At 42.5% G+C, this 139,138-nt stretch overlaps 1 protein-coding gene and 2 long non-coding RNA genes across 11 annotated transcripts in view; 2 read left to right on the top strand and 1 right to left on the bottom strand.

The window, feature by feature from the left end:
• Positions 1–20,208: 20,208 nt before the first annotated feature.
• On the top strand, positions 20,209–87,635 carry ZNF644 (zinc finger protein 644). Of its 8 annotated transcripts, XR_014169117.1 has the most exons (12): positions 20,212–20,732; positions 21,923–21,982; positions 35,178–35,234; positions 58,835–61,841; positions 62,041–62,643; positions 65,114–65,236; positions 75,392–75,494; positions 76,692–77,046; positions 78,447–78,493; positions 80,062–80,230; positions 81,137–81,277; positions 86,564–87,635. XR_014169117.1 is itself a non-coding variant. In XM_081914121.1 (9 exons), the coding sequence occupies exons 4-9, from the start codon at positions 58,871–58,873 to the stop codon at positions 76,882–76,884; spliced, it is 3,567 nt and encodes a 1,188-aa protein (XP_081770247.1). In that variant the 5' UTR covers positions 20,598–20,732; positions 21,923–21,982; positions 35,178–35,234; positions 58,835–58,870; the 3' UTR covers positions 76,885–78,363. The 8 variants fall into 8 exon arrangements, 6 of the variants coding, with proteins under 6 accessions (XP_081770246.1, XP_081770243.1, XP_081770245.1 ...); XR_014169118.1 differs by lacking the exons at positions 80,062–80,230; positions 81,137–81,277; positions 86,564–87,635 and having other exon boundaries at positions 78,447–79,679; XM_081914121.1 differs by lacking the exons at positions 78,447–78,493; positions 80,062–80,230; positions 81,137–81,277; positions 86,564–87,635 and having other exon boundaries at positions 20,598–20,732; positions 58,835–60,868; positions 61,295–61,841; positions 76,692–78,363.
• On the bottom strand, positions 41,723–52,013 carry LOC309371585. Of its 2 annotated transcripts, none has more exons than XR_014169221.1 (3): positions 51,938–52,013; positions 50,319–50,605; positions 41,723–41,960 (listed from the first exon to the last, which is right to left on the bottom strand). It is a non-coding gene; the product is annotated as an uncharacterized lncRNA (long non-coding RNA). The 2 variants fall into 2 exon arrangements; XR_014169222.1 differs by having other exon boundaries at positions 50,339–50,605.
• A 31,030-nt stretch (positions 87,636–118,665) lies between the features above and the next one.
• Positions 118,666–139,138, top strand: part of LOC309371536 — a 22,098-nt gene continuing 1,625 nt past the window's right edge. Inside the window, exons 1-2 of the long non-coding RNA XR_014169137.1 lie at positions 118,666–118,850; positions 126,295–126,390. This is a non-coding gene — a long non-coding RNA (uncharacterized lncRNA). The remainder of the gene's footprint in view (positions 118,851–126,294; positions 126,391–139,138) is intronic.

The raw sequence follows: 139,138 nt of genomic DNA, 5'->3' as shown, positions 1-139,138 counted from the left end.
CAGCTGCTGGGTGACCTTGGGCCAGTCACACTTCTCTGAAGTCTCTCAGCCTCACGCACCTCACAGAGTGTTTGTTGTGGGGGAGGAAGGGAGAATGTTAGCCGCTTTGAGACTCCTTAAAGGGAGTGAAAGGCGGGATATCAAATCCAAATTCTTCTTCTTCTTCTTCAGTACTTTTTTTCTTTAAAAATGTTCAGGGGTACTCTCATTAAACGCTCACTTCTATCTGAGACTCAGGAAACACCATGACAGGAAACGAGGCTGCCATTGGGGGTAGCAATGGAACTGATGGTTCACCGTGCTAGAGAAGAAACTAAATTTTTAAAAAAATTTGTTTCTTCTCCCATTAGATTCACAAAATGTTTAGGAGTATGCATCCCCCCAGAAAAAAAGCACTGTGCATATAAATTATGTATTTCCGTCCCCAAAATTCAAGTACAGGCTGTGTTAAGCCGAACAGAGATAAAGTTAAACAATAAAAGTTTCCACAGGGATGTTTTCATATCTTTCATTTTCTTTTCCCAAGTAAAACATTGCTTTCCACCCTCCTCTAGTACAGCTGTATTGCGAGCCAAGTTTGCATCCCAGTATACACAGAGGTGGTTAGCTTGGGAAAGCAACGAGAATACTAAATGATTACTAATAACACTTAATCAAATGCCAGTAAGCCTTTTCTATATTAATGCTCTCCTTTTGAGGATAGATTGAGTCGCATTTTATTAAAGAATGGAGAAAGTAACTCAGGAGTAACTCTTTAATCTTCAGCTGGAAAATGCAATTTTGAAAACCATTATCTTAGGAATGCAGTAATCAAACCAAGTAATCACAGATGTTAAGCCTACTTTGAATATTATTTAAAATACTTCCTGGATGAAAACAAAAATTGACAGGGCCATGTCAGCATCTGCTGGGCTGCTGCTTTGTTTAAGCAGTTGCACATATTAACAAGAAAGGTTTATTCAAATGTGTTTTTGTGCCGGTGTGATTCTTCCTGAAAGTATCAAAGACTCTAAAGTCATTACGTGATTCATAAATATTTTCATTTTCCATTTGTTCCCACACAGGCTGTTAGGATTACACCGCAATTATTATTATTCTTTTGTTTTAATAAGCACATTCTTCTAAGAAGAACAAAATCATTTTCACCAGCTGCATTCTGGGGCTCAGATGATGCAAAGGGAAAGAACTGAAGGGGAATCTGGCCCATATCTCTTCTAACATTATGCTATCATCTCATTTTCACCCTACATTAGGGCTGCCATACATCTGGATTCCCCCGGACATTACTGGGATTTGAAAAAAACTTAAAAACAACTGGTTTCCGAACGGAAATGTTGTTAAGCTTTTTTTAGTTTTGCCCACAAAGCTGTTAAGGAGCTGCTTTTATGGAAAACGGCACTGTCGACATGGGCTTCCGTACGTCTGGAATTTCCCAGACCTTTATTTTATCCATTTCCACGCAACCATTGCTACTGTATCCTTTCTTTTAGCAAGATAACCAGGTGACAGCAAAAACTGCAAAAAAAATTAGCAGGGGCAAATAGAATAATATCTAATACAGTGGTACCTCGGGTTAAGTACTTAATTTGTTCCGGAGGTCTGTTCTTAACCTGAAGCACCACTTTAGCTAATGGGGCCTCCCGCTGCCACCGCGCCGCCAGAGCACAATTTCTGTTCTCGTCCTGAAGTAAAGTTCTTAAGCTGAGGTACTATTTCTGGGTTAGTGGAGTCTGTAACCTGAAGCATATGTAACCCGAGGTACCACTGTATTTGATTACTGATGTAAAGCTCCAGAATGTATTTTGTCTAGTTAAGTTTTTACCTCTAGCTTCAATACATTTTTTTATTTTATTTTCTTGCTATGGCTCGTGGCTGATGCAAATCAAGGTTCTTCTGGCTCTTGTAGGCTTCACAGCTGAGTGAGGTTTTGATCCCAGGTCTCTACACTGGCCAGCAGTGGCTCTCCAGGGTTTTTCACACAGGGGCATTCCCAGCCGATCACTTTGTGCTGTGGACATCCCTAAGCTTGGGAGCTATGTGCTTTCTACATTGGGATGGTCCCCCTTTAGAAATGTTGCTGAATAAGGAATAATCTGATCTGTGAGAGGACAGGAGAGGTGACCACGAAGAGAGATGGTTCGGCAAAGCTACAGACCAGACAGCAGGCGCCTCAAAGTTCTGGACAAACATCCTGGTTCAGGAGGGGCACAATAGGCTCAGGGTCAAGGTGGGTGGGTTGCCAAGGAAACCATGACCCACCCTCCTTTATGACATCTCTTGTTGATGGCCTATAAAACAACCACCACGGTTGTCCATTGTGGGTTAGGAAGCAGGAGAAAGGGAAGTGTGGAGTATTATTCGTGAGAGAAGCAGCCTCTGTTTTGGTTCGTTTTTGTTTTCTGATTTGCGTTTTCTAATTTTGATTTGGTTATTTTAATATCTTGATTTTTATTTTAGTATTCTTAATTTTTTTAGTGTCTTTCTGCATATTTTGTACATAGAGAAACAACCAGGGTTATGCACAAGGTTCGGTGGGCATTTTAGGTGGATAGTTTAGGTGGGGAACTTCATGAAAGAATTGTCCAGCATGTGTAAAGTGTAAGTAGTTTTTTCTGCTTCTCTTTATTTCCTGGGGTGAGGGTCTGGGGTCCCCTGCATGGTCAAAGCCTTGGCACACCTTGGCTTCCGGTTCTGGCCTGTCTTAATGGAAGCAGCTCCCACGACAGCGGGAGACCATTGGCAGAGGAAAAACAAGGATGATTGAGGCTAATTACCCATGCAAATTTCCCCCAGGGACAGGGGGAACAGGCTTCAGTCACAATTGGTCTCGGTACCTGGCTCTCGCTCCAGCATGAGAGGCAGGGAGATGCTGAATGCAAAAGCACTTCACCTGCCGAAAACCCTCTTCAACAGGCGCAATGGCGCTTTTCCCTCTCACGCTGTTGGATCTGCTCTCACTTAGATAAATTCCCCCCACCTCACTGTACAGCCCCTTTACCTGAAGGTTTCTTTTCCTTTCTAACCCAGATTATCCTGCGGGGGACCTTTGTGAGGGTATGTTTAGTAAGTTGGAGTCTCAGACAGGTTTTCTTTAAATAAACAATAAAGATTTATTTAAGGCTAGATAGGATATAACACAAATGGATTAAACTTAGGTTACTTCAGGAATACAGTGCGATTTCACTTTGATTTGTCCTCAGTTGTTTTTGCGTTATAGGTTTGGTTCTTTTATATGGTGATACTTTCTTTCTGTTATCCACCCCTTTAACAATCCTGCTCCTGAGGTACTTTAAGTAATAGACCAAAGGGCTCTCCACACCCCTCCCTTCCCTGGGTTTGGGAGTATCTTCTTTTCCTTAGAAGAATCTCTCCCCTCTAGACTAGATTTGAGTTCCAAGTAGGCGGTTCCTTTCCAGCTCCTACTTCTCCTGGCTCAACATCTGCCTTCCAGTAAACTTCCAGTCAATTCTTCCTACAGGACACCACACACTGTCCTTCACAATACAGTGTACGCTCAGAGTGGGAATTATTTTTCCAAAACCAACTCTTTTCCCCATTCACTCTTAATACCTCAACCTGTCTTCTAACCTATCTCCCAACCTCTCCAACCTCAATTCCAACCCATCTTAACCAACTCTCACTCTCCAATAACCATCCTGGAACCACGGTCAATCAGAGGCTGCCATTCGTTAACCATTTGCTGGCAGGGAAAGAAAAGAGAAAGACTTGTTGATCCAACCTGTCCAGCAAAACCAACATTTTCGTCACACCCTCCAACACTGCCATTAAGAAGCAGAGGCTCTCCTGTTAATTAGAGTTACATTGGACTAAAGTACAGGCACGTTCTAGAAAAGATGAGATCACAAACTGCGGAACATAAACAACCGCAAGGATTTTAAGGTTTCAATTTGAGATAAAACTTCATTCGGTGCAAAAGATGGTGTGGGGGGAGGAGAGCCTATGGTTTCTTTATTTAAAGTTTTATTCTTTACATTTATGATTTGGCAACCCTTCTCCTAATGTTTAGTTCAAATTATATTTGTACAAGCGAGGACGGAAGAAATTGGATTATAGATATGGAATATAACATTAGACGGAACTGTCTGTGTAAAAAAAAAAGGAAAAAGGGAGAGAAGCTATATTTTGCAAAAGGTTTACAATGGAAACTTAGAGCTGACACTTCCCTATCCTTTATTATTTTACAGTTCTGAACTGAATAACAATAAGAGGCTTGGAATTTAATTTAATTGGAAGTATAATTGCTAATTTTTCTTCACTTGGACAGAAGGTTGAAAGGAGTCTGTGAACTTGCCAAGGAACTGATAAGGTTCATTATTGAGTCATCTGCAGTTCGACAGACTACTTTTCTTCCCAAGCTGAGAGGGAAAATTGTGAAAACAGGTTATTTATTGGGACAGAGTGATTTTTGCAGCTGTTGTTAATACAGTGGTACCTTGGGTTAAGTACTTAATTCATTCCGGAGGTCCGTACTTAACCTGAAACTGTTCTTAACCTGAAGCACCACTTTAGCTAATGGGGCCTCCTGCTGCTGCCGCACCGCCGGAGCACGATTTCTGTTCTCATCCTGAAGCAAAATTCTTAACCCGAGGTAATATTTCTGGGTTAGCGGAGTCTGCAACCTGAAGCGTATGTAACCCAAGGTACCATTGTAATGCTAAGGCAGGGTTTCTCAAACCTGGGTATCCATCTGTTTTTGGACTACAATTCCCATCATCCATGACCGCAGGTCCTGTTAGCTAGGGGAAATGGGAGTTGAAGTCCAACAACAACTGGAGACCCAAGTTTGAGAAACCCTGATCTAAGTGGAACCCAGCTCTCCGTAAGGCCAATTGAAGCAAACGAACACTGCAATCTTTAAAAAGTGGGGAGGAGGATTAGAACATTAAGTCTAGAGGTGCTCCTGCCATAAGAACAGTGAATTCAGAGTCCAAAATTACCAAACCCCACCGCAATCAGGGAGGGGGGTGATGGAAGATCAGGTGGTGTTGCAGGTCAGAGTAGGTAATGCTCTCAAAAGTCTCATCTGGTTTAAGGGAGGTATGCATGGCGAGATCCAGGATTTGTCTTTCTTTATTTTTCTCCTTGTGTGTGAAGCAAGCATGCTTTTTAAAAAATTAATTGCTGTGGATTTGGTCTTTCAGCAGTGTAACAAAGAACCCGGCTTAAAATAATAGTGAGCTGCCATCTGCTGGTGTGAAAGTGTTATGTGGGTGATAAGCCTGGATTTTGTTTATTATCCTGGATGTTTATTTGAGAGGCGTATTACAGTGGTACCTCGGAAATCGAACGGAATCCATTCCGGAAGTCTGTTTGACTTCCAAAACGTTCAGAAACCAAGGCACGGCTTGTGATGGGCAGCTGGAAGCTACTGCAGCCAATGGGAAGCTGTGGAAGCTGCGTCGAATGTTTGGGTTTCAAAGAATGTTCACAAACCAGAACACTCACTTCTGGGTTTGCGGCGTTCAGGAGCCAAAACATTCAACTCACAAGGCGTTTGGGATCCAAGGTACGACTTTATTATGCTTTTGCAACTGGCAGGTTACACTGTGAATTAGAGGCAGCTTGCCAATGTAACTCATAGAATGAGGCAGTTGGAGCAGCAGTTTCCGTGTCGTGAGGGACAGTATGTGTTATGTGAGGAAATCAAAAGCATTATTTTGACTTCATTCTTGTCCAGTTTGGCAGTAGTTCTCATGAGAAATCTCACAAAGCATTGCAGTACAGTGGTACCTCAGTTTACATACGCTTCAGGTTACAGTCTCCGCAAACCCAGAAATAGTGCTTCAGGTTAAGAACTTTGCTTCAGAATGAGAACAGAAATCATGCTCCGGCGGCGCGGCAGCAGCGGGAGGCCCCATTAGCTAAAGTGGTGCTTCAGGTTAAGAACAGTTTCAGGTTAAGTACGGACCTCTGGAACGAATTAAGTACTTAACCCGAGGTACCACTGTACTGACCAAATACTCCTCCCTTATTTGCAATGGTGGCCACCTGAGAAGCGCCAGAACTGATTTCCAGTGGCTTCCAGCTGGAAAAAAAAAAGCCCTGGCGATATGTGCGTTTTAAACCCATTTTTTAATTTAATAATATTTAAACCTGAAACGCAGCATTCACTGCGTGGTTTATACGAGTGGCTACAGAGAGCACTGTTGTGCCTTTATTACCTTCAGTTGCAGTATAGAACCGAGGTGCTGTTGAGGGAAACTGCTTCGTTTCCCACATTTCTTTGCCTTTTGATGCTTAAATTTCTTCCCAGCAAGTGGTATTCAGAGGCATACTGCCTCTGATAGTGGAAGCAGAACATAGCCATCATGGTTAGAAGCCACTGGTAGCCTTATCCTCCGTGAATTTGTCTAAATTCCATTTACAGCCATAAGAGTTGGTGGTTATCACTACATTTGATAGGAGCAAATGCCACAGTTTAACTGTAGGACTCAACTGTCAGGAGAACGTGCAGGAGCCAGGCCCTGTGACCAGTAGGGCTTCGCAGGACTGGGGCCTTCCTAAGTTTGTTCTGAAGAGGCAAGGCGCGGCCGCACAGGTGAGGCCGATTGGCAACTCACAGCACCTGGTGGCAAGAGCCGGGAAGGGATATAAGGTCAGCATTTCACTTCGGCTCTTTGCCACAGCAACACGCTTCCTGCCTTGCTGAGTTTGGGTTCTTGATTCCTGAGGTTTCTTGATGTTCCCTTGTTTTTGTGACTCCCTGCTTCCTGACCCTTGGCTTCTTGACTCCCAGCTCTCTAACCCTCAGGATCTTGGCTTCCTGACTCCTGGCTTCTGACTCTCATTCCTGCTCCCACCCCACCATCTTGCCCCCGGTCCCAACATCCTCAGCCGGGACTTCGATCGCCCGTAGACGGGACCGTGACATCAGCAAAGAAAAGGTGTTTTAGATGCGTTACAACCCCATGGCACCAGGTGGCGCTGTGGAGTCCCGTCTTTCACCAGCGTGATTTCCCATTACAGTGGTACCTTGGTTTTCGAACAGCTTAGTTCTCGAACAACTTGGAACCCGAACGCTGCAGGCCTGGAAGTAAGTGTTCTGGTTTGCGAACTTTTTTTGGAAGCCAAACATGCTACGCTTCCAATTTGAGTGTCACGCTTCCCTTCTGAGTGCTTGCTGAGGTCTGTCGGCTGGCGAGTCCTGAGCACAAATGCAAGACGGAGGTGATATTTGGAACTTCTATTTGACACCTTTGTTTTTGCTTTTTATTTTGTGTTTTTGTTTTGGGGGCTTTTTCAGTTAATTTGTTTTTGTGACTGTGTGGAACCCAGTTCAGTACATTGTTTATTGCTTTCATTTTATGGATCAATGGCCTCGTTAGATAGTAAAATTCATGTCAAATTGCTGTTTTAGGGGTTTTTTAAAATCTGGAATGGATTAATCCATTTTGCATCACTTTCTATGGGAAAGCGCGCCTTGGTTTTAGAACGCTGTTGAGCATCACCCGAAACACCCCAAACGCTGAACAAAGCTAATGGCTTTTCTTTTTAAATGCCTTCTTTAAAATGGCACAGCTACCCTCTCTTATTTGTAGCTTATTGTTATTATTATTATTATTTGTTCCTATTGTAGCGACATCAAAGCAGTTTCAAAGGAAAGGGGCAAGGGGGAAAAAATAGGTCAGCCCTTCATCTGAAATTGGGGATGAGCAGGTATTTGTAATGTTTCTCAGGTTTGTTTCCTCAGAGCGAGGTTGGCAGGTATGAGAGGAAGTTAAAGATTTATTTTTGGTACTACTTACCAGATGTCACACTTGCTCTTCGGAGACAGTTGCTTTCATCTTTCGCAGTACCTGTTCCGGGAGCGACGAAAATGTGATTTTCATCCCATTTTAAGCAGTGTAGCACATACTCTTTGCATGCAATTGAAGGCAGTGGTGGTGGGGGCCGGATTGCTTGAGAAGGCTTCAGGCAGAGACTTTAGGTGTGATTTAAAAACTAAACACATCTATACCAGCTTTGTTGGTTCTGGAATAATCATAAAGGAATCCTATATAGCAGGGGCTCCCAAACGATCCCTCCGATGGACCACTTGAAACTATCTGAGGGTTTTGGCAGACTACTTAATTTTTTTCCCTTTTCCTTTTTTTGCCTGTAGTAGTAGTCGTAATATTTTTTTATTTATAACCACCCATCTGGTTGGGCTTCCCCAGCCACTTTGGGCGGCTTCCAACAGAATATTAAAAACACGATAAAACATCAAACAATAAACACTTCCCTAAACAGGCTGCCTTCAGATGTCTTCTAAAAGTCAGATAGTTGTTTATTTCCTTGATATCTGAAGGGAGGGTGCCACTACCAAGAAGGCCCTCTGCCAGGTTCCCTGTAACCTCAGTTATCGCAGTGAGGGAACTGCCAGAAGGGCCTCAGAGCTGGACCTCAGTGTCTGGCCTGAGCGATGGGGGTGGAGATGCTCCTTCAGGTATACTGGGCCAAGGTAGTTTAGCAGTTATATTATAGCTTCGTCTTTGCCTCCCTGGAGAGAGCGCGGGGCCACCATTGAAAAGACCTGTTCTTGTGTCATCACCCTCTGAATCTCTCATGGGGCGGGAAACACAAAGATGGACCTCGGAGGATGATTGCATGTTCTGGATTGGGTCATGTGGGGAAAGGTGGTCCTTGAGCTCCGAGAGTCCTAAGGTTTTACAGATCAAGATGTACACTTTGAATTGAGCCTGGAAACTAACTGGTAGCCAGAACTGACGTTATATGTGCAATATAATTCTCATGGCAAGGAGAGACAAAGGGAGCCGCTTTTGAGACTGACAGCAGTTTCGGAAACAAAGACATTCCCTTTGATACCCATACTTTGTCAGTATTCACGACAACATTAACTTATGGAGACCTTGGGTAGCGTGGGGAACGTTTAACAGCAAAAGGCCCAAACTCCAGGCATTTGTCAAAGTGAAACTTTGTGAATGACTAATATCCTAATCCATCAGGCAGTGCATGCAAAAGAGACGCTGAGCGCCACTCTGCCTGCTGATAGGAATTTGGCCCATGAAGGTGCAAGATGATTAATCGGTGAGGGATTCTCTCCCCCCCCCCCCAACTATTAATGTTATGTTTGGGAGCGGCTGCCCGCAGCTCATTAAAGCGTAGAAAATTTGAATTCAGGTGTGAAGGACAGTACAAAACATATTCTCTGCGCATCCCCTGCTTGAGCCTTGGAGATTAGAAAAATGAAGTAGTGAAGGAAGCTCGTCTTGTGATAACACTGACCCAGTGTGGTTTCGTGTGGTTTTTTTTTCTTAAGTGTCAGGCGTGTCAGGAGTTGTTTAGATGGATACAGGCAAAAAGGGATTGAATATAACGCTGTCAGGAACAGGGTGAAGGTAAGCAGCTGCTAATATAAAAGTGGGTGATTTAGATTACATTCATGCTAGAGGAAGAAGAGGAGTGTGGATTTGATATCCCGCTTTATCACTACCCCGAGGAGTCTCAAAGCAGCGAACATTCTCCTTTCCCTTCTTCCCCCACAACAAACACTCTGTGAGGTGAGTGGGGCTGAGAGACTTCAGAGAAGTGTGACTGGCCCAAGGTCACCCAGCAGCAGCATGTGGAGGATCGGGGATAAGTATGTGCCTCTTTGAAGGGTACAGCTAAGTGCAATTTTAAATGGGCTTTGTTCCATCTTAACTACAATAGCCTCTCCCAGAGGACCCCATTCTAGCTAGGGTGCCAGCAATGATATTAGAGATTCATGGATCCTGGAAGAAGTCTCAGACTATGGTCTCCCTCATACACATACCCAGGAGTATAGAATGGAGTATATTAGGAATGCTGTCAGACTGCAGCATACCCTCCAACATTTCTCCAATGAAAATAGGGACGTCTCATTCCATAATGATAATTTTACTATTTATACCTCATACATCTTACCAGCTTGCCCCAGTCTCTCTGGACAGCTTCCAACATATATAAAAACATAACAAAACATTTTTTAAAAAAACCCTTCCCTATACAGGATTGCCTTCAGACGGCTCGGGGGTGGGATTACTCCTTAACTTCCCGTCTAACATTTCTCCAATGAAAATAGGATATCAAATTGGAAACCGTGATGGCTTCTCTAAATCGGGGACATCCCTGGAAAATAGGGACACTTGGAGGGTCTTCTGCATCTCTCATAATCCCTGACCATTGGCCATGCTGGTTCAGGATGATGGAAGTTGGAGTCCAACAACATCTGGAGGGCAACAGGTTGCCGAACCCCTGATATATGTGAACAGGGGTGCCATGCGGGGGGGGGAAGTCCCCTCAAATTTTCAGGCAGGGGGCCAGGTCCGCTCATTATTCTGTGACCCGTCAGGGCCACCCTATGGCTGCGACGGGCCCCACCCAGTGTTAGAAACTGAGATATGAAAGCTAGGAGCTAAATGGCACCTTCAACCGAAGTTATGGGCGCAACAACGGAACGTCTAGTCGTGCTTTTTTATAACAAGAATACAAAGCTGAAAATGAATGAACAGCTAAACTTTCATGTTGGTTTTTCAACATGTTCTAGTCCTTCCCCTGCCCACCCCTCTAATATTAAGAGGGTCTTTTCTCCAGTCTTTGGAGAGTGGCCGGAAGTGAGGAGGCAGAAAAAGGTCCTCCTTTCCTTCCACTCTGCAGTTTTAATCTGAAATCTTAGACACAGTGCGGCTCGCGCTAATGAAATTCCCTGTTGCAAAATGTGCCTAGAACGAAGGGAGTTTCGAACATGGACCCCGTCAGGTTTACCTGCAGTCATGATAAGCCTTGTGGGGCCTACCCACAGATGGCCCCATTGGTCCTCCTCCCACCACGTGATGTCATGCTGCCCCCCCCAATTGGGCAGAACCTAGTGTGTGCAAATTAGTTAGTTATATTTACCGTATTTTTCGCCCTATAGGACGCACCGTCCCATAAGGCGCACCTAATTTTTTTGGGGGGGAAATAAAGGAAAAAATTTTATTTCCCCCCCAGGTGCGGGGCTGGGGCGGGGGAAGCCCGAGCTTCCTCCGACCCCAGCCCCCAGAACAGGCAACTCTCTGCAAGCTGTGCTCCAGCGCCTTGAGGAGAGCCGCGCAAAGTCTGGGCGCACTGAGCGCAACGTGCCCAGGCTTCGGCATGCAGGCAACTCTCCGCAAGGCACAGGAGCCTAGTGCAGGTCTCCCGCGCCTTACGGAGAGCCGCGCGAAGCCTGGAGAGCGAGAGGGGTCTCTGCACACCGACCCCTCTCGCTCTCCAGGCTTCAGCGAATGCCTGCATTCGCCCCATAGGACGCACACACATTTCCCCTTCATTTTTGGAGGGGGAAAAGTGTGTCCTATGGGGCGAAAAATACGGTATATTTACACCCTATCTTTCTTTGACGGAAATCAGTGAAGACACTGACCATCCTCAGACCCGCTTAGCTTCAGCAAGGTATTTAGGTATGCCTCAGGTGCGCCAACTCTAGGGGGGCGGAGGTGTTTGTCAGCCCCCTCCATATTCCTTAGTAGTCTCCTCCCAATGATGTGTGTTAAATGTTTGGGAAAAGTCAGAAGCCCAAGGCAGTATAAGTTCCTCCACTTCGTTTATTCAACATTTGTCAGTGACAACAGCTCACTGATATGAAAACAAGAACCGAACTCACAGGACTACACATTGAAAAACTGCAGCATGAACTGGCCGTTGACAGTGGAGAGTTGAAAGTCCGTGCGCTTACTTGCAATTAGAACGTTCATCTACCAACGCTTATACAATTGGTTAGAATGCGCCTTGTAACATAAAAAGTGTTAAACCCAATACATAACAAAATGCCTCCTCTGGACAATGCACGCCTGTCACAAGTGTGACATCACAGGTCTAGGTTGGATGTGTGACGCGCCACTGCCCTCCCCATCTTCCGCCCAAGGCGGCCCCTCCAATATGCCTCGTGACCTATATGGTATAAACTAAGCCACTCAGGACTCAGCTACAATAGTCAAATGACAACGTTATAAATGTGTTATAACACGGTGACACCAGATGGTGGTGTAGAGCTGAAATCGCAACTCAATTCTATTTTCCACTGTGAGCTGTAAAAGGGGTTTGTTTTTTCCTCAGAGTTTTTCAGAGCATTTTTTTTAACTGTAGACCTAGCCCCAGACTATATATGCATTAAGTAAATGCTAGGAATAAGGGGAGACACGTCCAGGTGTCTCCAGCGTGCTGTGTGCATGTGTTAAAGGATGTCTGAATTTACAGAATTCAGAGCATTTGTTCACAGAGGCAAATTCTTTGTCTTAGTGCAGGGGACTCTTTTTTAAAAAATGTATCACATAATTGTTATCAATTGATTATATTAATCGATGTTATTGCTACGGTGTTTAAATTAATTCCCCTGGGTCATTAAATTAACAAATTCCCACCCTCCTTGCAATTCCTAATCCAGACTTTCACACTCTCTAATCTGCATTGAACGTTAACCTAATGCACTTGATATATTCCTATTACCGTTTGTTCAAACCACCCTTAAAAGCCACACACACTCTTCCAACTTTTTATATTTGATTTACTGTTTCAAATTCTACCATGCCAATTAAAGAGAATTTAGGTGCAATATATACTTTTCATCCCAGACTAATAAAACAATAAGACAGAAGCGATTATTTTAAAATCCCTTTGTTTTTTCTTTTATATATGTTTTTATCTTTGATCAGTTGTAGATAAAATAGCTATCTAAATAATGTGGCACAGAGCCTTGTCATTTGGATTGATAAAATTATAAAGACATTCAAATAAGATATTAATTTCTTATCCTGATGCAGTCACAGGTTGCTTTGAGAAACTCAAAATGCACCTCTGAAACAGCAAAGAAAGCCTCCATTTTTGACACTTCTGATTTGAAATTTTCCAGTCACCTAGCAAGATGAAATCCTCAAACTATTTACTTAGATGAATGGATATATCCCTTTCTGAAATAGTGGATATGCAAGATTTAGCCATTAAAGTGTTGGGGTAAAATTAAAATCCTCTCCAGTAGTAACTAAAGACAGAGAAAATCTTTCAAGAAAATTAAACACTTCATCAAAAAGAAGGAAGGGTTATTGTTGAGATTATAAAGATTATATAGGAGGGTTTTCTCTGATGATAGCCACCAGCTATAAATAGAAGACCCTTAGTAAATCTGCTCAGGGAATCTTCTTTTTCTTACAAAGCTATGTCCTTTAACACAAATATACAACTACATTTCATTCAGTCAAAGTATAACATAGCTCTTTCTCTCCATCTATGGGAGGAAGGAATAAACCTTCTGGGAAATGTAAATTATTATATTCTAACAGGAAAGGTAGGTTTGATAGAGGAGCTGAAAAACAAACAATTAGTACAGGTTACCAGTAACTTTATGTATGTGTGTATCTGTGTCCTCTGTTTTGTATGTCCATCTATTCTGAAATCTGAAAGCTCATTTCTATAGGTGGGCTTACATTTTTTTATTTTTGATTACCTATTGACACCATATTTTGTGCTTTTAACTCTGAGTGGCTTTAAAAAGAAAAACAGGAATAAAAATTAAAGTGTATAAACCACATCACAGACCCTCCAAGTGTCCCTGTTTTCCAGGGACACCCCTGATTTAGAGAAGCCATCCCGGGTTTTTTATTTTATTTTAATTTTATTTTATTTGAATGTCCCACTTTTCCTTAGGATGTCCCTATTTTCATTGGAGAAATGTTAGAGGGTATGGAATTATCCACCCCCCCCAGCTGTCTGAAGGCAACCCTGTATAGAGAAGTTTAATTTAAAAAAATGTTTTTAATATATGTTGAAGCTGCCCAGAGTGGCTCGGGCAACCCAGTCAGATGTGTGGGGTGCAAATAGTAAAATTATCATTATGGAATGGGACCGCCCCTATTTTATTCAGAGAAATGTCGGAGGGTATGACATTAACCTGAGCAGGCTTGTAAATGGATTTAAAAGGGCTTGGCAAGTGAGTGGCTTAGTGGTGAAATGAATGATTTCTGATAATAGAATGCAACATTGTAAGTGACCCAAATAAGTGCTGTCTTCACTCCTCCTGGTGACTTCACTAGTAATTCTTCACTAGCAATTCACTACAGTGGTACCTTGGTTCTCAAACTTAATCCGTTCCGGAAGTCCGTTCCAAAACCAAGGCACGCTTTCCCATAGAAAGTAATGGAAAATGAATCAACCTGTTCCAGACTTTTAAAAACAACCCCTAAAACAGCAATTAAACATGAATTTTACTATCTAACGAGACCATTGCTCCATAAAATGAAAGCAATAAACGATGTACTTCAGTCACACACACAATCAATCAATCAATCAATCAATCAGTAGCTGAACTGGGTTCCACACAGTCACAAGAACGAAAAAAGAGCCACAAAAACAACAATGCAAAATAAATAGCAAAAACAGACAGACTTCAGTGTAACAATCAAAACAGAAGTGTAACACTCAAAATGGGGCATGTTCGGCTTCCGAAAATAGTTTGCAAACCGGAGCACTTACTTCCCGGTTTGCTGTGTTTGGGTTCCAAGTTGTTTGAGTACCAAGGCGTTTGAGAACCAAGGTACCACTGTAGTAACATCCTTCACTAACAATTGTGATGGATGCTTTCTACTTCTTTGTCTATACAGTGGTACCTCTGGTTATGTACTTAATTCGTTCTGGAGGTCCGTTCTTAACCTGAAACTGTTCTTAACCTGAAGCACCGCTTTAGCTAATGGGGCCTCCCGCTGCTGCCGCGCCACCGGAGCATGATTTCTGTTCTCATCCTGAAGCAAAGTTGTTAACCCGAGGTACTATTTCTGAGTTAGCGGAGTCTGTAACCTGAAGCGTATGTAACCTGAAGCGCATGTAACCTGAGGTACCACTGTGTGCTTTTTTAAAAAGGTCTATTCAGGGTGCCATTTTCCAGAGCAGATAGAATGATTAATATCTGGCTCTGTGTGGGTATTGTTATAAAACGGGGATGGGCAACCTTTGACTCCAGAGCCACTTGTGGTCATCGGCTTAATTTCATGTTAATGAGGAGAATCTGAAGGTAGAGAAGGGGAGGGGAGGAGGAAAATGAGAGGAGGGGAGAGCCAAAATGGATGGAGAAATTGAAGGAGGTGGTGGGACCAGGGGGAGAAGGAACCTCCCTGTGATCAGTTTAGACCTCTGCAAAAAATAAAAATCTATGCACTGGGCAACGAGGAATGTTGGGTGGTGAGAGAGAAGGTGATAGTCTTGCTCAATCCTGTGCAAACTCACTTGAAAATAATCCCTAGGAGGAAATTGTTTCAAGAAAACATTTTAAAATTTGGAGTATATATAAATCTTTGAAAAATAAATAAGGCAGGAACTTGGTTTGGACAGTGTTATGCTGGTTGGCTCACAGATTTTTTTAAATAAAAGGTCAGCCTAGAGCAAATGTGGAAGTGGTAAAGCGGTTAAACTTTTTAAGAAGTTTGATGCACAAAACTGGAGTTTGGTCTCCATTATGGAGTGTTTAGCTGACCACTTCTGCATTCAGTGCGGGCTGGGAAAAGTCACAATCGAAGAAACGTCACTCTAAAAAGTTATAGGTGCAAAAGCAAGTTTATTGGAGCTGCATGTTTTGTTGGTCGTTATATTCCAAAATTGTTGACGCCTGGCTTGTGCTTAAAGGAGAGGACAGGTTGAAATAATAATAATAATAATAATAATAATAATAATAATAATAATAATAATAATAATAATAAATTTTTATTATTAATTTATTTATACCCCGCCCATCCGGCTTGGTTTTCTCAGCCACTCTGGGCTGCCTCCAACAAAATATTAAAAATACAATGAAGCATCAGACATTAAAGACTTCCCTAAACAGGGCTGCCTTCAGATGTCTTCTAAAAGTCAGATTGCTGTTTATTTCCTTTACCTTTGATAGTTCAGTTGGTTGGAGCCTGGGGCTGAAAACACCAAGGTCACAGGTTTGATCCAGCTGCATATTCCTACATTGCATGGGGTTGGACTAGATCAGGCACCCCCAAACTTGGCCCGCCAGATGTTTTGGGACTCCAACTCCCATCATCCCTAGCTAGCAGGACCAGTGGTCAGGGATGATGGGAGTTGTAGTCCCAAAACATCTGGAGGGCCGAGTTTGGGGATGCCTGGACTAGATCATCCTCAGGGTCACTTCCAGCTCTAAAATTCTAAGATATACATAAAAGGTATTTTAACATTCCTATTTACAATAAACACACGTACATTATATTGTCGGTTTTCCAAGGTTCATCTTGGAACAGGGACGTTATTTCTTCCCAGTTGTTTTACTACAATTGCAAAGATTTTTAAACAAAGACATAAAAAAGAATCTGCTCCTTTTGATATCTTTGTCCTTTGACAGCGAGAGTACTGTCTGATAGACTGACAGTGGTACTATTGCACTATCAGAAAGAGCTGCGACGCCTGGGCATATTAAGATGCAGCAGGAGCATCTGGAGAGAAACCCATGCTGTGTCCGGTGTATTAGGGATGAGAGTATACTCTGATTATATTATATAACCAGATCATCTTTGAAATTTAGTGAATTTCAAAGCTACTTTCAGTACTGTTTGCTAAGCTAAGCTGATTATGGATCCCTAGCGCTTACTTGGGTTTCTGCTACTACACTCTCAAGAAGTGGAGGTTCAGAATGTAGTCTGCTGCTTTCGCTAGGGGCTTCCGTTCTTTCAAATCACAAGTTTATTGCAACCCTCAATGGCACAGATTAATGGTCAAATTAAAGTTGGCACGAAAGCAGCACGAGACCCAGTGTGAGGCCTTTGGTTGTGATAGTTGTACCCCCATCCTGGCTTGTTTGTACAGGTTGTGGAGAGGTGTGTACATCGAGTGGTGGTTAACGCATCCGTGCAGGAAGGAGCCGTCCTTTCCCTTCTGAAAGAGGTGGCAGTATGTCCACTCCTGGAAAAGTCCTTGCCAGTGTGGTGTAGTGGTTAAGAGCGGTGGACTCATAATCTAGTGAACCTGGTTCGCTTCCCCGCTCCTCCACATGCAGCTGCTGGGTGACCTTGGGCTAGTCACACTTCTCTGAAGTCTCTCAGAGGGGAGGAAGGGAAAGGAGAATGTTAGCCGCTTTGAGACTCCTTAGGGTAGTGATAAAGCAGGATATTAAATCCAAACTCCTCCTCCTCCTTGCTGGACTCTGCGGTATTTGACAACTACTGCCTGGTCACCAACATGCCCCAAATTATTTTATTTATTTATTTACTTCTTAACATTTATATACTGCTTGATTGTAAAACAAAACAAAAAATCTCAAAGCAGTTTACAAGAAAAGGAGAACAATAGAATTATCAGTAGAAAGAGTTCAAAACTTCTGTTTAAAACATTCAAATAACCAGTGATTTTTTCGGGGGGGGGGGGAATGTAGGGATATGCATACCCCTAAACATTTTATGAACCTGAGTTTGGCCTCATTGAGGGGCAGTATTTCAATATGAGTAGGAAAATGAGAGTACCCCTAAACATTTTTTAAAGAAAAAAAGCACTGCAAATAATAATTAAAATCTGTTATAAGCTGAACAAAGATTAAAACACATGCAGGCATTCCACATATAAAGGCAGGCTTGTCTAAAAAAAATGTTTTTAGGAGGCTCAGAAAATAGCACAGTGAAGAAGTATGGGTGCTGTTCCACTGAAAGATTGATTCCTTACAAATGATGTGGGACTTGTAACAGTGCTAGGTGTGCCAAGTGGAAATGCTGTCTATAACAATAACGCTAATATTGATGTGTGAAAGGCTGATCATTTGCCATCTGAACTCCTTTACTATATAATTGTATGACGGAAGAGGCAATGATAATGTTCATATGTATAATGGATTATAAGTGCGTTATCTGCGATTTGCTCAGGTTAGCAGAATAACTTGAGTAATGCAAGTAGTGATTTGTACACATTGTGTAATGCAGCGCCATTGATGCCAGAACTATATGAGGTGTGGACAACTTTTACCATGTCTAAAGTCATTTCAATATGTGCCGGGCTATGTAGATCCGCCCATATGCGTTGTACACTGCCCTGGAGTTCAAAGACATGTGGTGACATTCCCTGAGAACCCAGAATAAGAGTGTATGCAATGAAGTTTTCTTTCTGGGATAGTTTGGCATTTCGCTGCCAGGAAATATTTCCAGACATACTGGAGCCAGAACATCTTCACTGATCATATGACAGCCAGTGTGGATGGTCCAAAATTTATACATAGTGGTACCTCGGGATGCGAACGAGTTCCGTTCTGGAGCCCCGTTCGCATCCTGAATGCAACATAAACCGCGATGGCATGTCTGAGTGTGCGCAGGTCGTGTTTTGCCACATCCGCGCATGCACACGACGTAATTTGAGCGTCTGCGCATGCACGAGCGGCGAAACCCGGAAGTAACACGCTCCGTTACTTCCGGGTTGCCGCGGAGTGCAACTCAAACGCGCTCAACCCAAAACCCATTCAACCCAAGATATGACTTTATGGGCCCAATTCCACGAGCTGGTTAATATTACCTTTAAATCCCTGAATGTCTTAAGACGAGGTTACCTAGAAGTCTCCCTCCTTCCATATGAACTGTATTATGATCTGCTCTGGGGATGCCTTGCCTTGTGTCTTAACAACAGAGAGTAGTTGATGGGAGAAACTCATGGGTAGGCAAACTAAGGCCCGAGGCCCGGATTCGGCACAATCACCTTCTAAATCCAGCCCGCGGATGGTCCGGGAATCAGCATGTTTTTACATGACTAGAATGTGTCCTTTTATTTAAAATACATCTCTGGGTTATTTGTGGGGTCTGCCTGGTGTTTTTACATGAGTAGAATGTGTGCTTTTAAAGTGGTACCTCGGGTTAAGAACTTAATTCATTCTAGAGGTTTGTTCTTAACCTGAGACTCTCTTAACCTGAGGTACCACTTTAGCTAATGGGGCCTCCCGCTGCTGCCATGCCGCCGCGGCACGATTTTTGTTCTCATTCTGAAGTAAAGTTCTTAACCCGAGTCTGTAACCTGAAGCATCTGTAACCCGAGGTACCACTGTATTTAAAATGCATCTCTGGGTTATTTGTGGGGCATAGGAATTCGTTCATTCCCCACCCCAAAATATAGCCCAGCCCCCCACAAGGTCTGAGGGACAGTGGACCAGCCCCTTGCTGAAAAAGTTTGCCGACCCCTGCTCTAGAGATTATGGAATATCCTTCCTAGGAAGGCCCAGTTGGCTTCCTCCCTGATGGTTTTTACTCTCGAAAAGCCATGTTTCTCAGCAGGTACCCAGCCTTTGCAACTGGGGATGTTTTTGTGGTGTTCTTACATTTCCATAAGTGGTGTGACGCTTCATCTGCTGCTTGTTTGTGGGTTTTTTTATGTAAACAATTTTAATTGTTTTATTGCCTTGATAGGTGGTGAAGAGTTTTCATCCGCTGTTGCGCCAGCAACGTTTTCTGGTGACACCCCAGGTGCCTCTTGACCCCATTGCCGCTGCTGCTGGAAATGTGAGAAGCACTGGCAGCACGGAGATCTTGTGAGAGCATCACAACATACCACTGGAACCCAGAAGCCGCCACTGTCCCTGTTTCTCCAGTGCCATTGGACCCCTCCTGTCCTTCCCTTCAAAGTCTTGGTGCTGACCTTTAAAGCCCTAAATGGCTTTGTCCCAGTATACTGAAGGAGCATCTTCACCCCCATCGCTCAGCCCGGACACTGAGGTTCACTTCCAAAGGTCTTCTTCTGGTTTCCTCATTGCAAGATGCGATGTTACAGGGAACCAGGCAGAGGGCCTTCTCCGTAGTGGCACCCTCCCTTCAGATGTCAAGGAGATAAACTACTATCTGACTTTGGAAAGACATCTGAAGGCAGCCCTGTATCGGGAATTTTTTAATCATCTGTTTTATCGCGTTTTTACTATTCAGGTGGGAGGCACTGCGGCAACAGCGAGATCTGTGGAACTCCCTGCCTCTGTGTGCTTCATAGGCATGCTCACACTGCAGCTCAGGAAATTGCTTCCGGCTCCTTTCGGACCATGATATCCAGCTGAGATTGAACTTCAGGGGAATTTGGTCCTGAGCGCCAAACCAGGCAATAGATCCTGAGAAGTTATGGCGTGGGGAAGACTGTGGGTCTGCCTGACATCTGCTTGAATGGGATGGGTTGCCATATTTTGAAAAGTGAAAACCAAAAAGTCCTGAAAGTTGTTTTTAAGTCTTTTTTAAGGAAACCACCATTTTTTAAAGAAAAATTATTTTTACAAAAACGCCAAATAACCCTTGATTTTTCGATGGACTCGCCTAAAATTCAGGGCAATTTCCCCTGAATGTCAATCCTGACTTTGATGTACGATGTCCGGGAACATCCGGAAGCATGGCAGCCCCAATGCAGGGCGAAAACTAGATGATGGCATAGTGTCAGAAGAAAGCGACGGGCCAGATTCCTTCCTTCAGCTCTTTCCGTTTGCATCAACTGAGACCAAGGATATCGGCTGAACAACAGACCTTGTCCTCTCCCCGACGTCGACTCGGGATCACGGCGGCGTCCGGCCAAACCCGGACGGGTGGCAGCCCGAAGCATACCGGAACCCGGCAGCCAGACGAAGCAAGTTCGGGAAAGGAGGGCAAAGGCGGGCGAGGGGCGGGAAGAAGCAGCAGCAGCCTCCGCACATGCGCCTTTAGGTGGGTCGGCGTGATGCCGTCACGACGCCGCACGCAAGAGCCCCCACCTCCCCCCGCTCCCTCCCTCGGCGTGACGCACGCCCTGGCGAGCCCGTGAGTTTTCCGTTATGATGATTATTCATTACGGGAGGGGTGGGAGGGAAGAGGGGAGGGGGGGCGGTCTGGGAACGGGCGGGGAGGGCGCGCGCGGGAAGGAGGGAGGGGGGCCGGAGGGGAGGGGGAGGGGTCTCGTCTCCCTCCTGTCGCATCGGGGAACATGGCGGCTGCCTCCGGTGCGGCAAAGGGACTGCGGCCAGGCCGGGGTGAGTGGCTGGGGGAGAGGCGGCCTCGCAGGCGGGAAGATGGGCTCGTTCTTCTCCCCTCAGAGCGAAGCCTCGGACGGCGGGGGGAGAGGGGGCGGGGTAAGCCGCCGCCGCCGCCGGCCTCCTCCTCCTCCTCCTCCGGCCTCCTCCTCCTCCCGCGGCTCCGACTGGGCCGGACACCGGAGCGCCGGGGCCTCCTCTGAGGAGGGTTTTCTCTCTGAGGAGGCCGCAGGCGTGGGGAGAGGAAGCCGAGGCGACCTCCCAGCTCGGGAAGGCCGTGGAAATAGCGAGGTCACCCTGGCAGCGGGTGGGGGTGGGGGAAACGGCCAGGTGAAACCAGGGGCTCCTCCTCGTCCCTGGGGCGCCTTGGCTACTTTTGTTTTGTTTCCCCCTCCCAGGCCAGGTGAAAGTACCTGGGCCTCCCGGGTGCCACTTTCAAGCCCCCCCCCCCCAGCTTGGTCCCCGTTGCAAACGGCACCAGCACAAGGCCGCCGAGGCTCTAGCCCCGCTGCGCCCTTGAGTTTCGCGATCCGACCGAGTTCCGCGGCTTCTCGCCGGTGGAAGCGGAGTGCTTTCTCTCCCCTGAAGCTCCCCTTTCAGCTCGCTGGGTCGGTAAGGCTCGCCTCCTCCCGCGAGCTCGGCAACTTCTATCAACGCGCCAGGGAAGTTCTGGAACTGGAACGTGTAAAAACGCACCAGGGACAATAGTAACCGTTGGTACTAATCGGCAGCGGAGTCCCTGCACTATGCAGTTGCCTAGGGATGGATGGTGTCCCGAAATGTTTCCAAGCTCTTGTACACACACTTGTTGCTCTTCTCTTGGTCTGGCGCTCACATTGCAGGGCGAGAAAATGCCTCCACCGGCAAATCTTAGCCAGGCACTTGCGATGTAACTGTTAGGCTACCAGAATGTGTGAGGGTGTAAATCACCTGCGTTGTGTTTTGACGGGAGAACTAACGTTTAGAATTCCTTGTCCCCAGGTTGATGAATTTCAAGATGTGAAAGAACTTGGGCGGAAGAATTTTGCTGCTTTAGCGTAGGTAAGGCTTCAGGAGACTACGATTCTACGCAGAATTAGAAACGGAGATATGAAAGCCAGGAGCTAAAAACCACCTTAAACCGAGGTTGCAGGTGCAGCAACGGAATGTCTGGGGCACACTTTTTACAATACGAAGCTGAAAATGAATGAACGACGGCTAAAATCTTGCGTTCATTTTTCACATGGTCTAGTCCTTCCCCTGCCCACACCCCTAATATTCTTAAGAGGGTCTCTTCTCCACTCTTTGGAGAGTAGCTGGTCATTAGGAGGCAGAAAAGGGTCCTCCTTTCCTTCCACACTGCGGTTTTAATCGGAAATCTTAGGTGCAGTACTGCTTCTGTAGCTCAGAAGCTGCTTGCACTAAAGAAATTCCCTGTCGCAAAATGTGCCCAGAACAATGAGACTTTTGATCACTGATTCTACGTATTTCCTGGTGTGAAAGTCGTACGGCAAGGAGGACTTGAAAATACTTGACAAAACAAGATCAGCTAAAATGTACATTTAAAAAGCTGTCAATTCACCAAAACAATGCAGAGTACAAAGAAAAGGTCAATATGATAATCCTTTTACAACAGTAGAGATGGTACTAGTGGATCAGTAGTTTTTTTAACATAGGAGATCTGGTTCATATTCAGGTCACTTCATGGGCTTGGACACACTGTTGGGCAAGTTACTGTTTTCTTTGCATGTTACTTTACCCTAAGTAATACAAGGTATGAGATAAGAAGTGGAAAAGTTAAAAAAAGGGGCTGAAATCATGAACCTGTATCACATCCATATTATCAGGAGTGACACATGAAATTTGCCAGTCTTTCAAAAGTTAATTCAAGAAAGGAAAAACAGTCTTAATACGTAGCTTTTCAGTTATTTGTAAAATGAGAGTAGTGGTGAATCTTTTATTTACATATTGGGGGTTAATTTAATAATACTATTTAAAAGCAGTATGCAAAATTAAGGGTCAAAAGTGATGTGATATTGGGCCTCTTTGTGGAATCTTATTCAGAAATACAGGGCATAGTTTCAAATTAATGTATAAGTAGCACACCTTAAACCAATGACTTAGGAATATTGTCAAGGTTCCCTTAAGATGGCTGCTAAAGTGTGTGCTTCATTGTAGTTTATCACATCAAATTGTTCGCAAGATACTGAAGTTCTTAAGATCCTGGATGTACCAATACTCTTGACATATGAGTATATTTCAAAATACTGGTGCTGCAAGGAAAACTACTTTTTGATACTTGATGATGCTTTTATTTTTTAATTGGTCTGGGCAGGTAAAAGAGATAGCATTGTGCACCATTAATGTGTCAGAAAGGCTTTATTAAAAGTAAGAAGAGTTGTTCAGAAGTAGGGTAGATAGACTAGGAAGGTCTGGATTTGAGTTCCCGCTTAGATACATAGAGATGTGATTGGGAAAACATACATCTCAATTACACTTTTATTTACTAATTCATTATTCCTTTTGAATGTGAACAGAGCCTGCTTTGCTCTCAAGAACATACGAATGTAAGAACAGCCTGCTGGATCAGGCCAGTGTGTGGCTCATCTAGTCCAGCATCTTGTTCTCAGAATGGCAGGCCGGATGCCTGTGGGACGCTTATAAGCGCAACATGAGCACACAAGCACTCTACCTTCCCATTTCCACCAACTGACATTGCTGCCTCCAACAGTGTAGGTAGAGCATAGCTATCATAACAAGCAGCCATTGACAGCCCTCTCCTCCATGAATTTAATTCTATCTTAAAGCCATCCAAGTTGGTGGCTATTCCTGCCTCCCGGGGCATAGTTTGACTATGCACTGCATGGAGAAGTACTTTCTTTTATCTGTCCTGAACCCACATTTGGAGTGGGAACCCACATTTGCTTCTTCTCGCTATACCATGATTTTGCTTAGTGTTAAATGTGAATGGGGCCAATAACTTTAGCATGTGTTGGGATTAGCAAAAACCAAACCACAGAACCTAGTGATCGCAATGGCCAGATGGGCTTATTACTAACAGTATTCATATTGCCTCTAGAAGGTAAACTAAAAAAGCAGTTTAGGAGTTTTTGTTAGTGTTATATGCCTCATTTCCTCATAAATTTATTATTATTTATCCCTAGTGTTCAGAAGCATTGGAACATTCATTACATTTATGGGACTGTGAACCAATTTTTCCATATCGTTAAGTCAGGATTTGGTTAAAGTCATGTGATTTTTGTTTAAAAAAAAGAGGAGCATTAGAAGATCATGTTTTCCAATTTGCATGGCTTTAAAAAAAAGTCAATTAGCATTTCTAAGATAAAAATAAGCACTCTTTGATGTAACAGTGACTTTAGTGCTGATAGGTGCTTACTTGAACATTTAGAATTCAAGTTAAAGGTATTAATTACTTCAAATGACAAATATAACACTGATTCTTTTATTTCAGTGAAGGATCTGAAAAAAATATTAAGACATGGCATATACTTTCGGACAACTTTGTATTGCGCTGGTGGACTTAAGTCTTGCTTAGTGAAATTCCACCAATACTTTACAAGCTGACATATCTAGGAAACTAGGAAGTTACTGATAATTCACATTTAAAATTCTATCTAGAAATTGGTATCCCACATACTTAGGACATACTGTTGGCTGACTAGTTTTGTTCAATATTTATCCTTGGCTATGTTGGGGCAAATTATGGGACCAGAGGACAAAAGTATGTGGCGTGTAGCAAGAACTTACTCAGTTAAGTGTTGCAGCACCTTGGCCCAGTTCCATCCTGGCTAGCAGCCATCTGAACACCTTTGCCATGCACTCTGCAGCTATGCTTTTCTTCTGTATGTAGAGAGGGGAAATTTGCTGAGGATCCAGTGCAGAAGAACTTGGGCAGCTGCTACGCCCAAGCACCAGTGGTGGCCTTCTTGGCAGTCTCCTTGCTCTCCAGATTAAGACGTGAAGGCATAGAGAAGTGGAAATGGTTGTAGAATTCATTGCTGGACTTCTGTCTCCTTACGTCAGGAAGAGGGAGGCGACAAGAGATGCCAGCCAGAAACTCCATGCTGAGGCAGCTCCTAGTCTCCATGTTGCCACTTTCTTTTCTACCTGAAACAGTTCCTCTGTGTATGAAACTTAGCCTTTCACTTTCAGGCTTAGGCTTCTAGTTTTAGGACTGGTAGGAAGAAAGAATCACTATACACCTGTAATAAAGGGGTGTGTTTTGTAGGTAGGGCTCAGGACTTTTTTCCCCCCATCGTAGAAAGGGAGAGAGCCTGGGATGTAGTCTTCTGGCATGCAAGCAAGGAGTTCTTCAAGGTTCAGAGGAAGAATTGGGACACAGTAGTTGATTGCCTGGGGACAATTCTTTTTCGCCATTGACAAATGACTGTCATAGCTGTAGTAAGCCAGTGGCAGCTAGAATAACGAAAGCATCTATGTCATCAAAGCAGGGCAACCATGGAGAGAGGCTTGGATCAAAAGTGCCATTCACAGTCTCCTCTAATCTTTGGGGGTTCATTGGTTCCCCCCCTTCAACAGTAGCCTCTTGCACCTCCTGAAAAGAGCTTTTGAGACCCTCTGAAGGAGGGCCCTGTGAGGGGCCTCTATCACAGGAAAAGAGGCAAGCTGCCTCATGTGTATGGAAGTGTTTTTTCTGTGTGCAGAGACTTTGGTTCTCTGCCAGAGACTTGAATGCATGCATGTGCCATGTTGGTTTTGCTGCACGCTCATCAGAGCTTAATGTTTATAAGATTGTTTTAAAAGCTTTGGCTGTTATAAAAAGTACTAAATACATTGTCCAGGAACATCCCACTGATAATAACAAACTGCTTTAAGTTGCAATGAAATATAAAGCTTTATACTCTTAGGCCAAAATATAAAGGCTGAATAGCTAATCTCCAAACTTTCCATCATTTTATCTGCTGTTGTGTTGTCAAAGTGTCAAGTTACCTCCTGCCTGGAGGCTGGAATGGAGCTTTTTATGTTTTTTTTTCTCCTGTCTCCCAGCTGCTGCTAATAGATGGCAAATGTATTTTCAAAAATCACACAATTTACAGATGACTGGGTTGTGGAAAGGAGGAGAATGATTTTCTGTTGTACCACTTTCTGTCCTGTCCTGTGTAAATATCCATTCACTGAATAGCTCTAGAGTTAGGCAATGTTTCTGATAGTATTTGTAGTGATTGTCTTGATTCTTGAAAATTTCAAGCCATGGCTGTGTATTCAGAAGCAGCTACAGTGTTAGTCGTTGCATATACTGTAGGTACTATGACCAGTTGTAGTGGTTACTTGTGGTACTTTCAACCTTTTTGGGTCCACGATTCCCTTGATAAACTGCATTCTTTCTGCGGCACCCCTGTGGGGCTCAGGAGCCCAGTTATGTCCCCCTTTGTCTGCAGAGCTGGCAGCCTCTCACCCTTTTTCAAACACCCTCCCTTGTGTGTTTCCTCAGCCTCCTCTTCCCTTTCCCTTGGATTCCTCTGGGCAGTCCCTGGTGTCTGAGCTGCTCCATCCCACCCCAAAGAGAGGTGCATCCTCACAGGGCATCAGAGAAAGGGGGGGGGAGGAAGAGGGACAGAGGATAGTATTGCCTGTGGCACCCCTGACCATCATTCATGGCACCCCAGGGCGCCATGGCACACTGGTTGAAAACCACTGCTTTATGTTTATAAATCTACGCTTTAAATTTGTTGTTGTTGTTTAGTCGTGTCCGACTCTTCGTGACCCCATGGACCAGAGCACGCCAGGCACTCCTGTCTTCCACTGCCTCCCGCAGTTTGGTCAAACTCATGCTGGTAGCTTCGAGAACACTGTCTGACCATCTCATCCTCTGTCGTCCCCACACTATAAATTACAGGATGACTAATGACTATCTCCTGTAGATCTGTGATGGGGGTGCCAAAAAGAGACTAGAGTTGATGTGGGTTTGCCTCCTAGAATTGTAGAATTGGAAAGGACCCCAAGGGTCATCTAGTCCAACCCCCTGAAATGCAGGAATCTCATTTAATGTTCCCATGTCAGCTGTGGAAAATTATATTGGCATCCTTATTCACTTTAGAAATGAAGAATCCTTGTTGAATCCTTTAATGAAGATACAGCTTCAGGATCGCCCATCCTTGTACTTGTATATATTTCTGGGAAGAGGTCTCCCTTTAAGTGGTAGTAAATATAGATGACAGTGGTTGGAGATGGCACTTGCCTACCAGTCATCTCACCCTGCAAACACTGAGCTTTCGTCATTGCACACTTAGTTTTCACCTCCTAGGCTTTTGCAGCAGCTATTTGTTGGGTGTGTGGCAGAGCTGTGGTAGCCGTCTTACGCAGGACAGAAAGATGGGTGAGTGCTGAAAGCGAATTCCAACTGCTAGCATTTGTATAGGTGTTGATGGAAGGCAGTTTGCTTACTTCTTCTAGAGGTCAGACCTTGGTTATGTAGTGAGTTAATTCTGCATAAGCTGTAATTGCAGGTTAGTCTAAGGCTCCCAGATTTTTTTCAATGAATCCGGGGACACTTTTCAACTTCCTACTAAATAGATGGATTTTGTCAGGGGGCTGATTTGTAAATCCGGGGACTGTCCCCGGGAAACGGGGACATCTGGTAACCTTAGGTTAGTCTTCTACCATAGACAAATCTTGGAATTTTTTCCAATTTAAGGGTGGTATAAAAATCTGATAAATGTCAGCAACTAATTGCCCAGTAAACTAGCAGTGTGGATAAATAAGAATTCTTCAGCATCAACATTTTCTGTTGATCATTGACAGCCAGACGTGAATTGACATTTACAAATACTATTGATTTCAAGATTCAGATTTTGACTGCAGAATTTCATCTTTGAAAGGGATAAAATTTAAATGTGCCTGACTTAGGAAAAGGTGAAATTAGGCCTTTGCTGGGAAGCCTCAGGAGACATTTATGGTACTGTATTTGGATTCATGGTGCATTCATTATGATACATGGACTACTATATGGAGGCCTGGTTTGGTTGCCAGAGCAGAGAAACCTGCTTGTGTGGCCTGCCCACTTTTGGCAGCCTGGTACACAATTCATCATGATATTCTTGCTTCATACTATATTGGTGTGTTTTTATAGCTAAGTAGGAATGAACTCTGAAATCTATGTTTAAGTTAATCATATAGTTGTTGAAATCTTCTGGGCTTCCCATCTCACTTAAGAGGCTGGGGGCCAGCGCTGTCCGGAGACACTTCCGGGTCACGTGGCCAGCGTGATGAAGCTGCTCTGGTGAGCCGGCACCAAACTAAAAAAAGCTTAATACAGAATAAGCACTGGTGATAGAATCTGTTCACAGCTCAGCAGTATCTAAGGTGGAGTGCCTTTTGGAAATGAAAAAGAACATTTTTGTAGTAGTTTTTTCAGCACTCCAAGTTGGTACAGTGGTGCCCCGCAAGACGAAATTAATTCGTTCTGCAATTTTTGTCGTCTAGCGAATTTTTCGTCTTGCGAAGCACGAAATCCCATAGGAATGCATTGAAAATCAATTAATGCGTTCCTATGGTCAAAAAAGGTCTAAACAAAGCCAAATTTGGTACAACAACAGTTTATTAACTGCTCTTTAAAGTCACACATACTGTAAAGAGCAGTTCAAAAACTGAAGGGAAAATAAATTAACTTTATAAACAAAACATGTCTTTGTTTTTAGACGTCGCGAGACGTTTTCGTCTTGCGAAGCAAGCCCATAGGGGAAATTCGTCTTGCGAGGCAAATCGAAAACGGAAAAACCTTTCGTCTAGCGAGTTTTTTGTCTTGCGAGGCATTCGTCTTGCGAGGTACCACTGTAATTCAATTGAGAGAAGCTGAATTTTAATATTTAGAACAAAGTCATGAAATGTTTTATTCTACTACAGATAGAACAGTTCAATCTTGCTTTGTCTTCTGTTGATTTTGTAATGAATTACTTTCAAGCTTTACAAACTCTTGTCTCAAGCTTCCTACAGTTCCTAGATCTGCTGCCTGTTGTATTTAGTGTCTTCTGGTTGTCTCATAATTTTCCACTTTGTTCTCTTGCTTGGTTTTCATTTTTATTTTACCTTCTAATCAAACTTATATAGCATTTTTCTCATCTCTTCACCACCTTGTCCATCACATTCCCTTCACTCTGCTGACACCCTTCTACTTATCAAGCCCAATATTTCTTCTTTCTTGCCATCCTTTTCGCTGTTTCCTTCCACCCAAATGCCCTGCTTCCTGACGTAACAGACATCTCCCTTGGTCTCTATATTTTAAAGAGCTGCTTTTATCCATCTTTGCTCAGAGTTGTCCTTCTCCCTTCTCCATCATTCTCCGTTTATCTGATTTCTGTTACTTTTGGGTAGTTTGTAGGCAAAATATACCAGTTTTGTTTGTATTCAAATGCATAGTCTCCCCCCCAAATGCTTTACAGTTAATGCATATGATTAATAATCTTACTGTTGTTACAGCACATTGGAGTGTTCATAGCACTCAAGATACATTACCTTGTAATTTGGATAGATCTGTATCTTGTGTTAGTTAGCTGGTAATACTAAAGTTGGGTTTTTGTGTTGTTCCTGGGTGTTGATTGGAGGAGTTACTTTGAGTGTAGGAGAGTGAATGTGGTAACAAATATGGCATAGACTTGCATAAAATGCTGCTTGCCAGACCCCTCTCCCCAATTGTGCTGGGCTTGGGCATGCTACAAGCATTTGCAAAGGGATGAGGCATTCTCTTCAACTCGGAGGGAAGGGGTGGGCCTCAACCTTGCAAATATGCTGGGACTTGTAGGCATCCTGAAGACATTGGCTGAGCTGTTGGAACATGTCAGAACAATCTGCGGAAATCTCATACCAGTTAGAGATTGATGGGTCTATTTGTGGCTAGTGGGAAGATGACTGGAGAAGCAGGAAGGCCTGAAAGCATAGGAAACTTCTATGGATTTTTGCAAGCTTCCAGTTGCAAGTCAGATTTTTGAGGGGTAATTGTAGCCTACAATAGGGTAAATGAATAGCTATCTTCAAATTTCCTAGTTTAACAGAAGGAAGGAAAGTGGGTTCATTTTAAAATTGGAGTAGCTCTGTTCTGCAGTAGTGTGTAGTTGAAATGCAGATGAAAGTTGCATTAGATGGCAATATTCTTTGGTGTAAGGTTATAGAAAAATAGAAATGAGCACAAGTTAATTATTGCCACCTTCAGGTTTAAAGGGAGAGTGCAGTAAGAAATGCAGAATCGTCTGTGTTTGATACAAAAAGAAAATGGCTACCAGAAATGAGTGCTGGTGCAGCAACATGGCTTGCTGTAGTTTTTTATGTGCTGCTTTACATCTTTCTGATGGTTTTGTTGTAAATTCTGATATAAGTTGAAAAGAATTACATATATGTTATTTTGGTATTTTGATTTTTGTAATAAATGACTGATTCTACTGTAGAAATAACTGATTCAGATTCATTAATTTACATAAAGTACAAGGAATTAAGTCTCAACCCTGAAAGATGCTGGATATCCATTTTTAATCCATTGCTCTGAAACAAAGCTAGATGCTGATCTTTTGGACACATTTAAGCATCTTAGGAACATCATAAAGTTTCTGTGGCACTGTACCTAGTTTATTTCAAATATATAGTTAAGCTCAGAAAATGTTGATGGTGAAAATGAAGTTTCTTTACATTACTATAATCAATGAAATATCCTCTTCCTTACTTGCAAATGGTGTAACCTACCCTTCAGTGTCTTCCCTCCACCTCATTGTTGAGGATTTTTTTTCTGGAATATTTTCCATTGATTCATTTCCCCCCGAAATATGCCCGTTTCTAAAAATAAATGAAATCCATCTATAACCATGAATATGGATTCCAATACAATATTAGCAAGCTTGACAGCTTCCAAATTAATAATTCCCAAGCAGTTATTCCTAGGAATTGTGTGAGAAAGTGTGTGTGTGTGTGTGTGTGTGTATGTGTATGTACGTTTTGTAGATATCTAAGCAGGGATGAGATACACAGAATAATCCAAACCAAGTAATGAACTCTCAGGACTAGCTGTGCAGTTAAATAAGAACCAAGCTGAAATTATTATTTCATTTCCTAACTACAATTGAAAGCAAAACTGAAACTAAAATTGTGATTGCTATTGCTTTCACTTTCAGCAAACACCATGAAAAGAAATTGACATTCCCAGTGTCTCTCTTTAGGGCCTGTCCCCAGACTTCCCTTTAATGTATTTGCTGTCACCACCTAAAGACTTTGGGAGCTCCAGGACTTTCACTCTGTAATATTACCCATATAACTTTTGAACTATTGACATAAGTTGAGACATATTTTGGTTTAGAATCTACCCGGACTAGAGCACAGATCAGGAAACAAACATTTATTCAGTTAGTGAATGCAATAAGTAGTCATTAAATGCAGCATTCTTATAGCTCTAGTTTTCTGATTTAACCGACTAAACATTTTATATCTATCCCAGTTACCCCAACTCTCCCTTAATTAGCCCTTGTGCTAGCCAGCACTAATTAACTGCCAGTTCCTGCCTGCCACTCCCTGCCAGTCATTCCCTTTAGCTCTGCTTAATATTTCATTCCTCCACTGTTAAATCAGCCTTCCACTTAGATGTCCGGTACAGAAACTGCTATGTGGCCATGCACGTACTTCTGCAGGTAGCGACTGTGAAACTGGAGGTGTCCAAGTTGGATTATAACTCTGAAGTAGAATTGTAGACAACCATGATACACCATGCACAATTATTTTGGTGTGCTAAAATTGTTGTGTTAGTAGTTTTCCCTGCCTTCATCCCTCCCCCTCTTATACAATGTAAGGGAAGTGCAAACTATCATCTTTCTAAATTTTTTCAAGTTATTATTTCCTTGTAAGGTTTTGAGTTTCTTTAACATTTAAACCACCTGTAAGTATAATAATGTGCCTGATAAAATATGTTGATTCAAAAACTTAAGAATTACCTCATGCTAATTTTATAAGTCACATGATGAACATGTTAGAATTATGAATTTTCCAATTCAAACTCCCTACCACTTTAAAAATCCATTCTATTTTAAATTCAACTATGGAAGAAACTGGATATCTCTGTTTGCAAATTAAGTTTTTCATTATTGATGCAAAAGAAGCATGTTTTAAGAAGGGAGATGCCAAGAAAATATGCCACTTAAGAGTTTTAAGCGCAAACATATAGATGCATCTGCTTAGGTAAGCTGACTTTGTGCAGATTGACAGTGGCCACATTTGGCATAACACTAATCCATAGTTTCATATTTTGTGAAGAAATTAGCTGTTTCCTAGGCTCTGGCATTCTCATCCCACTTAGCCAAGAGTTTGTAAGCTTTTGCCTTGCAGTATAAGAATCTTCCCATGTTGTCCAAATTGGGGGTAGTGATTTAACACTACATATGTTTGTGTGGGACGCGGGTGGCGCTGTGGGTAAAAGCCTCAGCGCCTAGGGCTTGCCGATCGAAAGGTCGGCGGTTCGAATCCCCGCGGCGGGGTGCGCTCCCGTCTTTCGGTCCCAGCGCCTGCCAACCTAGCAGTTCGAAAGCACCCTCGGGTGCAAGTAGATAAATAGGGACCGCTTTCTAGCGGGAAGGTAAACGGCGTTTCCGTGTGCAGCTCTGGCTCGCCAGAGCAGCGATGTCACGCTGGCCACGTGACCCGGAAGTGTCTTCGGACAGCGCTGGCCCCTGGCCTCTTAAGTGAGATGGGCGCACAACCCCAGAGTCTGGCAAGACTGGCCCGTACGGGCAGGGGTACCTTTACCTTTACTTTATGGTTTGTTTTGTAAGAGTCAATTACAGCATGGTTTAGGTAACTATTACGATAGACAATAGCCATCTTTGGATATAATGCTAAGCCTTGGTTTAGTGCTACATGAATAAACCTTCCAGACTTGTGTGATCTCCACTCCGTGGTTTGAAGTTAGCTTTTTCTAGAACCAGTTAGCGTTAAACCATGGCCCTTGGTTTTGCCAATGAAGAAGCCACACTTAAGGAGAAGTGGTGAAAGTTTTGAATTCTGCTTCTAGACCACGGAGGAGAGGAGAGGAGAGGAGAGGAGGGAGATGGTAAATTGACATTGATGGTAGGTTAATTTATGTAGAACAAAACTGGAGGCAGGTAAAGATAACTTTCAGATGGAGGACTGGATTCAAACCTGGCCAGCCTTCTGTGGGTAGCATTCTGATGGTGGACGGAAACTGTGGGGCCAAAAGAATTACATACATTTTATGTTTAGTCTTGAGGAAGATGTATGTAAAATATATAACATTTTAAGTCTAAGCAGCTGCTACATAAAACCATGATTTAGCATTGCCGCCAAACATGGCCAATGTCTATGGCTAAGTTACCTAAATCATACTCTGATAGATTCCCTTTAAGTCATAGCCAACGGGAAATAGTGTTGCCTTAATAGGCACAGTAAGATGAGAGAATACTATACAGTGGTGCCCCGCAAGACGAATGCCTCGTAAGACGAAAAACCCGCAAGACGAAAGGGTTTTTCGGTTTTTGCGATGCTTCGCTAGACGATTTTCCCTATGGGCTTGCATCGCAAGACGAAAGCCCATAGGGAAATCTCGGGGACCTCTTTTAAATGCTGGCGGTGGGGAGCAAAGCCTTTTCCCCCCCTCCGGACTTCAGAAGAGGTCCAGGAAGGCCGGCGGGGGCGAAAGGCTTTGCTCCCCACTGCCAGCATTTTAAAAGCAGTCCGGGATAGCAGGGAAGCGCTTCCCACTATCCCGGACGGCTTTTGAAGGCAGGCGGGGGGGAGCAAAGACTTTTGCCCCCCGCCAGCCTTCAGAAGAGGTCCAGGACCTCTTCTGAAGGCTGGCGGGGGGCAAAAGTCTTTGCTCCCCCCTGCCTGCCTTCCCGGGAGAGCGGAAAAGGCAGCGCTGCCTTCCCGCTCTCCCGGCAAGGCAGGCAGGGGGGACAAAGACTTTTGCCCCCCGCCAGCCTTCAGAAGAGGTCCAGGACCTCTTCCAAAGGCGGGCGGGGGGCAAAAGTCTTTGTTCCCCCTCCCTGCCTAACCGGGGGCTTTTAAATCGCCCCGGGACTGTCCGGGGCGATTTAAAAGCCCCCGGACGGCTTTTGAAGGCAGGCGGGGGGGGGGGGAGCAAAGACTTTTGCCCCCCGCCAGCCTTCAGAAGAGGTCCAGGGACAGCGGTAAAGTCTCTGCTGTCCCGGGGGCTTTTAAAATGCTGGCGGGCGGCAGCGAAGCCTTCGCTGTCGCCCGCCAGCATTTTAAGATCGCCCCGGGACAGCGGAAAAGTCTCCGCTGTCCTGGGAAGGCAGGCGGGGGGGGGGAAGCAAAGACTTTCGCCCCCCGCCAGCCTTCAGAAGAGGTCGGGGGACAGACTGTCCCCGGACCTGGTCTGAAGGCGGTTTCCATAGGAACGCATTAATTGATTTTTAATGCATTCCTATGGGAAACCGTGCTTCGCAAGACGAAAAACTCGCAAGACGAAAAGACTTGCGGAACGAATTAATTTCGTCTTGCGAGGCACCACTGTACAGTGGAACCTTGGTTCTCGAACTTAATCCGTTCTGGGAGTCTGTTCGACTCCAGGAACAATTCAAAAACCAAGCTGCATACTCTTTATTCTCCATGTATATTGGGAGTAGCCAGTTTGGTGTACAATTCCTGTCATCTCTGATCATGGGACTTGCTGGAGGGGCTGATGGGAGTTGTAGTTCAAAACATATGCAGTATACCACAGGAGCTTTCCCTGGTCTGTAGCTTCAGTCTCGATCCTCCATGTTCTGTGTCAAAGCAGGATTATTGCTGATTCACTGAATAAAGCTTTGAAAGGGTTTTAATTCTGTTGTTGCCTCTGGTATCATGATTCCTTTGTTGCATTCTGGAACATTTTATTTTTTTCATCCTAGCGTTTGATTAAGTACTGCCTAAAATAACAGGTTTCTATTTCAGAAAAACTCTGAAAAAAAGTACTTCTGTTTGTAAAGAAACGTGTATGTACTTCAGCAGGGCTGAAGACTGATGGGTACTCAGGATACTTGAGCGTTAATCACCATATTCTTCTATAAAATGTAGTCATTGGAGAGTTGGAGGAAAAACGTGTATATAGAGGTTTCAGTAATGGGATAAATGTTTAGGTATAAATATTAAGAAAATAACTTATGTGGTGTTTCATTGTTGGTGAGATTGAATGATTGCATATCCATTTGTACAGCCTGGGTGCCTATCAGGGGTATAATAAATTTGCTTTCAGACAACTTTATCATAGTCTTTTATTTACTGCTTGTAGGTTTGTCTTGGTATTGGATCCAAACTTGCAGCTTGAAGAGGGAGAAGGCAAACACAGGTAAGCAGTAAAAACTTCTACAGGTTTGTATCTCAGTTGGAATAATAACTAATGAATATTCAGAATCATAACTAATTTCTTTTCTCTCGTATGATGTTATATTTCAGGTTTACAGATTTCCCCTTTTTCATAAATAAACCATAGTGAAGAAATCAAAATGCGTGAAGTTTTCATTAAAGCAAATGTTCTTGCATATAATCATCTCTGCAAGAAAGCCATTAGTTTTCATTATGTGATTATTTATTTGTATACTGCCCTTTATGAAGATACAGGGCAACCCAAGCAGTTTCTGTGCCAAAACGGTGCCTAAACCCTGATTGAAATGGATCTAAAAAATCAGTTTCCTCCCAAGAGTGCCTGGGTATGGTCTGCGACCACCTGTGAGAACCTTGCCCAAGAAAGGGAAATTGGCCACTGGCCACTAGTTTCTTAGATTTTCCAAATCCAGTGAGGGGTTCTTGAGCAGTAGTTTTACCACTGCCTCCTTCAAGCAGGCAGGTACCACCTCCTCTTGCAAGGAGGCATTAATCACCTCTCTGGCCCAGCCAGCTGTTAGATCTTATCAGTCATGGGGGGCAGGGATTCAGAGTGCAAGCGGTCACTCTGACTGATTCAAGCACGTTGTCCACATCCTTGAGCCTTGCTAACTGAAACTTGAAACAACACAACAGGACTAGACAGTGTTCAGATACCCCTTGAGATTAATTTGCTGTCACAGCAGATTTACAATCCCAGTGGATGCAAGCAATTTAATTCTCACAGTGCTTTGCAAACAAGTCACAATGCTACCTTCAATTCTGCCACCTCCTTCAGACCAGACTGTAAGCGGCCCGCACTACCTGGAAAAGCTGTGCCAGAAGGCACAAAGAGGATGCTATGGAGGCAGCACAGTATGCCTTCTAATGTGGACTCTATAATGAGCCCTCTCCAGTGTGCAGTTGCATTTGACTGGAGTTTACCTGCACTCGTGTTTAAGCTGTCTCCCAGCTTGTTTCCTTGCCCTAAGCTCTGGACTATTACCAGGAAGCCAAGTGGGCTCTGTGAAGTGGGAAAGGGCGCTCAAAGGCCATTGTGTCAGCATCCTGAGCAATTTGGATGTTCCAGAGGTTGGCCAGGGCTTTGACAGGAGTGCCAGGCATATCAGCAGGTAAACCCTACAAAGATGTCTGGAAACCCATTGGCTCCATCAGCCTCTGAGAGTGGAATATCCTAATTGGCCTGTTGCAGAGGAGAAAAGGTGCTGAAAGCCAAAATCTTGCAAGAAGTGATCTGACCATCCCGAGGGACTGATGTCAATATCCCCCACTTTCAGATGGTTGAACCCCTTCCTGCCTGGTTGAGAAAACGTCCCAAGTGTGGCCTGCTACATGCTTTGGGCCGGTGACATGTTGAGATAGCCCCATGGTCGTCATGGCAGCCATGGAGCCACCCCAGAGCCAGTTGCCCCAGCATGAATGTTGAGGTCTAGGAGTCCTCAGCACTACCTCTGAGACTGGCTCTGTCATCTCAGGCAGGGAGATTGTTAACAGCAGGGTGGGTTGTAAACCAGCAGAATCCCTAATCTGTTAGAGTTGCCCAATGCCAGGAACACACACTCAAGATTGCCTCCCCTCCTCTACCCAACTGGACAGTGAGCCTGGAAAGAGAAAGAGAGAGAATTTCTATAGACCACAAGAACTCCCTCTCCCCAACCTTTCAAGCCTACCCTGATGCTGCATTGAGTACCCAGGTGGGCACAGCTGAGTGAGACTTGTTCCACCCACCCAGGTCTCTGTGATACAGACCAAATCTGAGCTGACGTTCAGCAACAACAGCCTAGTCGCTGATCCAATAGCTGGCTGATAGGACAACGACAATTCCCCATGTTGGAGAAGGGACTGTCGCACAACACAGTCACTAACTGCCTGTGCTATGTGCCCCCTACCCAACCTTCCCCACCCTCCACACCATACCTTCCCCCCAGAACCACTGTGATTGGGGTTGCTCCTGCTCTTTCTAGCTCCTCTCCTTCCATGCAGCTCTTATGTTCCCTTACTTTAAAAAACAGCAAACCCTCAAATGTAACAACTTATTAGTTAAAAGCAGTTAAAAACAATTTAAAACATTTTAAAGAGGGAATAAAAATATCAATAAAACCCTGCAACAAAAACCCCTGTTCAGCCACTTCAACTTGTTGTAGCTGCCCCCACCCCCGGGCAAGGAGCAGGTCATCCAGGACTCACAGCAAGGTGGCAATTTGCATTTGGATGGCAAGTGCAAATCCTTCTGCAGCTCATTAACCATGACACCTGCTTCCATAAAACTTACGTCAAGCTATAAGTTCTGAGGTGTTCCAACAATAGTTTATGTGTTAAAACAAAACAATAACATTAAAAGCCAGCAGTACTTAAAATGTGTAGAAAAGAATAAATAACTGGGGTGTGTGCCCCAAAATAATATTTGGCCTGATACCCATGCATTCAGCAGAATGTCCTCTACTAGATAGCATTTAGTTATATATTCTTTGTGCTTTGTTTGTCCATCAGTCCATCAGTTTGTTATGGGTCCATCAGTGGACCCATAAATCCTTTTAACCTGGAATTGCTGAAGTAGTCTACTTTTGAACATACCCCCCACCTTAGTTATAAAAGCCAATAGTTGTTGATGCCATCCAGGAATTTCTCTAATCCTTTGTTTTACCAACTGTTGATAGAAAATTGATCGTACCAATTTGGTATTGTAGTGAAAGGTACCCAGGAGGGCCATCCAGATAAAATAATTGATGGAAGTTATTAAGCCATTTGCATTTTATTTTTTAAAATCCCTTTATTGAGACCTTCCCTTGTCCAATAAAACAGTCTAGTTACTAATAAGTACTGTGGTCAACAAGGCTCAGAATAAAGTACAAAAACCTACACAAACTATGGAGGTGTCTTAGTAATCTCAGTTTTTAAAATGTAACATATTGTGCCATAAACCATGCATATAAGATAGTTATAGCAGCTGCAAAAGTATAACAGTGCAGTAATCTTGAGTGTGAACTTCTAGTGACAACAGCAAATCTAGCATACTTTGCAAACTTATTGGCCATGACCTGAGCATTTTCTAATCAACATGACTGTTTGAGCTGGGTAGACAGAATTGTTAAATGAAATGCATTATTGCTGTGATCTTCTCATTGCATCGTCTGAAGAGACATCATCTGCCCCTGTCCTTTATATCGGCGGCAGCAGACTTTACCAGTTCTGAGGCTATCTCTCTTGACATCCTAAGAAAGCTATGTGTGTTGACTCAATCTGGTTTTGATCTACCGTAGATCTACTGGAAAGAGACTTCTTTGGAGATCTTCACATTGTGTGTTGTCTGGCTTCTATAGGCATGAAAGCAGGCCTTGTCTACCATTGTTCAAGTGTTGTTGCTGCTGTATTTATAGTGTGTAATGATTTTTATCTTTCGAAAGCTTTTGGTGCTGTTTTACAGTTTGTTTTCATAATTTCCTAATTTGTGTTTTCTTCAGATTAGAATGTTTTTATATATGGTACTGGGTCACTATTTGAGGAAGGGTTGTTTAAAAGTTGAGTAAATAAAATAAGTAAATATTAAAACAATATTAGCTGCTGCTTGATCATGAGTTTAGGATTGTTTGTGGAGATCATTTGGATGCATGAGTCCATATCACCATTAGTTTTATTGTAATAAAGGAGTAGGCAATTCTGATTTATTTATTTCATAAAATTTATACACCACTTGATAAAAAGAACACTATCAAAGTGGTTTACAGAAAAGTTAATCTGAGATTGCTTGTAAACACTACCCTTCATTTATTTGCTATATTGCTTAAAAGGGTCAAATCTTTTTGAACTTCAAAAATGTTGTAGTTGGCACTAGGATTTGAGGGCAAGGAACTTTGGGGATATTTCTGTTTTTTTGATGTGCTAAGCTGAGTTAGGTTTTTCTTTGCTAACCCTCTGGCATACTGGTGATGTTATCAGTTGCTATATTCTATTCAGAAAATAATAAATCTGCTCTTAGTTTCTTAGCCTGTGTATGGCCTTGTTTTTGAGCTTATGGGGCACTTGTCTTCACGACATTTATGTCTACCAGTTATGTTCAAGATACAATCACAACACATGTATGACGTACTTTGTGGGTTTGGATGGTATGTACACCATCATTTTCATTCAAATGAAAGAAATCTGTTCATAAACGGTAACTCGCAAAGCATTGTGGGAGAGTGCACAGCTTGTGCACACAGGCATACTTGTCTCCTGCATTGGCAGTTCGGCATTGACAATTCTAATAAAATTTGAGGACTTTATCTAAGGGATGTGTTGGAGAAGAATACATTCCTTTCTTTTCCTTCCATTGTATGTAACACACTCCTTGTTCCTTTTCCCCCATGCAAAACAAAGCATTGTTTTTCCATATAGAATGTGCTCCAGTTATGTTTATTTCCCCCTTTTCTAACATGCATCTAACACCATGCATTGCTTAAACTGCATGTTCAGATGTGGCTAGGGCAGTAAACTTTCCTGTTGAGAAGAACTATTGGTGAAGATTTGTTCGTCCAGTGTTGGAGCATGAGTCTCCATAATCATGAGGTCTTGCAAGATCCATTTTGGTTGATTATCTCAATGCTTGGGAAATAACAGTTCCGATATTTGTGAACATCGGAGAACTTCAATTAAATCTTGATAACAGAATTAATATGCAAGCAGACCTCCATCCGAAAGGAATGTGTGTACACAAATTGTAAGTGATTACATGAAGAGTTATGTTACATCAGAGCTTTCACAACTGTGCCACGACACATTAGTGTGTTGACTGCACTGTGTAGGTGTGTCACACAAATGCTCCCCACGCTCTTCCCGGGGCTGGAAAGGGTTAGTTTAACCTCCAGCTTGCTAGTCTAACTGAATTACACAGTATGTAACCAACTTGAAAAGTTTGAAAAGCTCTGTATTGCATGAATGTAGTTGGTTTTTTAATGGAACAACTGGTGACTTTTAAGTTAATGGGATGTGGTTGAGAGAGAGAAAGATGATTAGTAGATGTCACAATACATCTTGATATCGCCTGCTACTGCATGATCGCCTTCAGCATTACTGCTACTTTTCTATATATTATGGGGCTGGAAAATAGTCACAAATACTTGTTGCTTTCCATTCTACATGGCAACATTTATGTGTTTATATAGTTACCACCCTTTCTTCCTTCGAACCTTTGCATAAGGTCTAAGAACAAGTTGCAAGTTGAGAAGGCCTGCCTTAGGTTACACATTTCTGTTTTTTTTTTTAGTTTAGAATGCTTTGTTATATCAAATTCACACTGCTGCTCTTTTTCAGAAACAATTTTAGGTGGGTGTTAAAACCATTAACTCACTTTCTGGGGTGTTTATTTCTGAAATGTTGCTAGTTTAATTTGTAAGAAATTTGTCTCAAGAAGCATCATAAAACCTTAGCAGTCAGAACAAAGATCCATCCAGTTCATTATCCTGTTAACAGCAAACATATCTGGAATTCTTTGAGGGCATTTATAACAGTGAATTACTACTGCTGTAACTGCTACTATTTTGTTGCTGACATTAAGTAAAGTGCAACGTCCCTTGGGTCCTCATTGAGCTCATTGGGGAAGCCAGAGTATCTAGTTGTATAGTTAGTTGCCCAGCCTCACCATAAACATATCCATGGTAAACTGCTGCAGTAACTTGCAGAACTACACAGCAACAGGACTCTCCATAAATATGTTTGCCTTTCTAGAAATGTAGGGAAAAACCCTTTCACCAATACCCTATATACTCAAGTATAAGTCGACCCGAATATAAGCCGAGGCACCTAGTTTTACCACCAAAACGTGGGAAAACTTACTTACTCGAGTATAAGCCTAGGACGGGAAATGCTGACAGCGGCAAAGGTGGAGGAGGAGGAAGGAGCAGCCCAGAAGGGTTGCTTTCAGGCTGCTCGTTCCTCCTCCTCCACTGACAACAGCCTCTGTCGCTCGCAAGGGCAGGCACAGGAGCCGCGCTTGGTAGAGCAGTGGCGGCAGCAAACAGTAAGTGGGACCCTCACTCGAGTGTAAGCCGAGGGGGGCTTTTTCAGCATAAAAAATGTGCTGGAAAAGTCGACTTAAACACGAGTATATATGGTAATTTTCAGATCACTTTTTAAAGATTTTGCAGCAAAACTGTTTTACACACCAAATCCAAATTTGAAAGCTAAATGAATTCAAATCATAACAAGAGCCTCTCAGATATGCATTTTGATGTGAATGAAATGCAGAGATGATGAAATGTTTAAAATGAAATGAAATAGAAATCTATTCAAGAAAAGCTATGAACATATGTATTTTCCAAAAGAGTGTAGTTTTCAGGTTTATTTAAATTTAAGAGAGTTGTTATAACATGATCTACCAACGGTATCTTACATGTTGGAAAAATAAAAATATACATAGACAGAAGGTAAATGTTGATCTTGCTCCAAAAGCAAAGGGAACTTTATTCAGTTGTGGATATGTGGAAAAAAGAGATGATTTTGGAAAATCTTTATAGATATTGTTTAATATTTGAAACCGTTTAATATTTAAAACTAAACTAATCAGTCAACTGATTGTCATCTAGAGCAACTTCCTTTGGTGCTGAAAGCATGTCTTCAATCGGGATTGGTGCTGGAAGTGTATCTTTGAAGAGGCTAAACCTCTTTAACTGATGTGCAGTTGATTATTTGTTGGAGGGGAGCTCCTTTGAAGCATCTGCAGTGGGGAAAATATTCCTTTAAAAAAATGGAAACAAATCTTTCCAAAGGAAGCTTGGAAGTCTGGTAAATTTTATGAGCCACTTTGCTAAATATACTAAATAGATAAAAAATACTTTTAAGAAGACTAAGGTAATATCAAAACACAGACTATACTGTAAACAATTGTTTTATTTATTTCCCCCAACAATTATGACATTTAAGTTTAAAAAGCAGATTCACTTTACAGATAGGAAAATATGTAAAATGCAGCGGCCACAAGCAAAAGCAGCGTTGAGTTGGATGAGAGCCCTACATATAAATATTATTTAATTGAAATCAGAATTAATTTAAAATTGCCCAAACTTCCACTGCAAAAGGAACTTAATTCACCTGGAAATTATAGGAACTACTTTCAGGTGTAAATATTAGATTTTTGAATTCAGTGAATTAGTTAATCTAAATTAGTTCATCGCAAGCCCTGCTCATATCTGAGAATTGAAAAGTCAGTTAATGTATGTGGTGCTTAACAAACAGTATACTTTATTGGCAAGTGCTGAAGTTATGCAGTAACCATTTCAGTATAGTTAATGCAGGAACTACACATGAATGAAATATAGGGTAATTTCAAGAGAATATCTTGTTCTGTCAGCTGACTTCCAGCTTCTGAACACAATGACTTGGATCCGAAGATCCACGCAATTAGTTCTGCATGTCTCAGCAAACTTGGGGGTTATTTTTCCTCAAAGATCAGTCACCCTTTTCACAGCACTGGGTAAATTACATGAAGCTGAAGGGACTCTCGAAAGCTGTTTGATATGGCTGAGGAGTCTGCTCCTAAAAAAGAGAGAGGTCAAATATAATTCTGGATGTGCCCAAGCTGTTTGACCTGCTTAAAGTAGTTATTTGGATAGAATAGTAGAATTGTAGAGTTGGAAGGGATCCCAAGGGTCAGCTAATCCAACCCCCTGCAATGCAGGAATCTCTACCAAAGCATCCATGCTAGATGGCCATCCAACCTCTGCTTAAAAAACTCCAAGGAAGGGGAGTCCACCACCTCCCGAGGGAGACTGTTCCACTGTCAAACAGCTCTTAATGTCAGAAAGTTTCCTTATGTTTACCTGGAATCTCCTTTCCTGCAACTTGAAGCCTTTGGTTTGAGTCCTACCTTCCAGAAAGGGGGAAAGCAAGCTTGCTCCATTGTCCATGTGATAGCCCTTCCGATATTTGAAGATGGCTTTGAAGATATTTGAAGATGGACTCAACTTATGTTCTCACATTTTGGTTTACTATACACTTAGTACCAAATCAGCCTATTAGATAGTGCTAAAGTTGAATGGTGATAGTACGGAGCATGTCATAATGCAGTGTGTCTCAAAATTTGGTCCCCAGCAGTTGTTGGACTACAACTCTTATCATCCCTAGGGATGATGGAAGTTGTAGTCCAACAACAGCTGGAGTTTGAGAAATAGTGACATAATGTTCCCTTTGTGTTTTTTTCTGAACCAAATTGTCAACGATTCTAAGTAGTTAGCAGTGTAGTAAAAGAACAGGATTAATATGTATGTAAACAGAAAATTTAGCTTACGCTAGGGATGAGGTATGTCATCTTTTTCACTTTGGATGTTTAAGCAAACTGATCTAATTTGCATTTCTCAAACATGGATTGGAATGCAGTTTTCCTTCAGAATTTTGAGGTACAACTACACTCAGCTCAAAAAAGTTCAAAAATGCATAAAGCAACTATTTTGGAGTGAGATATGTCTAGAAATTGATATATTGAGATGATAGATATTTAAATAGTTCATGTGGACTTCAAAGAAATCATTGCAGCTAAATGCAGAAAAGGTACTGAACAGATTTACGATTGAGCATATGCAAAATTGACAGAGACTGGAAATAGACTGATCCAGTCATCCATACTTGCCCCTTGAGCTAGAGGAGGTGAACAGAGTTGGCAGTTATAGAATATGTTGGATGAGGGAAACAGATACTAGAAGTAAGATTGTCTGTTAGGTTAAGAGTAGAAAATACAGTCGTACCTTGGTTTTCAAACAGCTTAGTTCTCGATTGTTTTGGCTCCCACCAAATGCTGCAAACCTGGAAGTGACTGTTCCAGTTTGTGAACTATTTTTGAAAGCTGAACATCTGATGGGGCTTCCACAGCTTCTGATTGGCTGCAGGATCTTCCTGCTGCCAATCAGAAGCCGCACTTTGGTTTCCGAATGTTTTGGACTGTACATTCATCTGATTATTGCATCATTTAGCTACTGAATGTGATATGGAACAGGAATCATTTCAGCAATGAGATACTATCAAAAGTAACTGACTGAAATATAAACCTACCCAAATTTTGGTATACCTTTTTGTATGCTAAAAGACTGATACCCTGCTTCTTGTTTTAGGTACAGTTAACATCTATTCCAATGAATTACTGACACATTTACAGATCAGTCATGTTATGAACATTTTAGTTGGGCCTTCTAGCATTTATTGATACTTTCTTATGAAAAATCCCTAAAAGCTATTTAGCCACAATAATATGTAAATTAATGTTGGCATTTAAAAAAATAATTTTGGAGTGAATGAGCCTGATAAGATTTTTTTTGTAACAACTACTGAAATGTCATCTATTTGCATCTATTTAACTCTTGGCTTTCCCCTTAGAGGCCTTCTAAATGAATGTTTTAACTTAGTGTGTCTATCTGACATGTACGGCTGTTTGATGTCAGATTGTTAAGGCTGCTGATGAAACATTTTCAGACTTAATTTGCAGAAGGTGAATTCCACTTTGTGAGGTGGTTTGAACTGAATGTTGGATACAAAATGTGACTACCACTTGGTGGCAGTGCCTTGCTTCAAGACACAAGTCTTCATTAACATTTTAATTCTGGAACTGAGTAGTGATTTGTGCAAGGGGGAGTTAGATGTAGGTTAAAATAAAACCAATATATATGTTAAAAGTGCAGAATTCTGTGAATTCAGAGATGGCCTTGACCATGTAGCATCATGGCCACACGCATACACAAACCCCAGTTCTAGCTATAATGGAATTTGTGGCTTATCTGACTTGGTAGTCCACCTCGTATGCTTTCCAGGTGTGGTATCTGACTAAATAGAACTATCTGAAGAAACAGCACCCTGCCCCCCTGCTGCCCAGAACTGCCATGATAAGGAACTGGTTCATGTTCCACAAATACTTGATAATCAGCATGGTCATTTCTGTTAGTGATTTACTATCATTAGATGGACAAGTTTTTGTAAATTGCTTAGAGGTGTGTTTTTTAAAGAAATATAACAATCAAGTAGTATATAACTTTTTAAAAATAAATGAATTAAATAAAATTGGGAAGCATGTAGTCTCTTGTCTGGGTATGTCTGGCAAATGAGGCTTAAAAGTAACCTACCAGAACATTCATACCTCTTTTTTCTGATTTTCCATTTCTGATTAAACGTTTAGAGAGAAATCGTTATTTGCATATGCAGGAAGTTTGGGTTGTTTGCATCTGCAGGAAGGGCTGCTTTCCTAGTGGTAACAGGCAAAATCACATATGCAATAAGTTTTCAGTACCTCTCCCTCCTTTGGAAGCCAGTTTGTGATCAGTATTGTAGTACAGCGCTAACTAAAAGCAGTTCTCATGTTCTTTTTCCCTATTCTTTGCAGTGGCTGTTTCACAAGAAACATTTAATTTGGACATGGCGGTAGTAGAACTGATAAGTCCATAAAAGTTATAAGCATTCCCTACCACCACCAAAATAACCCCCACCTACTTGTCTGTTGAGGGATCACAAAGATACTTCACATTTTCCCCTTGCCTGTTGCTGATTAGCACCAACATTTAGCATCTTCGGGCAGCTGTCAGGGTTGCAGCATGCCTGCAGGGTTTTATAATTCTGCATGCTCTGCCCTCTGACTGAGAAGAACTTGGTGGTTGGGTCAAGCTACTAGTAAAATTTCTCACAGCACCTTATATAGCATCAGTCTGGGACTATGTGGAAATCTAAAATGGCAGCCTAGCCAATCAACTCTGCTACTGCCTGTCACTCCTGCTGGTTAGGGTTTGCCATATGTCCTCTTTTTCAAGGGTAGAAGCGTCATAGTGGTCCACAGTTAAAAGTAGAAGTCGGCAAATGTGTCATCTTTTTTGCACTTCAAAATATGCCAACTCTAAATTTGGATCCACTGACAGGAGAAAGAGGTTGAGAAACTGGGCGTCTTCTAGAATAAGTGGCACTTCATCAATAATTACAGTTTGTCACTATCCAGACATTTTAGTATGGAGAGAACAAATGTTTTTAGATTTTTGGATATGCCCAATAAAAACAGAATGTATACGTACATTTGCTATGTATACGCACCCAAGAATGAGTCTGAAGCTCAGTTGAGTTTACTTCCAAAAACAAGGTTGAATTTTAAGTCTATCAATAGATAAAAATGGGATTTCATTTTAGTAGTCTGTTTTTTGTGTGCCATTTTCAAAACTAGAGCTCTGCACTGAATCAGGATTTTTGTGTGTGGAGCAGTGTTTTCTATGTAGACCCAGAGGTTGGCTTTGTTTACAGAAATTCACTATCGTGAATTTCAGTTTTCATGTGAAACAAGTATCTGGCAAAGATAAGGTTAAAATGTAATGATATTTTTTGATAGAAAAAATAATTAATTTGAATCTCAGCAGTGCCATTCATACATTTCTTCATAAATTTTTATCCGTAAATATTTGAGTATACAATTTCAAGGGGGTATCAGTGCTAGTAGTCTGTTGCAGCAAAAGCAACAAAGAGATGTGTGCTACCTCTAAAGGCTAACACATTTTATTATGACAAGCTTTTGTGTACTAGAATATCAGTCACAATATGATTAAGTGGACTCCAGTCCACAGAAACTTTTTCAGAATTAATTTTGTCTTGAATATAGAGGGCTTTTTTCTCTTGACCCACTAGTAAACAGTAATATATACATTCCTGGACTGAAATAATTTAAGCAAAGACTTCTGGAAGATAGATGTCAGGATGCAGATTTGAACAGCAGAGGCCATCAACATGCGCAGTTGCTTGGTTTGTCTGTGTATTCTTTCTCTCCCCCTTTACTAATCTACTTACTGTATTTATAGGCTTCTCTCACAAAGTTCTCAGGGGATCTTACAATAAAAATCAAATTAAATTACAATCGAACAGCAATAAAAAAATGGCAAAAGGATAAACACAGCACAAAATTATTCAGAGAGCATAAACGGCTTAAAACTAGCAGATTAATAAAGCCAGAGAAAATAAAAAAGATCTTTTCCTGCTGCTGAAATGATAACCTGGAAGTAGCATCTGACAGAGGTATCAGTGGGAGAACATTCTATCATGAGCCACCACTGAAAAGGCCTCTGTCTTATACAGTGTTGGAAACTGGGATAGAAAAGCTAGGAGCCAATTGGCTCTTGTTACCTGGGTTTGGCAAGACTTTTTATATATTATTTTGATAAGCATGAACTAATACGCAATTCACATGTGACACATTGTTAATATCACATTTTTAACAGAAATTGTTTACACATTTTTAAATTGGTGTTTACAATAAAAATATTGGTACCATACTTCAGTTTTCAAAACACTCTACTCTTTATTGTTAAACTCCTTAACATATTGTCTACCCTTAGCATATACTTTGAGGCTTCAAAGCACATACATTTAATTGTTGAGTGTCAACCAGGTGTAAAAAATGGCATCCATACTTTTGGAGGTTCTCGCAAATGGAGAATCATTAGGCTCAGAATGTGCCAGGCGCCGTGATAATTTCGAACCCTGGTCTTACAACCTTTTGCCACATCTTAGTTGGTGGAGGCATTCAGGGAAGAGCCTCCAGATAAGATCTCATGGCCTGGATAGGGACCATGATGAAAAGCCTGAAGATCCTTGCTCAATTGCACTTTTACTGAACTGAAAAATAGCTTGCTTCTGGGGATGCCTCGCTACACAAATAGTTTCAGGTTGCTTTTGGTAGCTCACCAGTAGTAAACATTTTATATTGTTATATCAAAACTGTTGTTTTTATACCTCTTAGAAGTCAGAATAAAGCTTACAATGTATAAAGTGTTGGTTGTTTTTTTTAAAAAAAACATTTTACAAGAATGAAACCTCATTCAACTTCTTATTTATTCTATAACCATTGTGAAATGTGGAGGGAGGGAAGTTACCTTGCAGAAGCATAAATCTCTGCACTGACAGGAATCTTTCTTAGCATTGCATTGGATACAAACCTAAAACTTCTATTTTCAATCAGCTTTCTTTTTTAGCAGATCAGATTACTTACACATTTGGCTGGTCTAATAAAGGTATTGGCCTACTGGAGTTTTTGGAACATTACTACATTTGGGTTTTTTTTTATCGCTGATCATGTTTGTTTTTTTCTTTCATTTTTTGTGAACTAGTACTATATAGGCACTATATAAGTATCTCTTGTTTTGATCTTAACAGCGGCTGATACTGAAAATGCCGCTTCCGTTTTGGATGTTTTAAAATTAACATAAAGAATGGATGTTACAGAAACATCTAGGGATGTGGCCTTAAATTATTGAAATTTATACTAAACGGATCTCTCAGCAATAGTAAGTGCAACAAAAATTGAGTATGTAATAAGCAAAAACTTGTTAGCAGCTTTAATGAGTGTTGAATCGCAGCTAGAGGAAACTGCTGGTTATTTGCCACTGAAAAGATATTCATTTTAAATATAGTCATGTGACAAAGGTGCATACTAAGTAAGTTCTTAGTTCAGAAAACAATTTTTTTAGTTCTTGACATTTCACTACTCTAAATGGAAAACTCTATAGTGTTAATTTAGCTTGAGGCACTTTTACCTTTTACAAATAGGTTGGTTTTGTTAATGGAACATACATAATGCATGCTACTTAAGTTCAAAGAGAAGAACCCATCTTTTTATAGTTAAACTTTAAAGGCTCTGGTAATGTTGAGTTTTAAAGTACTTGTACCTGTTGTTAAGAAGTGCTTAACTTTGTTTTATTCTTAATGCTACAACATCAAATGAAGTTTTCTGGGTAACATCTCTGGCAATTAGAAGTATGTAGTCTCATTTTTGGAGGTCATGGAAATACTTCATGTATGCTCAAAGGAGAAAAATTAATTTGACAAATGCTCTAGGGATTCTTAAGTGAACTATATATATTTCTCATGCCAAACTACTTCCAAAGACGAATACTACTTTATGTTCAAAATCTTTCTTGCATATTAATCACTGACTTGGAACTCTGCCCTCCTTATGTTAGCTGCTCCTGATTCAAGTTTGCAGTAGAAACTGGCATGTTTTCATAGATTTGAGACCTTTTTGACTTGTAGTTGCATGAACACCATGACACCACGGGAAATATTCTCATATAAACAAGACGTTACAACTTTTAATCCTTTGTGCCCTGACAACATGAAATTGAACTTTTAATCCAATTGTTAAAGGTAAAGGTACCCCTGCCTGTACGGGCCAGTCGTGTCCGACTCTAGGGTTGTGCGCCCATCTCACTTAAGAGGCCAGGGGCCAGCGCTGTCCAGAGACACTTCCGGTTCACGTGGCTAGTGTGACAAAGCTGCTCTGGCGAGCCAGCACCAGCGCAGCACATGGAAACGCCGTTTACCTTCCCGCTATAAAGCGGTACCTATTTATCTACTTGCACTTAAGGGTGCTTTCGAACTGCTAGGTGGGCAGGAGCTGGGACCGAAAGACGGGAGCTCACCCCGCCGCGGGGATTCGAACCGCCGACCATACAATCGGCAGGTCCTAGGCACTGAGGTTTTACCCGCGTCCCATAATCCAATTGTTACTGAGCACCAAATCACTAACAGTTTTAAGCCTAGTGGCCTTAATCCATTATCAATAATGTGATTGAGTGCTGTGGGCCATCACGTATTTAGTGGGGTAGGAGAGCTGAAAATATTGTCAATGTATTTCACATCTTGCAACCAATGCACCCTTTGATTTCAGATAAGTACATGGGTAGATGGGTCTGAAAAGCTTGGGACACAATTTTTGGGGGCCCTCTAGCTTCTGTGGTTGGTTCATTTACCAGAAGTAATGTATTTAGTGTTAACTCTGGAAGTGTATACTCGATTTTGACCAAACGAAGCCTCGTCTGCCCATGAACTTTCTGAAACTAAAGGGGTACATTGGTTACTAGATGTGATTTTTTTTCTAGCTTTCCTACCCCACTAATTGAACCTTTCCTAGAATCAGCCTTTGAGGATTGACACTCTCTTTCATCTGACTACACTCTGCATAGACAGTCAGTCACCAAAGCTGCTATCAACCTCAAATCCCCCCACCCACACAAGCATAATTTAGAGCTCAAATTTCTTACAGATAATTGTGGTTTTGTTAGTGAATTACCTGCTTGAGTAGTGAATTACCTGTAACAACAACAGCTGCAACATTTTTTGCATACCAACTGCATTAAGCAGCATATGCGTAATCACCTTATGCATGAGTTGGTCAGACAAAACAGTTACATGAAATGCATTGTTACTGTGATTCTCCTGTCGTTGACAGAGATGACACCTGCCCCTTTTCTTGATGGCAGGCCCTATCATTTCTGAGGTGTCTTCTCTCAACTTGACCAAGACCAGTTGTCTGTGTTCTAGAGTCCAGTTAGGATTTGATGAACTCAAGTCCCAGGTCTGCGAGGAAAGAGAGAGGTATTTGGGGATGTTCACTCCATTGTGGTTTCAGTTTCCAAGCAATTTCAAACAATGTAGGCATTTGAGCAGGCACTGTCTAATAGGTTGGAGAAATGAACTTTGGTTGCTGTTTGATTATATATTTGGAAGCGTATCATTACAGGTATTCACACCACCTTTAGTTTCAGTATAATAAAGGATGATCTCAGGCTTAGGTTTGTGGTCTGAGATTGCTGCTTTTTCATTTATTTTGTATAAATATATACCCCAACCTTCTGATACCTGTGCACCACTTAAAGTGGTGAACAACAATTAAAATCAGCCATAAAATACAGTTTTGAAGAAAGTGTCCGATTTTACAGAGCTGCTTAACCAAGTCATGCTGTTGATCTCTTTAGGTTGGTATTGTCTACACAGATTCATAGTAGCTGTCCAGGGTTTCAGACAGGTATCTTCCCCAGTCCTACTTGAAAATGCCGTGGTCTCAACCTGGGACCTTCTACATACAAAGCACTTAACCCACCGTTGAGTAATGGTGTGCTGTTGAGACTTCAGGATTTTCAAGGAATGCCTTAGGCATGCCTGCCTGCCTGCCTTCCTTCCTTTTTGATGTGCCAACCATAGTCTGGTTTCCTCTTAGCTAATCCCATGGACAATTAAAATGTTAGCAATTGTTACTTTCCATCCAGAACCCTGTAAATTTGGTGTTGGTATCTCAACCATTGTCCTGAGTTTTTCAACCACTGTCCATTCTTAAGTTTTCTTATTTACTTATTAAAAACATTTAGGCCAATCTGAGGGTGGGGCACCTAATAATTAAACAATTTGAGAAGGGATAACCCCTCTCCTACAAATATACATCAGTAATTTTAAAACAGCAGAGTGGTTGTACTACATTGTTCAACATCACAATCAACAAGTCACAATGACCTAAGAGACCAACCAGGTGTTGATCTGGTGCTGAAAAGAAAAGAAAATTAGCGACAGACATGCCTCGGGTTTAGAGCTGTTGGGCTGCTTGATTATAAAGATGACAGATGCAACTCTCAACTGCATATTTTGGAAAACTCTTACTGTAAACAGAGGGAAGGGGTCATCTAAAGGTTCTTAATTGAGAACTGCCATTAAGCCTGGCCACCTGCTGAGGTGAGGACACAAGCATTTGCAGATGCAGTTAGGGTGAAAATGACCCCCAAAGCAAATCAGTAAGTATTGTTCAACAGACACTCAGCAAATCACAAAGATGAATTGGGGAGGAGGTGGGTGCACATAAAAGTTAGCTTTTGTGTGATGGGAAAAACAATGAAATGTATGTAAAGGGGTGCTGTAAACCTGCTGGTTCAACTGATTCCTGATGCCATATGTAGTGAGTGATCTAAAGCAGGGATGTCCAACAGGTTGATCGCTGGATCCCTTTCCCTAGTGTTGGTAAACTAGAACCCAGGCCCGCCCCCTTGCCCCGCCCTCCATTGTTGCACAATCTGCCAAATGGAAGGTGGAGTTTACTCAGAGAGGCTGTTTGTCTCCTCAGTGATCTGTTGGTGAGTGGCTGTTCCCCTTTCTCCCTAAAAATGGCGAACAGCTTAGCCTTGAACTTTCCAAAAATGGGGCTTTTCTTCTCCCTAAAAAAGCTCAACAACTCTGCCCCTGAACCACCTAAAAACGGGAGTAGTTCACCACCAGTTTTTAATTCTGTGAGTAGATCGCAGTCTCTTGGGAGTTGGCCACCCCTGATCTAAAGGAAAGTGAGTAATTTGTCTATTATATTATGAAAATACAGGGGTTTTTCCACTCTCTGTGCACTTTAATCACAAATCAACTTCATGAGCCATGCTCTGAAATTGGTTTTCTTAAACCAATCATATTTAATAAGATCACGGGCATTTTGGCCATGTTTGGGCAACCTACAGTTAATTCAAGATGGAAGTGAAAGCTTTCAAGTTCTTCCTTGTGGCTGTTTGTGAGCCCAAGTTTGGTTCTCATAACAGATTACTGTTGTGTCTAAATAGGACTGATAGTATCATGCCTTCTACCCATTCAAGAGCTACTTCATCCTTTATATTAGAGCATTGTATGAGAAAACTAAAACTAAACCACCGAAGCTCGTTCGTGTGATAGCAAATCATGGGTTAGTGTTGAATTTGAATTGGACCCATGGTAGCATTAGCATAACATTCAGGTTTGGGTACTGCTGGGTGATTCCCTGTGGTCTGTTTATATTTTGACCTTTTTAAATGTAGGCATGGATTCAAAGGGGTCCTTACAGAGGCAGCAGGTATGTTATGTTCATGGAGGGGCTTTTGTACTGCTCATGTTAGAGCATTGTATGAGGACAACAACGGAAGCATGAGGACAATAACAGAACCTGCCTGTTATAGCACTGTATCAACTTTTTTGCTAGCACTTGCACAAGCATTTACATAGCTGCGCTAGTGGCTATTTTCATTCTGCTCATGGTTCTTTGGATCCAACCCATGGTGCTTTCTAATTGAATATGACAAACCTTTAACTGTAACTGCTAGTGGGCAACTAGCATAACATTTAATTTGGTTATGTGGCTAAATGAGCTAGCATTTGAATGAGGACACTGTTATCGTTTGTGTAACCATATTACACGGAAAAGGTTGCCATTATGAAATAGGTATTCAGTGAATATTAACCTACTTGTAATAAATACAATTAATAATGTACATAAAAGAATAAAATTAAGTGCATTTTGTTACAAAGAATTCTTAATGAACAGAAAGTGGGCAGCATAGATATGACAGGAAGGTTGAATCTAATCTGAATTACGAAGTGACCTAGGAAGTTTGCTCAGAGGGGATTACAGAATAATTATGTTAATATGCAATTATCACCTCATTTCTTCTGTAGTAACCTCAAGATGTAGTGTAGTAAGGGTGTTATAGCAAGTGCTGATAGTTTGCAAAAATACTGATGTTTGAGATTTCCGAGACAATGAGACTAGCCTGAGGCGGTTAAGTGATGATCTGTCATCTTGAAGACAGATCTGACCTTTGTGCTTCATTTCTTAAAGCTTACATTATATGGCTATAGGCAGCTATAGCTGCAGAACTCATTAAGGGTTCTCCCCCCCCCCTAAAATTGAAATGTTTATGCAAAAAACGAGGATATTTTAGAGAAGTTTGCTTTTAGGCTTTGAAAAGGAGAAAATAGAGAAATGGTTATTCAAGCATTGCAACACTGAGTAGTGTTACATTTATAGAAATCTGAAGTAAATCTAGGTTTGTAGTTGGAGCTACCTTCTCTTTAGGATTTTGAATAGAAAGCTAGCACATATTCAGCACGTCTCAGGTGTTACAGTTACTCTTTAATGTGTTGTCCTATCGATGTTCAAAGTGCAAAAGAACCCCAGTTGATGGAAGGCTCTCAGATCCAATAGAAGCTTCCATGAGTGGAACTTGGATTTTAGCTGCTCCCCCCTTTCCTTTGCAGCCCCCCCATATGCTCCAGATCAGGGGTCAGCAAACGTTTTCATCAGGGGTCCGGTCAACTGTCCCTCAGACCTTGTGGGGGGCCAGACTATATTTTGAAGGGGAAAAAAGAAAAAATTCCTATGCCCCACAAATAACCTAGAGATGCATTTTAAATAAAAGCACACATTCTACTCATGTAAAAACACCAGGCAATCCCCACAAATAACCCAGAGATGCATTTTAAATAAAAGGACACTTTCTACTCATGTTAAAACACGTTGATTCCCAGACCATCTGTGGGCCAGATTTAGAAGGCGATTGGGCCGGATCTGGCCCCCAGGCCTTAGTTTGCCTACCCCTGCTCCAGATCATTGAGGGGACCCTTTGAACGGCATGGGCGGTGATGGAAGAGGCCGCAGGAGGGAAGGGGGAATTGGCGAGCCCTCCTGCTGGATTGGAGAACCTTTTGCCAATGAAGGTGGACACAGTTGAGGAGTGTAGGCTGAAAGCATGCTTTACTCAAATAAATCTTTATTAGATGTATTTCCCTCCAGGCTGAAAATAATATTGAAATGTGTTGATGTGACAATTTGAGGCATTTGCTGATGACCTGAATGGGTTGGGTATTATCCCTCATAACTTGACAGAGGCAGTTACAGATAGGTAGCCGTGTTGGTCTGCCATAGTCAAAACAAAAACAATTCCTTCCAGTAGCACCTTAAAGACCAACTAAGTTAGTTCTTGGTATGAGCTTTCGTGTGCATGCACACTTCTTCAGATACACGAAAGCTCATACCAAGAACTAACTTAGTTGGTCTTTAAGGTGCTACTGGAAGGATTTTGTTTTGTTTTGACAGAGGCAGAAGAGCAAAGAACTCTGGGACGCAGGCCCTCCAATTTCTCTCTCTTGCCTGATGGATCAGATCCGTTTCCCCCATTTCTGGCTGACCTTTCTTTAAGCTTAAGTTCTTCTACTTTCAAATATTCTTTTTTACTGATTGCTTCTGGTGCTTTCCGGTTCCCTCTTATTCCCCTTTCACTTTCCTACTGTATTTTATTTCTGACTTTACTTGTGTTTTCCTTTCCTCTGCTGAGATAAACAAAAAACATTTTAACGTGGTGCTTTGTCACATAAGATTTTAGCCAAAGTGTATTGTAAATTTCTAATGGATTCAGTTGTTGTTTTTTAAGATAAAACGTTTGCTAAGGAAAGATAAGCATCTGTCAGTTCTACTATTTTGAAAAACAAGCAAGTTGTACCTATATAAAAGGAGTTTGGTGGATTTTTTTTTAATGCAATCTTACCAACATGAAGCCACATTTCACACAACAGGACTTACTTCGATACATAGGGTTCAATAGCATACTACCTAATTCCTGGCTTTCGTGAAATGTCTGCATAACTTAACTTCTTTATTTCTTCTATGTAGTAACAGAATCTTGTTTCGGCTGGCATCTCATTATTTCTTATTTTCTCAAACAGAGTTTTCCCACACAAATATTCTTTATTAATCTTAATGTAATATTCATATTGAACAACAGCTTGCAATAATACAGAGTGCACATTTAAAAGTGAATCCATCAATCTGTATTTCATTATTCTCTTGCTCCACAAATTGTCAAAAAATAATACTGTTTAGTATTGGGGGGGTTTTAGAGTTAAAATTAAACTAAAGGCATCCTGGGCCAAGAAGCCAAATTCATAATTTGTGTGGATTTAAAAGGGCAGTTTGTGACTTTTATAATCACAATTTTAATTTCGTACCAAAGTCTGTACAGCAAACTATTTGACATCAGAAGTGCCCTGAAAAAGTCATAAACACCATGAAGTCCATCATGTCAATTCCACAATCTATGCTTGCCCTCTCAACCATTTAGGTTGAATGACTATGAACTGAACTATCATGATTTATATGGACCGCAGATTGGATGTGCAGTAAGCCTGCAACTTAATTTGGGGTTACGTTCTGGGGATCCCGTCTAAAGCCAAAATCCCATATTGTTCAAACACATTGGGTTCATAGGTGGCTGGGATTGTCAAAATGTTTTAGCCTGACACCCACATCATTCCGCCGCCTTTTATTTTTATAGAATTTTTTTGGCAAGCACGTAAAGCTGAATGCACACAAGTTAAATGCATGTCAGTTGTGGGCTTACTGTACTGCATCTGATCCAGCACTGACTTGGTTTTGGCACATGGGGAAACATCTATATTAAAAAAAAATTCTGGCTTCTTTTGACAGATAAAATCTGTTTTGATATTAAAATCTTTCTGTTCCTACAAGTTGGTTTAAATTAAAAATCTGAGTCAGTTGAAAAGGCCTCATTGCTTGTGAACAAAATTCTATGTGGTTTAGACAAAAGGGTTATGTTTAGTTATTAACCTCAGACAATATTAAACCTCAGACAATCTATAATAGTCATACTTTTTATATGTATAAGGAGAAACAACATTTCATGCAGACTTGCTTCAGGTTCTCTTGAAACCTTTCTGATAATGATAATTGCAGTCTCCAAGCAAATATGATATTCTTAGTTTACCACCCTGCTGTTCAGGGGGTACCAACAAAGTTGCTTTAAATGGGAAGCGTCTGTTCTTTCTCTGAACCCCTAACACCAGAACAGATGGATAGAACATGAAACGTGAAAGGTTTTACCTCAGAGGTGGCAACAGTGAAGCCACTCATTAACACTGAATTTACCACTTCGTTAGCAACGTTGCTTCCTGTTGAGAAAAGCTAATATAGACTCTCAAATTGACTGAGCATACATTTGTCTACTTCTGTGAGTGTAATAAGTTGGAGAAAATACAAATCTTTCTATTGCATAAACATCACCAAACATCTAAAACTTAATTCCTGTACTTAAGTTTTCAAGATACCTTGGACTTTTGCTTTCATTTCTCTAACATTTTATACTGAGTTTTAATAGTACTTTCATGCCTCTTTTTAACCTTTGTCTATGTGATGTTGTAGTTCCTACTGGGTGCTGCATTATCACCATTTTAGGGTGATAACATTTAGTTCAATTTATTACAGGAGTCTACTTTTATTCATTTGGAAACCTGTTAATATACAAATGCAATGAATTTTAAAAGCAAAGTTATTAAAACTTATGTATAGTTTTATAAAGCTTAATGAAGACTAGAGTGTAGATAAATTTCAAGATATTTCAGTGCAAGATCCTTAAATATTTGACATTGTTTTCAGCCTCTCATCTGTATGAAAACATTGATTATTCAATACTTAAATAAATTGAAAGCATTGGCCTGAATTTAATCAAATGCAAGACTGCTAAGTGCTATAACAATATAGCAACCTTTAAATGTTTTTGTATTTGGAAAATGAGTTAAGATGATTCTGCCAACCATAAATGATTTGTCTGTTAAGTAACTGAGAAACTTTAACCTTAGTAGCGTTAAAGTATTGCCTTATTGTGCGATAATTGTTGTGCCAATTTCATTGGTTAGAAAGCAGGTTAGGAGCAAGACAATTTATTGTTTAGACTCCTTGCTGACTTGTCTCACTTAAAATATATTGAGAGATCTGTACCTATTATCTTGGAAGATTTTATCTAAAAATGTCTAAGAATTAAGTCACAATTGTTGAGAACCAGAGAGCCATGTCAGGCAAGGATGACACTTGCATGTAGCAGGGTGAAGCGATGTTCCTTATGCAGCACCATGAGGAAAGGATAGGTGCAGGAATTGGTATCTAAATGATGTAGCAAGACTTTTAAGAATCTGTAGGCCTCAGTGGGGAATATGGAATAAGGTGGAGTGATATTAATTGGAGTAGGAGCTGAGAAATCAGTGTTAAAATCAGCCATGAAACTCACTGTATGACCATGTGCCAGTCACTGTCACTCACTCTGATCTGCTTCACAGGGTTGTTGTGAGGATAACATGCAGAAAAGGAGACTAATGAATGTCACATTGAGCTCCTTGGAAGAAGGTGGAATGGATACTGATAAATAAGGAACAGCCAAAATTAAAAGTTCAGGCAGCTTGTCTCTCGTTTTCAGTTGGGCGCAGGTTTGGAATCATGAAAAAGCCTAACTTAAAAATAAAATTAGGGACAGAATCAGAATATTCAGCCCCACCCCCAAACACTGGACTTCACATGTAGGTCCTCAGCAAATCCAGTCCGTGCCTGTAGGTGCTGGATGTGTACTGAAACACTAAACCATACACATAAAGATTTCAACTATATTTATACTTAAAACATGATAGAGAAATTGGTTTTTATCAGGCTAAAAACAAAAAAGTTGAAATTCTGTTTTCTTTGATCTGTCTCTGATTTAGTGGCGGGAATAAAAATTTAGGCTTACTTAGAGTAGACCCATTGAAATCAACGGGGCCATGATACAAGTTTGTAATAACCAAGAGTTTTGTGGCATGCTAAAAGATTGTTATGGCATAAGTCACAATGTAGTTTGGCAAGTCCGCTGTATGTCTGGATCTAACCTAATATGTTTTTCTGCTTTCCTTTAGGAGACTTGTAAAAATTGTTGCCTTTTCAGTATTCATTAGAAGTAACATTTATAACTTTTCCATGACTCTTGAGACGTGGGTTTTTTAATGTGGCATAATTTCCCCTGAAATTAGCTTCTTTAATTAATAGTGTGTGTGTTATATATTAGTGGTCTTACAGTGAATGGTCAGTTTAATAATGAAAATGCTTTTTAACTGATCCAGATTTAAACATAAAAATGTTTTAATATATTATAAAAACTGCCTGTCTCAGATACATAGAGAAAAGTTCTAATAAGGATTTCTTTGCTTTTATTCTAGCATAAATGTGCTTAATGGGCAGAGCAGACCAGCAGTATGGATGAAACGGAGATCGATACTCAGATCATTGGTGCTAAAGGACTGCTAGATGACAGCAGCTTCATTTCTGAGAAGCAGAGCAGCATTCTCAAATCACAAGAGAGTGAAACATCATTTCAGAAAAATACGTTAACTCTGCCTGAAGAGCTATCAAGGGACAAGTCTGAAAAAGCCTTAAGCGGAGGCCAAACGTCTCTATTTATACACTCTAGTGCTCCTACTGTTTCAAGTGAAAACTTTCTTCTGCCTACAGGAACTGCTGTTAATGGACCAGTTTCACACTCCACTTCCATTATGAAGAAAGGCAGCATTTCATTAACCACTGCACAAACTGTGGGCCATCAAGCAGATTCTTGCTCAGCTGGGACGGTGGCACATGATCAACTTCCCACAAAGACTTCAACCCAAAATTCAAGTCCACACCAACATTTGTTTTTGTTACCTGAAGCAGCTCATGCTAAGAACCTGACACATTCCATAAAAAATCTACCTCCCTCTGCTTCAGTTGCTTGTGACACACAGCCATCTATACGAAAAAGCATAAAACCAGATAGCACTTTAGTAAGCCAAGTAGACATGTGTGAGGATAGCAAAAGCTCGCTAGAAAAAGATGGCAGTAGCAAATCACTAACAGCCACATCCTCAGGTACAGGTGACTTCAGAACTGAAAGTGATGCGAACTGGGACCCACAGAAAGAGTTTATAGAATTTCTCATGACAAATGAAGAACCTGTAGAGAAGTCACCAGTCCAGCCTAAAGTGGGCGTACCAAAAAGGAGGAAAAGAAAGATGGATGTTAGCAAAATCACACGTTACACTGAGGACTGTTTTAATGAATCAAATTATACTCATGACAATTCAGAATCACTAGATGCTGAGTTTTTGGAGCAGAGTGAGACTCTACAAGTGATAGAATCTCATAAATTTTCTTTAGCAAAAGTGAAGCCTGAATCAACAGATGAGGAATTGGAAGTTGTAGATGCCATCCAACAGTTGATTTATAACCCAAGTAATAAATGTGCAGGTGATACTTCTCCTATTCACACTAGCACTTATCTTTCTAATACTCTGTTAAACAAATGTGAACAAGATGAATTGGAACCACCAACTAATTTCAGTACTGATGAGCCTTCATTTTATCCCTGTACAAAGTGCAATGTGAATTTTAGGGAAAAGAAGCACCTGCACAGGCACATGATGTATCACTTGGATGGCAATAGCCACTTTCGCCATTTAAATGTTCCAAGGCCTTATGCATGTAGGGAATGTGGTCGGACCTTTCGAGACCGCAATTCCCTTCTTAAACATATGATAATTCACCAGGAAAGAAGACAGAAACTGATGGAGGAAATTCGTGAATTGAAAGAGCTTCAGGACGAGGGTAGGAGTGCACGGTTACAGTGTCCACAATGTGTATTTGGTACCAATTGTCCCAAAACCTTTGTGCAGCATGCTAAAACCCATGAGAAGGACAAAAGGTACTACTGCTGTGAAGAATGTAACTTTATGGCAGTGACAGAGAGTGAACTTGAATGTCACCGAGGGATTGCTCATGGGGCAGTGGTGAAATGTTCAATGATCACTGCAGACATAGCTCAGAGAAAATCACAGAAAAAGGCATTAGCGAAAGATTCCTTCATGGAATCGTCCAAAAAATCAGCTGACTATATGTGCAAAATGTGTCCATTCACTACATCAGCCAGAAGCATTTTGAAAAAACACATGGAATACCTGCATCCAACATCATGCATAGACCCTTTCGGTAGCCGACTTAGACTAGAAAAAAGAAAAGGTCATATTATAGAAGACCCTTTAGATTTTGGTAGCAGGACTAAACATTTCATCAAACAATCATCTGCCTTTCCAAAGAACTCTGTTTTAAAACAAGATATAAAAAGACCATTTGGCTCTGCATTCCAGTCCAGTAACTTTGCAAAACTTCACAAGAGACCCCCCAGGATACAGAAGGCTCGGAAAAGCGTTGCACAGTCAGCTGTAAGTGTGTATGGTCATAGCTCTACAGACAAGCCTATTTTGAATAGAAATAGCACTGGCCAAAAACCTAAATATTTGCATCATTCAGGAAAGCAAAAGACTAGCGTCAGAGCTAGCAATAATTATTTATATAGATACAAACATGAAAACAATAGGATTAAAAAATCTAGCAGCCCTTATCTTTTACACTTAAAAAGGGAAGCTGCAAGATCTGTCAGGTCCTTACCTTTATTATCTTCAAATAATTCTCATAGATTTATTATGGATTCTCTTAACTATGATGCAAAAAGACCAGGAGTCTATAAAGATAAGCATGTAACTGTAAAAAGGTTGGTTAAAAGATCCAAAAGTGAAGGCTCTGTAAAAGGAGATGATTTGGACAGTTATCCAGACTTTCTACATAAAATGACTGTTGTTGTTTTGCAGAAACTTGCTGGGAAAAAAGACAGCTATGAAACGGAGGATGAAAGTTCATGGGATAATGTTGAACTGTGTGATTACACTACACGGTCTGTGGAGGATGACTCTTACAGTGATATTAATCAGGAGCATGTAAACCTGTTCCCTTTATTTAAAGGTAAAATGGAAGAAGAAACTGGTGGTAAATCCTCTCTTAGATATGAGCAAAATGATGGATTTTATTTTGAGTATTATGAAGATGGCGAAGGTAGCAATTACCTGCATGATTTTCAAGATCCTCATAATTTAGAAAACATAGGCACAACATTGCCAAAGCATAACTCAGTTTTCCATTGGACTGACTTATCGCTTGAGAAAAAAAACTGTCCATATTGTCCAGCAACTTTTGAAACAGGTGTTGGATTGTCTAATCATGTCCGTGGGCATCTTCACAGAGCTGGGTTAAGTTATGAAGCCCGTCATGTTGTCTCGCCTGAGCAGATAGCAACAAGCGACAAAATGCAGCATTTCAAAAGAACTGTAACAGGAACTCCTGTTAAACGCGTTAGAAAAGGTAAGATTTTTCTTTCCTTATCCTATGCAGGGGGGAGCGGGGTGTATAATAATGTGGTTGCAGGTCTGGCTATGCTACATCCTGCCTCTCATAATAGCTTTTATTTCCATTCATGGTAGAAACTTTTAATGTCTACGGTTTAAGCAAGCTGGGTCCTTAGTGTCTGACAAATTGATAAATGGATGATTTTTCTTTTTAGCTATTGAGAAATCAGAAAGTTCTTCAGAACACACATGCCAACTCTGTGGAGGTTGGTTTGACACTAAAATAGGATTATCTAATCATGTTCGAGGACACCTGAAAAGGCTTGGTAAAACCAAATGGGATGCACACAAATCTCCAATCTGTGTTCTGAATGAGATGATGCAAAATGAAGAAAAATATGAAAAAATCCTGAAGGCATTGAACAGTCGGCGTATTATTCCCAGACCGTTTGTCGCTCAGAAACTTTCATCAAATGAGTTTTTATCTCAAAATGTTATACCTCTTGAAGCATACCGCAATGGCCTAAAGACTGAAGATATATCTGTATCTGCATCAGAGGAAGAAGGGCTGAGTTTCCTCAATGAATGTGATGAAGCAAAATCAGTACTACATGATGAAAAAAAAAACCAGTCAGTCACACTGATAGAACTTTTGAAAAATAAGAGGTTAGGAGAAGAAAGAAACCCTGATACCTCTCCTCAAAAGATCCATAATCAGACTGCAAGAAAGAGGTTTGTTCAAAAATGTGTTCTTCCATTAGATGAAGACAGTCCTTTGATGTATCAGCCACAAAAAATGGACTTGACTATGCAGTCAGGTAAGAGGCTTGTTACAATTTTAATAACTTGGAAATACATTACAAGATAAATCCCCCCCCCCGCCACCCCAATATTCTAAAAGTAATTATTTTCTTTGAGACTGTTTTTCCCCTTTGCAAGGTTCTAGACAGAGAAATATTAATGAAATTAGTTTTAACGTTAAAATTGCCTTAGTTTTCTGCATACAAATTGAGTTCTGAAAAGAGAGTAGCTTTTGCTCTGTAATGGCTCTTGAAGATGCATATAAAGAGGAAACGAGAACGTCTACTTAGCAAAATATGGTATCACTTGAATAGCAGACACATCTGGGAGAGCCCCTTGATCTTTCTTAGACTGTAAGTGTTGCAGATATATAATCGGTTCATAGTGTTAGGATTGTTCTTTTATCTGGTGTAAGTGAATGCACGACTTACTGGTTAACCGGGTGATGTGTTGTCTGATCTATGCCTAGATTTTATACCCTGTCAGAGTAACTGTGATGGACATACCCCCTGAACACAGCTGTTGCCGTCAACACAAAATCCTTAAAAGTTTTAGATACATCTCTTAGAAATCGTGCCAACAATTTTATTCCTTTAGACTACTTCCCCCCCTATTCTAGCATAGCTTTAGAATGCTCTTCTGAAAGGTGTCTTTCAGTCTTGGCTGTCACGGCTCCGGAAAGCTCTGCTCATCTCCTCCAACACCTCTGCACAGACCTTATTGCAGCTATCTTTTCTCAGTCTAGTTTGAGTGAACGATTTATGTAAACTGCTCTGCGATGAAAGTGCTTGATCTTGTCTTATACCCTTTTATCGTTTTGCTGGTACTTAAAATTATTACAGTGTGGTTGATAAAAGTCTTGTTCACTGAGCATTACTTGATTTGCAGACCCATGTGATCGACCTGTTGCTGTGTAGTACCGCTATGGACTGTAGGTAAAGGACTGAATGTTAATATTGCCATATAAAAACCCTGGATAAGTGAGGGTTTTTTTCATGGGGAAGCATTCATATATTTGAATCTGCAGTCTGAAGTTCCTTAATATGGCAACAGGTACAGCACATGAGGCCACTAATTCTGTCTTCTACTTTTTCTGGTTAGGCACTCTGTCTTCACACCAAATTTTGCCTTAGGTGACCATAGTCATAGATCATGGGGATTGAAAATATCAGTTAACTATATATATATATAGATAGATAGAGAGAGAGAGAGAAACTTTAAGATCAGAGCTCCCCCACTAAAGTTTATTTCTTGGACAAGCTTCACATAAACTTGGAAGATGATGTTCAACTACAGCTTGTTAAATTTGGAAGTAATGTGCTACTTAATGTTAGGTAGCCTGCCTTCTAGGTTTCACTAAAAAAAGCTGCTTGCATTAATACTAATAGTTACATGAATAGAGCCCTTAAGCTAATTGTGATTAACATAGCATTTGACAATTAACTCACTCTCCTACTTCACTTATTTAAACTTTCATAATTTTAAGTCTTTTTTTAAATATTTTCTCAAGTATATTATGAAATCCAGTTTTAGTGTATATTGCAGTAAATCTAAACTTTGGTTTTTTCATGTGTTGGAAGCAGCCCAGAGTGGCAGGGGCAACCCAGCCAGATGGATGGCATATAAATGTTCTTCTTCTTATTATTACCTGACAGGATTCTTGTTTTGATAAAAAAAAGCTTTCAAATAAATAAAAAACCTTTTCCCAATTTGTTGAATGTGTTGTCTAAGACAATATATTTCTGAGGACAGTGAAAATTTTGTGCCTCTATGAAAGTAAAGTTGAGAAGAAACCATTTTTATTGGTTTCTTTGTCTGAAACAGTGTAGTATGGTTTGACTGTGTGTTCTTTCCTGCGATGTTTGTTGATCATTTATTTAGCACAAAGATTTTAGCAAAAACTACAAATCATTAACTTTCATTATTGATTGCGCATTCAGAGTAATGAAGATAAAATGCACCAAATAAAATGTTTTGTCTAACAGCTGTGCAGTGGTGTGTTTTACCACCTTTTCCTCCCAGCCTTCATCAGCAACCTAATTTAGTATTGAGCCTTTTACAGTCTTGTGGGTAAAACACTTTAATTACCACTTTGTCAACTAGACTTTATAATTCTCTTTATTGGGAACATTAGAAGCCTCGAAACTTCTTAACAAAACTGTGCTATTCAAATTGCAGAATTGTATTTTGGGTTTAGGAAATAATCTGTGCAATGTGAATATAAGCAGGAAAGTGATAATTCAAAGAAGCTTAGGAATTCAAATCATGCCTTCCATTTTTTTTTGTACAAAATAGCATGTTTCATGCTAAATGTCACATGCAGAAGTAATCGCCATGAGCTTGGCTCTTTCTAGTATATGAAATAATTACGTTGATGATGTAGTGAACCTGCGTAAAAGCAAGTTTTAATACAGAATTTTCCAAAACGCTTTTGAGAGTTTCACTTTTAAAGAGAGAACTGGATTATAGTTTTCTTTTGAATGATAGGTATGCCTGTGAAGCTTAGAACGTGTGTGCATTGCAATACGGCGTTTACAAGTGCTGTTAGCCTGTCCAACCATTTGCGCGCTTATGCACGAAAGAAGAGTGCTGGACTTTTGACTGGGACAGGTATGTTTGTTACAGATGTAAAATCAAGTCTGTCTGTATACGTTTTCCTCATCAGACTTGACAGATTCATATGCTAATTCAGTTGACATTTAAAATTTTCTGAAACAGAAGTTGAATTTGAGAAACAGAACTTTTAGCAACTTGTAAACTTACGTTGCTAATGTCCATTTTTTTCCATGCCTGGTTTTTATTTTCATTGGTTCATTTTAGATCCAGCATTATTTTCATGTGTACAAACAGTTGAGAGCGGAATGCCTTTTTGTTTTCTGGCTAAATGCAAAAGGAGCTGCTTTTATAAATGAGGGAGATTTTCACCAATTATTTGTTAGGTGAATTGAGAACAAGCTCGGATAAACATAGACAATTATATGTGGTACAATTTTCAGCACATCATGTTCAACTAAAGCTACTCTTATTTTCTCCCATATATTTATTATCAGTTACTTTTTTTTTACTTTGGTCTTCCACAAAATGAAATAGTAACAACAAATGCTGCTGTGTTTTGTGTATCCATTTGGTGCTTTATACTGTACTTGGATTTTGACAGTGATGGGACTTTTATATAAATCAGATCCACCCAACTGCAGTAGTCTAAACCAGTGTTCTTCAACTGATGGGCCCTGACCCACTATTGAGTCAGAGTCTGATCTAAGGTGGATTGCAGCCACAATGTAAATACTTAAGAAATGGGTCCCACAAATGCATGAGGGTTCTCAAATTGAAAATGCTGGTCCAAACAAAAGGGAGATGTTATCAGACTACTTGTGGGGTAGTCAAGCTTTCAGTGTATAAACAATCCCCTCCTTTCAAGTGCAGGTGCCCAAGGCCAGCACAATTTAGGAAAAATCAGATTCCTCAGTGGGGCTCAAATGGCTTACATGGAAGCATGATATTGAAGGAAACCACTATTTCTAAGTCAAAGCCTTAAAAGACCAGTTAGTTCTCAAAGTAGCTTGATAGCTCCTATTTCCATTCAACAGCCAACCAAACTAGTTTTCTAATCTGTCTCCTAGCTTTCAAGCCTGCTGAGTTGTGGCTATAAAGTTGTGATAAAGGAAGTGTGCTTTCCTTTCCTAACCCATAACCGAGCTATGTTGGGACTGCCATTATCCGTGGTTAGCGCAAACGGGCTCATTTTATACTAGATTTTGAAATCGGGTTTCAATTCCTGGCCCAAAGCAAACCCTAGATCGTGCTCACCATGACCAGTGTCTGCACCAATATGACTTCCATTAAGGCTGCTATAGTGAAATGGAGTGCTTAAGAGTTGGGGCTGGGCGTTCTCAGTCTATGATCTGTTCCTGCTCCCTTCATGGGGTGGTAACATTACATTGGCTTAGGCTCCGAGGTGGCTTATAAAAACACTGTAAATGATCAAGCACTTAATCATAAACTGTCTGGTCCTTAGAAGTATGATAGGTTCTTAATATCAGGCTTGTGTTATTGTAAATGTCATACTTTGCCATAACACTTGCAAATGGATACACATTCAAAATGAATTGGAATACTTTTAATTTATTGCTTAGTTTCATAGGTTTAATTGTGTAATTACCCTCTGGCAACACTGAAGGGGTGGAATGTTAATACATAAATAGCCTGCAACATTTCCATACAGATGTTTAATTTATCTGCAAACCTGGAGACTGCAGTGGATGTTGTCACAATTTTTTATGCTTTGCAAATCATAAACGGCTGTCTCCTAACTCTATGTGTGTGATCTGGAAATAAATCCTTTTCAGTTGTAGACTGTGCCTGGCTATTTAGTATTGTCAATTCAAGTGAAGAATTCTACTACCAATTTTCCTATGAGAATTTGAGAGCAAAATCCTGGTGTTCGTCTTCAGTTTGACACCACTTCTTTAAATTTCATTGTTTCCTCTTATTTCTGTTAGCAGTTTCCCTAGGTAAGAGAAAGCTGCATTTTAGGGAAAGAAAATATATTAAATGGTTACTCTTCTGTGACAAAAATATAATGCCCCTGTGTTCAAAGGTCATGTTAATTGCTGTACTATGTAATTACTTTTCTTCATTTCAGCTTAATTTTAATACCTAGGACTAGTATTTTTCGTAGTGTTACATATTTTTGAAGGAAATGCCATGGCCATAAATTCCTTTGAGCATTTTTCAGTTTTGTGCCCTAGTTGCATAATTGTATGCATAAATGACCTTTATTTTTATATGTGACAATTGCTATGGGACCTTTTGTATTTTACTTTTGAATAGGAGAAAAACTATCAACTATCAAACTCACTGAAGCTGAAAGGAGTGTTTTTCCCAGGGCTACATGAGCTTCTGGTCAAGACATTGGCATTTTTCACTACTCTGCCTTTGTTTATTTAATGACTTGTGGAGAACACGAGCATGCCCTTTCCTCTAATGGTCAATTGAGCCCAGTGATTAGATACAGATGCTACCATGAAAAGGGTAAGATTTAGGATAGTGATGGTCATTGTCAGCCTGGAACATTGCATTCTCCCTGACCAAACTGCTTAGGGATTAGTTCCAGGACATCCCTGGTATCATTAGATCGCTCTACCCTTAACTGTCAGTTGCAACTTGAGTCTGGTCTGGGACACCCTAGTTTTTATTTAACAAAATTTATATACCGCTTCATGGTAAATAAGCAGTTTATAATGAAGAGTGAATACTCTTTATCTTCTTAATAATCACTATTGTGTTTAGTCTGTGAATTTCAAGGTGTATAAAAGACATGGTTTTAAAAGTAAAAATGTTTTTTTAAAAAAAAATCAGGTATAGTAAGTTTCAATTATAACAAGGTGCACTTTTAAAATGAAGTCTTAATTTCATGCAAATATATGTCTTAAAACTGAATTTATATAATTTGAGAGGCTAGACATCACATAAGTTAGTACTACTATTTACATAATGCTTATATTATGTCTTGATATTTGATGTCAGAGACTAGAAGGTCATCATAGGCTCTAGAATCCAGGTAATGCTATTCTGTTTCGCACCAGGATTATCCACTGAGCACACATAATCTACTTCTATCTAATGCTTTAGCTCCCTAAACTCTGCAATATGTTCAGTTCCAATAGACAGCCTTTAATTCATGAGTCTACCAGATAAATGAAATGCACGTTCTTACTGCTTTCCATCTCGTAGAGAAGCTGTGTTTTCATTCTATTATTATTATTATTATTATTATTATTATTATTATTATTATTATGTTGTTGTTGTTGTTGTTGTTGTTGTTGTTGTTGTTGTTGTTGTTGTTGTTGTTGTTGTTGTTTAAATTTATCCAGGGATTGCAGGGCGGTTTACAATATAAAAATGCAAAAATGCACAACCTAGTAACAAACAAAAACAGTATATAGATTATTTAGATTATAGATTATTTAATTAGCCGAAGACCTAGAAGAAGAGGAATGTGTTTTCCTACTGCCTAAAGATATGTAACGAAGGGGCCAGGCGAGCCTCCCTGGGGAGAGCATTCCTCAAACAGGGAGCCACCACAGAAAAGGCCTATTCTTGTGTTGCCGCTCTCTGGACCTCTTGCGGAGAAGGCATATGAAGAAAGGTCTCCTATGATGATCACAGGGTCCGGGTCGATTCATAAGCGGAGAGCTACTCCTTGAGGTTGAACCGTATTGCGGTCGTAAGCCACAAACAGGGAGCCACTGCAGAAAAGGCCTTTTCTCATGTTGCCACCCTCCATACCTATCATGGAGAAGGCACACAAAGAAGGGCCTCAGATGATGATCACAGAGTCCAGGTAGGCTCATATGGACAGAGACAATCCTTGAGCTCTTGTGCTCCTGAGCCATTTAAGGCTTTGTGGATCAAAACCAGCACTTTGAATAGGGCCCCAAAACTAACTGGCAGGGCAGTTGGCTCAGGGTTGGCGTTATATGCTCAAACTGTCTTGCCCTGATGAGCAACCTGACCACTGAATTCTGCTCCAGCTGAAGTTTCAAAACTGTCTTTAGATTCTATAGCACAAAAGACAGGTGGGTTGTATGGCCTAAGATAAGATAAAATAGTAAGGTCGAAATGGTAAGCTTATTTAAAGTTCTGATCAGGACTATCCTAAGCTGAGGTGGGTGGGTCACCTCAGATGGTAACACCATAGTTAATAACTTTATATTTTTTGAAGGGATTTGGATTCCCTGCCCCTGTCACCAAAATGTATTGGGCTGTTTCTAGTCCTAACTGCATTTGCAAGGCATTATGAATCCCAAATAATTTTAGTTGATTTTACCTTTTTTTTAAACTTTCTTTTATGTGTGTTGAAGTGGGTTGATCAGATCTGTGGTACAGTATTACAGCATCCTTTGTGGCTGGATTTTAAAATATTTTCCCTAAAAAAATTATTTCAGTTTTGTTGGCGATAATGTATTGCACTGATATTTTGAGAATTATTTTCTGAAGTCATTAGAAATAATTTAGGATCAAAATGCATGTAAGTTTATTCTTTTATTTTTTGTAATCTTTCATTTATTTCCAGTTAGTGTAAGATGTGTAATCTGGTTGTGTGGCAGAACTAGAAGAATAAGCAGAAGCTCTTGCAATGGGCTTCTGCTGGTTGAGCTGGTTAGAGGAATCCTGCCCTAAATGGACATGTATTCTCTTCTTTGAGTTTATTAACCTTAAGAAAATGTGATTGGATGTTAGCTGAAATTTTTGTTTCACGTACAACAGTTCTTGTGACCACCATGACATCACAATGCGCAACTTACGTAGCGTAAACTTACGTAGCGTAAATTCCTTCCCTACAACTTCATTGATTATTTATTTGTACTATGCCATCACTGTAGGGTAACTTGCAGAGCTTTACAAAAAGAGAGTTTCCTGACCTCCTGAAGCTTACAGTTTGAATACAAGTCATAGAATTGTAGAGTTGGAAGGGTCCAGGAAGGTCATCTAGTCCAACCCCCTGCAGTGCAGGAATCTTTTGCCCAACATGGGGCTCAAACCCATGACCCTGAGATTAAGAGTCTCATGCTGTACTGATTGAGCCTCAGACAAGGGGAGGCTGAACATACACTGTTGCTTTTAGGGAGTGGGTGGAGCTGTGGTCTAAAGTCCTAAACCACTGAGCTTGGTCTTGCCAATCGGAAGGTCAAATCCGCGTGATGGGGTGAGCTCCCATTGCTCTGTCCCAGTTCCTGCCAACTTAGCAGTTGAAAAGCACACCATTACAAGTAGATAAATAGGTACCGCTGTGGTGGGAAGGTAAGTGGCATTTCTGTGCGTTCTGGCTTCCGTCATGGTGTCCCGCGGTTTAGTCATGCTGGCCACATGACCCAGAAAGCTGTCCATGGACAAACGCCAGCTCCTTCGCCCTGAAAAACGACATGAGTGCCACCCCATAGTCGCCTTTGATTGGACATAACCGTCCAGGGGTCCTTTAGCTTTACCTTTTATTGCTTCTCAAAGAAAGATAATAGAATTACACATTAATATGTTTAGTAGGTAGATAGCTTTTAATGGTTATTTATCAGTAACCTCAACTTGGGCGTGACTTCGAAAAGTGTAGAAACATATTTTTCTACTAGCCCCCCACCCCACTTTATTGAAGCATGTAGAAGCTTCTACCCGCTTCCACTCAGGTATATCAGGCCCTTCCTGGTTGGCTCCTGCTAGCTGGGCTGATGCCACCATGGGAAATATTATTCCAAAAGAAAGCACAGAAGCAGAAAGAGACACCAAAGTACTGGTGTCAGTTGGGAACTTCATTATTTTTGCATTTGAGAGAGGGCAGTTGAAAAGGAAATTTGTCGGCCAAGTGATGGGCAATATGATCTTTGAATATGAAAACCTCTTCTTAAAAAAGGAGACTTCACTGACATTTGTCTTCCCTGCAGATGATGATAAATGTTCCCTTGAAAAGAAACAAATCAGTAGGGTGTTGCTACAACCAAGTGCTGGGACGCAGGTGGCGCTGTGGGTAAAACCTCAGCGCCTAGGACTTGCCGATCGCATGGTCGGTGGTTCGAATCCCCGCGGTAGGGTGAGCTCCCGTCGTTCGGTCCCAGCTCCTGCCCACCTAGCAGTTCGAAAGCACCCTTAAGTGCAAGTAGATAAATAGGGACCGCTTTATAGCGGGAAGGTAAATGGCGTTTCCTTGTGCTGCGCTGGTGCAGGCTCGCCAGAGCAGCTTTGTCACGCTGGCCACGTGACCTGGAAGTGTCCTCGGACAGCGCTGGCCCCCGGCCTCTTAAGCGAGATGGGCGCGCAACCCCAGAGTCGGACACGATTGGCCCGTACGGGCAGGGGTACCTTTACCTTTACCTTACAACCAAGTGTTAATTCCTGCGGGTTTTGCAACATCCCACATGGACGACCTGCAAGTGTCATGTGCAGGATCTTGCTGTGGAGTCATTTGTTTGTATGTGTCTGTCAGTAAATTTCCACATGTTATGTGGGTCACAGATCATTTGTTGGAAAACTGTCTTTCCACAGTTTCCAATAAACATTACCATAAGTTTGATATTTGCCCGTGAAACATTAGCTGTTTACGTATATGACTGCAGATGGAGAATAAATTTACAGATAACTTCTTGAGGTTGCAGAACTGTTGTGTTGGACACACATGTTAAAGTACAGTAAAAATACAGCATTTAAACTTTCTGTGGCATACTTCTTGGTTATTTTTGTAGGGTTGGTTCCTGCTAGCTAGGGAAGATCATTCCTGTTAACAAATAGTTTAATGTTAATCCGAGTTCAAGTATTATTAGCTAACACATGAAATGCTATGTAAGAAGCTTACAGATTTTATGTTGCTCAGTATTGTACTATCCGTTTATTTTTGATAATTGGCTTCCATAAAACTTTGTTGTGAAACAAGCAGCTTTTATCATTCTTGTAAGAATTTATATGGCTCGCTGTCAGTGGTGATCTGGTAACATGCTATATTCTTTTACCATTGGAATTAGCTTTATTTTCTACAAGTTTGGTAGAAAGTGTTTAAATGGTGATTCCTTGGCAAGCTATCATCAGCCTGGCATATTCAGGAATGGCAAGGAGACTTCTCTTGTTTCTCTGAGATCTTTCCCCTGTTGTACTTCGCTGTGTTTCTTGGAGATTCTTCTCCCTTAGTCCAACATTTACCTTCTGTTTCAACTTTGGTGCCTTCCAGGCTCCTTTCTTTTATTTAACTCTGCTTCCTTAGATAATGCTCTAAAAATGAGAGTTGGAAGGTACATCCGGTTCAATTTCCTGCCAATGCAGGAAACACTTTATAGCAGGGGAAGGGAACCTCTTGGCCCATCAGGCCAGAACCTCATCTATCGCCATCCCCATTGAGTAATTTTGGCTGGCGGTGCTTTGTCCAGATCTTAGGCAAGTCAATTGAAAAATGTTTTCTTTTCGGGGGGGGGGGGATGCCTTCTAAAAAAAAGCTCAACAATTTTGGAGTGTTCATAACCAACACGCCTGTCAAAGTCACAGCACAGCACGTCCCAAGCAAGCTGGATATTGGGAACTTGGGAACTTCAGTGCATGGGGCTTTGCATTGGATAATTTTACTGATCAGATAACTCATATTGGTCCTTGGGTAAAGACCAGTGGAAGGGGGCACTATTGACTGGCCAGCAAAATATACAAGGCCAGAGGCAGAGAAGGATAAAGACCAGAAGGCAGAGATGGCGTAAAGATTAGTGGAGTTGAGGTGTGCCAAGTGGTCATGAGATGAAGACTCATAGCTTAAGGTAATCCTAGAAGAGGAAGGACCAGAAGAAAGCAGCTGGAGGTAGACACTTCTGGAAGATATGTGCTTAAGGAAGCAGATCGGATCCAGCAAACAGGCAGCGTGGAATCTTTAAGATTGTGGTTCTGACTCAAGTGAGAACTTTTTCCTCAGAAAAGCATATTTGCAGTGACTGACCGTTTCTCAGGCCAGTGAGAAGCAAAGTGAGGGTTGGAACTGAGAGAAGATGTCATTGTAGATGCTAGTCTTTCTTTGTGACTGTTGACTGGTATAGGGAGGATAGGGAATTAAGTCCTGAATTTAAATAGAAGGTTAAATAGGGAAAGGAGATTCCATATTCCATTCCACATTCAATGGCAATTATGCCAAGTTTAAATAAGGCATAACATTTGAAGTTGTAACGTTTTATCTTTAATAATATATTAACCTGCAGTTGTTAAATTAATCTAATTTCTGCATATATTAATGCCTGTAATATATTATTTTGTTCTTGTTTAAGCTCTTAGTTGATCAGATCTTATGCCCACGCTTTGTTATCCAGACTGTTATAAAAAGGTGAAATCCAGGAAGTGGTTATTGTGGTTGTAATGGGTGTTTATCAGCAGGGCTAAGTTAAAGATGCATATATTTCCCCCCACACTATTCATGGTTGCATTTCTTCTACAGCCTATGTAAGCTTTTCAGTCCTTTGGTACAGTTAGTGTGCGGTGACATCTAGAGTTTTTGCCTCCAGGAGGACATTCTAAATCAAAGTCCCAGGACTATTTTAGCTTTCAGTAATCTGTGCAAGAGAAGAGCTAGCTTTAGAGCAAATAGCTGGTGTAATCTCAGACCCCTAGAGCATTTGCTGATGGCAGGTCTAATAATTTGAGAATTGGGAAGAGAGGTAGATTTTATTTCCCCCCCTGAAAACTGTTTATCTTGGGAAATCAAATCTAAGAAAATGTGAGGAACTAAGCAATAGTGAGCTTTTTGCTATTCTTGGTCCTGCTGCCCATATAAGTGGTCTTTAATAATTCTTTAGCCTGGTTTTACAATTTATATATCCAAGACACACATGCAGAGATAGGTGTTATTTGGAACTGTGCCTTCTTCCTTTTTTGCCAATGCTTGTCCTTTAAATAGTAGCCAGAAAATGCTGTTATGGATGGTATGGCATCTCCAATACCAATACAATTATCATAGTTTCATTCCGAAGAGAGAATTTCCTTGGTGATGCTCAGTGGTTTTTAAGTGCAGCAGGGCAATACATTTTCCATTTCTGTATTTTATTATTATCTAGGTGATAGGAGGAAAACCTCATCCTATAGTTTGTGGATTTTTGTTTGAAAATGTTATGTTATTTGATTTGAGGTATGGACAAAAGCTTGCTGTTAAATTCTTTAAAGTTTACCTTGACTCCCTGGATTCCAGCATATATTCTGATTGTTAGGTTGTAGTAGCTGTCAGATGGAAACTGCAGACTGTCCTGCCTTTTATCTTCTTCATGCCATAAGTAGCTTAGATGAGGAATTTGGAGGTTATATTATTTGGAGAGCATTTTACTTTACACAGTTTCTGACATTATCCTTCTCTGTAGAAGAGGGTTACATTAATCACAAACTTAAGTAGGTATTTGCAAGTAGAATTCTTGCTTTGTTTCCAGCTCTTTTGTACTGCTGGTACATGTGCTTGGATAAAGCGGCATGCATTCATTTCCCAAAATATCCTAAGTGTTTCATGTTCAATTACATTAGGAACTAAACAGTGCATTCTTGTCAGACTAGGCTTTTCCTTTTGAATTCCCTACATTGCTTTATTTCCTTTTGTACCTCAAAATAATTCACATCACCCTGACACAAATCAGTAATAATTCTGTAGCACATCTGATTCCAGTACACCTTATTAAAGGGACAATCAGCAATGGTTGGAGATCCTGATACTCTTCAGCCTTAAAACTTAAAACCAAAATAAAACCATTATCATAAGACTCCTTTAGCATACAGAACAGAAAACGTTTCAGTGTAATATATACAAAAGTTCTAGTTATGAAGTTTGTCAAAACATATTTATATTTAATCATTGGTCCTTTTGAGTTATGGTTGTTGGCTGCATGATGAAAACAAATGATATTGACATTTCAAATGATATTGAAGGCCTCTATGTTGATAAAATTTACAAGCAAAGCATGATGCTTGGGTTACCAGTTAGGTAGAATGACTTAGTAGTCTGAAATGTGGTTTGGTCATCAAATATACATGTTTTAAACTTAAACTTAAACTGTAGGTGTCAAGCATGTAAGCTCATTTGTGCATGAAAATGGTGTGCACACTTCAGCTTTATGATGAATTGGAAAGTGCATATTTACAAGTTACATAATTTAATATGGTATAGAAAATAAGTGAGTATAGAAGTATCCTTTAACATATTTCGGGGGGAGGGAATTATCCAGTAAAGTGCTCAAAACTTATATCTATCTACATGATTTTATTTTCTCTTCATAGCCATAGATTGTAAGCAAAAAAAATCAAGATCAAGATCTGGGAGCAAGAAAAAAATTCTGCCATTACCTCATGGTGCTGATGAAGTTTACATACTCCGGTGCAGGTATATGTGGGACTGCATTGCGTCATTTGGAGTAGCTATAGCTTGTTTCCGATTTGTAGAAATGCATATTGTATTTGAGTGTCATGTATGTACAAAAATTATAGTTACCTAGTGACCTGTGGACCTAATGATGCTCACCATGGATGAGTGTAGCTGGTAGCTGCCCCCCAAATCAAGTAAATAAATGAAAGTACTTAACTAACTGACCAGTTGTGTTGCTGATAATTTGAGAAGTCCTTTGGGGGAAATGGGAAGTCATTTGGGGGAAAACTGAGAACGCCTTATTTTCCTTGATCTGCCCCTCCCCCCAGGCCCTCATTACTTCCCTGCATCCCAGCAAATAAGTCACTGCTAATGAAAGTGAATATTAGCAAGGCTTCCCCACACTCTAGGATTTTAAGGAAGGGTAACCTAATTTGAGGAGAGGTACAGTCGTACCTTGTTTTGCAACTGGGATCTGTTCCGGAGCCCCGGACGCTAGACGAAAAGGACCCACGACAAAGCGTGTGCGTGGAGCGGTTTGTGCTTTTGCGCATGCGCGAAGTGCAATTTAGCGCTTCTGCGCATGTGCGAGCAGCAAACCCGAAAGTAACGCGTTCCAGTACTTCTGGGTTGGCCACGGGCAGTCGTTGAAATGGACACTTGATGAGGCAGGCTCAAAACAAGGTACCACTGTACTACCTAATTAGGACTTTATTTAGGTAATAACCAGCACCTTGAACTGGACCAAGAACCTCACATTAGATTATTTACCTTCCCCCTATTATGAGTTGGGACTCATAAAACACTTTGCAGTAGTAGCATATAGCAGTTGGCTTAAAAGATAAGATCATTCCTGCCCTCATGCTTATCGTCTAAAAAACACAACACAAATTGAAGAAAGATGGGGAGGGAAGAAGAAAACCAGACACCAGTTTTTAATTCACAGTTGTAATTTTAGAATTATAGGTATAATTCGTGATATAAAGTTGTATGCTTCTGTTTGGGGTTTTTTTTTGTTTTTTTTGTATCTAGAGTTACTTATATCTGTGATAAACGATAGCTGAATTAACACCCAGGAATTTTTTTTTATCTATCAGCGATATGCATACTCAGGCTTAGTTTTTCTGTCGTCATTTTGTGAATCTGCTGCACCTAACACAAAGTTCAGTTACAATGCTAATGTGTTTTATTTGGATGATTTTAAAAACTGTGCAGGTTTTGTGGTCTGGTGTTTCGGGGGCCCTTGTCTGTCCAAGAAGACTGGATAAAACACCTTCAGCGCCACATTGTCAACGCAAATCTTCCTCGAACTGGGGCTGGCATGGTGGAAGTAACGTCACTGCTTAAAAAACCTGCCTCAATTTCTGAAACTTCATTTTCTTTCCTGATGGCGGAAGCAGCTTCATAGAACGTTGGAAACACTTCATATTGCATTGAATGAACATTTTAAATATCTTTGTTAGTTTTTTTAAGGTTAAAATAAATTATCTGTTTATAAAATCTGAAGCCGGAAAATGGGGAGAAGAGTGACAGTTAACATCCAAACAATTGAGTACTTAAAACAGTTACCGTAAGTAGTCTTTATATTTTATATAGGGTGGAAGATGTGTTTTTAAAGTTTACTATGTTTTTTGTCAATTACTGTGTTCACTATTGATACAAGCCCATTACACGTAAGCAGCCGTTTTTAAAATGTTGCACATGGGTACTTAAGATAGGTTTTATGAAATGAAAACATTCTTTACAGTGTTACCAGAATCAATGCTCTGTTTATTAAACAAAAACCCTTGCTTAGTAAAATATTATATTTTGTTTGTATGTATGTAGTGTTTTGTACAATACCAAGAAATGCTAATGCAATTAACTCAGTTTAGGGCATTAAATATCATGTACTTCATTGTTCAAGAGACTGTTCCATTCAAATAGGGCAATTAGTACTACTCTTATCTAGCTGTGTAAGTGTTTTTTTTAATCACACGAGACTCTTTTGTACTAAAAGTAGAGGGAAACTTGTTAAACAAATTTCTAAAAATAATGTACATAGTACTGGAAACTATTTGTGGTAAGGAAATAATATTCTTTACTTCACTTGCATTTCTCACTGACAATAAAATGGTGCATCCATGCTACCTCCAACTTTGTCAGCAGTAATGGTATTTCCCCTTTCCATTTGTTGCATCAAGCACTCACTGTTTTCTTTATTTTTAATCACAATTTTGTTAAGTCTTTCTTTTTATGCCTAGCTTAAGTATGAGTTGCTTACAGGACATTTTTGACATTTTTTGCCACCTCTTTTATTTAATACTGTAGAAATGTACTAAGAAGCATTGCTCACTACATGACTTAGCCTAGACTTTTCATTTTACAATTGTTTAAAGAAATCATAACACCCTTGGACAAAAAAAATAAGTTTCTACATATGAAGAGAATGTTTACAATTTGAATTTTAAAACTTGTTTTGGATGTAATTATATGTATGAAAACTGTAACACTATGCTCATGCTAAGGACCTATTTACAGAATTATTGAAATAAATGTGCTGTGAGGATGGAAAAAATATGGTGCAGGTGTCTTGGTCAAAATAAGTATTGGCTGTTCACAAAAATGAAATGTCACGTTTCAACAAATAAGCAAATTCCTCTTTTGAAAACTGGTTCTGTAATGCAAGTAATGTTTCATTTTATTCATGTAGGGTGACTAATACTGTAGTTAAGCCAAGGAAAAGCATTGATATTGTTTTGCGTGTAAATAAAGTTATAAAAGCAGTTGAGATGTGAGGAGTATTTTGGTGGAGAATATACATACCTCACAGCCAGTGAAATTGCTTTCCTCATGGTATATCTCCTTACCAAGAATATATCTCTCTAAATAAAAGCTTAAAAGAAAACATTAAAATGTCTGTAATGTGAACTATTATTTTACATTATGTGTGGCATACAAAGTTGATTTTTCTCTTTTGATCTTTTGAAGGATCTCAAGCAAAGTACCTGTGATGAAAATGTAATATTAGTTTCCAGGTAAAATGCATCTCACTTAAATGTATAGAAACTTCTATAATTTGGCAATGGTTTCAAGAGCAGGCAAGGAAAACCAGTGGAAAATATAGTGCAGGCAAGTCTCTTGTGTGTAAGACGGAAGAGATTCATACCAGGATCTCCTTTACTGTACATGGTTGGTATTACTTAACAAAAAAAAAGTATTATGCTTAAGCAAATGGAAACCACAACTGCACCCAGGGAGGGAAATGGTTTTTGCCTCCTCAAAACTGAGTTTCCTGATGCAGCCAATCCCAGTTGATCATCGAAGTTGTACTACAAAGCCTGGTCAATCAGCTGACGGTTGGTTGTGCAGGGCTCTCTTCAAGCAGTGACAATCGGCTGGTCATCAGCTGATAGCCAGGGCTTCAATACTGCAGAGGGCTTTGCAGATATGTTGATCAACTGATGGGCGGTTCCACCAAAACGCCTTTGGGCTCAGCCATGACTCTAACTATAAGGCAAGTGAGTGTGGCTTGGCCAAAATGGCCTCATAGACCCAATGAGGAGGCCTGGTGGATTTAATTAAATCCATGGGCTGGGAGGTCCGTCACCCCTGTTCCCGATGGCAATGCTTCATCAAAACTGTATAACATTTGGTGTTTCTTTTAGAAATGGCAGCAGTAAAGTGTTCTACCTGCTTATTCGATAGCATAAAAATCCATAATTCATACTCAATCCTGCAGTGGTTCTTGCACTTGAAAGCTTGAGGAATGTCAGACTAAGGTTCATTCTCTACTTTTCAACCATCTGTGGCCCAAAGAAAGAACTGCAGGGAGACTTGCTTTTTGCAGGTCTGAGCAATTAGGAAGCCTGCTCTCGTTGACTGCAGACCACCTGTGCTGTGCTCCCCTCAACCATCTCTGTCACATACAAAAAATATTCCTCCTATTTAGCTGAGAGACTATGACTTGCTGAGTTTTCAAACCAGGATTCTTATCCCAAGACTTCCTAGCCAAAGCCCAACATACTACACAACTGTACACTTTTATCTTGAGCTTTTAATCTAAAAGTGGGTGGTGCAGTATCAACAGTAAAGTTATTGTGCATTGCTGCTAGCCTCTACTTTGTACCAATCATTTTTTTTCTAAGTAGATGGGAAATGTGTGACCCTCCAGATGTTTCTGGACCACTCCCATCATCCCTTGCCATGGACCATGCTGGTTGAGACTGATGGGCGTCCCTCTTCTCAGTCTTTCTGCTTCTTATATACAGCTTTGCCACTCTCAATTTACCCATGGTTATTCCCCAACCTCAGTCCTATTCATATGGACTCACAGCAGACTCAACCTTTGTCTGTTCATTGGAATAAATGTTTTTCTAGAATGGTGACTTAACAGATATTGAGATCTGCCCCCAGCCCAGTCTTTTTATGGGGGAGGGACATTTCATGGGCTACACAACAAGGAGTGTCCATATTTGAATTTTTATATAACTACAGTTGTTCTCTACTTATGAAATGGCTACTTGATATTATTCAAATATTTGAATAAACATACCCAGTGAGTTGAGATGATATGCTGGTAGAGTGATGGATTTATTTCTTTAAGATGCTACACCCTATGGACAGGTCTTCAACAATCATTGCCTTTCTGATCAGTGTCAAACCTAGAGTAATTGTTCCTATTGTAACATCTCTTTTGTGCTGTGGTTTTAAAAAGAAGCAAAGACCCAGAGTTCTACAGAACATCACAACATAAAGCATGCATCATAGAGCAGGTATGCATCACTTTAGATACACTATTTGCAGGACCTGAATTATTGATTCCTCAACACTCCAAAGCTTTAAGATGTACAAAAGGGCCAACTAATGTTCAATTATATCTTTCGCATTTGCAAAATGCTGTGCTGAAGAAAATTGGAATAAAAGTAGAAACATTATATGCTTCTCTTTCTGTACTGGAATCATATTGCCATTGTGATTGTTCTTCAGATATTTAAGGTAGCTGCATTTATTAGTATTCCTACTGTATATCTTAAAACGGGTACAGACACAAATCATGTGTCTATATGTCTGTGAAACGCAACCCAGTGCAACTTGTTTATACCTTAAGTTTGTACCGCAGTACCAAATGCTACAATCTGATTTTCTCTCATTTCATTCTGACTGGAGTGTAAAAAGAATGACTGACAAAGTAGAGTGTGAGTTAACAAGATTAAACTGTATTTTACCTGAGTAAGGATCTGCCTGTCAACATAGTATATATACCACTCACTCGAAATGCCTTTCATCTACCTCTTTCACAAAGAAGCCAATTATATCATGTAAAAATAATGTATAAAATAGCATATCTACTTTCTAGGATGTAGAAAATGCAGGGAACACAGCTCAAAACTGTATAAGAAACGAGAATGGCATCAGAAAATAAGGTTCTGTGTGCATTTCTATTACCTCGGAGCCTCTTCAATTTGTCATCATTCTTTGCTGAATAGAGTTCACATCTTCTTGTTAATGTTCTTGAATGTGAAGGCTGAAAGTTGCTGGAAGATGTTGGCTACCAATAGAGTTGACAAAAGTGTAAAATTGTAGCAACAACTCTTAATAGCAGACAAGCAGAATTTCTTGTTTATGTATTTATTTTTGAGTAAGCCTGTGAGTGGGAATTCTCTCTCTTCTGCATGTAGCTTCAAATATGTTGGTTGACATGATTTAAGAGAAGAAGAACCAGGGCAATAAAGGATTGGAGCATCTGTCTTGCCCTGGACAAAGCATCAGGCCTGAGTGTTTCTCCTTAAGTCCACAGCTGGTTAGGTTCCATAACAAAGGTAAGATGCTTTTCTTCTTTTTTTTTTTACAACTCCTGTACAAACTTGCAGGGAGTTCTGGTTAATAATGAATGCAGTAGATGTCGCAAAACTTTCCATACAAAATTAAAAGGCAGTTTCTGATTTTAACTGGAACTGTGCCAGATAAGCTCAAACTACCACCACTAGAAGCAAACAAATTAAGCAACCTGCAGGCTAACATGATTTCTTCACAGTATGGAGCAGATGGCAAATGATTTAATTAGGGGTGAAAAAAGTGCTGGCTTTACATTTCAGTTTGCTTTAAGGTCTCGTTCTATGGAGCAGACTATGGATGGTGTGATGTCAAACTAATGCGTTTTTAGACCTTGGTGTTGAGTAAAAAGAAAATGGGAAGACATGTCTCTAAAAAATAAAAAATCTGCCCAAAGGAGCAATTATGTAGTTTAGTCTAGACTACTTGCCACCTTAGTAAGTTTTATAGAAGTTAGTTGACACCATGGTTTATAAGCCATCTGGATTCACAAGGATCTGCTGCTTCCACAGTTCTGTAAGAGTTCTTGGAGCAAAATTTTCAAAGCTATTGCACGTAAAATCTTATCTAGCTTTTCTTTTAGCAAAAAGAGCAAACCGGGGGGTTATCTTGCAAAGTTTCACATACCGAAGCACTTTGATTTGGGTGGATTGCATAAGCTGCTTTCATCATTCTACAAAGCGTATCTGAAAACCCCCTAATGCTAGACCTTCAGCCGTAGTGGCTGGGGATGTTCTTTTTTTTTAAAAAAATAATTTTTATTAAGGTTTTCCAAATTAAAACAAATAAAATCCAATTCATAAACTTTTTCCAATATCCAGGACTTCCCCTCCCCACCCCCTCTTGTGTTCCAAATCTTCCAAAAAAGCAATAATATTCAACAAATTCTTATTCCCAAAATACACTCATCATCAATAACTCAATTTATCCAAATTTCCATCCCCTAAGGTCGACCTATTCCCTTCCACGAGTTCCCCCCTTTCAAATATAGTACAGATGAAAATAGAATAGAAACAAACAATAATTTTACAACCTTTGGATTCCAAATTTCCCTCCCCTCTTTCCCTGTTGCGTTCCTCCTATCCCTCCACTTCTAATGTCTTCCTGATGAACCCACATTTCACTAAACCCACATCCCTCTGGTTCTTTACCGGTCTTTTTTTTTAAATTACAGATGTCCAATCATAGAAGGAGTCTATCAAAGGGGGCCCATTTCTTCTATCCAGATTTTTATATCCAGGAGTATAAACTCCAATTTTATATCCATAAGCTTGTCAAATCTGGATATCCCAAATGTTCCCACTCCAGTTCTGTCCAGTTCTTATTGTTTCCTTGTTCTTGTCAATCACTCTCCTCCTTTTTACTTCCCTGTTCCCTCACAGAAATGTTCTTTTTCCAAAGGCTTCTAGTGTCTCTACAGAGGCTTGTTATTCAGGAGCAAAACATTACATCATGTTCCTTTCATTTTTCAACAGATTAATCCATTGTTTCCAGTAAAGTGTAGGCCTCTGTAGACAAAATAATGTTCCATTTCTGCAGTTTCCCAGGAGATTAAAAGTTCTATCCAACTGTTCAAGTTTCCCGTCGAAAACACATGCAATGTCCCTCAGCTCCTCTAGGTGGATTACAATAACAAAGTTCCCTTCCAGATCACATCCGCCAGTCCAAATAACTTATAAATCCTTATTTGAAACAATTTATCTCCAATTTATAACAAATGTAACCGGCAAAGTCCTCATAACAAAGTCTCAATTTCATTCTTCCGTTTTGACAGCTCTTTGACAGCTGTCAAAACCTCCGTTATTCTTCTCCAGGCATTTTCACGAATCGCTCCAGGGATTCCGGGGGGGTTGCTTTTTAATACGAATTCCACTTTTCTCCTCCAGCTCAATCTTATAAATTTCCCTCGCGAAGTTGCTAGTTCGGCAAGATAAGGTTCCTCTCGATCTTAGTTATCCAGTCCTTTGTTTTGGCTCTTCTACAATTTGGGGGGGGGGCTGACTTCCTTTTTTCCACCTCCCCCGTTCGCTCCAAATTCTAAAAATTTATCCCTCTTTTTAGTCCATATTCCAATTACTCACGGGTTCTTCTTTTGGGTCCAAATTTTCAATAGAAGAAGTCAGCGCTCTCCGCCGGATGGCATGCGGCTGCGCTCGGCAGGGATAGCAGAGGACTCAAAGCACCACGCTCCTCCCCGGCACCCGATCCGTAGCCTTTAAAAAGGCTCCTTCACGAATCGAGAGGGCGCTGACGGTGCCAGCCGAGTCTCCATGTCCACGGCCTCCGTGGCCGTGGTTTTTAAGGGTCCCCGCATCGCCGGTGCGGTAGGACCCAGCCCCTGCCGAGCAGGCTCCCTCCGGAGCTCGGAGGGAGCCCGCCATTCGGCGATGGCGCCGACCCGGATGTGGATGTTCTAAGTTGGCGTCAGACTGCATCCAGAGGGCCAGAGCTCCTCTGCCATGTTCTAAAACTGTTTCTGACTTGTATTGTGGTCCCCTCTAACAGTGCTGACTATCGGTTGCAGGGTGCTGAATGCAGTGTTGCTATGGTACCACTCGGCATAAAAAACACACACCATACCTACAAATCCAGTGTTGCTACTTTATTCAGTGCAATCCAGAGAACCATGAAGATTCTCTTAGGCAGCTGGGTTTTTGTCTTAACAACACTGGAGAGTCACAAATTTAGACAATGTACAATATATACAAGTCAGCAAGGGTCCGTGTGTGCACTGGATGTAGGCTGTTTTACATTGCACAGCTCTATTTGTGCATGAGAGAGTACCATATGTTTCACCCTATAGGGCGCACCGGCCCATAGGATGCACCTAGTTTTTTTTGGGGGGGGGATAAAGAAAAAAAAATTATTTCCCCCCCGAGGCACGGGTCTGGGGTGGGGAAAGCCCGAGCTTCCCCCAACCCTGGCCCCCAGAACAGGCTGCTATCCGTAAGCCTGGGGAGCCCGGCGGGAGCTCTTGCCGGGCTCCCAAGGCTTGCGGAGAGCTGCCCGAAGCCCGGGGTGCGCTCTGCTACGCTCCCCGGATTTCGGGCTGCAGGCTGCTGTCCGCAAGCCTTGGGAGCCCGGCGGGAACTCCCGCGGGCTCCCAAGGCTTGCAAATAGCTTCCTGAAGCCTGGAGAGCGAGAGGGGTCGGTGCGCACCGACCCCTCTCGCTCTCCAGGCTTCAGCGAAAGCCTGCATTCGCCCCATAGGACACACACACATTTCCCCTTTATTTTTGGAGGACAGAAAGTGTGCACTTTCTGAGCAGCACACTTTCTGAGCAGCAAATCAATGAGGCGAAAAATACGGTAGGTTATTAGCAACTTGCTATAATGCTCTATATCTATAGAACCAGTACCAAAATAAAATAGGTTGATATAGGATTATCCATAGGTAAAAACAGATCCTTTAAAAAATAATTCATTACATCTGGTAATATAAAGTATGATAGTTTGATCCAGTTCAGGGGTGATTCCTAGTTATTGAGCAGAAAGCTAAGGTAAGTATAGTCCCAAAGAAGATCAGATAGCTCTGTGTCTTATGCTTTGAGGGGGTTACCAGACTTATGGGTGATGATTAGCCATAGAGTAGCAAAATCTTTAATACAAACTTTGCCCCATTGTACTTTGTAATCGATTTGTAATTTTTTAGAAACTGCCATAATGTTCTCTATACTACATTGCCAGGTGCAATTGTGTTTTGTTTTTGCCTCTTTCTGATTCTGAGTTATGATTAAATTTGCACCCACTATAACAGAATTAACCATCAGTTTTGGATGGAGATCATTGGCATGATCAGGGAATGCAGATAGCAAACATAAAATGGGATCATCGGAAATATGTGTAATACTGTACCCATCTCTTGCAATATTTGCATCCATAGAGAGCAAATCGAACATGATGATCCATGTGTTGTTGATGAAATGCCAAACTAGGTAGTTTCTGATGCAGTTTATCGTGTGTGTGTGTGTGTGTGTGTGTGAGAGAGAGAGAGAGAGAGAGAGAGAGAGAGAGAGAGAGAGAGAAAGGAGATACCTGATGAAAGAGTTGCTGAAAGGCTGCAACCACACAACCTTGCCTGTTATGCTCAAGTTCAAGCCCCTGAGAGTTCGTTGTTGCCGGGGGTGAATGAGAAGTCGTACCTGTAGATTTATCCATCTGTTTCAAACAGAAAAGAGCCACAGTGCAATTATAGAGTACATACATTGAATGCAGGAGGTCACAGGTTCAAACCCTGACGTATCTGGGTTGCTATAGGACTCGTTTATCAAGCTACAAAGAGATGCTGCTCAGTGTAGACCACAAGTGGGGAACCTGTGGCCCTCCGGATGTTGATAGACTCCAGCTCCCATCAGCACCTGCCAGCAAAACCAATGGCCAGGGATGATGGGGTGGTTCAGTGATTGGCTCATCCCGCTCAGTATTGCCTACTGTAAGAGATTTTTCAGTAAATAGATAGTCGGGTTCTTCCAAGAACAAAAAAGAAGGAGGCTGGTAAAAGCACACCATTGCCCTGAAACTAGCAGTGAGCAAGTAGTCAGACAAAAATCACAAGGGGGAGGCTGCATATAAATTTTAAAGGGCTTTAATGTGATTTAAATACCATGATGAAGTTGCATTCAGCAACAGTCTGGTCACCAAGTACAGCGTAAAATTATTCTCCACGGAGACGCAGTCCTACAAACTACTTTACCATCAGCCATCTGGCCCAGATTTAATAAGCGCAGTTCAGTGAGTGATATGTAACCCAGGGGGGTGTACTAAATTTGCCTAAACATAAGCATATAATCAGCTCATAATAAAAACCTGGACGCATCTCCAATTTTATATTGTGTTGGGAGTGTTCTTCAAAACCCAAAAAACCATTGCTTGCTTGTCAGTAAAAACCACTGTTTTCTCATTCTTCTATTGAAGTAAGACACCTTCCGACAGAGAAAGGGAACCTCTGGGTTCTCCTATAGGGTTTCCTTGCTGTTGACTAGAGGAAATTTCTGGCCTTGCAAGCAAAAGGAATATAAAACTCAAGTCTCTGGTCTTGCATGGATTTCAGTTCTGGAAGTTGATAGATGGGGAACATCTTTCAGCCTGTGGGTCAGAGATGCACAAGGTTACCCTTTTGAGGGCCACAGGCAAAGTGGGTGGGTTAAAATTTTAAATCCTCTCCTTTGATGCAAATAATGGACATGCTTGTTTTGTGGTGTTTTATTTTCCCCTGTCCTTCAGTCCTCTTTTTTTTTCTAGTGTGGTGATTGCACCCTCTTTACCTTTGTGAGCCTTGCCAAGTGTGGCTGTGTGGATGTTGACGTCACTCTTGCTGCCTTTCTGTTGTCATCTGTCACAAAGATGGTTCTTGGCCTGCGTCAGCTTCGGAAACGATGCTTCACAGCAGTAGGTTGTCCCAAAGAGAGATGCTATTCTTAGTGCATGTCTCCCTAGCGCAGGAAATTCCTCCTGAGAGATGCACAGTATGCAGAATTCCAGCATAGTCATGCTGTTGCATTTGGCCTGCATTTCCGTGTTGCTTGCAGTCCTAACAGCTTGAATTGAAATCCTTGAAGGGCATCATTTGCTGAATTTTTTCTCAAAACTGATCTAGTTGTTCCCGCACTTTGGAGTCTTTGAAACACCCGTGAAACTTCTCCAGAGAATTCACACACTCAGTAAGAATAGCACTGTCTGCTGTTGATTCTGGTTTCTGCTTAGCCAGAGGATGCAAGTATATTATGCACCCCGCCCCTCAACCTGACTCCAACACACTCAGGAGCAGCTGGCTTTTCCCTTGCACTTTTAGAGTGAGGTCTGAAAGATGGCCAGTGATACTAACTATGTAAGCAAGGTTACAGGGCCAATTGTGATTACTAAGTTGAGGTGCAGACCAGGTCTTTTCCATGGTCTCTAGCTACCTACTTGGGAATTGGCAGGCAGATAGGACCAGCGAGGCAGCAGAAGTTGAAAAATGCCTGCCACTGGTAGTATGATCTAATTGATGGAGGCTCATTGATTTGCTGCCCTTCATCAGTAATGGTTCCAGGGAGACTTACAATAGCCGCACAAAAAGTGGACTACAGCTTCCATCATCCCTGACCACTGACCATGTTAACTCAGGCTTTGGGGAGTTCAGAGTCCCAACAACATCTTGAAGGTCACAGGTTCTCCATTTCTGGTCTAGAACCTTAAGAGAGGCCAGTCTCAGAATTGGAGAGCCATTGTTATGAACCTTCTGAGCAAAAGGAACATATTTGAAACTACTTGGGAGTTTTGTTTCTTTGCCCTGGAAGTAGGTTTAACACTTTCTGTAACATGAAAACTGCATTTTGGGAATTAATTTTCAAGACATGAGGATACCACCTCAAGTGGATCATATTCCAGTAAGCAATGCCAAACACAACAAATATTTCCTATCCTAATTTTATCACAATCGCCAACAGTATATCCTTTGTTTTAACACGGCTTTGGATTTTCCCTCTTAAAATTAATAATTAGAAATCTGATGTGTTGCTACAAAGTTAACACAACGTTCAAAATAAACTGCAGCTCTTGTTAGGCATCTGTTGACATTTTAAAAATAAATTAGGATAAATAAGAAGAGGTGATGGAGGAATTAAAGTTCCCTTTGTTTCAGTTCCATGGAAATGAAATCTGATAGCTTGATAACAGACTTGGGCTGAATAAGCCGCTGTGTATTAAGTTACTCAAGGACTGGGAGCAACAGCTGACCAACTGCAGTTCATTTACTGTTTGCTGTGAGGAGCCTTACTGGAAATTTATGGAGCAGATGGTCAAGCAATATTCATGGCCTTATGTGCCCGAGTTGTTTTAAAACCCAGATAGGAGCCTAAGGGAGGTATTCAACATCATGCTAATTTAAAGTCGCTTAGTGGTGTTCTAGTTGCAGCTAGTAGAATGTCTTGCGCAAGAGGAGGTGCAGAAAACCGCCATGGTTCTTGTCACTGGTTGTGCAACAGGTTGCTGCTGTGGTCCTGAAGCTTCCACCAGTGTTATTGTCATGCAGCATTTTGTATTGCACAACCTTTTATTTTTGTGCTTACACTAGTGCAACAGGCTTTGCCCTGGAGGCTGGATAAGGTTGAATCTCAGCCTGAGTCTCCTTGACATCTTTAGATATTTCTCGGGTAGTGATGAAGTATACATTAAACCTAAGCCACGGTGTTCCTGGATTAATGTATATTTCATTTTGATCACATTAAAACACTTTTCTAGTGTTTCAAGTTATCCATTTGATTAAACTAAATAAAGAATTTGGAGGAACTGTTTGCTCCCGATATGCCAACAATCAAATAAAATTTTGTAATAAATGATAAAAATACAAATAACGAGCTGTTTTCTTTCCTTCTCTGCCTTCTCCGCCTGCTGCTGGGAGCTCTGCTTAAGAAGGCTGAAGCCAGCTGGTTCTCGTCAGCGCCTTCTCCTCAGAGTCTTTGAAGCTGCAGGAGAAGTCACTCCCCCTTCTCCCCCTTAAGGCTGCTGTTCAGCAGGTGAAGTTGATTTCTGTCCCAAGGTGCCCCTTCACCTGCCAGATGGGTGCCAGCTTTCGGGGAACACAAGAGTGGAAGTGTTGGATCAACTGGGGGAAGGGGAGGCATGGATATGTGAGGCACCTTCCCAAGAGAGTTTAATGAAGTCCATGAAATTGGCTGTAGACCCCAAATCTCATGTTCTTTGGCGATCACTCATAGCCAAGTAAGGATTGTCTTCCATGAACACGGTCTTAACAGTGAGTCCATAAGTGACTGTGGAGGCCAATTCTGGATCCACACGTCCTTCCACAGTGGGGACATAGGTTTCCGTGCAGGAGTTGATCATGGTGAGGGTTTGCCAAACATGCCTTCCTCTTAGCTCATTTCTCCCTTTCATCATGAGTTTGAGTGTCTTCAAAGTCCATGACACCTTTGGTAAAGGCTGTTCTCCAACTGAAGCGCTTGCAGGCCAGTGTTTTTCAGTTTGTTGGGACCAGCCTTACGCTTTCCATTTTTAAGTTGCTTTGGAAGATAATCAGGCATAGCCCAGGCCTGTGAAGCTGCTTTTCAGGTGCTTGGAGGGGGTGCTGCGAGGCATCTGGGCATTAGCAATGCTAGCCAAGCCCTGGCTCTGTGGCCCACCTAAACCGAGGGATTTCTGTTTCCCGTGCAGCTGGCAGAGCCCCTCTTCGCTGGACATGGGACTGCCACATGCCCTGGCCTCCACAGGAGAGTCATAGTCCCTCTCTGCGTCTCTATTCCTTTTTGGCCACTATCAAACGAGGGTGATGGCAACTGCCCTAATGATCCTAAGCTGAATAGCTGCCCAGCCCAGCTTCAGGTCCCCCACCAAGTGCCCCCCCCAGAACCCACCGCTCTCAACCGACTCAGCTATATCCTCCCCAACATTCACACTCCCTTTCCAAGCCTCCTCCAGTCTACTCTCTCTCCACCAGAATTCCACTCACTCTCTTCCCCGCTCCCTCCCTGCTTGACATTCCCTTAGTAACTCTAATAGCATTACCTCAGTTACCCTATTACATACAATATTTCTTACAGATTTGTGGGGGGACTGCACCAAACCCTGTGAAGGGAAAGGACTTGGTATTCTCCTGGCAGACGTGGGGAATGGATGCGCAGTGCACTTGCCCTGACATTGCTCCCAAATAAAGCTTGGCCCACCCACTTCAAAGACGAAAGCACCTCATTTGCGCTCTCATGCAGGAAGGTTCTCCCATTCTCCGTTTACGCTCAAGTTGTATTCTCCCCGCCCCATGAAAATCTTTCCTTCCTCTGAAATAGGTAAGAGGAAGGGAAATTTCTTGATTTACAAAAATACGTGCATTGTCTATTTTTTCAAGTTGTGTTTGGTAGCCCATTCACATGTTCAGGGATTCTTCCCTCAAAGCAACCCATAGCATAGAGTTCTGCCATGCTTCAAGGATACCGTCTTCCTTCCTGGATCTCCATTGTGCTCCTGCAGAAGCGCTCTGTAAAAAGAACAGGTAATTGATGATGATGGGCGGGGTACAAATAATAAATGTTCTACAAGTGAGACCAATGCCAACACACCCTTCAGTGATGTCATGTGGAAGAACAACAGCAAGGAGAGTTGAGCAAGACCCAGAACATGCATGTAAATAAATGTAACCCATGTTCATGGCCTTTATACCAACCTAAAAAAAGAAGTAGTAAAGGACCCCTGAAAGTTAAGTCCAGTCACAGACGACTCTGGGGTTGCGGTGCTCATCTCGCTTTACAGGCTGAGCGAGCCGGCGTTTGCAGTTTTTCCGGGTCATGTGGCCAGCATGACTAAGCCGCTTCTGGTGCAATGGAGCACCGAAACCAGAGCAGCACACAGAAATACTGTTTACCTTCCCGCTGGAGTGGTATCTATTTATCTACTTGCACTTTTTCGTGTGCTTTCGAACTGCTAGGTTGGCAGGAGCAGGGACCGAGCAATGGGAGCTCACCCCGTCGCGGGGATTCGAACTGCCGACCTGATCGGTAAGCTCAAGAGGCTCAGTGGTTTAGACCGCAGCGCCACCCATGTCCCAACCTACAGCTACTCATAAAGTCTTGCCACTAAAAAACGACGGGTAGCTGTTCTACCTACCTACAGCTACCCATAAAAGTTTTTCAGGTGTAATTTTTCATCATCATTAGAATTTATTACCTGCACTTCACCCTAAGGTCCCAGAGTGGGTTACAACTTTTTTATTAAAAAAAACCCAGCAATAGTTAAGTGATATATGTTAAAACCCTGTCCACTCCAAATATGCTGGTCCATTGCCTTGAGGTGGTAGTGGACTGAATGTGGGCCAACAAACTGAAGCTGAATGCAGGCAAGACAGGTGCTGTGCATTTGGGGGTTTTGGATCTGGGAAATGAGCTGGTTGCACTGCCTGAAGGAGCCAGTGTGTAGTTTGGGGGTACTCAGAGATTCAGCACTGCCACTTGAGGCCTGGATGGCCTCCATGGTTAGAGTTAGGGTTTTGCCAGCTATGAGCCTTCTTGGACGGAGAAAGTTTGGCTATTCAAGCACTGGAAATCTCCCACCTGCTCTGCTCATTACACTGCCCTTGAAGACTGGACGCTACAACTCTTGGCGAGCAGGATACCAACTAGTGCTACAGGTGGAGTGCCTATTACATCTGTTTTTAAAAACCTGCACTCTCAGCCAGTTTGTTTACAGACCCAATTCAATGAGATTTTTTAGATATACAAAGCCCTAAATGACTTGTGCCCCCAAAATATCTGGAGGAGTGGCTTCTGCCACATTAACCTGCCCAGATGTTGAGATCTGAGGGCAGGGACTGCTCTTGGTGCTGCTGCCTAACAAAAATTGAGTGGTGGGAGCACAAGAGAAGGTTGTCATGGTGTTAGTCCCTAGCCAGAGATGAACCTTGTATGTTGTTTTGTCAGCAGGCCAAGGCATACCTCTTTTAGCCAGGTCTTTGGAAAGGGAACGGATAAGATTAGTGCTATCTCCTTTCCTTTAGATGTCTTGAGATTACTATGTAACACTTTCACAGTGTTACTGTGGTTTTATTCAGTGTGTTTTACCTTACTGATTTTGATGTACCCTGCCCTGGGACAGTAGGTGAAGGCTGAATAATAAACACAGACAAATCCAGCTCTCTATCTTTCCTTGAAATCTGTAACACAAGTTAAAATTTTAAGTAGATAACCGTCCTAAACTTTGTCGCTTGAATTTGACTGATTCCTTATCATGCACTGATATGACACAAATCTCCTAACAACGATGAATAAGTTTTTTTATTTCTTGCATGTAGTTTATTAGTGATGGATAGCATATGAGATAAAGGTCATTGTACTTTCTGTAGTTTTGGATTCCTAGGCTAATTTCCTTCTCAAGAAGGTCTGAGTAAAAACAAACAAAAACCAGAGTTGCCAATTGTTTCAGGGTGGGGGGGAACCATCTTTGTTTGTTCTATCCTGTTTGTTAATTTCTGTGGGGTAATCTATGCAAAGAAGCATTCTGTCCTAGATTCTCATCCTCTGCTGGACACCAGCTGTCGAGCGTACTAAAGATGAACTTGAATCCCTGCAATTGAAGGCTCAGAGGCTAGAGTAAGCAGTTTAAGACAGTATTATGCAGTCCACGGCCACATGGTGGAATGTTGTTAGAATCTGATCCCTTTACCAATCCTCGGAGCCAAGAGAAGAGAGGACTGGCATTTTCCACAAGTAAGAGAAAAGTGACTACTAACTGAGAGTCTGCCTGCTCAAGGAATTGCTGCCTCCTTTTGTAAATAAGAGTTGAGATTGTGCAGCTGTGTGCGGGCATTGTTTTCCATTAAATATCTAACCCCCCAAGAAACCATTCTTTATCAACTTGCAGTCATTGTATAGATCACACAGATGTATGGCTATAGGTTTCACGTTGATCCTTAATGCCAAACACTGAAAGTCTTCACTAACCTGCATATGATCGGGGGCTTACTGAGGCAGCAGTTAACGTCTTGTGCCCTAAGCATGACTGAATACTGGGGGAGAGATTTCAGGGGGCAACAAGTCACCCCTTCACAGGAACAAAGCAGCCTTGCACAGCAAGGCTTGGCTTCATGGTGAAAATGAGGCGAGCCACGGTGTTGCTCCAGCAAATGTCAGCAACTATAGGAATCAGACCTTAGGAAGTAGATGTGGCTCTTTTTCCAGCTAGGGTAGTGTAGAGTGTCATAACCATCCAACAGATTACTTGATTAGGACTTGCAAAGGAATAAAACTTCCAAGAAATGATTGGGAGGCAAAATTACAATGTTTTGGACTTTTTAGTTTCGGGGGAGGGAGATGAGTTTGGGCGGGGGAAGAGGTGATGTGATAGCAGTGCGTGGTGTGAAGAAAGTGGAGACAAAAGGAAGGACTTCTTTGATGAAGACTAGGGCTGCCATGTGTCGGGCAAGTCAATAGGAGAATCACTTTTTTGGCGTTTGTCTAAAACAAACAACAATGTTGTGGTCTTTCGGAGTTAATGTTTGGAATTTGCTCCTGCAAGATGTAAGTGAAATATGGAGTTAATGTTTGGAATGTGCTCCCGCAAGATGTAAGACAGACTCCCGCAAGAAGTACGCAACAACTACCAGACTTTTAGAAGACATCTGAAGGCTGCCCTGTTTAGGGAAGCTTTTAATGTTTGATGTATTACAGTATTTTAATATTTTTTGGAAGCCGCCCAAAAGGGCGGGGTATAAAATTATTATTATTAGGGGGGGGGGCTGCCAACTTGGATGACTTTAAAAAGGGGTTGGACAAATTAATGGAGAATAAGAATGGCTTGCTAGTCATGATGGCTATGCATTCCCTTCAGGATCAAAGGTATCGTGCCCCTGAATAGACTTGCTAAAGAACAACAGAGGAGGGATATTGGGCACATGCCTTGTGGGATTTCTAGGGGCATCTGATGGTCAACTGTGGAAACAGGGCGGTGGACTGCATAGGCCTTGGGATCCATGCGCTCTTATTTTGTGCTCTTCCAAAGACCCCTCTTTGTGCTTGCTGCAGTAAGCGATCGTGTCTCTACTTGACAAACGTAACATGGGAAAAACCTCAGCTATTCGATTGCTTATCCTATTGCGAAAAGTAGCTTGCGACTTCAGCCCTTATTGTTTAACTGGGGGCTGATTGCTCGTGGTTTACGTCTGGGACAAGCTGAAAAAGTCTAGTTTGTGTTTTTCACCAGCAAACTGTCAGGCCGGGCAGAAGATCTTTGGTACTCTTGTCTATCAGACTCCAAGGCAATTGATGACATTACATTGGTTGTTCGTTTCAGATCTGCTGAGCCCCATGAAAATCAATAGTTTTCCATTATCAGGTCTGGCTGGGTCACTGGTCTGTCAATGAGCTGTTACAATTGGCGTACAAGGGTGAACCTGACCAGTCAATTGCTGCTGACAAGAGGAAAACATGCTGACAGCCAATAGAACAAGTCAGAACACAGATTTGCACTTCATCGAAAGAGGCTCAGAGCAAGGCCATTGTCGAGATGTAGGGCACACAGAGTTTCTGCTCTAGGAGAGACTGTGGTGTAACCTTTCTAGGGAATAAAATCCTCGTCTGATGCAAGCTATGCATAGGTGAGCTAAGATTCAAATAGAGACATTTGCTAGCAAGTGAACCCACAGGCCATAGGCCCATGAGGTCTGACATCTCAATTTTTGCCCCACTCTTTAACACGCTCTTCCAAGCTTCTCAGCTACCATTTAAAAAATGTTGAGAGATCATCCCAATATTAGGATATTAATTATTTTCAACCTTTTATTAGCTCCTTTCAAGTATTAAATCCTGGGCTTTTCACATTATTTATGCCTTTGGTTCTGTTTGATTCTTCCAGAATTCAACGTTCAGTTGTGTTCTCTCATGAAACAGGGAAAGGAGGGGAGGGGAAAAGCACACACAACTCCCTAGTCATCACTGGAAGTCAAATTAGCTGGGGTGGAGATCGGACTCCTCCAAAAATCTTGTGGATTTTAATTTTTTTCCTGTGGTAAAGAGGGAAAAGCAGAGCTGAGTGAAGCCGCCTTGCTTGGGAATAATAATAATAATGAGATGAAAAGTTGCCGTTTGACTTGCAGCATTTGGTAGCTCGAAACCCCTATCAGATCCCTCATAGCATTAATTAAAAAGAACTTATTTTTTTAAATAAAATGATGCACGGTTTAGACGCCCCCTCCACCTCCCCCATATCTATCCTCCGCCTCCTCTTCTCCCATGTGAGTCTGTGGGCTGAAGGGAATTCAGGTTAATATGTTGACACACTTAACAATGTAGGGTCATGTTGCACCGCATGCTTCACTGGTTTGCTTGAGCGCCGCCTCTGACAGGTTCCTAATCAGCCACTGCCCTAAAGGCAGAGGCAAAAGAGAGGGATTTTAATTACTGCTCTAGCCCAGGCTTTGCCAGCATTAAATTGAGACATAATTAGGCCTCCGAATTTTAATAATTGTCCTAGCTAATTGGGCAGACAAGTGCGTTTCAGCAGCATGGCGTGATTAGATAATTAGTATTTCCAAATGACAAAATTGGGCTCTTGATTACAAAGTTGAGAGAAATGAGTTAGGGGGCGGGTAACTGGGAAGGAGTGGAGGGATGGAAAAAGAGAGAGAGGACAAGGTAGCTCAGGAAAGCGGCTCTTTACGAGTCTATTAGGAGAGAGTTTAACGGTACAGGTAATTTGGTAGCCATTCAGAGATGTCGGAGAGCTCACTTGAGAGAGATGTGAGCGTTTGGGCTGCAGAGGGCAGCAGGCCGAGGAAAGCCGGCTTTGAAACTCTGCAATGATATCATTATTTGGGGCCTTCGTGTGTTCGCTGGTGGTGGTTCACTAGGGCCTTTCCTGCAGGTGGTGCGTGAACTTCAGAAGGAGCACGTCATGGGCCTCTTTCTTCAGCAGTCTTAACTCACCAAACTTCCTACGCAGCCTGCTGTGGCATGGAGGAGGGTGGCGAGAGGTCCTGCAGAGCAATGGCCTGGCCAGGTAGCACAGCTGCCTTGGGACATTGAAAGGTCAAGGATCTCATGATACCTTCAGCAGAGAGTACCTCACAGCAGCTGCAAGTAGTTCACAAGTGAGGCCTGCAGCAAAACCTTATAGTCTGGAGTGGTCCCAGACCCTCCAAGTGTCCAGGGACGTCCCTGAATTAGAGAAGCCGTTCCTGTTTCTGATTTGACCCTATTTTCCTTGGGATGTCCCTATTTTCACTGGAGAAACATTGGAGGGTATGTGATCCTGTGCAGGATTCCAGCTTTTCCAGAATTCTGCATTCTATCCCTCTTTATGGTCGTCTCTCCTAGGACCTCACTAGTCAGTATTCTATGGACACTGAGCCATCCTGGTTTCCTCTCAGGATTTCCCTCTATTTTTTCAACCTGCAAACCTTGGGGTCCCCTCAATGCCTGCTGTTAGCACCTTCCTATAAGTTATAGTCTACCCTTTCATCCAAGTCTTAAGGTGACATACAGAGTTCTCCGTTGCCCCATGTCTCACAACAACCCTGTAAGGTAGGCTAAGCTGAGAGACGGTAAGTGGCCCAAGTTTGCTAAGTGAGTCTCTAAGTCCTAGTCTGGCACTTTAACCGTGACACTGGTTAAATAACATTTAATAACATTTCTGCAGGACCTCTGCAAACTGTGGTTGAAGACATATCCATTAGAAAGCCATAGGTATCTTCTGACATAGCTAATGATATGGACCTGCTAACCCTCCCTCCGTAAAAAAAAAAGTGTAGAAAATATCAGTAGACCCTGTGAAACAAAAAACATATTCTCCCTCTCTCCCGCCCCCAACGTAGCAGATGACAATGATTGTACACTCCAAGGGTTATCACAACATACTTGTAGTACAATTATAAGTAGCACATTGCTACTATTTAACCTCCATGTGCTATACATGCGTGGCAAAGCATGGTCTTCCCACCACCAGGGGGCATAACAGCGCACAGAATAACCAGCAATTCTGAGCCTTCTGCATTGTAGCCGGATAGCTTGTTGCCTCTTTGCTTAGTTTTTCTTCCAGGTCAATGGGCAACAAGATGGCCAATGTGGCACAACGTAGTTAAGTGTTACACATTGTTTTATGCAATACATATTGTCACTTGGATGCTGCTAACACACTGGTTTGACCTCCCCACCCAGCCGCCCTTCATTGTCTCTTGAGACAGACGGATGCCAACAATATACAGTGGTACCTTGGGTTACATACGCTTCAGGTTACATACGCTTCAGGTTACAGACTCCGCTAACCCAGAAATAGTACCTCGGGTTAAGAACTTCAGGATGAGAACAGAAATCATGCTCCGGCGGCGCGGTAGCAGCAGGAGGCCCCATTAGCTAAAGTGGTGCTTCAGGTTAAGAACAGTTTCAGGTTAAGAACGGACCTCCGGAACGAATTAAGTACTTAACCCGAGGCACCCATGTATTGTTGCATACCACTCCAATCTCTGAGCGGTGTGAGATTGCAGGTGTCCAGGTGCCTACTCAGGGTACGTCTATCCTTTTTGGAAATGAGGCACAGCAGAGACTGTGGTGCCTTTATGATATATGGTTTATTTACACATATATATCTGAGTCTACAATGGAGAGTTTCCCAGCATGACACTCCAAGAGGGTCTCTTTCTCTGGGGGATAGGAAATAGTTTGATGAAATTATGTATACCATGGAGAATGTGGAATATAATAGTAGTACTTGAGATCATCCAAGAGGGTCTCTTGCTTCTCCCTTCCAGTAAAATCAAATACCTGTGTGTTTAGGAGAGGCAAAAGGAAGTCCTTCATATATAAAGATGTGGTGGTAGCCACTGATTTAGATGGTGTTAAAAGAGGATTAGACAAATTCATTGAGGATTGGTGTGTCAATAGTTAATAGCTATGATGGCTAAATAGAAGCTCCATGTTCAGAGGCAGCGTGCAGTTGAATGCCAGTCACCGGGGAACAGCAGTAGGAGGGGGCTCTTGCTGTCAAGCCTTACTTGAGGGCATCCTTGAGAGATCTGGTTGGTGACTTTGTGAAAGAAGATGCTGGACTAGATTCCCACTGGTCTGGTCCACAAGGACCCTTCTTGTGCTGCATGCCACTTCTTGCAGAAAGGGGTTGGCTATTCCTTAAGTCCCCTTCATGGATCACTGCCTTGCCGTGGCGAAGGGGCTTGAAGAACTCAGAGAAGCTATGAACTATGCCGAGCAGGGCACCCAAGATGAACAGGTCATAGTGGAGAGTTTTGACCAAACGTGATCCACCTGGAGGAGGAACCGGCAAGCCACTCCAGTATCCCTGCCAAGAAAACTCCATGAACAAATTCCTTAAGTTACCTGCAAGATCAGAGATGAAGGTAGAGTTGGGCATTTGCCAGCACCACTTGCTGAATGAGAACAATGCAATTCTAGCAAGAACGGAGGATGTGAATTGTGTGCTCAGGATTACTTCACATTTATCCATTTTAAGTTTCTGTTTTCTAGTTTCCTTGTTCTCTTCTAGGACCAGTTCACCCATATCTGTGGTTACATCATCTGAAAAATGAACACTGATTCATCTAAATGAACATCTTCCTTTGAAGAGTGAGCTGAGATGATATGATATGGACCAGCCATTGCTGTTCTGCTTTAAGTTGGAAATGGAATAGCAACTTTGCTTCCAGACTTCTGGAATCCAAATAACATTCTGTAACAAGTTGGACACTTGCCCTTTATCCAGACCCAAATTTTGTGTGTGTGTAATTTTCATTAGGATGGAGAGGGTTCAATATTCCCTCTCACTCTCCCCCTGCACTGCAATTTAGGGAAAAAGAATAGAAACTGACAGGGCAATGCTACTTAGAAAAGAAAAGGTTAAGGAGATAGAGTTGATTCCTAGAGAGGAGGAATGACCCATAGAGGAAGAAATGATAGAGTAAATTCTATATTGGCCATAACCAGCCAGGAAAGCTGAATAGCTGCACAATGGATCAGCTACACCTGAGGAAATTATGCAATGGTTCCGTTGTGCTAAAAAAAGCCCACATTTTCTTACCTGTGGGGTTGAGAGTGTAGCTGAGCAGAGAAAGCATAGGCGCATGATTTGAACCTGATGTCATGCAGATGCCTCATAAAAAAGTAAGTGAACAAAGCATGGCTATTCTACAGTAAATGCCCAGGGTTAAAACAGCCATGGAAGGTCTACCTGTGATGTTTGGCCTGTGGTGGACTCATTACCCAGGTAAGTTGCAGTGATGCTGATCTCAAATGATGCATATGCAGTAGGGGCTGGTGTCCATTGGGAGTGGCAGGGCAGAAGGGAGGCCAATTGTAGGTAGAGCGAGAGCTAGGGGTGAACTCTGGAAATGTGGTGTCCTGAGTGTGGACAAAATTTGATGCCATCCCCCAACTTTTAGTAGGTACCCCCTTGGCAGCCTTTGAGGAGGACGTGTTCGCAGCACCCTGAATCTGGCACTGCCAGAGCCAACGAGAGCCAACTAATTCTCGTTTTGTTTCCATCTTCCCTGCTTGGTTCTGTTGGGGCATCATGGCAAGAAAAGCAATTGAGACTGGCAGCCAGTGCCATAGCCTAGGCAGGCTGCAAGTACCATACCTTATTACAGGCTATTTTTTGACAGTTATTTCACTTTGTTTAAAAAAATGGTTTTTGTTATTGGCATAATTCTGCGTTTTGTTAACCGTTCTGATGAATAAATACTTAAAATAGTATCTGAACCAATGATTGACCGCTTAGTTAATCAAGTTTGCCTCATTTTTAAAAATGACTAAATAGATGCCAAAGTTGCTGGGTCCAGGGCAGGAGAGGAAGAGAATGGGTATTAAGTCACTCAAGAGAGGCTTTTCCGAAGGAAGGGATCCGCTGAACCTCTTCCAAAAGCAACAACTTTTCCATACGTCCGGATTTCCCCAGACATTATAGGCATTTCAAGGGCAGGATTGATGTCCGGGGGAAATTACTGAAATGTGCCAATCGAAAAATCACGTTTTGGGGTTTGTCTTTTAAAAAATGCTGAACAACTTTGGGGTTGTTCAACAATTTACAATTTGGATGGTTTCCTTAAAAAAAGCTCAACGAGTTTTTTGTGTGTGGGGGGGGTCTTGGTTTTCACTTTTTGAAATAAATATGGCAACACTATCTGTTTGGCAGTAGCTGGGCTCCCATTTTGAGTTCACTTTTTGCCTTCCACAGATAAAAATCTAACACCCACGGAAGGAAGGTGTAATATCAGACTGTCACAAAGATTTCGCCTGCCTGTACACAATGCGAGGGTTTCTCTCCCCTCCCTGCCCGCTTTTTGAAGAATTTCTTTTATGACTGATCACTCAACACCTTGTTGGCTCTGATTGCAGAAAACGCACCTTATAAATATATGATAACCACCCTGTAATAGGGAGTGTGACAATTTACTTCACAGTGTGTTTCAGGCTGCTAATTGATCGTTTCAGTCCAGGGACTATGCAGAATAAATTACAGCCATCAAAAGGATATCACAGTTCATTTTTGTAGAATGGTGCCTGTGTCGCTTCTTGTTCATCTTTTGTCGAATAAACCACATTAATCCGATGCGCTTGTTATTAATCTGACTATTCAGACGGATCTGCGCGCAGCCACAAGGGGGCGCTCGATTTGCATCCTTTGGCAAGCCATGCTTGTTTAAACCTACCTTGATCAGATTCCGGTTCTTTTGTAGAAGGGCTGGATTATGCAAGACAGTGTGACTACTGGCTGTGCTCCACTATTTTATAAATTAGCAGGAGGGGGAAAAATACATAGAAAAATGTTTTTTTTTATGAGATTTTTTTTTCCTTCTTCAATTTTTAATTCCTCATTGAGCGATCAAAGAGCTGGCAAGTGGGTAAGAGATTAAACCTGAGCTGGTAAGCCCTTTAAATAGAAACTGTTTTTTTTTTGTTTCCTTCCAGTCCTCTTTAATTTCTTTATAAATGGTAATAACAACAGCAGCAATAACAACAACAACACCATCAAGATATGACCTGGTTCAAACCAACAGCCTATGTTTTGAGAAAATGTCTGAATCTGATCAAAGGCTCAAATAAAATGTGATGAGATGTATTCCACTTATAGGTAATTCATCAAACACTCTTTTATTATGATGATTAAATAATAATAAAATTAATAACTATTATTAGTACAGAAGAACTAATTTCTTTAAAGAAAGTAAAAGGGCTGAGTTACTTCTTTCTAAAGGCTTTGGGAGAAATCATTCCTTTCTTAAGGCTGCAATCCTATACACACTTTCCTGGGAGCAGGTAAGGTTTACTTCTGAGTAGAGAAGCCTAGGATTTCATTGAAAAGCACAAAATGAATGCATATATTGTTTCAAACGAAGCGTACATTTATCAGATACACATGTGTGTTTTACATTTAGTCTATTTCCCATTTTACTAGCTGAAGAATATATTGGAATTAGAAGAACTATTTTGTTAGCTAAAGGATGAAGTGTGTGGTTTTTGGCCTGCTTGAGATTATGAAAGTTGACCCATGAATATTTCAGGCATTTGTTTTAGACAGCTTTGCAAGCAAGTACCTGCAAAGACAGTTCTTCCATTTGAAAAATAATAATAATTGGTACCCACCTTCAGTAGAAGACTCTGCCACCCCCCAAGAAGACTTTTTCTTATAGCTTTCCTTAAACAAATCAGATGCTAAAGCAAAGGTTTTTTCTCTGCCAGTGCAGCCACCTGCTTGCATTGCTCCTATTCCCTCCAGAATCACATCTAGGAAAATCTGTTTAGACCATGGTGCCTAATCTGCACACTTTGGGGTGAAAAGCAATGCCTAAATTATGGGGGGGGGTGTTGTGTGTGTGTTGATCCCTCAACTCTCTTGGATAACACAAAGGGTACTCTTTGCAGCAGAAATAGGATTGGGGCACACACGTACTTGAATGTATGTGCTGAGTATCAGGATAGGACCTCTCATGTGTCGAGACCCATATTATACGTTTGAGCCGATACCCAGAAAAAAGACCGCCTGAGCTGGTAGGGATAATCCGTAGTGCATCGCTAGATCTTCTTCTTTTCACTCAGGTGACATGCTCGTTGACTTAGTGTTGACATGTACTTCAGTCAAAAGGCTGCTGTTATCTGTATGTATTGTCAAGATACATAATTCCATCTCTGATCATTCGTGCTGTGCTAATGAGAAATTATTCTCTCCAGAACGCAGTAACTCCAGAGCGGAGCAGTGGTTGCAGGGTTTTACGCCTGTGAAATACCCGGAAGATGAAAGGACATATATGCATATAATTTTGCAGCCATCAAATCTGCATTTGCAAAATCCAAACATTTTTACACGGTGTGTGTGTGTAAGCATAATGAGACTTGTTTGGAGAAGAGGGAAATTTAGAAATCGGATTGGTGGCAGTAGATTCTCCCCACTCAGAGACAGGAGGCGTTTTGATGCATTGTCATTGAACCCATGTAGCTCTGTATATTTCATAGATTGATTGAAACTGATAGCAAGACATTTCTATCTATTTCTAATATTGGCAGTGTGTGTATATCTAGCTATCTAGCTATATCTGTATCTATAGGATAGGGATGATTTCATATTTCTTTCTTGGATAACATCTTGCAAATGTTATTATTATTATTATTATTATTATTATTATTTACTATAGATTTGCAGATCAAGACTTATGGTACAATCCTAAGTGTGTTGGCTCAGGAGTAAGCCCAATAATAATTGCTATTGCTGTTGATATTATTTACTATAGATTTGCAGATCAAGACTTATGGTACAAAAATCCTATGTGTAAGTAAGCCCTGTTGAGTTGAATGGGACTTACTCCTATGTAAGCATGCATAGGTTTGCAGCCTTAGACATTTGTTAATCACACCTTTTAAGAGTTGATATGCATATGAGCATGAATGGAAAAGGAAGGGGATGCTCTCATTTCTCTTCATTGCATTATAACTGAAGCTACAGTATAAACTGAGTGAAAATGGCCTTCTGAAATTCTCTATTTTGTTTGCAGGCAGTGAGGTTGGGGTATTTCTCTGAATATTCTCCATTGGGAAAAGAAAACCTTCAATAGCTTTTGTTTTTTACAATAGGACCACCTATTGTGCATCACAGCATCACAGCATCTTTCTTATTTCCCAAGATACTATTTTTCTGCTGCTACAAGCCTCCATGTCATCGATATCTATTGGTAACTTGGCCACCATTTTGCATCTTCCAAATTGTCCAAGGCATAATATTGTTCTGGGGTGTTATGCTTGTGTAGGGTTGGAGGAGAAAATTGATTCTGCTCTCATTCAAAGGCAAATCTACCCAATTCACACTACCTAATTCACACTTTCATGAAACAACATGTGAAGTGAAACACAGGCATCCTTTGAAATTTGCATTTTGTAGGAGCTAGTAGGAGTTCCTATGATGAGCACAAAATTTATTGCAACGCCACCAATAGGAAGTAGATTTCCGCCCTGCCTTCTATACCTCTCCCTTGCTTTTTTTAATCAGCTAGTTAATACTTACAGTTATATCGATGACATGGAGAGCATCTGAAATTTGAAAAAATAATGCTAAAACATTGAAATAACAAGAAATAAATAAATAGGTGTGCAATTTCCCCCAAAGGCATTGTATAGCGCAGGCATCCCCAAGCTGCAGCACTCCAGATGTTCTGGGACTACAACTCCCATGATCCCTAGCTAACAGGACCAGTGGTCAGGGATGATGGGAATTGTAGTCCAAAACATCTGGAGGGCCAAGGTTGGGGATGCCTGGAAAACGGCTATAATGTCTACTGTACTACTATTCTAGATATAGTTTGGCTGATATCCTGGGGATCTCTTAACAAATAATTCTCTGCACTCCTGCAAATCTACAGTTCATTGTTTCTTTGTGGGAAGCCACAACAGTGAAATCTGTTTTCAACCCTCTTTACATTAAATTAGAGAATATTCCGTTCTGCCAGAGATTTGCAGAAGCCCAGATCTGCCTTTATACTCCAGGGACTGTAGAAGACCTTGCAAAAACAATATGGCTGGACATGTGCACAGTTTTGATTACAAAAACTATTGCATCAATCAACATTCAGAAATCCCTACCTCCTATGAGAAGCATCAAAAGTCTATTTAATTACATTAACTTTTTAATTCATTTCAATTTTTAAACAAAGGCAAGTTGCCATGTGCCCTTGGAGATGCATAGCCATGTTATATTGAGGTTGCATATGTAACAAAACTTCACTAGGTTAATTGAGTAGTGGTTTTCTCACCTGGTCTTCTCTTCCGGACGTGGGTTGTCAGTTTGTCCATAATATTAATGGACAATATTAATCTTAAGTCCCAAAGTTGTGAGATCCAGATTTCAAGCTGGTCTGCACTGAGAGTCTTGCAGTAGTAAGCTGTGCTACAGTCATCAGATGAGTGATGAGATCTTGTGGGAAAGTTGTTGAACAGTTTCTGAATAGTACATTAGGAGTGGTATTTTAGGATCCATAGAGATACTTTGTTTTGTGACAAGGTCTGCTTCTTGAAAAACTTTTTTCCAAAACAAAAAGACTTGGGGGCATTGCCGCCACATGTGAACTAATGAGATAGTAACATTACATTTTCTCTAATGCATAGCTGATACATTTTTTTAGTCGGCTTTCTCGATAATACTGGGTATATATACCATCAATATGTAACTTGGAGTGCATTTTTCTAGATTCTTACTGAAACGGATTTACAGGGAACTTTTAGCCAGATTTTGTTGCAGAATATATCAGCTAATGGTTCACATCTCTTTTTCCCATCGTGCCTTTAGAGATGTGAGAGGCAGCAGCATTAGAAAGTTTAATGCTTTGTAGATTTGGGAGACAAGGCCTTTACCTAGTGGGTTATAAATGGACACTATCTTTTCAAAAAGAATTTGGATTGTTAATTGCCTTAGAAAATGCGGGACCTGGTACACTGCGAACAAATTACCGGTACTTGGCACTCTAGCCAATTTTTGTTGTCACTCAGGTCCTGTAAGAAGTTGTTGACCTGTAAGAAAACATTTGGGCCAAAAGAGCTTCTCTCCCATTGTAGTAGCTCATTATCAAGTTCATTAATTTACATATTTTTCCCCTCTTTAGGTTCTTTGGGCCTTTAAGTTTAAAGATTCTAATAGTTGGGAACAATAAACTAATATTCCATGTGTGTATTCCATGTTCATGTTTTGTTCATCTTCCTAAGTAGATTTTATACTTCAGCATAGCAGCTTGTAATGCTCTGAATGGCGGAATTTTGATTTGGGCAAGGATTATTTGAATGAACATGAATTGAACTACAAACTGTGTGTACACTGAACTAGTTCATTTTGTTAATGTGTGTTGGAATGAGTTCCTTTTGGGTCATGTTATACTTGAGCTAGAACAAGGTCCTTCTAAAAATGAACTTCCCAAGCTCTGTTGAAATTGCATCAGGATTTTCTATGGATCGGGGAGCTCCAGTGTTTATCGTAGCTCTAGGTCCTTTTCCATGAGCCATGGAAGCAGAATAATTTGTGCAAAAGAAGCAAAACTATCCAAATGCACATAATTTACACAGGTTGTTAATTGGTGGTGCAGAAAGGGCTAATCTGTTGGACTCCAACTCCCTTCATCCCCAGCCAGCATGCCCAATGGTCAGGGGTGATGGATGTTGTAGTTCAGCAACATTTGAAGGTCACTAGATTAGCCAACCCTCTTGTAGATTTTAGTCTTTCTTGACCCCACCACATACTATACAGATCTTGGGATATAAAGGGTTCTTCCAGGCAACCTGCCTATTAAGCATTCATACTGATTTTTATATATGCTGTAAACCACCCAAAGTGGCTGGGGAGACCCAGCCAGATGAGTGGGGTATAAATAATAAAATTTTTGTTTTTGTTGTTCTTGTTTGCTTGCACAGAGCTTACACAGAAGTTAGACTTTATTAAGCATTCATTCATATTGCTTTGTGGGGAGATTGTACAATCCTGAACATTTGTCCTGGATCCTTTGCTTGCACAGTGCTGATACATCTTCCTCTCAATCAATCGTTCACCCCACACTTTCCCCAGTGTATTTCCCTGTCACATTCTTAACTGCAAAAAGTCCATAAAGAAAGACGTTTCTTGGATCTCTCTCTTGCAAAATACTCTCGGCCTAAGTGGTGAGCTGGCCTGAGTGGTGCAGAGGCCCTGGAAAGGTGGGATAGATTTCCCATATATATGAAATCTCTCTCTGTGCCCCTAACCTCTGGCCAGAGAGAGACCCTGGCTGTCTAGAAAGCCCCAAAGAACGTATAACTTGAGAGCCAGACCCCAGCTTTTCTGCCAGGCTGCCTGCCTTTTCATCCTAAGAAACAGCACCCCTGGCGCCCCCTGTTGTTCACTGCGGGGTGTATCATGCTAGCAGACTGTTTTCCAGGCGTTTCCTAATGGATGTGAGCAGAGACGGCTGATGGGAGCTAATTGCTTTAATTGGCCGCTGCACCATTAAAATTTCTTTTTGTAATTATAGGATTTTTTAATGTGATTATTATTTTACGCTGAGTGAAAGCTATTCCACGCACCCCTCCCCTCTGGAGCAAAGATTGGGAGATGTTTCAGGCACTTCGAAATAAATTATTCAGGCTTCTCTCTCATCCCCATCCCAACCTCTGATCTCTTCCCTCCAGACCCCTCATTCAGGAATGGTGAGTCCCCAGCCTGTGTTCCCCCTCCTCTCCTAAGGCAGATTGCAGTCCCAGGTGGTGGGGTAGAAGGGAGCTGACGGAGTATGTTACTGCAAGCTTCACCGCCATCTTAATGCCACAGTGTCATGTACAGTGGTACCACGGGTTAAGAACTTAATTCGTTCCAGAGGTCTGATCTTAACCTGAAACTGTTCTTAACCTGAATCACCACTTTAGAATTTGGATTTGATATCACGCTTTATCACTACCCGAAGGAGTCTCAAAGCGGCTAACATTCTCCTTTCCCTTCCTCCCCCACAACAAACATGCTGTGAGGTGAGTGGGGCTGAGAGACTTCAAAGAAGTGTGGCTAGCCGAAGGTCACCCAGCAACTGCATGTGGAGGAGCGGAGAGGTGAACCCAGTTCACCAGATTACGAGTCTACCGCTCTTAACCACTACACCACACTGGCTCCTTTAGCTCCACTTTAGCTAATGGGGCCTCCTGCTGCCGCTGCGCCACCGGAGCACGATTTCTGTTCTCAACCTGAAGCAAAGTTCTTAACCTGAGGCACTATTTCTGGGTTAGCGGAGTCTGTAACCTGAAGCGTAGGTAACCTGAGGTACCACTGTATTATACGAAAACTCCCTCTAACAGAGAAGCTCACAGACCTACTTCTCATTTGCATCTGCAGGCAGGGCAGAGGATGTGCTGGACTGTTGTCTTGCCTCGGTAATGGACTGGATGAGAGCCAACAAACTGAAGCTCCATTCTGATAAGACTGAAGCACCATTAGTGGGTGGTACCCAAGATCGGGTGGCGTGGGGTGGGAGTTTTTTCTTACTCTTGATGGGGTTACCACTCCCTCTGAAAGAGTGTGGACTCAGCTTGGGGTTACTTCTGGACCCGATGTTGGTTTCTGCTTCCTTCACTGTGCAGCAAAGTGCTTGTCACGGGACAATGTTTTGCATTCCACAGTCAGTGCACTGTTGGGTTTCCCACGGGAATGGGAGACTGGATGTGACGTACACTGGTTTCCTGTTTTTCACTGTTCTCTCGGTGTTCTTTAGTTTCCGAGGAGAAAGGGAGTTGCTTCTCAGCTCTCGCAGAAGCAAGATGCATGATTGTAATCTCTCAGCATTGAAGTGTAAATAAAGTAAAGTTAAGCATGTGGCATGTACTGCTCATCCTTCCGCTGTGTACAGGAGTCTGCAATTACAACACCCTTGGCTGTCGCTTGAGGTTCAAGTGGCCTCAGTGGCACAAAGCGCCTTCCCTCAGCTTTGGCTGATGGCCCAGTTGCGCCCCTTTGGGACAAGGAGAACCTAACTTCCATCATCTATGCTCTGGTAAGCTCTAGGTCAGATTGCTGCAATGTGTTATAAGTAGGGCTGCCTCTTCAGATGGTGCAGAAACTCCAGCTGGTGCAGAATTTGGCGGCCAGTTACTCACCAGGGCCAGAGGTTTGAGCATATTACACTGATCTTGGCCCGACTGCACTGGCTGCCTGCCGGTTAGTTTTGGGGCCCTCCTCAAAGTGCTGGTTTTGATCTATAAAGCCTTAAATGGCTCAGGAGCACAATAGCTCAAGGATCGCCTCTGTCCAGATGACCTTGTGCTCATCTTCTGAGGCCCTTCTTTGTGTGCCTCCTCCAGGAGAGGTCTGGAGGGTGGCAACACGAGAACAGGCCTTTTCTGCTGTGGCTCCCCGTTTGTGGAATGCTCTCCCTAGGGAGGCTCGCCTGGTCCCTTCATTATACACCTTTAGGTGCCTGGCAAAAGCATTCCTCTTCAACCAGGCCTTTGGCTGATTAACATCCTATACCTTTTTAGATGTGTTTGTGGGAATGGGTTGGGGGGGTTGTTTGTTTGTTCTTGTTTTTATTACCTTGTGTCTTTATGCTGCGAACAGCCCTGAGATCTACAGATGAAGGGCAGCGTACAAATTTAATAAATAATGAATACGACAAATAATATTGACGAGCTCCTGGTGCCCCAGAGTTGGAGGCCTTAGCTGGCCCAGTCCAAGTACCAGATGGCGAGTTGGGGGCTGCCCTGATCACCTGACCTCCCTCCGGCTGTGTCTCTGCAGCAACCCAGGATAGACAGTGGGAGCGGTGAGGCCGTAGTGAAGTTGTAGTTCCAATGCTCCAACAGCAGCTCTGCTGGCAAGTTTTCACCGTGCCAACCTCCCTGCCGCCTGCCACCTCCCCCTCTCCATCCTGGTGTGTTGCAGCATCCCAGTGGGAGGGAGGTCAGGGGAGTAGTGCAGCTCCAACACACCATCTGCTACTCTAGCAGACCCTCTGCTCTGTACTTTTCGAGCTGCTTCCTTAGCTGCTGATGCTCTGCTGCCAAAAAAAAGTATTCTCTCTATTATAGTGTCTTGGGTGGGTGGGTGCTTCAGGGCTGCCCCTCCCCATTAAACTGCCTTCAGTGTTAGACTGATCTACTTAGCGGTGGTGACCTCGCTTCTTCTCCATGCCAACCTTGTGAGAGGAGACATCTGGCTCAAGGCATTTCCTACCTTAGTTAGAACTCATATTTTCCCTATCAAGCACATATTTCTTGCAATAAATGTAGCTTCCTCATTCCCCCTCATGCTCCCTGAAAGGACAGATCCTGAAGCTGAGGCTCCAATACTTTGGCCACCTCATGAGAAGACAAGATGCCCTGGAAAAGACCCTGATGTTGGGAAAGATTGAAGGCACAAGGAGAAGGGGACGACAGAGGACGAGATGGTTGGACAGTGTTCTTGAAGCTACCAGCATGAGTTTGACCAAACTGCGGGAGGCAGTGGAAGACAGGAGTGCCTGGCGTGCTCTGGTCCATGGGGTCACGAAGACTAAACAAGAACCTCATTCCCCCCAAACTCGGGAGTATTAGATTATATCCCAGGTAAAGTGTGCTTCTCCAGTGAATAGTCCATGCTCAGCTCAGCTTCACTCCAAATGTCAACCTGAGCAAGGATAGGGCTGTACAGAGAGGTGTTAGCAGGGCAGGCCTCACTATCACCCTCCCAAACCCAACCAGGCAAGCTGCAGTGATGCCAAGGTCAGGCAACTACTGATATGTCAGTTTAAAGTAGTTACAGTAGATTGCAGATAAACGGCTCAGGATCACAATGCTTCAAGGACCGCCTCTTTCCATATGAACCTACCCAGACCCTGAGATCATCTTCTGAGGCCCTTCTTCGTGTGCTCATCCTCTAGAGGTCCGGAGGATGGCAACATGAGAACAGGACTTCTCTGCAGTGGCTCCCCGTCTGTAGAATGCTCTTGCCAGGGAAGTTCGCCCAACGCCTTCATTATTCAGCTTTCATCACCAGGCAAAAAAACCAGTTCCTTTTTAACCAGGCCTTTGGTTGATCTGATTGACATCCTGTGCCCTTTTAAAATGTTTTTTTTTCTGTGTGTGGGGGGGGGGGGCTATTGGGTTGTTGTTTGTATTTTTATTATGTATTTTGTGGTTTTATATCTTGATTTTATTCTGAGACCACTGGGTATAGGGGGATATATAAATTCAATAAATGATGATGATGATGATGATAGATTGAATGGATATACAATGCATCTCACCATCAAGGGGAAGACTGTGACCAGGTGAGCTGACTGAAGTGCTATTTTCCTAGAAAAATAGGTACCAGAACTCACCATGAAGCTCTCCCTCGTTCTCTTATGAAGGCAATAGTGCCCACCTGAGAGGGGCTGGGACTGAGTTCTGGTGAGTTCCGGCTGAAAAAAGCCCTCCCTGTGTGTCTGCTCAGTCTGGTGCCTTAAGTAATAACAGTTGATGGGGAACTTCAAGGCACCTCCTCCACCCTTCCCTCCTTATGGTCTTCATCTTTAAATCAGACTTGGATCTGATGGACAGCCCTTGAAGTAGAGGACTCTTTTAGGCAGAGGACCGTCCATTGTAAAGTAGCACAAGCAGCCAACTTAGTTTGTGGGGCTCTCCTACTGGAGTGCTGGTTTCCGCACCGGATTCTATCTGGGTAGCAATATTTATCTGAAACTCTTTAACGATGAGCCGCACTCCATGCGCCCAATTCTGGATGTGCGTATCCCAGCGTGTGGCTTTGCATATGCTGCTTGCCTTAAAGCTTCTTCCACCCTGATTCAAAACAAACACTAAATAAAATCCGGCGCCAGACATGAATCCTGACATCCCTGTGCCCAGCCTCTGACTGTGCGGATTCTGATTCTGAGGAAACGCTGTTTCCTTATTGCAAAAAGAAAAAGAAGGGAAAAAAAGGAGTAAGGATGAGCAGCTGGAAGACCAAAAAATTTTTTTATTACTTTGGAAGCTCTGCGACTCATTTTTTATTTGTAAAGATTTATGAACAGAAGAAGAAGGTAAAGTTTAATACTTCACAGAAGAGGATGGTGGCAGAAGGGACGCCGACAAAAGAAGGCAGCGGAATAGCAAATACGCTTTATGCGAAGGGAATTATTCTTTAAACATAAAAAAAATCAGAGATGTGGCAATCACCCGTCCAACTCTGCGGCTTTCTGATTGGGACACAAGGGTGAGATCTTGCTAACAATGCGCAGATCTGTATATTTAATTGCGACCCGCTTGTATGTTCCTGTTGAGGGAGGATGCAGATGACAAGCGCATTTTATATATATATATGTATCTGAAGTTGACAAAACCAGGAAGGAAATAACTGACAGATGAAAAGACAGCCAATGCTGAGCTAACAGGCAAATACATCAGTACAAAGTCACCTGCTTTCTGTGGGGAGCAGGAGTTTGTTTTATTCTGCCTCTCCAGAGTTTTATCTTCTGTCTGTGTGATGGGCAAGAGAGAGAGGGAGGGAGGGAGCTGGGGGAAGAGAAAAGCTAATGTGCCCAGTTTAGGATATAAACATGCAGATGAGATGAGAGATCTGACATCATGTTTCACTCAGGACTTTAAACAGAGGAATAATACAGGCTTTCTCCTGCTGTGGAAAAGGGGGGGGGCAGAGAAAAAGGGGGAAAGACTGTGATCATTAAAAAAGAGAGAGCAACCTAGCAGCTGGTTCTAGGTGTGTTTACACAAAGAACCCACTCAGTTCAATGAAACCTACTGCCTGCCAAGAAAATGTGCATAGGATTGCAGCCTTCAAGCCATTTGCACCTAAAATGTGTCTGCCTGCAGGGACGGCCCTACCATTAGGCAGAGGGAGGTGGTGACCTCAGACACCAGTAGGCAGGGAGTGGTGCTGAGATATTTGGAAGACAGGGCTGTGTGTTCCCCATGGCCTGCTGCCTATATCTGCAGCTGAGTATGCTATTCTGTCAGCAGGACTGCAGTAAGATTCAATTGCTGTACATGCAATTGGGAGGGGGCATCTTCTCCTTTGCCTCAGGTGGCAAAATGTCTTGAGCTGGCTCTGTTATCAACATACATCTGCAAGAAAAATGCTGTAAGTATACCCCGTGGCACAAAGACTTTGGGTATGCCAAACATGGATACCTATTTAGAATTGCCTATTTCCAGATGTGCCTTCCTACCCATACATTAAGGTGGGAACCTTCAGCCTTCCATATAATGTTGGGACTACGACTTCCATCATGCCTGACCATTTGCCATGCTGGCTGGGGCCCATGGGAGTTGGAGTCCAGCAATATCTGGGCATTCACCATCTCTGCTTTAAGCTCTTCTGCTCTGAGGTGGGGCAGAGAGCATGGTGCCCCAGCCATGGAATTTTATCTGCAGAGAGGTCTGCCAGCAGAAATATCTTGCTGTCCTTTTTGCAGCAGGCAAATACCTCTTTATTTTCTCAGCCCTTTTAGAAGAAGAAGAAGAAGAGTTTGGATTTGATATCCCGCCTTTCACTCCCTTTAAGGAGTCTCAAAGCGGCTAACATTCTCCTTTCCCTTCCTCCCCCACAACAAACACTCTGTGAGGTGAGTGGGGCTGAGAGACTTCAAAGAAGTGTGACTGGCCCAAGGTCACCCAGCAGTTGCATGTGGAGGAGCGGAGACTTGAACCCGGTTCCCCAGATTAACCACTACACCACACTGGCCCTAATTTACACCCAAATGACGATAATTCTTTAGCTATAATGCCGTGTTGCCTTTTAGTCTTTGTGATTTTATAATTATTTTTTATTTCTATTATTCACATATTTAAATGTTTTTTTTTCCTGGTAGTTTTGTTTTGTTTATTTTTTAAAAAAACAACAACCCGACACACAAATTCTTATTGCAGGGCATTATATATATTTATGTATTAAGTGAATAACAAACATTAGACAAAGTGAGCTGAGTTTTATAGCATTTCCTTTATTCAATAGTGTGATCTGTCATCATGGCATGAGGTCCCGATAGAATAAGTGGTAAAATGTTGCATTAAAATCCGGTGAACCTCATTTATAATCTAAAAAACTCTGTAATGTTAAATGTTATGAGCATGATATTTAAACCACCACTTACTGTGTTAATCAATAGTTTCCCCAAAAGCTAGACCATTGCTTTCAAAAGACCATTAACTCCCAAAATACTCACTCCACAGACATATGTATATTCTCTCTCTCTCTCTCTCTCTCTCTCTCTCTCTCTCTCTCTCCCTCTCCCTCTCCCTCTCCCTCTCCCTCTCCCTCTCCCTCTCCCTCTCTGTTGTATGTGCAAAGGGTGTGGGTGGCACTATGGTCTAAACCACTGAGCCTCTTGGGATTGCTGATCAGAAGGTCAGTGGTTCAAATCTGCGTTGCTCTGTCCCACCTTCTGCCAACCAAACAGTTTGAAAGCACACCAGTGCAAATAGATGATGATGATTATTTATTTATACCCCGCCCATCTGGCCAGGTTTCCCCAGCCACTCTGGACCGCTCTCAGCAGAATACTAAAAACACAATAAAAACATCAAACATTAAAAACTTCCCTAAACAGGGCTGCTTTCAGATGTTTTCTAAAAGTCAGATAGTTGTTTATTTCTTGAACATCTGATGGGAGGGTGTGTGGGCGCCACTACCTAGAAGGCCCTCTGCCTGGTTCTCTGTAAATAGATACAGCTGCTGCAGGAAGGTAAATGGTGTTTCCATGCGTTCTGGTTTCCGTCATGGTGTCCCGTTTCTCCAGAAGCGGTTTAGACATGCTGGCCACATGACCCGGAAAGCTGTCTGCGGACAAACAGTGGCTCCCTTGGCCTGAAAATGAGATGAGCGCTGCAGCCCCATAGTCGCCTTTGACTGGACTTAACCGTCCAGGGGTCCTTTATCTTTACCCACCTCTAAAAGCAGTTGGAGTTCACCTGTACAAAGGTGATAGTGCTTATAGGTGCGTGCATTTGACTTTACAGCATTGATCTGCAATTGTTCGGGGCCTAGAGGCACATTTGGAAATAAGAAACTGCCGTTGGTGCTACATAATACCCACTTCACAGGAGAAAAAACAATTGGTGACCAGCCACCAAACTTGGCAAGACATCCTAAAACACAGACAAAAAAGCACACAATAGCCCTGCAGACAAACCCTGCACCCCCATCCCAATCTCATTCTTTTAAAAAAAAGAAATTAAGGAGAGAGGGCATTGGTACACACCAAATGGGGTGTATGTTGGTGCCACAGTACTCATGGGTGTTACATTGGGGACCCCAGCTGTGCAGTGTACACTCGCCTCTATGAATAAGCCATATAAAGATATTATTAATATTATTATTTGTATACCACCCACAGGTCTCAGGGCAGTTGGCAACATAAAAACACTAAATACATAATAAAAACAAAAACAATTCAATAATCCCCCCTCCCCAACATATTTTAAAAGGGCATTGAGTATCTATCAGCTCAAAGGCCTGGTTAAAGGAACGATTTTGCCTGGCACCTAATGGTGTAGAGTGAAGATCTGAACAAGGTGCCTGAATGGTGTAATCAGAACCCTCCCAATTGGCCTTGCAGATTTATTTCTAGCAGCATTGTATATGGCGTTGCTCGGGACTTCTAAGAAACCCTCAAAGCCAGCTCAGTTTTGAAATGGGTGGTTAAAATCAGCTCGGCTTTGAAAGGTTCCGCCCGCCATTTTGATTCAAAATGGCGCCCAGTTGTATCCAAACATAGACAAACGCCTGCTGGCTTGACCTCCAGAACCACCCTGCGAAACATGCTTATGACACCTTACGAGGTGTCCAAACGCGTAGCAGGCAGATGACTTTCCACAATACACCGTTGTGTGTCTCTGTATAGCCAAGGTGATCAGAGCTCACTTGCCCTGGAGAAAGTCTTTGTTCTCTCTGCATCGACTTTGCTCCTTTTGAACCTAGACAAGGTTCCGGTGGGGGAGGCCTTTTAAGCTTTCAGCTTGGAGATGTGGGGGTGAGGCCTTAACCCTGCTCTCAGCTCCTTGTGGGGTGGGGGGGGGGGACAGAAAAGAAACCACAGTGGCCTCTTTGCTTGGCGACGAGTGGAATTAGGAGGCGTTTAACTTTTTGCCAGGCGCTTTCATCGCAGCTCTGCCGCTTGTCCCTTCTGCTTTTAAAGGAACTAATAACTTTCGCAGTGAGGGGCAAATCCTGTTAATGAACAAATTAAAGTTCAACCTGTTATTCAAGTTCACAGCGACGGGCCCCACTCACTGCTCTTTTAATAAGAAGAGTTATACATGTTACTTTCTCTTTCTCTCCCCTGCCCACCCCTCTCAAAAAAAACCCTCACGTTGATTAACTTGGTCAGGCTTTTCAGATCTGTCCCCCTGGCTAGTAGAGCGATGGCTTCTGGATGGAATCTGACCTTAATCCGAGCTTAATTTGGCAACTTTTGTAAAACACATAAAAGCCCCTGTGCAACTTTTGTGTGCTCAAATGATTCCATCAGAGACAAGCGGACCCACAGGAAGGGGCTGTGTTGCCCCCACCGCCCCAAGCAAGGTCTTGTTGCAGTCTAGCTGGCTAATTTTTCATTGGGTTTCGAAGGAGAGGGTCCAGTTTACATTATATCAATTTCTTTGAATGATGGGTGTGTGAGAAAGAAGGAATTTCCTCATCTCCAAGAGAGGGCTGTGCTGCAAAGGAATTTGGAGGCCAAGAGGGAAGGAATGTTGCTCTCTGCATGAGGCTATCTCCCCGGCCACCACCTCCAACGCCTTTTCTCTAGCCTCCTCCATTCAGATCTGGTTTTCGAGGCCTGTTGTTGTAAGCAGTCCTCACCAGGTCCCAAAATGTTGACACTCACCAAACGCAGGCTGCGTATCTCCTCAAGTGATCTCTAAGATATAACGCCAGGATCCAGAGATTTGCAGTGTGAAGCAGGGCTGGCTGGAGAAATTTGGTTCAGTTCATATGGAATACCAAAATCGAATCTGCACTTTCTGAAACCACGTGAGGGGCAGAATGCAGCCATCCTTCAAAATTCGCACTTCTCTGAATTGTGCCATGCGGTTCTCCAACCAACCAAACGCATATATTAGGGGGAAGGGTGTAAAAATGCATGTATCGGTGAAAATAACATACGGAAATGGATTTTATTAGAAGTTGCTTGCAAAAATGTGGACATCAGCCAAAAGTGCTTACAAAAACGGGTTTTATTAGGTGAAATTCATATTAAGTGCTGATGAATTTTCATGGCGATTTCTTAAATTAAAAATAAATAAATCGCTAATCGTTGAGGAAATGTGGTGAACTGAAATTAAGAAAGAAATTGAAAACAGGAGAGAACTGACATTGACAGATTCTTCTGTCCCTAAAGTGACAGCAGAACATGTGCTTGGTTAAAGGTAGCCCTGACCATTAGGTCCAGTCGTGACCGACTCTGGGGTTGCAGCGCTCATCTCGCTTTATTGGCCGAGGGAGCCGGCATACAGCTTCCGGGTCATGTGACCAGCATGACTAAGCCGCTTCTGGCGAAACCAGAGCAGCACACGGAAATGCCTTTTACCTTCCTGCTGGAGCAGTACCTATTTATCTACTTGCGCTTTGACGTGCTTTCGAACTGCAACGTGGCAGGAGCAGGGACCACGCAACGGGAGCTCACCCCATCATGGGGATTCGAACCGCCAACCTTGTGATCGGCAAGTCCTAGGCTCTGTGGTTTAACCCACAGTGCCACCTGCATCCCTATGTGCTTGGTTAGTTTGGGATTATTTGCCAGTGGAAGACTGTCTGTGGGTGGCAAAATTATGAACATATGATACTGTCTCATACAGAGCCAGACTATTAGTCCATGCAGCCTGGTACTGTTTGCTCTGACTCACAGCAGCTAGCCCTGTTGGATGGATTAGATTGGACAGAGTGACTTACCAAGGTGACCCAGTTAGCTGCATGCCTGAGCAGACATTTGCATCCAGGTCTCTGTGGCCTAAGTCCAGTGCTCTATCCATTATACAATGCTGTCTCTCAGCAACTCTGATTGCAGCAGTTCCTCCCTGACTCTGGCATGTTCTTGCTTCCACCACCGCAACCGCGCTCTCTACCTTCTTCCAGTGTGCATTCCCCAAAACAGTACACGAATTTAAAACACAGCTGTTCTTAAAAAGCAGTGCTTCTCTGAAGTTTGCAATGCTGTTCTCCGCCCAAAGTAATGTGTACCAAAAAGGGGGAGGGGCCTATTGGGGGAAAGTGTGAAAAACAGCATACAGAGATGCCTTATGTCTGGATAACTGCTTACTAAAAGAGCCAGTGTGGTGTAGTGGTTAAGAGCGGTGGGCTCGTAATCTGGTGAACCGGGTTCACTTCCTCGCTCCTCCACATGCAGCTGCTGGGTGACCTTGGGCTAGTCACACTTCTCTGAAGTCTCTCAGCCCCACTCACCTCACAGAGTGTTTGTTGTGGGGGAGGAAGGGAAAGGAGAATGTTAGCCACTTTGAGACTCCTTCGGGTAGTGATAAAGCGGGATATCAAATCCAAACTCCTCTTCTTTTGCTACTAAAATGCATGCAAATATGTGCAAAATTGCGCACAAATGCCTATATGAAAAGGAATGCACATGAAAATGCTGGTGGTTTTCACATATGTTGCAAACTAGTGCAGAAATGTGATGAATGGGACTTAAGAAACCAGAACTCAGAGATTTCTCCATCCTCCATTCCCTCTCTTGTTCTCTCTCTCCCATTTGAGAACCTTTAGCTTTGCCTGAGCGGGAAGGAAAATGCCTTTCTAGAGCTTCTCGTCAGAAAAGAGCACACAGAACATCTAGGCAAACATGAGACATCTGGTGGAGAGATCACTTGCTCTTTCCCAAACACTTCAGTCTTGAAAACCACATGTCAGAAAATGTTGGTGAATGGCATACTGGTTTGAATGGCATACTGGTTTGACCTCAGTTGAATTCTTATCCATGCCACCAAATTAACAAATGCTCCTTAAAATTGGATGCTATTTGATAATTTGATATAGGTATGTGTATGAACTGGATGAATAGAACTGAATATACATGCTATATGACAGTCTTTCTTAAACTTGGGTCCCCAGATATTGTTGGACCACAACTCCAATCATCCCTGACCACTGGTCCCGGTAGCTAGGGATGATGGGAGTTGTAGTCCAACAACGTCTGGGGACCTAAGTTTGGGAAAAGCTGCTGCTGTGTGATATAATAGCTCTGAAGATGCAGTTTTCTAGGCTCCGCTGCAGTCTTCAGCAATTGGGGATGTAAAAAGAGGCTTTGGGGCTGAGAACTCACTGCTAGAGTCATTGCAATCAGCACCCCGTTCTCAATTGTGGGTTAGGACCATGAATTAGGAATGGGCGAATCGGGCAATTCTGATTTCTTTCTGTTTCTTATTCTTCCAGTCTTTGGGTCAGTTCTCCACATTTCCACATCAGAATCCTGCTGATTTATTTATTTAAAAACACCCTGGAAATTCACCAGCATTTCACTGCAAAATTATCCTAATACGTGCATCGATTTGTGTGTAGTTTTGCCTAATGCTAAATGGTATGTTAACTTCATAAATATATGCTGTTTTATGCACACTTTATGAACATGCAGATGCGGGTGGTGCTGTGGGTTAAACCACAGAGCCTAGGACTTGCCGATCAGAAGGTCGGTGGTTCCAATCCCCACACTGGGGTGAGCTACCGTTGCTCGGTCCCTGCTCCTGCCAACCTAGCAGCTTGAAAGCATGTCAAAGTACAAGTAGATAAATAGGTACTGCTCCGGTGGGAAGGTAAACGGTGTTTCAGTGCGCTGCTCTGGTTTGCCAGAAGTGGTTTAGTCATGCTGGCCACATGACCCGGAAGCTGTACACTGGCTCCTCGGCCAATAAAGCGAGATGAGCGCCGCAACCAGAGTCGGCCACGACTGGACCTAATGGCCAGGGGTCCCTTTACCTTTATGAACATGCATCTTTATGTACACAAGACTTGGTCAGAGAAGCACGATGCAAAATTCAGTGAAGCACAGGCTGCAAGGGATCGCCGTTTCTCGGCCGGCTTGTCGGTTTGGGCAGCGCAAATGAGGCAGGATCGCCTCTCGGTGCGAAGTGGAGCGACTTCCTCTTTGCATCCGGACCATGACGTCAAAGGGTGAGCGCTGATTCTTGTCAGCTTTCTAAAACCAGCGGCTTCCTGCGGCCAGCATTCAATAACCCCCAGAAACACAAGAAGCGCCCTAAAGGAACTTGGCTAGAGGGGTGGGCTGGTGACTGATACCCTCCTTGGGGCAACATGGTGGTCTTGGGGGAGTATCGGGAGCTATTGTGGTGATTAGAGAGTCCCGCCTCCCCCCCTCAGCTGATCTCGAGAGATTGGCCAGATGGGCTGCCCTTGTGCTTCGCTTCTCCCTTTTTTTTTTAAAGACCTCTGGGCTGCAGAGAAGCTTGATATAATCACCATGACAACTTGCCATCTATGAGCATACAAATCATGGAGATGAAATAGACAAAAGATTAGGCCTGCCCTGAAAAGTACAATAAGTTTCTTATTTAGCATTTAGATAACTGCCTTGCCTTTCGGAGCAAGCTTCAAAGTTGAAGCCAGTTTAGACCAAGAGGATTAATTCTTTCTCCCGCATGCTTCATTGAATCTCTCATTACCAAACTTTGTCTGTATTGATGTAAGATTTGATTGAAGATTAGAGCATTTAGCAAATCTTGCTTTTCTGCATGTATCAGGCCTTTTCAAGCACAGCCCGGTGCTGCCCCAGTGGTCAATACCCTTACTTTTATCCAGTGTCTGCTTCATTTAAACTTAATCAACTCCATCAATGAACTGGAACAGGGAAACGTCCCTGCGGTAAGAATGCGGTGCTCTTCTTAGATAATTCTTTGCTCCTGTTCCCCAGTCTGTTGGTGTTAAACCCAAAATTGCACTCTGATGAACTTCATCAATATGATAATGACAATTGGGGCTCGATAGCCGTCCTGGATGTATGCGCATGGTTTTTGTGCATGCATAGGAGAATGGAACGTGCGTCGTGAAAACCAGATACAGTGACTTGTACTTATTGTTCCTGCTAACTTCTGCTTAGCTTGCCTTTCTGGGATTTTATTTATTTGCTTTTTTTCAGGGGGTGGTGTCCACCAGATCTCTTCGTTGGTGATTTTGGAAATAATCTTTTTGGCCGCCCTTATTTTCAGGCTTGGCACAGGCAACGTAGCAGCGAAAACGGTCCTGAAATGCCCTTGAGCATTTCGTTCCAGACGAAATGTGTGGCTCTCCCAGATTTTCATAGAATTGTAGAGTTGAAAGGTAACCCCGGGGGCATCTAGACCAACCCCCAGCAATGCAGGAATCGGTCATGCAACCTCTGCATAAAATACTGCAAGAAAGGTGAGTCCACTGCCTTCTGAGGGAGCCTGTTCCGTTGTCAACCAGCTCTTACCGTCAGAAGGTTTTTCTGAATGTCGGAATCTCCTTTCTTGCAACTTCAAGCCATTGGTTCGAGTCCTACCCTCCGCAGCAGGAGAAAACAAGGTTGTTCCATCTTCCATGGGACAGCCCTTGAAATATTTGAAGATGGCTTCTCATACAGGGGGTGATGGAACTGCCACACCTTTGCCGCTCTGGAGGCTGGAGACTTGATATGGAATGCTATGCCCTCAGACATAGGAGTCATCTGTGAGGGGCTGTGGGGGCTTTGGCCCCCAGAATAAAATATTTGAGGGGGCTGGGCCTCCGCAAAGTTGATGGACATTCCCATTCAAATAGTCTGTGTGCACTGCATCATGTGATCGATTATGTGGGTCTGGGCTTACCTGGACCCCCACAATATTTTATTCAAGTTGGCACCCCTGCCCTCAGACTAGGTAGCCAGTGGGTGCCTTCCTGACGCCATTGGACTACATCAGCCTCCCATCAGACTCAACCAGCACAATTGGGAATGTTGGGAGTTGTAGTCCAACATCTGAAGGACATCATGTTGGCAACCCTTGGATGAGAAGCTGGCTGTGGTTAGTCAACCAGTGAGAGCAGAGCACTTCGCACATGCTCTGAGAACCTCCTTGCTGCCACTTCCAGGAATGAAGCTTAAAAATAGGGCTCTTCCAGGCAACCTGTTTTGTTGAACTTTCATTCTGATTTGCTTGCACAAAGCACTTTATGTGGAGGTTTGATTATAGCTGGCCTTTATGGAGCATTCCTTCTGATTATGTTGTGGGGTGTTTAAATGTCCTCCCCTCCATCCTTCCACACTTTCCCCTTCCATTTCTCATCGCTTGCCTAACTGCAAAAAGCCCCTTCTTTTTTGAAGTGGGTTTGCGGCGCTGAAGCGAGCTTTGATCCACTTCAATCTGAAGGAGTGTCTCCACCCCCACCGTTCTGCCCGGACACTGAGGTCCAGCACCGAGGGCCTTCTGGCGGTTCCCTCACTGCGAGAAGCCAAGTTCCAGGGAACCAGGCAGAGGGCCTTCTCAGTAGTGGCACCTGCCCTGTGGAACGCCCTCCCACCAGATGTCAAAGAGAACAACAACTACCAGACTTTTAGAAGACTTCTGAAGGCAGCCCTGTTTAGGGAAGCTTTTAATGTTTGATGCATTACTGTATTTTAATATTTTGTTGAAAGCCGCCCAGAGTGGCTGGGGAAGCCCAGCCAGATGGACGGGGTAATAATAATAATAATAATAATAATAATAATAATAATAATAATTTCAATTGCACCAACCAAAATTTCCCAGTGCTTCAATTCCTGGTGCAAAACACCGGCCATCTAAGAGCCTAGAACTATGTGGGGTGTTGTTTTTAAGTGACCAGGCTCATCCTTGCAGGTGATAAAAAAGAGTTTCTTAGAGCATGTGCAGATTGCTTTGTCTCCACTACCGGCTTTAGTCATAGGGCACAGCATTCCACATTTCCCCCCCCCTCTTTTTAGAAATTAACCTTTGACTATTCAACCTTTGCTGAGAACAATTAGCCACCGCCCGTTGGTAGGGATGAGGATTTGTTGCCTGGGGCCAGACTGGTCAGGTGAATGCCTTGGCTTGGGGCCTTGAATTATGTGCCCGCTTTCTTCCCCTTGTCAACAAGTTTCCCCAGCAGTAGAGGACAGATCAATCAAAGCTGACAGGGTGCATGTGAAGCTTTTACGGTGTAAATCTGGAGCTCTCGTCCCAGCCCAGCGGCTGCTGCATCTGTATATCATTTTTATACGGCTACCAGTAGAGCAATTTCCAAAGTATTTGCAAGGAAAATGGATGTCCCCATCTGTTCGCGGCATCATAAATGTGCCACTTTTGGAAGCTTTTCCCCGGTAATCATATCTTTAATGATGAACAAACTTGTGATATATACCTTTCCATAAAATGGGGTTTTCTTTCACTTTATTGTGATTGGCTGGAATAAATAGCTTTTCCATATGTTAGGGAGATAAAATATAAGGATTAGCAAGGCTCGTTTGCTAGATCGTAAACAAAAGAAACAATTCATCCCAAAGACTCCTTAAACAGAAACAACTACAGAATTGAGAGGTGTTAATGAGGGAGGTCCGGTGGCCTTGGCCATAAAGAGAGGAAGAAATGCAATAGAACAGCAGTTCTCAAGCTGGTGCCCTCCAGATGGGCTGGACTACAACTCCCATCATGTCTGCTTTGGAAGAATAGCATCTGACAAGGGAGAGCCTGCAGCTTCGTACATTGTTCTGTAGTTTTCTAATGCAGTCAGCCTTATCCGACACTCGGTCATTATTCTTGAGAAATGTTTTAAATGTTGTTATGGCATACTCTCTAACATTTCTCTGATGAAAATAGGGACATCCTATTCTATTATTATTATTATTATTATTATTATTATACCCTGTACATCTGACTGGGTAGCCCCTGCCACTCTAGGCTGCTTCCAACATATATTAAAACATTAAAAAGCTTCCCTATGGAGGGCTGCCATCAGATGTCTTCTAAAGGTTGTATAGTTATGCAACCGGCTGAGCCAAAGAGATATCTCCATACCCTTTAACATTTATCCGATGAAAATAGGGACATCCTAAGGGACGCGGGTGACGCTGTGGTCTAAACCACAGAGCCTAGGGCTTGCCGATCAGAAGGTCGGTGGTTCGAATCCCCCCGACGGGGTGAGCTCCCGTTGCTCAGTCCCTGCTCCTGCCAACCTAGCAGTTCAAAAGCACATCAAAGTGCAAGTAGATAAATAGGTACTGCTCTGGCGGGAAGGTAAACGGCGTTTCCGTGTGCTGCTCTGGTTCACCAGAAGCGGCTTAGTCATGCTGGCCACATGACCCGGAAGCTGTACGCTGGCTCCCTCGGCCAATAAAGCGAGATGAGCGCTGCAACCCCAGAGTCGGCCACGACTGGACCTAATGGTCAGGGGTCCCTTTACCTTTACGAACATGCATCTTTATGTACACAAGACTGGCCAGAGAAGCACGATCCAAAATTCAGTGAAGCACAGGTTGCAAGGGATCGCCGTTTCTCGGCCGGCTTGTCGGTTTGGGCAGCGCGAATGAGGCAGGGGTCCCTTTACCTTTACAGGAAAAGCAGGACATTCTGAGATCAAATCAGAAACTAGGACAATAGGAGGGGCTGTTATGAGCCTTGATTTTTAAAAAATCATTGTTTGAGTCTTTCCTGTGATTTTGCTGTGACTTCATCATTGCTTGGGTCTTCACCATGAGGCAAGGCAAATGGCTGTGGTGCAATGGTAGCTAGGAATGTTGGACCCAGGAGGCTTAACATGCACCCCCACTGTGTGATCACGGGCTGGTTCTCTTTGGCGCAGGACTATTGTCAGCACAAAGTGATATGTCTGTGTATGATTCTGCCCTGAGTTCCTTGGATGGTGGGCCGAATTACGGAGGTGAGAAATGAAGACCTCTTGGACATCGAAACCAGGCTCCTGAAGTTCTACGAGTGTCAAATCTTCATGGGAACTGTATAGGCAGCTGCCTTCTCCGCTGCTCCTACCAAGCTTTGTAAAGTTGTGTTAAAGAATGTAGGGCAGGAAGGAAGCAGCTGGAATACAACTCCCATCAGCTCCACCCAATGGTCAATGGTCAGGGATGGTGGAAGCCATAGCCCAACAGCTTCTGAAGGACCATAGATTCCTCTATCCTTGCCTTAGAACAGTGTTTCCCAAATGTGGGTCTCCAGCTGTTTTTGGACTACAACTCCCATCATCCCTAGGTAGTCAGGGATGATGGGAATTGCAGTTCAAAAACAGCTGGAGACCCACATTTGGGAGACACTGCCTTAGAATGTGGACTTCCTGGGGTGAATAGCTAGGTACTTGGTTGATGATATGTCAATATCTTCAATGTATTGTATAAATTTACAGCCCCTAATGGAGGCTTTATCAAGCTTGTGGGTGCAGGGACAGACTTTGGTCTTTCGAATTTCAGCAGTGCCCTGTGTGAACCCAACAACTCATGCCCCCTCATCTCTTGTCTCCTGTTCTTGCTCAATTCACTACATCATTGCTGTGATGCCCTGCAGCACCCCTTAGGCTTGGCACCCATTGGCATGAGAGCCAGTGTGGTGTAGTGGCTAAGAGGGTGGACTCGTAATCTGGTGAACCGGGTTCGCTTCCCCGCTCCTCCACATGCAGCTGCTGGGTGACCTTGGGCTAGTCACACTTCTCTGAAGTCTCTCAGCCCCACTCACCTCACAGAGTGTTTGTTGTGGGGGAGGAAGGGAAAGGAGAATGTTAGCCGCTTTGAGACTCCTTAAAAGCGAGTGAAAGGCGGGATATCACATCCAAACTCTTCTTCTTCTTCTGCGTCAGAACCAGTTGTGCTGCCCTAAATCCATCTCTGGCAGATGTGCACAGATACATTGCTCCTTGTGCCATTTCTGATGGGAGGCCAGGATTAGGCCATGTTGTGCCAGCAGCCCCTAACCCACTGAATTCAGTGGCTGGACTCGGGCTGATTTAGTGAAGCCAGCTCAAGCCCTGTATGAGACAATAGAGATCACAACTTCAACTCGCCTATATTTATTAATACAGGCACCTTGTACGTTGCCGAAAGTGAGATACTGATGTGGTGGGGAGCCACACCAGCACCTCAGGTTTTCATCTGCCCCCAGGTTTCCATGTTTTAGTCTCCTTTCAAAGACTTGTAGAATTCCAGCTGTGGAGATTCTCTGATCTTGCTCCTCCTGTTACGAACAGTGCAGGTCCCTCACTCCAAGTGGAACAGCGGTTCATCATCCTCTGGCAAGATAGTGATGAACGGCAGGTTGTATTCTCTGCCTTTTGACTCTTAACAATGCTTTAAACTCATGCAGGCTGCACAGAAACGTCTTCACCAAGCATCCAAATTACATAAAATATATGTAATTTTATTTGTATGCCGCCTTTCCACAGTTCAAACCATGCTCTAGCATGGAAAAATTACAACAGGAACAGAAGCAGTCATCAACAATAAACGGAGAATTAGAAAACACAAAGCTAAACTGACAAATTTCCACATAATTCGCAACAAAATCTAAAATAAATCAACCTTCCCCGCCACAATATCCCAGCCCAGCAGCAGGAAATGTTCCAGGTAACCAAATATCCCCTTGGGATCCCAAGGCTGCTTCAGAAAGAAATGCCCTTTGCAGTTCCCCACCAAACACATGTTATTCAGTGCTTTCTGAGGTGCTGCCATCAGAACAGAGGAAGCTGCCTTAACACTGAGTCAGTCCATTGGTCCATCTAACTGGCAGTTCTCCAGGATTTCAGACAGGGTACTCTCCAAGATGTTGGGGACTGAACCTGAGGGCTTCTGCATGTAAAACAGATGTTCTACCCTCAAGCTTTGGCCCTTCACCATTAGGTATGGAAATATTTCTCCACAACGGTGAATTTTCCCCACCCTTCCCAACAGCAATTTCCTGGAGGCCTTTGCCCCGTTCTAGCAAATATCTTGCAGATGCAAAGGCTCCCAAAGTACATACAAACATCCTGTGAGCTGCCCATTATTTCATGGGCAGAACATTTCTGCAGATGTGTCTCTTTGCACATGCAGAAAGGCATCTTCCAATGTTCCTGTACACAGACACGCCGTGTGCAAGGAGTTCCTGTGTTTTTGGACTGAAGTGAAGGAAGCAACTCCAAGTGTGCTGAGGAATGCACACACAGGGTGTGTACACACCACCCATTTAAAGCATACGGCTTCCCCAAGGAATCATGGGAAATGTAGTTCACCCCGCATAAAGCTACATGCCCAGTACCAGAAACAACCTGCAGTTCCCAAGATTCTTTGGGGGAAGTGATACGCTTTAAATGGATGGCAGCTCAAGACAGATGTCTGCTTTTAACATTTCAGATAAACTATTGTAGCCCAGGATTCTGACAAAAACCTGGAGAGTCGCTTATTTCCTATCCCCTATTGACAAAGCAGCCATATTGGCTAATTGGCTGAGATTTTAATAATTCATGCTAATTGAAATATTTCATCTAATTAATGACTGCGGCTATGATAGCTGGCCTCAAGAGTTGCAATGACAATAGGAGCAGTACATCTTTTGAAGGTTTAAAATCTTTCTCCCCCTGATTCCCTTGGCTTGATATATGGGCTAAGAACACAAACATTATCTTTTAGGAAAACGCGACTCGGTGCCGTCTCAGAAGACAGGCCCAATACTGCTCTTCATGAAGTCCTTTCCCGGAAGGCTTACCATGCAAATTCAAACTTAAGGTGAGGATCAGTCATGCCGTGTTTGCGGGTTTGGTGCTCTAGTTCTGGTTTTCCATTCAAGACGCAGAAGTGCTGAGATGTTGAAGGACATAGAATAAAACACAATAGATAAAATGCTAGCAGTCCCATTGCAGTCTCCCCATTCTGTGACATGTTTTGGGAGGAGAGTGGAGAGAAGATGAGCATCTCATCACCAAAATTGCATTGAGCAGCAATTTCATGAGGATTGCAGAAATGGATTCCTCATCCTTCACCAGGGATGGGGTCCTCCGCATGTTGTTACACTCCAACTCCCATCAGCCCCAGCCGGAATGGCTATGCTCAGGGATGATGCGAGTCACATTTCAACCTTTCCCATCCTTACTCAACACACCTCCCTAGAAGTAACTCCCATGGAAGTCAGAGGGACTGTCCTTTATGAGGACTCTGCATTGGGTTGTGCTGTCCAAACTGTGGGATGTGATACATGAGTAGCAGTCAAGTACAACATTCATTGTTTTTCTAGAGTGGACATGCGGGGGAATGTTTAGTCCAGCCAGTTGAAAACTTCCTGTTTCCTCCTGGCTGGGACATACTTCCTTTGCATGTGACTAGAGGTGGGTGTGACCTTACCTGTCCAGGTAACAAAAGGGCAAGGCATGCTGCCACACTCTCTCTTCCATCTTACCTTTGTCATTGGAGCAGCTTTTTAGCTAGAAATGCTCTCTTGGCTTTCAGCCAATAGAGGACACTGGGATGATCCCCATATGGGATAGATCCACATGTATCTACTTTGTAACTAAGTCTGTCTTCAGGGATCCAACGCTGAACTGATGATGTGAGTAAACTTCTTTTACTGACTTCAAATAAGATTGTCATGTTTTTATTCTTTTAAGAGGGATAAAAAGGGAACTTACCAGGAACATACAATTCAATTACACAAGCCTGCAACCAGCTATCTGCTGTGCATTTAAAAGGGAATGTAATTGACATGAGTTGGCTCGCACATACATATTTGCCACTTAGATAGCATATTGCCACAGATGTGTTTCAGTGGGGTCATTTCACACACTCAGCTGCCAGTCATCAAGTATTCTGTATTCTTGATGACATAGGAGCCAACTCCGAGGGGCTAAGGTCTCTTTGCCCCCCCATAAAATATTTGAGGGGGCTGGGTCGCCCCAAAGTTGATGACATTGCCATTCAAATGGTGGATGTGTAGGGCTGCCATACATTTGGGTTTTCCTGGACATGTCTGGGAATCTGCCAGCAAAATGGCGTCTAGGCGGATTTTTGCTGAATCGGCAAAATGTCGGGAAACCTGAACGTATGGCAAGTAGGGTGATTTTTTAAAATAATAATAATAATGTTTTAAAAAGCAAATAAATCCCCCTCCAAAAAAAGCTCCACAACTTTGTCTGGATTTTCACTTTTGGGAATATGGCAACCCTATGTATATGCACTCTGTCCTGAGATCGATTATGTGGGGCAGGGCTTACTTGCCCCCCCCCCCATGTTTTATTCATGTGGGCACCCCTGTTTGATGAGTGGCATATGGGCATGTGAACATGTGGAAAAGTGAAAGTAAGTGATGTCTAAACATGTGGGAATCGGACCAAATAGAAAGAGAGAAATATTCCATTCCTCTTGGTTCCAGAGAGCAGGATCCGGAATAAACACGGGCAGCGTGTTCGAAAGCAAAAACATATGCGGCGGCAACTTTGATACACCGTTTCCCTGAGTGCAGGATCAGACCCTAAATCTATGCCAAGAATGACATGTTAAAAATAAACCTGCTAGATCTCTTGGAATGCAAAGAAAGCATCAGCAAATGTGTGAAAGTGTGAAAATGCCGCCCCCCCTCTTCCCTGGGCCCAATCCGATCATTGCTGAGCTCCCACTCAGTTCAATGGCATATCTGCACAGAGAGCCTTCACCACCAACCTCCTTTTTTAAAAAAGAGCAAAATAGAATATTTATTCCTGTCTTTGCCGACAACTGTAAAAGAACACCTTTCGGCTGAGATGATGCTTGTGAAATATTAGCCCACGTAGTTCTCTGCCCCCCCCCGCAAGAAGCTGCTGTAATTAAGGTTTCATAATGAAAGCCTGCCACCTATTTATCACCCAGAACTTAAAACCTTGTCCAGAATCGATGCACAATTCAGCTTTATTAAGAGTTTGGTTTGCAGGGGTCTGGAGGGAGAAGAGGCAAGGAATTGCTAATTGTAGGCAAGCCTTAAATTTCCGGGTGTTAAATACAGTAAAAGGGATAAATAGGGTGATAAATAAACCCTTGTAATATGTTATCTATATAAAAAGGGAAAGGAGAAGCTCAGGTTTTTGTTTTTAAGCAAGGATGCCTTCACCTTGAAATCGGTTCTGCTCACTGGTCAGGTACAGCTTGATTAAACTGAGATATAAGCTGCTTATAAAATTAAAGGCAAGAACAGATCTAAGCGGAAAGAAGGGCTTTAAATATCCCATACACATGCTTACTTTTGTGATATAAACACCGGTTTCTTAGAACTTTCTTTGCAGGCTGTCAAAATGCAACTGGCTTTTCCTCAGAAACAAATAAACAAGATAGATGAATAACTTAGCATGCCTTGCGAGTTGTGTTGCACTTCTGATGGAAAACATACGTCCTCATCTAGCAAAGGAAGTGACTGCCTATCTGCCGATTTAAGTTGCAATCCTAGAACCATAGAGTTGGATGGGACCCAAGGGTAATCTAGTCCAACCCCCTGCAATGAAGGAATCCTGTTCATATTTAGCTGGGAGTAAGTCCCATCGCCTTTTGAGCAGACATACATCAGGTTGCTGTGTCAGTTGCACACCTGGAAGCGGACATCCCCATTTGAAATTGTCTGCTGCAGAACTCACCTAAGGATGAATCAGAAAACACTAAATCATGTAGAAACACTACTAACAGTATGGATAAAATACACCCATACTATTAGAACAAATGTGCTAAACACATTGGCGCCTGTGAGACAAATGCTGAAGACATTCGGTAAAACACATCATGGTTCATTCAAACAGATCCCCCATCATCATTAGGGTCTATTGACGATGTATTCCCATAGCAAACCAATCACTCGGTTGGCACTCTAACTATCACAGCTCAGATAGGGCTAAAACATGAATTGTCCAAGATTCACAAACCCAAGACTGGCTGAACAGCATAAGGGTAATATTATACACAGCAAAGCTTTTGCATTTAGAATGGTTTAAAGACAAGGAACAGGCAGCGAACCCTGGGCATTTATTTCAACCCTGTGGCATTTATTTGTTCCTTTTTTCAACCTTCATTTTCAACAAAATGCTACTATAGATGTGTTGTGTGTGTATATATGTGTGTATATATATATATACTATAGATGTGTTGCAGGTTTTGGTGTCCTCGGGTGTCTTCCCGTGTAAAAGTTGGGGTGTCTAGGCGACGTTTCGACGAGGTCTCACTCGTCATCTTCAGGCTGGTGCTTTCGGCTTCTTGTTACTGGAACAGAGCAGGATCTCAGTGTTTGAGTTCCTATAAATAGATGTGTTGTATATATATATACAAGAATGAATGCATCCGAGCTATCAAAATGCTTGCTTTTTGTATTATTATGGAACAACAGTTGTTATTATGCTCATAGGCGACGCCAAGATTCTGGATCTAGTCAGCAATACAACATTTTCATTGCATTGTGATATTAAATGGTTGTAAGCCACCCTGGTAGGTGCTGGAAGGATGGGCTAGAATTTCTGTAATAGAAGACTGGGGAACACCTCAGATCAGATTCAGCGGGCATGGGGGTGGGGAGAAGAAGGAAAGTCCCATTTTGAAAGCAGACCTCATTCTGCTTGCACCCCCACCTGCACTTAGCACTACAGTGGTACCTTGGGTTAAAAACTTAATTCGTTCTGGAGGTCCGTTCTTAACCTGAAACTGTTCTTAACCTGGGGTACCACTTTAGCTAATGGGGCCTCCCACTGATGCCACACCACTGACGCCCAATTTCTGTTCTCATCCTGAAGCAAGGTACTATTTCTGGGTTAGTGGAGTCTGTTACCTGAAGCGTCTGTAACCTGAGGTACCACTGTACATTGAATCCCACTCCCTAACTACAAGCAAGCTGGAAAATATGAATGGATGCTTCATCCTGGGAAACCCTTGTCTGCAGCCAAAGATGTCACGCCATGTTTTGTGGGTGCATGATCTGCTGTGTCACCATAGGCTGGAGTTTGAGCACATATTTTTCCCCCGCCCCAGAAGTCGTTAGTGAGTAGTTTGAAAAACCTCTGCCAACTAAAAAGGCTTCTGCTGACATAAAGGCTGACCGAGATGTTACTGCAGTGCCCCTTCTTTCCCCTGAAGGCTCTGGTATGCTTTGTCCATAAAATTAACCTTTGTTTAAAAAGCATTGCAATAATTCACAGAAAAAGGCAAGTGGTTAATGCAATGGTTTCCCCATGTTCTGCCTTCAAGGAAGTCTTTTTGCATTCACTTATATTCTGGGGGTTTGCTGTAGGATGTATGGATATTGCATTCTAGGTCATGTTCATCCCTCTGGTGTTTGCTCTCCCCACAGGAAGTATTTTTGCCTCTGAAACTTCAGCACAGAAGTAGCTGACAGGACACTTCCCAGAGGTGGACTCCAACACCCTCTGGAGGGCACCACAAGCTAACCCCATCTCCAGGAGTTTGACTGGCCCTGGCACCAAAAAGGGACACAGGCATCTGGGTATGTGGCTGCCAGCAGAGGTGGACCCCTAGGCCAGGTTACGGCCTAGGCAGGCCCACTGTCAGGAGTGGGTGTCAGGAGCAGGTCAGTAATAAATCACATGGCATCAGTGAAGCTAACTCTTTATTCAAGGAACCCAATGAGGCAGTTGTCTGGACTGAATGTCCCGGCCTTCCCAGTTTCCTATATCTCCTCTCCTAGGTCCTTCCCAAGCAATCTGAGACTTGATCATTGTCTCTCTCTTTGCTCCTCCCTGTCCATACCTCTTCTAGTCCTGGAAGACCAGGGGAAAGGGGTGCTGGTCACAGCAGGAGCGGGAGACTCCCTGGCTTCTTCACCAGCCGGACTCATCTCTGCCTCTGGGCCTCCCTCCTCTCCAGCCTCCACATCTGCCTCTGATTCTGGACTGCTCTCTGCCACAGACTCTTCCTGCTCACTAAATCCTGTTTCTTCTTCAGCTCATCCTCCCAGGCTGCTTCCTCTTCTCCCTCTGACCACTTGCTGTTGTCCTACCACCAATCTCTGGGCTATGAGCCTTCTTCCCTTGGGGGTTCCCCAGCTGGTGCCAACCACTATTCCTCTGTGTCCAACCAATCCATGACATCCGCATCCCTGCCTGTTTCTCTAGGAGCTGTGCTGCTAGCTAACCCACAGCTCAGTAGGCCAGGGGCAAAGCAACACACCCCAAAGACCTGTGTATACTAGATGCATATAAAAGTGACACCATCTTATACTGAGACTTGTGGCAAGCTTTCCAAAAAGATTAGCCAGCACTACTTTAGAGCATGCTTAAGCCAATGTAGTGCCCTCCAGGAGTTGCTGGACTACAATTCCCATCATCCCTGACCATCGGCTACGCTGTCTGTGGCTGATGGCAGTTAAGAGTCCAACAACGTCTGCAGGGAAACGACATTGGCTAGCCCAGCTCTAGAGACAATATTTAACAACATAATTTTGCCCCATCAATAACTATTATTACTTTTGATCTCACAGCACCCTCCCAACTCCACAATCCGATGATTCTGTATCACACAACTTTTCTCCCTCCCCCAAAGCAGAGGGAGCCTTTGATGTAATTTGCGTTACACCGTTATTTGTGTTTTGAGTCTGCCCTGTGTGTATGTTGCCGAAATCCTTCGGCTTGTGCCCTTGGCTTGAATTCTCTCTTCTCTGCCTTTTCTTTGACACCCTCGCCGGCTTCCCTGCGCTACATATTATGTGTTCTATTTCACAATATTGATGTTCTGCTTCGCCGTGTTGTGCAGGTGAAACCCGATTTCCGTTAAAGCTGTGTCACCGACTTCAATGAAGCCGGGATTTATTACGACGATTCTCCTACATGTTTCTGTGGAGCCTGGCTTGATCTTGACTCGGATCTTTGGGGAGTTAACATAAATAACAACAATGATCACAATCCCTCAGAAGCAACGCAGGGCTTTGTTCACCGTGGGCTTCAGTGGGAATTGAGACCTCTGAGCAAGTGGCTAGGCTCCAAATGCGGGGGGTGGGGTGGGGAGATAGAGGAGGGGGAGCTTCCCTAAGTTTAGGTTGCCTGACTTTTTTGCTTCTTGCCTTTTAGGATGTCCTAGACTTGAATGCACAGAAGTGATAAACATCTCCCATTGATCTAACCATCTTTGAAGTTCCAGGCATGAGGTCTTAAGCTGTGTTCTTAATTGTTATTGTTGTTTTTGTTTTTACAAATCATGTCCTAGTCTAGTAGCCTAGCACAGATCTTTTTTTTCAAAGGGGCTCCTCTCCTGCTGTCCTCAAAGAACATGTTAAACCCTCCTAAGCTGTGATTCTAAATACACATACATGGAAATAAATTCCCTTGTAAACCACGGGGATTACGTTCCAAGTAAGGCTGCTGTCATAAACATGCTTACTCAGTTGAACCACTGAAATAATGAGAAGTAAACTTGGTTAAAATCACTGTCTTTGAGACTGACATTCCAGAAGACAGGAGAATTGCTGTAAGTCTTTTTCCCAGCATGGAGAAGCAGGGATAGTGAAAAACTGAGGCATGGAGACACAATGAAATTCTGCTATGTGTACCAGATTTCTGCCAGTCTTGCAGCTTTTAAAGGTGTCGAACCTCTTCAAGGAAAAAAGTGGGTAACTTTAGCGCAAGTGAAATGCACAGGCCCCAAATCTCTGCTTATGGATGTCTAAAAATTTAGAATTTGCTAGACAATGTTTTTCAGTTTTTTTGCCCAGTTGTTGCATGGGCTCCAGATGTTTCACCTCTGCCAGCACTTCTGTTGTGGTGAAATGCGTGTCTTCCTGTAATTCAAATGACTAGATCTTGATATGGGGAAAATGAAATCCTCCCGTTCGACCCTAGCTAAGGTCCCTTATTATAATCTGAGGTGTTCTAGGCACATATAAACAAGGAGGAAACAAGCCCATTTCTTATTCCTTTGTCTTTTTCTGCTCTTTTAAGAACTTCACTATTGATATACTGAAATAAGGTAGTCACAGGAGGTTTCTACAACATGGTTTTGCTGAATTGGGTACCTAGGCCTTTTTAATTTTGTTGCTGGCTTAAATAGTCTGCACTCACTGTTGTTACCTATAAGACAAGATGGATTTCCAAGCAGCTTTGGCAGACCTTAGACTGTGTACACATTCTGGTTTGCTTTATATGCAGTGCACTCCCAACACTGGTTTTGGAAATGGTGTACACATGACGTTAGCCACAATTCATACCTATCCTTTTCTCATATCTGCTTTTTTAAAAAAAATAATAATGAAACACTGCATTTTGATGTCGTTCCCACTTGAAACCAGCTTTGATCCGAACCGAGAAAAAGAACAACCTAGCTACATTTGGAGTCAGCAATGTGTACACAGCCTTAGTCATGGAAGTTGAACTAAATTTCCTTCCCCCTGCCCATGCCGAGACCTTGTGCCACTAACAATTCTGCGGCAGGTGTTCAACAGGTGCAGCCTCACATCACTGCATCTGTATGGAAGGGGGGGAAACCTACATTTGCCAACCATGCAACTATAAAGGCACAGGAGCCTTCCTAGCAGAAAAGCAGCAACTGGAGTCTAGAGGGAGCTCGCCATTATATTCATTGTACAGATAAGGAACTAATATTAGCTTCGCAGTAAGGCCACAGCCAAGCGATGATCTGGATCCAAGGATGAGCTCTGTACTTTTGCCATTGTGCCTATTGTCCTCCTGCAGCCGAAACGAATACAAATGTCTCCACCCGGCTGGTAATAATTCAAAATAAAACAAATCTGTGGCTCAGTAACACATGCATATGAGAACTTCTTTGGAGAAGGCTTTGTCAGAATTCATGAGATCTCCTCTATCAGTTTTTTAGCACAAGACAACCACCACCAGCAGCAGAAGAAGAAGCCAAGGGGGAACAGATTAATTTGGCACTGATTATATGCCCGCGCGGCAGATTATGGCCCTGCTGCTGGTGAGCCCTAGGCCTGGTTTGGAAAACGGGAAAGCTTGGCTCAGGCAGTTGTACGTCGCATTTGCAGAGCGCCCCCTGCCGGTGCCCTTCACGGATCAATGGAGTGCAGGGCGCTAATGAAAGGAAGATTGGTCAACAATATATTTTAATTACTGTACGGCTTCTCTCGCTTCACTGGCCTTGTATGGTGATTGCAGGGCTTTGCGGTGTCCTGATTGACACTTGGCCTTTTTCACACACGCACACACACACCCTCTCTCTTTTCCTGTGCCATATTCTAGGGTTGTCATATTTCAAACCGTGAAAATCCGGACAGAAAAGTTTGTTTGTTTTTTGGCCAAAGGTGTTGAGCTTTTTTGGGCAAGATAAAAATAAATAAATTAAAAATTGCTGTTTTTGAGCTATTGTAAGGGGAAACTGGCACTGCCGACATGAGATGCGTCTGGATTTTTCCTGGATATCTGGACGATTACTATGGACGGATGCGGAATTCCGTGTATGTCCATGGAATTCCGGACGTATGACACGCGTTCTCTGATTTCATTCCCTTGTCACTTTTGTCTTAAGAAGCTGCCCATCATCCTTGGCTGGTCTTATCTCTCTCTTGCTCTCCGAAATACACCCCCTCCCCGCACCGTCGAAGCCACCCGGCGGGATCCATCCGTCGCGGGCAGCCCAGACAGTTTTCTTGTACTTTATTAAAGTGTAATCAAACATCGGTTAAGTGGAAAATAAATATCCAGATCTAATAAGCTGCTCAGTCAGATCGTGTAAATGCAAATTGCAAGCTGGTTCCCATCTCCCCGCCAGGGGACTTGGAACAAGCCGCAGCAATGGCTTCATCCGCCGCGATTGTAAATCAACGAAAATAATGGCTGGATAATGACCAGTTTGCGGTTTCAAGCAGATTGAATGATAACAAACGGCGTGTGTCGCACCAGCTTTTCATTTAGCATCTCATCATGGAGCGAGCAGCTCGCCTAACAGCTTGCCTGCCTCATTAGGTTGTTGTCGGCGGCTTGTAAATTCCTGGCTGCAGCGAGCAGATTACCTGACAAAGTTCCGGAGGAGGGGAGGAGGGATGCGAGACAATTCAATCCGGCCCATCCATCCCCTTCCTTGCAGAAGGGAAACCGCCTTGATCTATTGCTGAGGGCTGCAGTGAATGGATAGCAATATGATGCTTTCCTAATGGGGCAATGGGAAAGGGGGGGGGGGAGATACACACGCCGTATAATATAGAGAGACGGGGGGAGAGAGAGGAGGGAAAGGAGTCGCAGCGCTCTGCTAGGTGCCCCAGCGAGCTTTCTATTTCTTGTTTGTGCTGATGTTGATTTAGCTGCTAATTGGTGACAGAAATTGTCAAATAAGCGGCAGAGAGCGACTCCCCTCCCCTCCCGGAAGGTGCGAAAACCCTTTCAAAGATGAACTGCTTGCCTTTAGAAAAAGGGGGGAGAAGGGGGTAAAAAAAAAAAAAAACCACAACCAAAGAGAGAGAGAGAGAGAAAAAATGCAGAAAGGGAGGAGCAGGAGGCGACGACGGAGTTTTGCTAAATTTCTCCCGGATATTTATTGCGCGCATTAAAAAGACAAATCAGGCAGCAGGCCCCATATTACCAAGATCTCTCTCGTCCTCCTCGAGAAACGCGGATCGGGCGCGTGTTTGTTTGCGGAATGTGTTTGCTTCCAGGATGTAATTTAACAGCGTCCCACTCAACCTATTTAAACAGAGAGGCGGATAAAGGGCTTCCTGGAGATCTCTGGGGGAGCTGCCAGAACCCTGCTTTGACTCCTGCTTTCCCCAGGAGCATCCGCTGAACAGTAATTAGGCTTTGATACTCTGGCAAATGAACAGTAATTAGAATCTGCTACCTCCAAGTCCTTTATGCCGCGTTCCCGGCTCTCCCGCTCCCTCCCCATTATGGAGCATTTAGATGAGGCAGCTTTCCACCACGGCGAGCCTCGCCACAGCCCCACAGATGGCCCAGGGAAAGGGAGGCCGAGCGAGAGGCTCTCCGTTGGAGGGCTCTGGGACCTCCGAGGGGATTTTCTGGTTATTAGAACCCGACTAGATCAGGGCCAATTATAAAGAAAACTGTCAGTCAAGGGGAAATGGCTACATGATTAGTGAAAAGGACAAAATCAGGTGAAAAGTGTGAATCATTCAGGCAGCTTTGATTTGCTAATCAGGGGAAAGGGAAGAGAAGAGGGGAGTCCCCAGCTGCACCTCTCCGGTTTACTCTTTTCGTTTTTTATCGTGACCTTCTGAGCAAGTTGCTGATTTAATCTGTGGATGTAGAAGAAGAAGGGGGCCAAAAAAAAAAATCAAAATACACACGCACAGAGACAGAGAGATGAAGGGGGAACAAGCAGCTCTCTCGGAAGCCCACAGAAACAAGCTCCCAAGGAGCCATGGCGGGGTCAGGCAGTGTAAATTGAGACGAGACGACAACCCCGCCTTTTAACAATGGCTGCGGCGGGAATAAGCGAAGCCCCCGTCGTTCTTAGGGGCAGGAGCTTCCTAATTATGTTAATGGTTTTTAATAGACTAATTCCCACTGTAAAGCTTCGGGAGACGGCGTGCGCTCCCGCCCCTTCGCTTCTCCGTCGAGAAGGGCAGCAGCAGCAGCAGGGCTGTCTCTTTTGCAAGCGCGCGTGGCGCCATTTTCTTCCCCTTCTCCCCCTTCAGGGGCGCGCACACAAGAAGGCGCCTCTCCCTTCCCGCCTTCCCTTCCTCCTCCTCCTCCTCCGCCGCCATGGTTTTGACATTTGAAGGGCGTGGCGGCCCCTTTTGTCAGGTCTAGCTAGGCCTTGGAGAGAGAGAGGAGGCAAGCGAGCAGCAGCAGCAGCCGCGCGCCAGGAAGGGAGCTCTAATGAAGATGAGCGAGAGGAAGGAGCCTGACAGTTCTGGCAGCTGCGGCATCGGGGCCGCCATGCTAATTTCCCTCGCCGGGGAGAGAAGGGGCCGCGATGATGGATCCCCATCGCAAAACTCCCCCCCCCCGCCGCCAAAAAGAAAGAAAAAAAAGAAATCTTGACCACCCGTCCCATTAGCCTCTCGTCGCTGACAGTGGAAGAGAAAGAGACGGGGAGAGGGGAAGGGGGAGATGACGGAAAGGTGGGAAGCAGTCAAAAGAGCCGCGCTGAAAACCTGAAGCTTCTTCTCTTCCAAAAGTAATGAAAATAATAAAGCCACCCCCGCTCTCTCCTCCCAAGACGCTGCTTACTGCCAAATTAACCTCTCGACCAAGGAGCTGGTGGGATTTGGGGACTGACAGGAGGGGAAATAGTTGAAATGTGTTTTCAACCCCCCCCCCCACCGCCCAGCCCTTTCGAGGTCTGAAGCTACTTGGTGATACTCTTTAGGTGCAGCAGAAAACAGCTGGACATTAAGGAAAAGTAGCTGCCTTCCTCCAGACGCTTTGATACCCTCTTCCTCCAGACGCACTGGTGCCCTCTTCCTCCAGATGCATCGGCGCCCCCTTCCTCCAAACGCATTGATGCCAATGGATGAGCACAAATATTGTGCATGGAAAAGAGAGGGTTTTGTCTCCAAATGCTGGAATCTTAGGCTTTTAATACACCATAACTGCGGAAGGCGGGTAATAATTATGCAGTTGTCACTCACTGGGAGTGTTTCAGTTGCCTTTGCTCAAGATAGTTATTTCGCTGGGGGTACTGGATGTTTCTAGCACCTCTGCTGCTTGTTGCTGGGAAAGTGAAGTTCTCTGGCCAGATACTGTCAGTATTGTGATTGCCACCTTGCAGCAACGTTACAGGCTCCTGTGGACTAGATCTAGACTCTATATCGGTTTTCTTGAACCTGCTGCCCTCCAGATGTTGCTGCTCTACAACTCCAACCATCCCTGACGGTTGGCCAAACTGGCTAGAGCTGGTGGAATTGCAAATCCAGCAATATCTGGAAGGTTTAGGAAGATTACTGCAGATCACTGATGAGTGGCAATGTGCCTTTCTCTTCGGAATTTTCATCTTTGAGTTTGTTTTTTAAAAATATGTTAAATGGGCATAGGACCACCTGTCTAGCAATCAAGTTGTTCCATCAAGTAGCTGTCTTGACTCCATCAAGCAGTAGTCTTCCCTTGAGCTTTCTACATGCTTCATGCCCAACTGTACATTTTGGGTGCATGGGCTATTCTTTCCACAGCCTGCTTCCCCTATGGTTATTTTTCTGCATCAGTTCTAGACCCACGCTTCCAATTCTGGATAACCTCTAGATAACAACTGTGTGAATACAGTACTGTAGGAAAAGATGGCTGGATTACACGTTGTTTACAAACTTTTTGCAACATTTGTGGAATATGTTTGCAAAATGTCAATTTGATGGGATTGTTTTGACATGCATCTTTTTAAAAAATTACATCTTGAAAGTGTTCAAGCCCCAAACTATTATCAGAGGTCTCTCTAAATTATTCAGACACTTTCTGCTGCCCCCTTGTTCCCTCCATTAGAAGCATTTCTTCTAATGCTCAGCTTAACCCTTTCTGGGCACCTTCTTGGCTACCTGACAAGCCATAAGAGATTTGTGTGCATTGCTATTGAACTGGGGAAGAATGAATTGGCACGCCATATCCTTCAG

Source organism: Podarcis melisellensis (genome assembly GCF_964234715.1).
Source record: "Podarcis melisellensis genome assembly, chromosome: 6".
In the NCBI taxonomy this organism is placed as follows: Eukaryota; Metazoa; Chordata; class Lepidosauria; order Squamata; family Lacertidae; genus Podarcis; species Podarcis melisellensis.
Note: the sequence above shows the minus strand (reverse complement) of the source record. Positions and strands in the feature narration are given on the sequence as shown.

Coding starts and splice junctions, on each gene's coding strand:
- ZNF644 (XM_081914117.1), top strand. CDS start 58,871: ATGGATGAAACGGAGATCGATACTCAGATCATTGGTGCTAAAGGACTG. Junction 61,842..62,040: donor TGTTAAACGCGTTAGAAAAG/GTAAGATTTTTC, acceptor TTTTCTTTTTAG/CTATTGAGAAATCAGAAAGT. Junction 75,495..76,691: donor GTTTACATACTCCGGTGCAG/GTATATGTGGGA, acceptor AAAACTGTGCAG/GTTTTGTGGTCTGGTGTTTC.